At 38.4% G+C, this 108003-nt stretch overlaps 2 protein-coding genes across 3 annotated transcripts; one reads left to right on the top strand and one right to left on the bottom strand.

Annotated features, from left to right (window-relative positions):
• Window positions 1-4805: 4805 nt before the first annotated feature.
• On the bottom strand, window positions 4806-23582 carry SYAP1 (synapse associated protein 1). Of its 2 annotated transcripts, XM_066313919.1 has the most exons (9): window positions 23323-23582; window positions 19953-20071; window positions 17617-17683; window positions 16173-16246; window positions 15722-15861; window positions 14047-14192; window positions 10103-10161; window positions 8982-9129; window positions 4806-7501 (listed from the first exon to the last, which is right to left on the bottom strand). In XM_066313919.1, exons 1-9 carry the CDS (start codon window positions 23516-23518, stop codon window positions 7374-7376), a joined length of 1077 nt encoding a protein of 358 aa, XP_066170016.1. In that variant the 5' UTR covers window positions 23519-23582; the 3' UTR covers window positions 4806-7373. The 2 variants fall into 2 exon arrangements, with proteins under 2 accessions (XP_066170016.1, XP_066170017.1); XM_066313920.1 differs by lacking the exons at window positions 8982-9129; window positions 10103-10161.
• A 1829-nt stretch (window positions 23583-25411) lies between these two features.
• On the top strand, window positions 25412-84050 carry CTPS2 (CTP synthase 2). Its single transcript, XM_066313918.1, has 18 exons — window positions 25412-25689; window positions 27842-28012; window positions 28297-28397; window positions 30209-30325; window positions 31015-31098; window positions 33643-33723; window positions 35101-35252; window positions 35501-35633; window positions 37675-37763; window positions 38526-38620; window positions 39447-39509; window positions 40097-40140; window positions 68351-68447; window positions 70237-70292; window positions 71016-71112; window positions 72373-72517; window positions 80696-80806; window positions 82426-84050. The coding sequence occupies exons 1-17, from the start codon at window positions 25461-25463 to the stop codon at window positions 80763-80765; spliced, it is 1824 nt and encodes a 607-aa protein (XP_066170015.1). The 5' UTR covers window positions 25412-25460; the 3' UTR covers window positions 80766-80806; window positions 82426-84050.
• Window positions 84051-108003: the final 23953 nt, after the last annotated feature.

Below are 108003 nucleotides of genomic sequence, written 5' to 3'. Positions count from 1 at the left end.
CTGTGTGTTTGGGGGGTTGTTTTTTTTTCTGCTGATAAAGTAACACAGATCAATTATACTTGTTTTCTCAAGAAAGATACTCTTCCTAGTAAGTTGGTTTTCCAAAAGTTCAGGTGTTTTTGAGGATAGCTGATGCAGGTATATTGAGAGGTACCATCAGCTTCATCACTTGGATCTCTGGTGCACTGTTTGCCTGCAGTGCTGTTGTCCTCTGGAGAATAAAAATGAGAAATGGAATGAAAGTACTTACTTTTAATATTTTGAATTACATTTAACATTCTCTCCGTGTGTCTCTTCTTGTGTTCCTGTGAACATTTTTTCCCTCAAAAATGCATTTACCAATAAAGTGCATGTCAACAGTATGGGAAATTTATATTCCATTCCTGCAAGTGAATACATGTACTGAGTGCATATTTTCAGTTGTGGCCTGTAAATGACCTTGCTCGTGCAATCCTACGCACCAGGAGCAGCCAAGTTGCTGTTCCACCCAACTGGCTGCTGCCAAGAAGGTGTAGTGGTCTCAAGTTTTGACAAGCAAGAAGCTGAAATTCTAGGAAATTAGTTATTTTAAATTATTATTTAGGATACAACGGCGTATCCATTAGTCATCCACTTTTTACAATTCTTTGGAGTACTCTGTTTTAATGAACTACAGCCACGTTTTGTGGTTATCACCCTGATTAAGAGTCGGCTGACATGATGAACCTTCTACAATTACCAGCCAGGTTGACACATCTCTTAGGTACTTCACTGCCCTCATTGCAGAGGCACTCCCAGGGAACTGGCTGAAAAATTAGTTCCTTCATTATGTTTAAGATACCAGCAGTGTGACAACTAGAACAAGACGTTCAAATCTTTAGCCAAAGACAACGGAGAAACTGTGAAATAAAGATACTCCTCCCTTACAGCATTGTTACAACATACAATGCAGTCAGGAAACTATTTAATTTTGTCCTTTCCTCATGATCATTATGATAATTGCTTCCATTGGAACTTTGAAGAACGTCAGGACTATCAGAATTTTTACTGGAACATCTCCCTCTGTGACAACACTGAGTAGGAGCAGTAATTCTTCCAGTGTTACTTTTCACAGATTAACTAATCAGAAATTAAAATAAAGGCAAGTGGGAAACAGAAAAATACAAACAAACCAAAAACCCAACCCAAATCACCACACTTCACAGGATCTTAAGATTCCATTATGGCTAGAGAAGTTGCCTGGGGTCCACTGTGGACAACACTGCAATCATGTACTGGCTGGACATACTATATAGCTATAGATAAAAACAACATGCTGGGGTACACGTGAAATGAGATGAGGCAAAATACAGAAAATAAAAACCAGGATGTGTCAGCTGGGTGGTTGTTTCTCCCATGCGCTTGTTGCATCTCCTCCCCAAAAAATTACCTCCAAAGGTGAGTATTAAAGAAAGCTGCTACACACTATTCAGTATATGGAAAACTGCCCCCATTAAAATTTGTTATTTGGAAAGAGTGAAGTTTGAAACTTCTTGCTTGGTTCAAGAAAGTAACTTGTGGGACATGCAAAGATGGCAAAGCCAAGTTCTTCTGTTCTCCTATGTCACACATTGCTCAGGTTAATTCAAAACTAATTAAAAGACTTCCCCCCTTCACACATCATTAAATTCTTATCCCACAATACCAGGAAAGTAATGAATTAGTTTAAAAAAATGAGCTGTACTTTTTAATGACTAAGAATAATAGCCGGTTGCATGTTTGTGCAAACTTACTTTGCAATAGAATTCAGATGTCAACCACTGAAAGAAGTGGAGCTGTGGCCCATGGTGAGGAGGCAGGTGTTTGGAGTGGGGCTTGGGTGAGCCTGGCACTGTTCTCTAACACTGCTCCTCTCCTGGGTTACAGCAGCCAGGACTGGGGCCTGACACCCAAGCCAGAAGCTACTCTTGCACTTGTGACTTAAATATGCTGGTGATTTTCTTCTTGCTTGCTTGCTACCCCAGACCAAGGGGAGGCAGACCATTCCCTATTGTACCCCTTGGCACCTGGCCTCCAAAACTGGGTTGCTTTCCATCTCCAGTGGGAATAGTGCAGTGCCTGGGATGGAGAGATTGCCAGCTGACTCAGGGCAAACATTATTAGTGGTCTTTCTAATTGCTTACAACCATCCTGTTTTCAACATGTGCTCAGGCATGTCAGCTGACTAGTAAGTACATCCACAGCTAGAGAAACCTAAAGTGGGTTGGGTAATAACATTCCTCCATCTGAAAGATCCTTTGCACCTGTTTAGGCAATAGTTCCTGCTCTTTCATGTACATGCCCACTAATTTTTTGACACTACATCCCACCAAGAGATCATTTCCACATCCACAGCAATTATCTGTGGAAGCTCCTCTCCACCCCAGCAACATCCTTACAGCAGGACCTTTCATCCACCCAGCACATGATGGGCTTGAAAATCTTGTTACACGTGATACAGGATGAAAGGTGGTGATGATACAGCACAACCAAAACTGTTTGATGTTTAAATTGCTGGCATCAAAGGGCACAAGGCTAGCATTTCTGAAGTAAGTGGGACAAGAAACTGAGTATATCAAGCCATTCTCTGGCCATTATTTGGCTGTAAGGTAAATGGGTTTAATTGGGAAAGAGAGGAAATGCAGAAAAGCAGCAGTTTTATCTGGCTCTTAAAGCTCCACGTTTGTGTATGGAAACCATAGCCATGAGAATAAATAAATAAAAGCTACTGCAGAATTAAGGTTTTATACAAGTAAAAAACCCCCAAAACTCTTAAGCATGGTTTTCTTTAGAGCATCATATATCAAAGAGGGCATCAAATATTTATTCTTCTAATTTTATATAAAGTCCTTAACTAAAGGCATTTCTTGTCTTTCCCTACTTTGCCAGGATCACACTGAGACAAAGTAACCTATCTGCCTATGTAGTTTTGGGTTAATTACACCTCCCAAATTTACCTGGAGAGATTCGTCATAGATTCTTGAATTAGCAAAGGAAAACATCCCCAACCTGTCCATAATGAAAACCAGTCTTTTAAGAAACAAAACAAGTGATTTCATTCTTAATTTCTACAGAGAGTCATCTCATTACAAATGATAGTGTGACAAACAAATGCTAATTATTTTGGTTGCCCCTTATGTCTCAATGGTATCTAGTTAAAAGTAACAGTTGTAAAGTACATTATAATTTCTTTAATGTATTTAGACACTTTGATACATGTGGGCTTGCATTTATATGTATGCATGGTATTGATATATCTATCTATCTATCTATAGCAAATGCTGGGCTATATTGAGAATAAAACAAAGCTATGTATGTCTTCTGATATTTTTGTAGAAATTGTTGTTTCCTCCAATAGTTAACTGTAATATATACAAAGAAAATATAGCAAGAAATTAGTTGACTTACTTGCCATTTTGGTAAAAAAAATTAGTACGATGATCTAAAACAAACACTTCAAATACTTAAAAGAGAAAAGCACTGAAAATAAGTATTTTGGAAGGAAAATCTACTAATGGGTAATATTATTTAAGGCTAGGGTACTGTACTGCTGTTACAGATCTATCAGTCTGCACTTACTGAGACATAAATGTGTCAGGCCAGATCTTGTGGACTTCTGCCGAACTGAAACCCAGGCCATTATGAGGATGGTAAATGGTTTTGGTTTTTACCTTTTTTTCCTTTTATGTATTGTCTGTATTCTTTATAGATATATGTGTAGCTTTGTAGCTTAGCTTCAGCATCTTCCTAGGCAGGAAGACAAAACAAATTCCAGGACCCCTATTCTATCTTGGTTCTCCTCAGAAACCAAGGTTGAAGCCACTTTTCGAGACATATTTTTGTACACAGGGCCTGGTCCCCACTGAAGGGGGGGAAAATTTAGAATTCTAAATTATTTAACCATGTGTGTTGCTAATTGTGGGGCTCTTGTCAGATATGCCAATTTGCAAAATCTATAAAAATTGTACCTGCATCACGTGAAGCATCTTTAGTGTTTTCCACCTAATGAGCTGTACACCTGAGGATCTTTATATAAAGGTACTCCTTTTTATCACCCTAACTGTGTCTGGCTCATATTTTTAGGACCAGAGAAAAAGGCATCAATGGTACAACCACATTTTTGACACAGCCCTGGGACTGAGGGCCTGATGCAGCTGCTCCTGCTTGGCAGTGCACAGAGAAGTAACCAGACACTTTGCTCCTTTCTATGTAATAGATATTGCAAAGTAAAAGTCAATAATATGTGAGTGGCCAAGAGTTCAAGGATGCATTTCACAGTTCAGCAACAGACTCCTGCACATAGTGTTATTCTTTAAATCCAGAAGGTTAAAATTGACATCCTGCACTTCAGTACTACATACATCATCTCACTGACCACCAAGATCACCAAATAGCAAAGACAAAAAAATACTGAGGCAAAACCCCCAAAAAATTAAAAGTTTACTAGAACAATTCAGGAAACTGAAAGCTTTGATTAACTTTGATAACAGATCACCTGTAAGTGATCAAATGAAAATGTAGGGGAACTTTTCACTATATTTTTCTTATTTCTCAGATTTTACAATATTTCCTCTTCACTCAGACAGATTAAATTTTAAAGATTCCATAGACGTATTAACTAATACCAACTGGAATTATAAACCAATAGCTGGAGATGATTGTTCAGTACACAGAGTAAGTGGAGATGTTGGTACCACAAAGCTATTCTAAGCTAACTTATATGATTCCTGGGTGATCTTTGCCCTGTTTCCCAAAAAGTTAATTAAAAAATCTGCAAGTTTATCTTCTAAGAAAATTTGTTATCTATCTTTTGATTTGTTGCCAAACTGTACTTTCTGTCACACTGTATCCACAGGATGATATTATTTACATTAATTTTTGGTTTTATTTTGTCACTGATTTCATAGCAGTGTTTTGCTGGATTTTAGCATCTGCACCATCCCAGTGCTTAGAACGATGTTGTTAAGAAAAGACTAGCACATTTGCTTATGTAATATCCTATTATGACACATTTGGGTACAAAGTCATGCAAAATTCACCATGAATGTGAAAAGGTCTACCTGTGCTCCTCCCACATGGCAAGTGGAATGCAGAAACTTTCCCTCTTCCCGTGCACAATAAGAACTGCTAGGCACTTGTAGCACCTACCTAAATGAAAGGCAATAGGCCAGGCCTGAAAACTGCAGGATTATGAGAATTTACTTCTGTTTTCCAGCTTAAAACCAGACACCTAGATTTGAAAATATTAATATGACTTTTGATAAGAGATGTTAAATATCAGAGCTCAAGTAAGTTTCGGCCTTGCTACATTATTGTGTTTTCTAAATGCAAATTTAAGCAGTGGGTTGGTTTCTTTTATTTTATAGATATACTTGATTTTCACAAAAAGGGAAAAATGAAAATTTTATATGAAGGACCCATCTTTTATGAGAAATGAAATTTAATTTCAGGCCATCAGGCCATCATACACTTGAAGACATTACGAATGATCAGGCTTGTTTTTAAGAAAGCAGACTTTTGGAGCTCTCAGTCATCCAGGGAATATTGGCGACTATCAAAATAGAACTACCCATCTTTTTAGAAGGAGCCACATCAACCTGTACAGCAGATAGATCCTAATATCTCCATCTTAAATCTAGAGCAGTTGTATTTATCAAGACTAACCACTGAACTGTGAATAGTCTTATTATTATAAGTGTAACAGATTTAACTTTTGTTGTCTTTAATTAATCCCAGATATAAAAAGCTCCTTAAGTACCTCTTATTTACCGTGCCTTACCTCGCATCTATTAACTAAGTGAAAAACACTATGAAAATACAAATTGTGCTTAAAATGGTTTGCAGTTGAAAAAGTGTATGGCAATAAACTAATCTGAGAAGCCAAATGTATGCAGGTTTAAAACAATTCCTTTTCCATAATGAGAAATAGAGGAGAACTTTCTGTCCAAGTTGCTAATGGAGACAATTTTAAATAGTCCTTTCTTACAGTAACAGCAGTGGAAACTACTTAGCTCTTTTCATTTCCCAAGAGATGAATATTGACTGAGTAATTACAGCTATAATCTCTTCAGTCTCTTTACAAAAGTTTTCTGCAGAATTATGTCATTAAGACAAAGCTTACTGTATGTAACATGCCTATAATTCAATTGTGCTTAATGGCTCCGACCTACTTAATTTTACCCATTTTCCTCTGTATTTGGAATTTCATGAATGCTTTGTCATGGAAATTTATGAAATAGATGACAAACAAAACATAAAATTTTCATTTATCTATATAAAGGTACTAACTTAATGGTATAACCACAGGAGACATCCAGATGCCTATGAAGAATAAAAAATCTTTTAGAGAAAACCCCCCTATTTTTTAATTTAAATTGTATGTCTTAAGCACTGTGAAAAAGTGTATTTTAAAAATCTGTGTCTGAAGCATATTTACTCCTCACTGCCCTCCCTCCAAATAAATGAGCCAATTTTATACATATTTACAGTATTTAATAAAGATGTCCAAACCAGTGAAAGCTTTTACATAAATGTTTCAGCACTTAAAATAAGGAGAAGCATTTAATTTGCTCTCAACTCAGACAGTAAAATTAAATGGAAACATAATAGATTGTTATCATAACAGATGATACCATAATATTCCTTCTGCAGAAAGAATGCATTAAACCATTTGTCTCAGTATCTCAATATGATTAACAACCCCAAATTTAATTCAAGCAGTTACTAACTCTATCCTAATTTAAATGCTTAAATGTTTACTGCCTGACTGATAAATAATCAGCTTCTTTTGGACTCTGCATTAGTATGTTTTACCAAATCCTTGAAAGTTATTAGATAGGGTTTTCTATAAATTCTTTGGCTACATACATTAATGAAGTTAAATACATGTGAAATCTACCAACTATAAGTACCTTAAAAATAGTACACATTTACAGATTATACAGGGATCAGAGTGCAAATATAAAGAGAGAGTTGTTGTCAAGGACTAAGTTACTTAAAACATCCATTTTTACATACCAAACAGAAGGCTGTAGACAAAAAAAAATTGCAGTTCTTAGATTTAGAAATCTCTTTGAAGAGCTTCTTGATCACCTAAAAATGCCTCAAACTGAACCACTGCTTCATGTATTAATGTTATCACTTTTAATTATAACCTGCAGTATCTGCCTCCACTTTTTTTTCTTTTGAAGACTATAAAAGTTCAGAAACTGCTCATATAAAGAACAGAAATACTGGTTGTATTCCCATATGGAATTATAATGATTTCAGATTTTTTTTATGTCTTCTGAAGATATTTTTGTAAGCAAAACATGAAAGCAAAAATCCATGTCAGTCCTCTGAAAGAGCTTTGGGCTATAGTGATTTTGTGAAAACGTTTAATTTTCTTCTTGCAGCATTTCTTCTATTTCTTTATCCCAGTTTTCATCACGCTTTTCTGATTCTGTCACCACCTCATACTCTTGAAGCTCTTGTTGTAATTCCTTTTCCCAATCAGCAGTTTCTTCTAAAAGAGACAAATGATGTGTAAGAATTTAATGGATAATATTGAATGTTTCTTATTTATATGAAACTAGATGAATTTGCACTGAATCTCTCTTATACCCCCTGAATTTTATGGACTATTCTCCTTAGAAACAAAAGGTGTTTCAGAAATTTCACCTCCCTATTGATCACGAGTAGGAACAAGACTATGTTCCTGTATGTATACTATAACAAAGATCCCTTTGCAATATCATTTTCTACAGTCTTTCACTCTGCTATCAACTGAATCTCCCTTTGCAATTTTAAATCTCCATAAAAAAAATAAAGTTTGTAAAAGTGTGGATATACTGTTATGGAAAGAAGAAATCAAGATCCAATACTGTGGCTAGTTTAAAACAAAGAAGAAGGTACTCTCCTCACTTGGCATTCGTAGCTAGGCAAGCTCATTAAATCAGGGTTAAAGGTAATCATATTTCATACTTTAGGGCAAAAAATGAATCAGAAGGCATTCCTGTGCTGTTAATCTCTGTTTTTAATTAGCTCTACCTATCATAGGCAAGAGTGTGGGGGAGGAGTTGGGCGTTTGATACGTTACAGGTTGGTTAGTACTTCAGCCTAGATAGGGAGGTAAGCAATTCCAGAGTCCAAGTCAGTCCAGCCAGCTGACATTTCTCTTAACAAGTAACACATTAATGAGCTATTGAAACTTTTCATCAAAGAACCAGATGCAAGAAACTGCTATTACTCATTATAATTCCTCAAGTTTGGCTATGTATTGGACAGAAAAAAATCAGAAAACAATGATTCAGCAAAATCCAAAGCACATTCTAAGAAAATTCTGCACATTTTGTGATAAGGATCTACATATACAAGTGTTGTCATAGTTAATTATGTATGGCCAGAGTCACATCATGACAGACTGTTTTTATGCTCTATACACTGATATTAGTTCTTCTGAATTATTTTACTTAATAAGCGCCACTTAATTTCTTATCATCATTCTTAGAACTATTTGTTAAATTTTAACTGTTCCAAATGCCTGTAAACCTTTATAGACAGAGGCCACTTCAAGCTCATAGTCTGTTGCAAATGTTGCCTTTTTAGCTGCTGCCGAAAGAAGAAAACAGAACCTGACTTTCAAATACTGTACTTTACCTACAAGGATGTCAATTAAAGAAAACAGTTATTATGAAGAAGAACCTATGAAAGAGAAAGGAGGAGAGAAAAAAAAAATACCCCACACTCACTTTCATAAAAGCGTGACCTAAAACTCTTAGGTTCTTTGGCTTTAAACCACTCACAGTTAAATACTGTATAAGATGTGGTCTGACCGTGGCAAAAATTATCATTTATTTCTGCAACATCTCATTGAAGGCTGTTTCATACACTTTGGAAAAAAATGGTCACAGATATTTTCTAAATTGAATTACAACTTTTTTTCTTTTAAATCAACCTGTCTTAGAATTGCTCTATGTAAGAAACAGAAGTAATAGTAGCTTTACCTTCTACTGCTGAAGTCTCTTCTTTCTTTTTATCTAGCACTAGTTGTTCCATTTCTTTTCTTAGATCTTCCTGATTCAGATTACAGGTATCAAAAGCATCACTCACAAATTCTGATACACCTGGACTTGTGGAAATCTCTTCCTCATCCTGCAAGAAGACACTTTAGTATAAACTTATCCAGAGAGGGTAAAACAAGTCACCAATATATACTTCCACTCATTTGACTGCTTTTAAATAGAGTTCACAAAACCCAAACACATTACTCTCAGAACTGTTTTTCTTTATTAGCTACTTTTCCTTTAAGATTTTTTTTGTACAAACAAAAATGTTACATAGCTGTAATGAAAATTATCTGCCTTACATTCTAGGTTGTCTTTTTGCACTCTCTTAACAATTTTAATTCTTAGTTTGTAATCTTCAGAAACAATAATAAACTTCGGAGTAGTTTAAAACAGGACCTAAATATTAAAATTTTGACCACAATTCAGTTATAGTTTTCTAAACCAAAGTAAGATTAAGAGAGGACTATTCTTTGGAAATCTTTGCCCGCTGCATATTATTGGCAAGAGAATGCACAGCTCTGCTTCTGCCAAGAGTGTTCTCTGGCATCAATTTTACAATCCAGAAATGAACAAGGGTCATTATGTGTCTAAGGTAAAGGTTTTTTTGCAGTACCAAGCAAAAGTGAAATAAAACAGTGTTGCTATTGAGATGCATAATTTAGATTTTCTATACTTCAGCCTGACCACAGCTTGATGAGTTGGACAAAACATGGCACACAAATATATTTTTATGAAGGTACTGCTAGTGTCTCAATGCAATGCTAACCTTCTACTCCAAACATTTTGGAAATTTCACTCTTTGACAGTAAAATCACATCATAATATGAAGGATACTAAGGACAACATTCTTCAGATAAACTACTGCTTCCGCTACTGAAAGTGAGTTTCAAGATCATATATAAAAAATTAGTATCACAGGAAAACAGCAGCACATTAGGACTGTCTGATACTATATTATTATCGTTTCATAGCAGAACTTACTCAAAAAGATGCACAATTACTTATTAAGGAACAGCTTCACATATTAAATCTCAGATAAAATGTAACAGCATTTTTACCTCTTGTGATTTTATTTGAGGCTTTATTGTAACAGGCGGTGTTTTTGGTCGCACTGTTTCTATCAAGGAAAAAAAACATAGATAGAATTTAAATATATAAAAATCTCATTTAATTTGCATAGCTATTAAATATACAAGGAAATACTGTATTTTAAGGAATCCTTGTGGTTAAAGGCTGAACTTAGCCACAGGTGAACCACTTTCAAAACCAAAGAGAAACAATTTTCTATTCTTAATTATGACAAATTTAGCAAGCCATTTTCCTCATTATGGCTCCAAACTTAATAGACAGGACCCCTCTGACCCTCAAAATGACATCCTAAAGCTCTTTGAAGTTATGAATGCATAGATTTGGTCATGAAATCCAGTCACTGTCTATCACAGAAGTTTTCAAACTCCTCTGGCCGGTTGCTACTGCTGACAAGGGTGCCAGTTAGCTCTTGGGCAGAGCAGACTGCACACGTACTATGCACACCCCTAAGGGCACATGAGAACAATGTTATGCAGCCTTACCTTCCACACAGGCAAAGGAAGTCACTGAGAAACAAACTCTAAAAGCTGGTCTCAATTTCCTAAGAGAACTCACTGTGCATTCTGTATTTAAGCATGGTACTAGGAAGGCAATGATTGTTTACTAGCAAGGTTAGATCTTTTCCCTGGCAGGTAAAGGAACATCCCAGTTTTCTTCCTTATGCAGCTCTCAGGGGAGAGGAGTTACAGTGAAGAGCCAGGTGGCTGCAGGAGCAATTAACATACAGGGGCTGTGGTAGTGGTGGAGTGCTTGCTTAGCAGTTCTCTTTGCTTAAACATGCAAAGCAGCTCTGTGCTTGCAGCTCTGCTTCCTACAGGGTGCCCAGGTGGACTCTTCCAGCTAGCTCAGCAATTTCTGACTTTTTTTTGTGTTTAATTTTTAAAATAAAGACCAGTTTTAATTAAAATCATTCTCATTGGTAGCTGTCACTACTTTTATAGCTCATCTACCTCAATGCCCGCTGCTCTGTCCTATCTTCTCTTTTCCTTCCATTTTCCTGTCTCCAGAGGATCTGTCACTGAACCCGACACTGCAGCCAAAGAGGTTCCAGCTTTCCCTGTTTGGGGAAGCTGTAGGACATGGCAGTAATGCTTTGCTGCTCAAGAGAGGTGCTTCAGACCCCACCTGCTGCACTGGTGCAGATGGGACACTGCACTGGGCCATGCCCCAGTCAGGTGTGACTGACACACCATCAACCTCTAATGGCCTGGCATCATCTCCTCCACTGTGGTGTGCTCTCATCCCAAGGTGACTTAGTTCCTAACTACAGAGCTACTCATACCTAGAGAAGGGCTAGAACTTGGCATTTTGTTATAGATCTTATATAGCCTTTACACGAGAATGTGAAATGTCTTCCATTGGTCTCTTCTCTTTTCCTTTCACATCAACCACACTCATTTAACTTTCTAAAAAGAGCAGCTAAGGTGGAGACAGAGAAATAGAAGGCTAACAATTCCATTTTATAGACACTCAGCTTTAAGAATAAACCCTGAACATTATGAAGAACTACCAACAGGCAATTACTTCCACTTTTAGCCTCCAATTAGGGAATCCAACTTTCAAAAAGGTTACTTAAACCAAAAATAACACATATGAATCAGAGCTTCCCCAATCTATGCAATTTCTGAGTCAAACAAAACATGCATTTACTACAGTCTGGTAGATGTATCTTTGTCATTACAGAACATGCAGTCATTAGTAAATCTATCTGCATACCCCACACCGGTGGTTTGAACAGCAGAAGAGCTGCAACAGGCCAAAAGACAGTGGAGTTTTTTGTTTTGTTTTGATGAAGGTATGTTTTGCTTTAGTCACAATGGGAATTTTACTAGAATCCAGCACCTTTCACTTGGACTGAACGGTACTTTCCAAGGGTGTGGATGATTCAAACGTAACATTATGGTTGTTTAATAGGATCACATGCCATCTCTCCTGAGAAGTTGAGATACTTCAGGTAAAACAGCTGTAGTTTTGGGGCAGTGAACAACTGTCCCGAATAAAAGTAGTGGGAATTGGTGACTCTTGGTCTACAGTATATTCTGGAGTAGCCTGTCCTGTCAGTATTGCTTGGATGGCAATGCTGACAGCACAGGCTACTACAGAATCTACTCAGAGAAAATTACTTTTTCCAGTCTAGACGGGGACCTTGCCTAGGCTGACACAAGCACACTCCAAACAAAACCTTTGAGAAGCACAAGACAAACTGACAACAAAGGCACATATGCAACATGGAAGCCCAGCTTTGTAATTCCATCTGTAGCCTCTCCTTCACCCCCAAGTTCAGCTGCCCATCCAAGGAGCAAAGGTCCAGCTGAGTAACCTTAGCTCAGACTGTGCAGGAGACTACTAAGCTGTGCAAAAGACCTGTGGAAAAAGGTAAAGTCTGTAAAAAGACTAAAGGAAAGGCGACTCAAGAGGAAAAATACCTACATGGAAAGATATTATATTCAAAAAGGAGGAAAAAGGAGGTAACTTGGCAGCAAGCAGTTGACTGTCAGTCAGGCCAGCAGTATCAACAGGACACAAGTATTAGTGGATTTCATAGATGACAATTCACTGATATAGGGAATATGAGAACCATTCCAAGGCGCAGCAAAGATTTTCTCCTTCTGCCCAATGCCTACCAGCCCACCAAAATCCTTCAGGTATCTTATCAGGGGTGGTGAGTGTACCTAGGTTAAGCTAAGATTTAATGAGCTACTGGTTATCTTCTGTGTTTCTGCCAACAACTAACTGCTTTATACTCTATAAGCCACAGATATTCCTGCTTGCAGAATCTGTTAACATGCAAACAGGTCCAGTGGTTCACAAGAGGGTCAGTAAGAATCACCTGTAGAAACTGATCAATGTAACTGAAGATGCGTTTGTTGAAGCAGCTTTTTCATCTCAAGGCTGAGTCCCAGCTAGCCTCCTGGTCCCCATTTATTCTGTTTCCACAACACATTATGGGCCTTTCCACACCCTGCACTCCACCACCACAAGCAGTTCTGCTATCACTCACTAATTTCTGTTTGGCATGAGAGAGGAGCAAAAACCAAGAGCAAACCATATGCCAGCTGGCTGGGTTGGCTAGTACCTGTTGTCTGATCAAGTGAACCTAAAGCATCTCCTACTTCTTTCTGACAAGTCAAAATTCACATCTAAGACCACTAATGGTGATGAGCTGCTACAAGCCAAGTACAACATTTCTTGTCTTTAGATTTTCACTCTTCTGACAAAGTTAGCTGAAACTGGAAAACAGCTTAAGAGCACTAGGAGCCTCCTCTCATACTTGAATCCCCAGTCTACACAAAGACACCAAGTATGGTGAGAGAAGATTTAAGAGGCAATCCAGGATAAATATGTAATGGCACCTGGTGAATACAGTGAGCATTTGTTGATGTCTAAAGATTTTTAGCTTTTTTTTAATATATTTGTAGCTTTGTAGATTTTTAATATATAACTGTGTATTTCTAGCACTTTCTCACACTTTAAAACAGTAGTTACCTTTTCTCACATATTATGCTACATTCTTTAAATTCTGTTTGGTCTTGTTTTCAAGAATAGTTTCTAACAAGGACATCCTGTTTTGCACATGGGCTGAAATAATAGAATACATTGTAGATATAACAAGATATAGAGCTAAGAACCCTTGGAGGGGCTCCAATGGGGCAGATCTAAGGGTGGGTTACCAGGCAACTGTTCCTCTATTGGATGTACTTGTTAGACATGATAATTAATTAAACTTATAAAAATTGTGAAAATGTGATGCTGCACATGTGTATAGGTATTATATGTGCAACTGAAAGCTTTCATTAAAAGACTGCTCTTTATGTTATCAATTTTAATATTGTTTGGAAAGTTTTTCTTCCAATTTTAGGCAACAGCGTGACACTAAGTTACTGAACTGTGCTAAAACAAATATTTCCCATACCTTTCAGTTCACTGTCCTCTTCTCTGCCTTTGCTCTCTTCCTTTCCTGCTGCTTGCTGTTGAGCTGCAAGCGCAGTGAGTTGTGCAGACTGTTTAATTAGGGACACCCTGTAGAAATAGTTTCTCCAGAACACCTCCTCCTTTACACTAGAGAAAACAAACAGATTTTGATTATTACATTTGGAATTTGATTCCTTTTACCATCTAGCACTGAAATAAAATTAAATATGCAGAGAGGAGAAGTACACATAGCTGCTATTTAAATCAAAACTTAAAAAAGAAATTTGTGACATTAACACATTCTAAAAAGTCCATCATTTTAGAAGTTCCTGATCTCTCACATGACATTTGGAATTGACTTGAGCCTACAATAGTAATATTACAACTCTAGAAAAAGCTTAACAGCATGCAGCAATATATAGTATGGAAAAATATGATGCTTTCCATCTCTCCTGACAAACTATGTAAACAAACCCAACAAGCCAAACAACCCCATTCTCCTCCCCTCTAAGCCAAACACCCTATTATTGTCAAACTACAATTGTCTACACCTTTCTTAGACACCAGGTGGAACTGGAACACCTGTGGTGGCAGAAGCCATTCCTAGATTGCAGAAGTACTTTTCCACTATCTGCACATCTTTCAGCAAGTCCACAGAATCTCTAGTAACTAGAAACTGCTATCTTGGAAATGACCAGCTCTGGTAAGTGGGAGACTATCCCCTACCTCAGGTAACATTTCCCAACTTTAACCTACAGGCAACAGAAGGCAGAAATGGCAAGATCTGTGGGGAGGAACTTGCATAGGTTAAGAAAGAATGAAGTTACCTTCACACCTATTCAGGCAAACAGTGACCACTGAGACTAAGAACAGGTGAAAAAAATATTAAGCAATGTGGTAGAAAAAGCAAGGAAAGCATGACCAGAGGCTGAAGACAGCACCAGAGAATATGGGCAGATCTTCAGAACTGACAACAGAGAAGAATATAAACAGAATGAGGAGCTGGGAAGGTCTATAAGAGGAGGAGATTTAAGACTGAAAATGTCACAAGGAAATATTTTTTTCCTGTTTTGATCCTTAGACAAGGAGACTAATGTTGGGAACTCTCACTTAAATATAAAGTCGAGTTGTGAAACAAGCACTAGGAACAGAGTCTGGGACTGGACAAGGAATAACAGCTCTGGAATAAAGCTCTGAAACACAGAGCTCTTCCCATTTCCTATCCAAATCCAGTTTTTCTTGCTTGCATTGCTGCTTTTTTTGTGACACACTCTATTATCATTTCTCCAGCGGTGGTCTCTGACTATCCGTAATCACCTTCTTGGGATGTCAGTTACACCGACAGATCTGAACATTTTTATTTTTCCCTTTACCTTTCTTTGGAGAGAAAAAAAAATCACTTAATTTAGCACACTGGACATGGAAACACTGAGTGCCTCTCTCATACTTGAATCAACAGGTCCTTATTAGTTGTCTCACAGATATACTTTTTTTCTTACCTCAAATTATTAAACTGCAATGCACATGCAATACTCCATGTATTAGACACTAGGATAAAAATATATGTACACATTGGAAGAACATAAAGAACTGAAGGAGGTGAAAGGAACAAGGAGTAATTTATGGGTATTTACAGACACATTAAAAGCATGATGTTACCAGCAGAAATTACTTACTGTTTGGGAACAAGGTCAAACCTCATCCTATTGAGAAGCTCATCTTCTTGTAACATGACCAGTGCAACAGGGTACATTTGATCAAAGTCAAAATGAAACTGCACACCTGCTGGAGGATCCCGCAGAAAATTCCGTTTATCCTTTGAAGAACAGATTTATAGCCATTAAATGATATCAGAAAAAGAACACCATATTTCACACACAAGAGCAGCAAAACAATCTTAAAGCCTTTATAAAACTAAAAACTACATTGGGGATCTGCTTCGGTTCAAGTTGAAAGTGATAGAACTATTTAATCTTGCACATGATTGGTGTGGTGACAGACATATTAAAAGTATATAGAAAACACATAAGTTAATAAATAATGTAATAAAATTTTTACTTAAAAAACCCAGTAGTTTTAATTTCTCCAAGAAAAAATTTCAGATCTTACAGGAAGTGAAATACTTACTGCTGATAAGGCCAGTATTTGTTGTTGAATTGTCTCTTCTTCATTGCTGTCTGCCCAGGGAGGCAATGCTGCTTCTAGTATTGGAAGGAGGAAGATAATTGCATATATATTACTTGAAAAAAACCCACTCCAAATAACAGACCTTACATAAGGTAACATAGAGTGCCACAAAAGTGAGCAGAGTCACACCAGTAGGCCAGGGCATTGTGTCTTTTTCCTAAAATAAGTCCATGGCGAAAGAGAGAAACCCTAGGAATGGATCTTTGTTTACTAGAGGTAAAAAAAAAAAAAATCAAAATCACTAAATAGTTGCTGATCTCTGTTACTGTAAAAATAAAACTGTGGCGATTTCTTTGCAGAGTGCACCTGTCAGAGTTTGGTGCCTCTTAATTTAGCTACTGAAGTAGTGCTGTATAACTGGTTAAACTGCCTGCAAATACTATTTCCAGATCCACTTTAAATGTGTAAACTTTGTCTAAATTAAGTTTGCAAAGTAACTTATACCCAGAAAACACCAATTCTTTAACAACAGAGAAAAATGTTATACATTTGTTATGAATTACAACCCATTATACTCTGAGTAAGCCTACTCCAGTTTAGCTGGTTTGTATCATTATGCAGATACTTTCAAAATACTTCTTTGGGCTGTACAGAGAGGAAAACAAACTGTTGTAGATGTATAGATATTTATCAAACTCTTCACTGTCAATGCAAATTCAGCCTACAGAGACAATATGATGCATCTGTAGCAGATAAATAATTCTTGTGCCCTTAAACTAACAACACTTATTTGCCTGTGCAGCTGATATTAGCAAGATCTTTCACCCACATGGATCCACATCAGATGCTGGATCAGTCAGGCCATCTGTTACTCCTCCTTTGGCCAATCTAGCAACCTATTTGCATGATGCTTTTAGAAATACATTAAGAGAATCCCAAGTTTACTAATAGACAATAAGACGGAAATACAGACAACACAATCCCAAAAACAATCTTGCAAGAAGAAACGAGACTAACATACTAACTACAAACACTGCGAAAATTTTTATCACAATCCACTTAAAACCAACTCATTTGAAAGATTAACAGAGTCACTATATACTCCAACTGTCAGAAATTATTGCATTCATGTAACACATTAGAAAGATGAAAGTAAATGATGAAACACAATGTGAGAAAATAACTCTTCTGGCATGGTGATCTTTGAGTTTATTTTACAAAACAGATTTTGGTTAAAAAGCAAATCTAAACCAACTATGTAATGCAACACTAACCTCACTTAAAAATATGATCCTGCTATTTCACAATATGCACTAAATTTTGTTATAACATATGTCATTAAGTAGTGTTTCGATAGATTTGTTTTATATTTGGCTCAATTATCCAGCTTTCAGCAAGGTTTTACTTATGTGATGTTAGGCATCTTAAAAAAAGCATACATTACCTGATTTTTTGGTTTGCTGCTCTTGGACAAATTTCTTCTGTTCCTTCTGAAAGTCTCCAATAATTGTCTAAAATAAAATCAGGGAACGACAATAAAAAAAAAATTCACTCTTTTTGTTTTATATTCAGTCAGAAAGAGCTTTCAGATACACTGCATATTTTTATATCCATGGTGGTCTTCCTGTAAGTTAAAGGTATTTCACATCAATCATACATTTCCTTTTACGGAAGCATTTGATGTTGCATTTAAAACTATTGAGTATGCTTTCAAAATTATACTTATAGTTTTATAAAGTTCAGGGGACAAGGAAAAGAGATGGAAAATCTTAGCTGGTAATTTGAAAATTGGCATACTCTGCATATCCACTTATTGTCTTACTGTAACAAGCACAGATAAGGCAGACTGTTCAGATTTATTTAAACATGTTTTTAAAGCACTAACACTTAGAGATACCCTTGGCCTTACAGAAGTTTCAAGAGCTGCCTAAGAAATCTCTCTTGCAAGAAACCAGACTTTCAAAATTGTTAAGTTGGATTTCAGAACACCTGCTTAGCTGAAACAAAGTAACTTCTCCACTTACATTGTTGACAAATTTTTATTAAAAAATATTTAGAAATATTCTACATTGAATTTAGAATTAAAAAAAAATGGAGGATGGTCTCAGAATTTGGAAACACCATAATATAGAAGTAAGAAAGCAAATGTTCTATGGTTGAAAGCAGAGGCAAAAAAAAGATGAAGCTAGAAATGAATACTTAAATGACTCACAAAATACAACTTTTATGTGGTGAGGTCTATGGATTAACAAGTTGCCAAAATGCACAGAAGTCTTCAAGCTAAATCCTGATAAATTCCTATACTTTTTTTTCCTTCATTGACCCAGTATTTCAGTTTAAGATTACTATCAGTGACAGAACTACAGTAGTGTCAGTAACAAAAAATATTACTGTGGTTCCTTCTCGCTTAAAGTTATGTTAATTTTTTCTATTTATGGAATAAAATAATTTATATGGTATTAGAAGAAAGCTTTGTGATAATACAGTATAATCTTGTTTCTCCTGTATGTAATACTGATTAATTGGAACAGGGAATTCATATTACTCTAAGACATTTAGAGAAAGAAGAAAATGGTATTTTAGGCACAAAATATGCTGTAGGTACTTAGCTAGAGTTTCTTAGGAGCATAATTAATAGTGTATTAAATTAACAAATAACCTTGTTACTTGATTTTCCCTCTCTGATGTATATCAAAATTACATTAGACTCTGATATTACTGTAGAAGGAAACAGATCTTCGCTATTATTATATAGATATCTGTCAATGAAATCTGAAGAAAAAAAATGTAATCATAATAGAAATTAATTTGATGTCATTTGATGATTCGTTTGGAAGACAACATGAACACTAATTATATCAAGAAGTAGAATTCTATTGTATTTAAATAAATAAGCAGGCAATACTGTAGTTCCCCAGAAGGGCTGTCTGAGACAGGAGCAGGAACAGGAGCAGGAAAAGGGGTTTGCCTGTGTCAGACACTCCTGGATGCACAGCCCTAATACAGCTGGGATGGTTTGGATCAGTTCCCTTTCCCTTCCCTTCCAAGATACTCTCAATAGCAAACACAGAACACACTTCATGGCACTTATTGCTGCCTTTTTCTTTTTTTCTTTTCCTTCTGCCAAGTTTGTGGCTTAAAATACTGGAAGAACATTTGCTGGCTCAAGTTAAGCAACTGGAGCTGACAGATGGGAACAGAGAGGGCAAGAACTACGTGGCAGGGTCAGGGTGGGGAAAAGAATAGGACAGTAACAAGTTTCGTTAGCCCACTGGTTCTTATGAAACTGTACCTGCATACCCCTAGGGTCCTAGGTACAATATGTACAATGCCAAACTAATTCTGACTTTTGCACAGAGGTGCCTTTAAGATACCTCATTCCTTTTTCCAACTAAATAAGCTGTGGGGCAAAAAGAAACCAGTCCACACATCTCGGGACAGACATTCCCCAACTGCCTGTCTCAAATTCTTCCAGCCCTTCCACCTACATCACCATTTTTCATATTTTCTTCTGGTCTTTCTCCAGGGTATCAACATCCTGAGGGAACTGAACAAACACAGATGCAGCACTGAGAAAAGCAGGGTAACCATTTTTTGGCAACTGTACCATGAATGAACATTTCAGTCACATTCCTACTGACAGGAGAGATACATTATCTCTTGAAAGACAAAGTATCTAAAGACAGCTTGAAAAAATGTTAACAAATGCCAGATTTGCCACATGTTGTAACAATGGTAAGCAAACAGATCTTTCCGATCAAGTGTCTGGAAATAAATTACCTTATCGATGATACTGTCAATTTTTCCTTCTTCTACAGACTTCTTTATTGTCTGTGCTGTTTCAGCAACAGACTCAGATATCTTTTTTGTAGCAGCAGAGGCAAAATTGAAGAGGTAACCTTTCACAGACAAAAAAAGAAATACCTGAGAATAGATTTCTTTACATTCAGTTCTCTTTGTAAATTTATTTTTCCTTCTCTTTAGACATTTGGACATCTACTTTCTTTCAAAATAACTTATCCCAGCTTCTGGCCTACAAAAAACTCCTAAAATGCTATTTATCCTTTTTTCGTTTATATTCTTTAATGATGATGATTACAACTTCTGTAAATCAAATATATGTACATGAATCTTGTTTACCAAATCAAACATTGTTAATGGTCCTTGAAATACTCCTTTCCAACGAGTTTTCTGAAGCAACACGTCTCTCCTGATTTCATGTAAGTATTTTGGAGACATTAAGCCATAAAGTAACTTAGCCACAGTATTAAAAGAGACATACATTTTTAAAGAAAATCAACATGCACAATAAACTGAGGCAACAAATCCATGAAAAATTTCAGGCAGGTAACAACTGCTTCAAAAGTCTTGGCCTAGAAGCTTGCTCTTGACATTTGCCCTTATCTATTTTGCATTCTCTTCCTCTCTTTAGCTCCATGAAAAGCACTGTGGCCCTGTTGGCTCATTTTTCTGAGCCATATTTTCTGAAAATATTCAGCGTCAGAACAGCAATGAGGAATATTCTTGAAGACTCACATTCTTTGTATCAGCAGTGCTGAAGTGCAGAGAAGTGGCAGGGAAAGAACTGCATACATATATCATGGCCATCTGCACTGTATCATTCTATTTTAATTAAGGAGAACAAACTTGCAAGAAGCAAGATGCATATCATAAACCTTCAGAAACATCAATATCAACTTATAGACAGGTGATTTTAAAACAGTGGTACTATTTCTTAGATGGCATGATGTCACAAGCACTTAATTATATCTGAATGGTTGCATTACAACTGCAGTACCTCAGTTCCAGTACACACATACATATGTGTGTATGTAAAATAATTAATAAAATATTAATTTATTTTATTTGCTATGGCCAGAGCCATAGCAAATCAAATAAATGCAGAGGGATCTAGATAGATTGGAACATTTGGGCAAACATCAATGGCATGAAATTTAACAAGAATAAATGCTGGATTCTGCACGTGGGATGAATATAAATTGAGAGAGGGGTGTCTGGAGAGCAGTCCTACAGAAAGGGATCTGGGAGTGCTGCTTGGTAGTCAACTCAAAAGGGGTCAGATATTTCAGTTATTCCAGAAAATCACCCTTGACTTTTATACAGCAGGTTGTCAAACAAAACCCAACCTATCAACCAACCAAAAAACTCCCCAACCACCCCCCCAAAACTCGGCACTTCTGTTTCAAACAAAGGATCACCTTCCTTCTCAAGAACTCTCAAAAAAAAATCCAGTTTCCCTATGGGTTAGAAATGTAAAAAATAATCTTTTAATGAAAAAAAAAAAAAAAGTTCCTTTAACACATGATTGTTAAGCACTGGTAGAATGAGTTACTTTCAAACACTGATGTCACCTTTTGCAAAGCTGACTGTTCCCTGTGGTGGATAAAATGTTCTCATTATGATATCGCCAAATCAATATCAAACTATGCAGAGGTCTAGCCAAACCTTAAGACAATTTTTAATATATAACTTTTAGCTTTTGCTTATAAGTCACAGAATGGTGGTAACCAAACATCCTTCAAGTACTTATTAGCATGTTTTATATCTATTATATACTCATCACAAGATTCAGATATAAAAAAAGGTTAAGTTCTATATTTTAGATATAGAGAAATAGATTATTCCCCTTATGAGAGTAGAGGAAGCAGCAACCTACAGGACAGCTTACTCCCTACCAGCTTTTATTGGCTGTTTTATGTATCCCTGGAAAGTCTCTCATATCCTATTGTTTTGGGTGCAAAATGTGCACAGACATTTACTGTCTGGTGGCATTCTGGCATCACTGCACAAAATTCCAGGACTGGTTTTGGCAAGTCCTGGAACCACACTGAAGAGCAAAATATGTTTTATTTCCAATAAGGGTAAATATTCTTTTGAACTAAAAACTGCAGAAAGGGTGGTTTGATACTTAGCCTTAAAAAAATAGGATTAGTGGTGAAAAACCACTTTCAAATGACTCAGAAACTCATCTTCCATCTTATAAGTGTATGCCTGTATTAAGAATATGTATCTAGCAGTATTTCTATTATCAGTTCACAATGGCAAAACACGAATAATTTCTGTAATGACATGAACATGAGCAAAAAGTAATGTCTATAAAGCTTTGGTTCTAACAGCAAAATTCTTTATCTGCCCGGGCATTCTTTTTATACAGCTCCCCAGGTTGTCAACCATGCAGAGGTTTCTAGGATTACATGTTAAAATAGCAAGAAAGCCTTTCCACCTCAACCTCCTCTGGTATCACAGACAATAGACCTATTGACCATTAAACCACAATTTTTCACTTACAGAGCAAGTTATGGGACAGATCTTTATGCAGATAATAGTCAACACTTATCCTTCCCCTGAAACTCAAAGTCCTTTTTCCTCCCTGAACAATCAGAGCGATTTGCGGGTTAGAACAGTCAGAGCAAGCAGCAGATTAGAATCAATTTACTACAACTAGACAGGTATTTGACCAAACTACACAGACTAAACTGCTGCAGTTCAGATTGCTCAAGACAACGCATAAGAAAGAACCAGCTGAGATTAACCTCTCAGATGATATGGATTCGAAATTTCAGAGCATCAATTTAAAAAAATCCAACCCCCTCCTTTAAAAAAACCCTTTAGTAATGAGGTAATGAGTTTAGGTCTGTACTTTGGATTAATTTTATCCAAGAATTCACTACAATAAAGCTAAAATTTTACTGATAGCAAATTGCAGTTCTGCTCCATCCTTGGCAGGGCGTTCAACGCCAGGCTGGATGGGGCTTTACGCCTGGTCTAGTAAAAGTGTCCCTGCCCTTGGCAGAGGGGTTGGAATCAGATTATCTCCAAGGTCCTTTCCAACTCAAAACATTCTCTGATTTTAAGACTGCAGACATGTTCTACAAAATCATCAAGCCCCATTGTTATTTTCCTACCAAAAAATGACAAACGCCCATAACAACCCACGAAGCAAATTATTCTACGTAGACAGATCTGTTCCCTCCACACACAGACCTTCTCCCACAGTGCCAACAAAACAGATACTTAAGAAACGCTGTTCCTTTTAAAAACGCTCTGAAAGAGACGATAATCGAAAGGCACACTTGCAGCCTTGTTTCCTTAGCTCATATTTGAAAGCCAGCAGCCCCGGGACACTCACTGCCGAATCCCTTGGCCTGGCTGAGCAGCGCCTCCGAGTCCCCCTGCAGCTCGCCCTGCTCCTGCCCGGCCAACCCTGCCTCCTCCTCCTCCTCGTTCTGCTCCTGCTCCGCGGGGCCGCTGCTCTTGTCGGCGGGCAGCAGCTGCTCCTCGCCCGCCCTCTCCAGCCCCAGCCAGCTGCCCAGGCCGCGCAACATGGCTCAGGGCGGCGGCGGCGCTGGGGCCGTGCCGGCGCCGCTGCGGAAACCCGGGCGGCCTCTGCCGCCGCTTCCGCGTACGTCACTTCCGCCGGGGCCGCGGGGCGGGGCGGGGCGGGCGGAGCGGGGCGCGCCGCAGCTGCCGCGCCGGGCGTGTGTCCCCGGCGGGCGTGTGTCCCCGGCGGGCGTGTGTCCCCGGCGGGCGTGTGTCCGCGGCGGGCGGGGTGTCCCCGGCGGGCGTGTGTCCCCGGCGGACGTGTGTCCCCAGCGGGCAGGGTGTCCTCGGTGGGCGTGTGTCCCCGGCGGGCGTGTGTCCCCGGCGGGCGGGGTGTCCCCGGCGGGCGGGGTGTCCTCGGTGGGCGGGGTGTCCTCGGTGGGCGGGGTGTCCCCGGTCCCCGCTCGTGTGTCCGGCCCCGCCGCTCGGAGGCGCGTTACCTGCAGGGCTGTGCCCCGCCATCGCACCCGGGCAGGTGCCGGCCCCGCCCCGCCGGCGGTGCGCTCGGGCTCGGCTCTCCCTCAGCGGCTCTCCTCGTCCGCGCCGCCGGGCTCCGGTCGGAGCAGCCGCCTTTAACACGTGCGTAAGTCAGAGGCCTCCCCCCGCTCGGCCGCAGCGCCCACAAATCCCTGCTGGAGGCGGCAGCTCCTGTAGGTAGGGTTGGGCGCAGTAATTCGTGTGCCACTTCCCAGCAAGAGGATTTCTTCCAGTATTCGCCTTCAGCTCTCCCTGCCCTAACTCTGTTTTCCTCATGTGTTACATGTGACTTCCCAGACCGCCTGCAGGTCTCGGTACCTGTTTCAAGTAACCGCGTTTCCTGGAGCGGCTGGGATATCGCTGTTTTTGCTAAAATCACAGCAAACTTTTCATTTTGCTTTCTGTAAGCAAGATTTAAGAGTTCTAAAGTGGCATGTACTCAAGATTTATACCGTTGTTGAAATTATCCCCCCTATTTTCCTGAAAAGAGCTTTGAAAATGGCTTGGATGTTTATGATGTTAGTGTTTACAGCTAAGTCGGCTGAGTTCTGAAGGAATAGTCTGAAACAGAGGTGGTAGGGTCCAAGTCTTAAAATCTTTGCTATTAAAATAATTGCATATTAAAATTAAATGGCAGGGAGAAGTTAATCCTTTACATTCCTTTTTCTCCTGAGTTAAATACGTTCAGTGGTTATGGTTCTCCTTTTGATCATATTGATAAGCAAATATTTTTAATAATTCCTATTACCAGAAATGTAAGAGTGTTGATAACAAGCATTGTTACATTCCTGAACTCAGTCTCCTGAAGAGCCAAGCCGTATTTATGTTACTTTAGTATAATAAAAAGAAGAATAAAAATGTTTATTGACTATCTGCTGCTTTATACCAACAGCTTAAGAATCACATGCTTTAATTTATACTGAGGGCCATTAGATCATGTGCTGTTGCTTGTTGTTTTGGTAAATTGGGTGTTTACATAAGGAAAGATTTTCTTGACTCTAGAGTTCTTGCTCTATGGGGAGCCATGCTGTCACTGTTCAGAACTTGTTCAGTGATTATCCTCCACAGCCATCTGAATGGAATGTGATTCCATTTACAGGTGAGATCTAAGTCATCCTGTCTCAGATGGGTGGAAAAATGCAGCTTGTGGCTGATGAACACTGATGCCTTTGCTAAAATGTATAAATAGTAAAAAGTTTTTGTAGTCCTTTTGTGGATTTGCCACCCAGCATCCCTTTCTGTGTAGAACTGTAAATTAATACCTCGGCTCTGTGTGTACATCAGCCTCATCAGACTTGTTTAGGGACAAGACAGCTGTTCATCTTACATACTGGTGTATAACCTGGGAGAGGTGCATCCTGCTCCCAGATTCCAAAATGATCATTTTTATTGTATGTTGCTGAAGGTCATTTCAATTTAGATTCTTTGCAGTTTGAGTCTGTGGTCTTCCCAGACAGTGATGTTCACCAGATGTGCACGTTTGTTTTTTTAGATTTTCCAGCTCAAGGTCTGTGCATGTGTGCTGATTTTCCAATGAAGTACATCCTGGTAACTGGTGGTGTCATCTCAGGCATTGGCAAAGGGATCATTGCAAGCAGCATTGGCACCATTCTGAAATCATGTGGTCTACGTGTCACTGCAATCAAAATTGATCCTTACATAAACATAGATGCTGGAACCTTTTCACCATATGAACATGGTATGAAGATTAGTGCTGTTCCCTTTCGCACGGACATTTGTGTTTACAATAATGTGTTCTGGTTTTATTTTTTCAAAACCAATAGTATGGTGTTTACAAGTTGTTTTAGCATTATTTTGAATGTTTATTGCTTACTCTGTTCTCAAGGACACTGTTTGCTCTAAGTTAAGAAACAGAAGCCTTTTTTTTTGAAGATACTGTTACGAGCAGATGCTTTCTTTATCTAAAATACCACTATACTGGGAAAATCCTAGCTATAAGCCTTGTTCAGTTAATACTATCTTCAGTTCAACTTGATTAAAAACTCCTTTTTAATAGTGCTATGAAACTTATTTGAACCTTAAGTCCTTAACAGTTACTTGAGAATGCAGTTCTTTGGGTATGAGTGCCTTCTAATGTAAGTGCCTTCATGGATGTTAGCTTGAGTTCTCATTTTAGTAAAAAAAATCTGGTCAAAAAGATTTGTGAAGCTTAGAGAACCTGCTAATGATATGATTTTAAAGTAAATGCATAATTTGATTTATTGTTTCTCTGAGCCTCATTGGTTGTATTAACTGTTGCTGATGAGTTACAAGACGTTTTATTCATAATGTTACATGTTCCTTCAGCTGTGTGGCTTGTTACTTGTACATTTATTAAAAACAATGATTTGCAAAGTGTCTTCAGCCAGCAGACATTTCTAATTATTTTTATGTTTTTGACTTTATTTGCTAACTTTTAGTCCACACCAAAATTTTTGGAACTGGAGATAAATATGTATATTTCCTTAACTGAAAAAATGCTACTTTGCTTTTAAAGTAGAGAAAAAGCAGAGCACGAGACTTCTGTGAAAAAGCAAAATTTGCTGCACTTTAAGGAGCACATGTGCTGCTGCTTAAGCAGTTGAGTGGGTCATAAGACTCCTGTGATGACTTGAGATTGTGAGGATATATTCCTTCCCTGGACCAGGTACAGGGGAGGGGGAACATTATGGCCTGTAATTCTTTTTTCACTGAGAAATTTCTTACTGCTTGTGAAGAAACATTGGCTTGCTGTGTAGTAGATGAAGTTACATGAGCTGGAACGGTGAGCCTCCTTCATTAACATTCTGACAGAAATAAGAATGATATGATTAATTTACTGTTTTCAAGTAAACTCTAGAGGCTTTTTAATAATTTTTTTTTATTCTTTTCTTCCAAGGCCTGCTTAAGAGAAATGTTGATTCCACTCTGCTTCTTGACAGAAATGATGACTTAGTATAGGGGATGTATTCAGTGCCTCACAGAATCAGGCATAATTCTACTCTGTTGTATACATTGGAGTGATTTGTTAGACATTTCATTGAAGTGGTGTGTTGTATTCTGGTGGGATATATATTTCTGTGTAACTTGTTTTGCCATGGATTTATTGGGTCATGGCAAAAATATTTACAGTTTTTCTGAAGAGCTTTCTAGCCTTACCTCAAGATCTAGACACTTGATTTCTGTCAGTAGTTGACTAGATTTAGAATTTAGAGACCCTTTAGAGGGCTAAGAAAAGTGTGAACCTGGAGGGTATTTTAAGTGGACTTTTCAGGGTCAGAAATAGCCTTTGCTGTGGACACAAATATACTGGGTGAAACAACCAACACAGAAATGGTCATCATGTTTGAAGAAGCATTTTTGTTCATCATAACTTTACACCTGATCTAAGCCTCAATCATTAAAATAGATCCAAACAACAAGAATTTATAGTGAAACACTTTGATCATGTATAATAATTCATGCTTATAAAGGCATAGTTTTTCTTTCCTGCAGGTAAATTAATATTTTATCTGTTGCTGATTTATGATTCCTAGAGATTGGTTTCTTCCAATGAAGGATTATTCTGCTGTTGAAATGCTGGTTAAATATTTATGTTGCTTAAATATTTTGGCAATATAACTTACATTTTATTTGCAAAACTATATGTATCTGAGGAATTGACATTAGATGTAAAACTAATGACTTGGATATTAAGTCATACGGAATGACAATGCAGATTGAGTTGCAGTATGGGCTTTATTTATATGTTGTCATATATAATTTAAATTTTTTTCTTCTATTTTAAGATATCTGTGGTATTCGTGCTGTGTGTTTAATAATTTCTTGATTATTTTTTTGTTTTTCTGTCTGTTTTTGCTTTCTTTTTTCAGGTGAAGTTTTTGTATTGAATGATGGTGGAGAAGTTGACTTAGATTTGGGAAATTATGAGAGATTTTTGGACATCAATCTCTATAAAGATAACAATATCACCACTGGAAAGATATATCAGCATGTCATTAATAAAGAAAGACATGGTGATTATCTGGGAAAAACCGTTCAAGGTAATATTTTTAATTTTGTGGGAGACTAGTCTGTTCAGTCTTTACAAAAGAAGGGATCAGCTAGAACAGACTGCCTCTTGCCCCACCACCTTACTTCTTTTTTCCTTCCAAAAGATATGGGTATATTCCTGTGATGGTTGGTTTCTGGGCTCAAACAAAGGAGAACTAGACAAAGGGCCTAGTAGTTTCTTCTAGACTTTCCTCACTTTAACCTTTTTGAATGCAAAAATTAGTATATGGGCCTAAAGGAAGCTGTGCTTGCCTTCTTTGGTTTTGTTTTGTAGTTGTTCCACACATTACTGATGCAGTTCAGGAATGGGTAATGAATCAGGCAAAAGTTCCAGTGGATGATGACAAAAAAGAGCCACAAATCTGTGTAATTGAGGTAAGTATGGAACTTTTTAGGTCGTTTATCTGCAGTGAACACAATGAGCTCGTTTGCTTTCTCTTTGCTCCTTACTGTAAAAAGGTCAGACTGAAGTTTTATGGAAAGCAGAAATTAAAAGATGCATTCTGTGTTCTTTGGTTAGTTCTGAAAGGGATAGGCATGGTCTTCTCTCTACAGCTTCTGTTTACTTGACTAAATCCACTCTAGAATACAGCTGAAATTGAGCTTCTTGAGAGTTTATTAACTTAGAGAATTAAAACAGTTACTGTAATGTGAGCTGTTTATTCCAAGGTCCAGATGTTTGACTGACGCTTTATACTGTTAATAGTATTGAGAAAACTTGTGTAATACCTGAAGTCTCCTATGGTCAGTAGAAGAACCTTTAGCATTCTAGCTTTCCATAGAACTTCAAATGTTCATCTTGTTGCTTGTGGTCATAAAGGAATGTGGTAAAGGAATATATTTAAACAATGTGTAAGTTAGTTTGCCACTTTCTGATGTTAAGGTCTTTGAAAGCAACTTTGTTAATTTCTTAACCTCTGATGTTTTGCACAATGGAAACAATGAGTTTTTATCCACACCATAGCAGAGTATTGAGACAACTAGATGGAAGCCATTAATTGCTAGCAGTACTATTACAGCAGAAAATAATGAAAAAAGATTATACTTGAGAATTTGACAGAAGATTTAACAGATTTAATTCCAGAAGTGACCACTGCAATCAACAGTACCATAAGCTTTGTGACCCAGCAGCAGAACTACTCAGTGTTTGATGTGCAGAATAATCTGCCTTGATTGAAATACTTACAAGTGTAGCTGTAGATCTTTTTATGATGTTCACAGTGAGTCAAATAAATATGAAAAAATAAATAACAAAGTTGCACAAAACCATTAATAAGTGATGTTCAGATCAGTCCTTTAACTACAGGTTGTTGGGTTTTTTTGTGGGGGGGGTGTTTGTTTGTTTTGTTTTGTTTTCTTTTCTTGTTACAAACTTATAGCTCCAGCCTGATAAAATTATTTTCCTTCAGTACTCCAAAAATATTTGTAACATTCTTCTGTCATAAAATCCTGGAGGAGTTAGACTAAACGTGTGTGATGTACAAATGTAGTTGTCAGTTTTTCTGGTACTGGATGAACAGAAATATGTAATTCTGTCAAGAACCACTTGGTGGCACAAAAAGATCATTCTGAAATATAACTATTTCATCAGACTTGTGTGCAAAGCAGCTTATTCAGGACTTAGTCTGCTGTAGCTCTCCATGTCTTTGAAAGGCATCCGATTTCTGTTTTCATAAATAAATTTCAGCATGGACTTAGTTTTGCATTGGTTTGTTAATAAGCAATCAGTGATATTGGAAAGCCATGATAATACTGAGAAATGTCTCTAGTTAATCACAAATATTTGTTAATCTGACAGGAAATAAATTTTTCTATATGAAAATCTTCACATCTGCTTAACTATTGATTGCTGGTTCCCCGCTTTGAAGGCAGTGTGAAGCATGTATTATTCAGGAGCACCACACATCTTCCCGTGGGAAGCTGCTGTATTTGGTGGAAAGTGAACATAACAAAACTGGAAAATTGTTTAATGTTTTCCACAAGAAACAAACTGTGCAGAGTAGATAAAAGCACTTTGTAGAGTATCTTTGCAAATTTCAATTATCAGGTTTGGGTTTTTTGGTTTATTTTTTTTTTTATGAGGTAAAAGTTTTAGAAAATATCTTGAAATATATAAGAGACTTCTTTTATTTTGTTTTTGCTTTCTGCCACATATCCATTTCTGGACATATCCATTTCCTTTTCAGCTGGGTGGAACCATTGGAGATATTGAAGGAATGCCATTTGTTGAAGCATTTAGACAGTTTCAGTTCAAAGCAAAAAGAGAGAACTTCTGTAATATACATGTTAGCCTAGTACCACAGGTAAGTTATTAGAATTAATAAAATAAACTTTACTCTATATTGACTTTATATTTGTGTACTTATCTTATTAACCCTTTCATGCTGGAGTTAGGTCAAGACCACTATAATTCCTTGTACAAGACAAAGTATTTTTTCATTTGAACTCTAAATTTTGCTTCACTACTCACTGGGAATATTTTGGTAAGCAAATGTTTGTAATGATGATAGATTTTACCTTCTACAGACAAAAAGCTAATTACCAACTGCATCTGTGGATTAGAGCAATTGGTACAGCAATTGGTAGGATTAATTTTGTGTATTGAGAACAGAATTATTTACTACATCTGAATATTCCAAGGACAGGCACTGAAGGCTTTGTGCTGTATTGGACATTCTCCATTTTTTAGCCAAATCTAACTTTTGAAGTCTTCCTCTTCTTCTGCCTGAGCCAATTATATGGAAATTTTCTCTGAAAACAAAAACAACTGAATGAACTTGATCTTGAATTGGAACCCGTGGTTTCTTCACAGTATTTCATATACAAGTAATAACGGTGGTTCCATTTCTGTTTCTGGCATATTAGGGCTTTCTCTGGATGTGTTTATTTCCTGAAAATTTTATTGCTTGCAATAAATTTTCTCTTTTAATCTGTAACTGCTTTGTTAGTAGATGTTAGTTGCTGTTTGAGCTTTCAAAATGTGCCTTTCCAGCCTAATGCTACTGGTGAACAGAAGACAAAACCAACACAGAACAGTGTTCGAGCACTGAGGGGTCTAGGCTTGTCTCCAGATTTGGTGAGTCAATAAATACAGATATTTATTTATAGGTCATCTAGAAATATCCTTGCATAACCTGTGTTCAAAGAATAAGCTGTAGTCTCTCAGGATAGATGAGAACTTTTGAAGAAATGCAAAATATGTGCTGCATATCTCCATTAAAGCCACAGGAAATCAAATTACTCAAAAACACTCTAAGCTGACTTAATTCAACTAACTTCTTGCAGTATCTCGGGACTGTAGCTATGTTCTTGTAAAAGCATCTTTTTACAAAAATATGTCTTCACTGCTAAAAATAAATGAAATCTCATTTCACTTTGTAGGAAGACCTAGAATGTTTCTGTTTTGTAACACTGAGAATTTTTAATGCATTATTAAGAAGAAGCAATGTGTATATCCTCAAAAAAGAAAAATGATTCTTAAGAAGATAGTCACACAACCAAATTCTGTGTTGTGTTTCTTTCTGTTTTTTTTTTAACTTTCATTTTATGTTTCTGAATGAGTGTGTTTTAACTACAAAACCAATGGATTTGGAAATAGGATATATGAAAGATGTGTTTGGTGTCAAATGGTTGTGACATGGTAATTGTAAACAGCTTGTGGAAGGACTTTTACTAACGTAATGTTGTACTGTGTTCCAAGTTTCAGGGCCTAATCTCCAGAATCCCTCTTGAAGTGCTAATAGCATAGGGAAAGTTGCCTGTGCATTTTTAAGGCCTTTAAGGCAATTACCAGGTTCTGACTTCTCCCTTCCCTCCAAAAAATAATTTTCTTTTAAAAGTCTTTTAAGTGGGTGTCTATAATGAAAGGAGAACAGACAAACATAGTCACTGTCTTGCATCTTGGGTTCTTGCCTGGGGCAGTTCTGGGACTGCCAGGAGCACAGTGCCATTTTTGGTTTTTGACTGCTGCTGTTGACACCTGAAGCAGGGACAGATCTCATTTGGCGTGCAGCCTCTTGGTCCCCTTACAAAGTTTCTTGAGTGCTGCTTCAGGACAATATTTAAATGGTTGCCGTCTTGGCCAGGGCAGCACATGGGGCTGCTCCTACAGCAGTAGCCAGGAGACCTTCCTCCATGAGCTGTGCTGCCAGAGCTGAGCCCAGCTCATCCTCTGAATCCCTGCTGCCTCCCTGCCTGCTCCTGGGCAGCCCTGGTGTGGCTGCTCAGCCCTGTGTGAACACAGAGCCCCCAGCCTCTATGTTCACTCCAGGGGGTTCTGAGTGCCAAATGAACGGGCTGTGGCTGCAGAGATCCTGTACTCTGATGCAGCACTCTGAGTATGCACTTGTCAGAGCTGCCCTGTTGGATTCAATTGTTCCTCATCTTGTGTGTGTTTTGTTCCTCCTTTGCAGTGCATCTCTGCTGTTTTTATTGTTGTTTTGTTATTTTTGTGCTGATTCTGATATTTGTGATTTCTGTGTCTGCATTAACTTTAAGTTTGTCTCCGCAAGATGGAAAATAGATTTCAAATCATGTTTACTCATGTGCTCGTCAAGGTTTATGAATTACACTTGCAGCTTCAAACTCTACCAAATTTTACATATGAATTGTGCTTAAGTGAATAGAATGTACAGATTGTTTCCTAATTACATTTTGATTTAAAAGTGCACTCATATTCCCCTATACTTGGCTTTTTTTTTTTTTTTTTCTGTTTCTAGAATTACTTCTAGGGTCACGGTAAGTTAATTAGACTCCATCAGTATCAGTGTAGCTAAGCTGCATTAGCAAGGTGATCAAAGGGCAGCTACAAGTTTCTGAGCAAAAGGGCTTGATAATTTAACTAGTTACATTTGCTAGAAAGATAGGGAAAGAAATGAACTAATCTCCTGACAGGATCATCCTACTTTTTGTTACACTTTCAGGTTTCAAAGTGGCTTAAGGGAGTAGACTGAGTAATCAGTAGGCACGTTCCTAGAGCAGTTCTGCCCTTTGATCTGGTTGTTTGGAGTTACATAATGTGAAAAAAGACCCCATAAAACAAACACCAAAGCATATGATTATTTTCTTTGGTGATTAAAAATTATCTAAGTTTTCTAAAATTACTGGGGTTTAAATGTATCAGCAAAATACTAGCACCAGTAAAAACTCCATATAATTATGAATTAGTTTTCTCTTCTTTGGCCTACTTTTTGTCATGATGAATAAATTAAAAAGATACTGAAATACTCTGGTCTCAATTTAAATCTGATCTTACTGATGAGATTACAATATTCTTTTTGATTCATCTTATTCATACTCATAGAGCTGCTAGACTTGAGGTAAAGAGTATTTCAACAGTAGCTGCAAGAAAGAAGAATGAGGCAACAATATTACAGAGAATGCCAATGAAAGATGAATAAAAATTGGTCAGTATGGGCAGGTGACTGGTTTACTTCTGCCTTGCTAGTAGATATTTGTGAGCTATGATGTATAGTAGAACTCCAAAAGAGGGAAAAGAGTAAAAAATGGTACATTTGTTGGTGCTCTGCTTCCAAAGGAGATTAATTTCTCTATGAAATATTGAGGATCTTCTATTGGTTTGCCTAATAAATATTTGAAGCTTTTCCTTCTGTTATGACAGATTGTCTGCAGAAGTGCAAAACCTATAGAGATGGCTGTGAAGGAGAAGATATCCATGTTTTGTCATGTGGAGCCTGAGCAGGTCTGTACTTCAATATTACATGTGGGAAAGTATACAAATATTTCTGTGCATTTCTGTTTTCAGCTTCTGACTGTTTCATTCATATGTAATTGTTTTCATAATTTTTATCTTGCTGTTATGGATGCTATAGAATTTTCAAAATATCAGGAGTATATATGTTAAGTTTTATGTCACTTGTTAATAATTTAAATGCTATATACATATTTTACATGTTATGTAAAAGCTAATAAAATAGATTTTGAGTGCATGGTTAGTTGTTATACATAGCATGAAACTGTACAGTTTTCACAACTATGGCTGGTTTTACTCATGATTTATTATTATGTATTTATTACTCATAAGTCATCTCAGGTGATTATAATTATGGATGAACCAAGTGTGGTTAAAGCTAGGTGATTTGCTTATGTCCACAGATAGTGAGAGCCATGTGACCACTCTTACTGTGATAATATGTAACAGACTAGTTATGTCCTTAAGCGTGCTTCTACTGTGTAGTTATATATTCTTCTATAATTCGTGTCTGGTTTTTCCCTTAATAGTTTGCAATTCATTGCTATTCAAATGTTAATTTTGATTGATTTGTCTGCTCTTTAATATTTTTGCAAGTGAGAGAATTTACTCTTCAATGTATATAATGCAATGGATAATGCTGAAGGTACAAGAGGTGCAAGTGGCTGTGTGTCATTTCAGATTGAATGGGCACAGAGAGGCATGGGGCAACATGCACATGTACAGAGTTTGTGATGAACAGGGTAACAAAGAGAGTATCCTTTACTGTTCATGTCTTCAGGGAAGAGAACACTTATGCTCAGGCTTCTGAGCTCTGTGATCTCAGGTAAACCAAGCACAATCAGCTTCATTGCTGGTAGCTTGGATGCAGTTTATAAATGCGTTCTTAACAAAAAGGTCCTTAAATGGACTGTACTCTATAATTACATAGCCTAGCTCATTAACAAAATACTTCTAGAAGACTGTCACAACCAAATTGGGTCTGTTTTGTTATGTTTAATTTGTTTTCTTGCCTTCATGATTAATACTTCTCAGGATTTGAGAGAGCAGGAAGGAAATGCTAGCAAGCATGAGTGCTTTTGAGGCTGGATGTTTGCATTAAAACTGATGCATTCATAGGCTTGACAAGCCTGTATGATGGTGTGAAGGAGAAGTAAACACTTATTTACTTTTTAAGTAAATTTTTAACTTTTTTCTTGTAGATTTAATGGAACATTAAATATTAGCTGTGCTGTCCTGCTCATTCAAAAGGAACATATTTAAAAACCAGAATGTAGAATAAAAAAAGCATGTAGTATCCAAAAGCAGAATGAATGTTTCCTATGAAAAATTTATGTAAGTTTTTCATGTTCTACCTTTTTTTGTTAGGTAATATTTATTCATGATGTTTCTTCTACTTACCGTGTTCCAATCCTATTGGAGGAGCAAGGCATCATTAAGTATTTTAAACAGAGGCTAAATTTACCTATTGATGACCAGCCAAGTGATCTTCTGATGAAGTGGAAGAAAATGGCTTGCAGGTATTCTATGTCCTGCTACTTTCTCTAGAAGTGCTGTAATTCTAGTTAGGTTTTAGCAGCTATGAAGTCACCAAACTGGACTGATTGGGTGTGCTTGACACTTGTGAATGCTCTGGGTTTAAAACCATTGGCAGTTTGGAAATTTTAGGAGATATTTTGTGGAGTTAAAGAAAAAGCAAACACTGCCAAAATGTTGAGGGTTTTTTTGTGAAATTTGGCATAGTAACTGAAGAACTTGTTTTTGTCAGGTATGAAAGGTTGCTGAAGGTGTGTTCCATAGCTCTCGTCGGCAAGTACACAAAATTAAGTGACTGCTATGCATCTGTTTTCAAAGCTTTGGAACACTCTGCACTGGCAATTAATTACAAACTGGATTTAATGGTGAGCATATTTTTGGCTTTTTCTCTCAGGAATACTTTGATTCTACTATTGTATCATTCTGTGGTTATCTACTAGTTCCCATCATGTGAGGCAGTTTTAATTCATGTGAAAATTAGAAAATGAATCATGCAGATAAATACAGACTAGCCAATCATCTCATTTTTTAAAAGAAATGTTTACAGATTTAATTATTTTTATTTGGAACTAAACTTACCTGAAAGGAACACTGGAATTAGTCAAAACTGGATCTAATGAAAAAGCAGACTTTATCTGCAAATTTATATTTACTATCATAGTTAGATTTCACTGTTTTCATGACACATAGTTTTGTGGTGAACTTGGCAGTCCTGGGTTAACAGTCAGGTTTTCCTTTCCAACCTAATTATTGTATGATTAGAAAAGGGCAAATGTACCAGTCTTAAAAAAAAAAAAAAAGGCAAAAATTAGGATTTGGGGAAATGGCAGGTGGTCAGCTTTTTTTTGTTCCCTGGGAAGATTATTAGCTAATACTCTAAAAAGTTATTTCTGTGTACATGAAGAAACAAGAAAGTGGGAACGGCCAGAACCAATCCCTGGAAATTTTTAGATTCTGACTGGAAATGATCCTAAGCAGCCTGCTCTAATTTGACTTGATTTGAGGAGGGAGTAAGGTTGGAGACTTCTCCATGTCCTTTCTGACCTATATGATTGTGCCACTGTAATGTTTTGTATTCACAGTTGCAGAGTGGGAAATTTTTATTGATATGAAAAATAGCTTTGCTTTTAGTAAAAAGCTGGAAGTTGCCCTGTCTGCAAATGCACAGCAAGCTTCATGTGCAGCTGATTTTTTAATTTTGGTGGGGCTTCTGCATTAGTAAGCATGAAAACTGATGGTTGCTGAGCTCCAGTGCAGTGTTGAAATGTTAACAGGCCCAGCTCCCACTGTCCAAACCTCCATTTAGTGTTTGTGCCCAAAGGTCCTCAGTAGAATCCCATGCTCTGAAGGAACTGCTTAATCTGAATGATGAAGCATTGGTACTTCTTTTACTGATAAATGTTCCTTCTCAATGTGTTTGACAAGGAAAATACAATTAACTCCAACTGTCATTAATTTCTCTTTCCAACCTTGCAGTATCACAGTGTCTTTTTAGTTGATGTTGTAACATTCTTATAGTATAGAATGGCAACACTTAAAAGTAGTTATTTCTCTGTTGTATTTTTGATGCCTTCTGGAATGTGGAAAAAGTAGAGAAAATATTTGCTAGAAAGCAGTCTTGTCTGGGAAACTGAGCAATCTCCTTGTCAGTTGCCTTTTTCTGTACAAAGGTGAGTTCTGCCATTTCAGATGATCTCCTTTTTGTGGAGGATGAACTCTATATCAGAATGTGGTTAATTATGTTAATGTGAGAAAAAGACTGACAAAACCCAAAATCAAACTCTGATCTTTTGTGTCCCCAGTGCAGTACGTTGTCCCCTCACTTCACTCTAGTGATGCATCAGGAGCTGTGCTTTTCAATGACACTAGAGATTCTAATGCAGTATTTCTAGTAGGGCATAGACAACAAGTTTTTCTCCCTTTCTACCCAAGAGTCCCCAGGAACACCTTTCTCACAGACAGTGCAGATTTTTCCAGTCTTATAATAAGATTGGACAAGCTGTGGCACCCAAAAGCCAGGAAAATAAACATCCTGGCCTCATCCCATTGGGATGACAGAGTAAGATCAGCACCACTCCTCAGCTGGCCCTGGTTGCCATAGGAAAGTAAGCTGGGTTCAGAGTTACAAAGAATTCTAGTTAGTCTGTTTACCTGGAGGGTGCCAAACAGGGCTGTAGGCAGACACAGCTCCTGAGCTATGTGCAGAGGAAAGGGCACAGATTGCTGCAATTAGAGCGAACACTCAGTCTTGAAAGCAGATACTGGGTCTTCAGTGAAGTTATTACAGGTTTGTTGGCAAATTCACTTGAAAATCTTAATAATTTCTCTTAATACTTAGATTATATTCAGTCTGCTGCTCTTTCTGTGGAAGAAGAGACCATTTCATTGTGTATTTTTCTTTATTAGTACATAGATTCAACAGAACTTGAACGTTCTATGGAAGCAGAGAACTCAGTGAAATATCACCAGGCATGGCACAAACTGTGCAAAGCAGAGTAAGTTACATTGGGCATTCTGTATCCCAAATGCAGAGCATGATATTTATTTCATGTGATGAAAAATGCTTCAATAAATCAAACAATTTTTCAATGCATCCAGACTTCTGTTACTTATATGAAAGGATAAATTGCATGGGTGGTGAAAAGCTTCAGCAAATTGAAGTATCATTGTATATCCTCAAAGTCTGCTTAATCTCTTTAGACAAACGGCAGTTTTTTGGTTGTTGGTTTAGGATTTTGATTTTTTTGTTGTTGTTTTGCTTTTTTGGATATCTGGACTTTCTTTACAGTGCAGATCAGTTGTCAAAGCTTTTTGTTGTCAACATGCAGCATAGTGAAATGTGCTTGTAAATGCACACTGCGAATGTCTCTGTTAAGAATGATTGCTAGGATTTCAAATTGTATTTTTAAAGGGATATTTTTTCTTTTCTAGATGCATTTCATTGTTTTGGTATTAGAAGATCTAAACTTGGGGTCTTAGGATTTTAAGTAGTGAATATATAGCTAGTTAATTTGAACAATATTTAAGCAGTGGTAATTTCACTGTGAAGTGTGATGTTGGTCAGATGAGAATTGAAGTGGGTAGATGAAACAAACCTCCAAATGTAGAGTTTCTTTGTATTCTGAATGGTCATATGAAACATGCCATTCATGAATTGTCCTTGCTTAGTTATAACCTCAAGAATCTTCAAGTTGTGTGGATTTCTCTGCTGGCTTGATTCTACATGTTAATTCTTTTACATATGGTTGTAATTACAGTGGCATTCTGGTCCCAGGAGGTTTTGGAATTAGAGGAACAGAAGGCAAACTCCAAGCTATCTCCTGGGCAAGAACAAAGAAAAAACCTTTTCTTGGTAAGATCATTAGAGTGAGAAATTACTGTGTTTAGGAGATGTATAGCGACCTAATTGATTTGATTGAAAAAAACCAAAAACCCAAACCCCCACATTAGGGAAGGAACTGTCTTAGGGAACTGTGTGTGGTGTTGTGACTATCTGATGTGTAAACAATCCCCAGGAGCATAGTCCTTCCACATATGCTGTATGAGGAAAGAAAAAAAAGACTGTCCCTTCTGGAAAGGTTTAATTTGCATGTACAAAAATGGAGAGTCTTTGCTTCTCATTTTAATTATATCAGTATAATTATCTTTATTAAACAGTGTGCAGAAAACATAGGTGTCTTTGGACCACTTTTGCTATATTTAATGTTTGGGTTTTTTTTTGATTTACTGGTATATGTTGTTACGGTAAAGTCCAAAGATGTCATGTGGCCTATAAGCTAAGTGCTGTTTGTGTAAGTGCCTCTGAGGCTTTGCTTCCTACTCCACATTTCTTACCTTTTTTTTTTTAAGTGTCTGAGTAGTTGCCAAAGCAAAGTTTGAATCTGGATATACCCAGGCTTTTAGCTTTTGCAGTAATTATTGGTAAAATAGATGAGAGGAATAAAATATCTTTGAAAGGGCTTAAAGCAGATAATTGTGTCACATGTGTTTATAATCTGCCAAGTTTGAAGTGTGAGTTTTATATTGAGCAGCCACTTTTGGTTTAGCTTTTTGTAAATCTGTGTATATGCAATGAATACCAGGATTTCAAAGCAATCAAGTTTAATACAGTACAGCAAGTACTTAGTTGGTTCTATTCTTTGTCCTGGAAATTCTGGAGTTTTTGTTTTCTCTTCTAGGAGTTTGCCTGGGAATGCAGTTAGCAGTTGTGGAATTTGCAAGAAACTGTTTGAACTGGGAAGGTGAGCTCAGTGTGCTGGTGTGAATATGATTTGTTTAGAGGCATTTTTATTCTCTATGTGATATGTATGTCTATTAGTAGAACTGTTAGATCCTGTGATTGTTAGGTACTTAGCTCTTTCAGCAAGATCATTTTCAGCTAAGACCCTATGCAAGGAAGTAAGAACTCTCTGGTATGCAGATTGTTTGAAGCCTGTTTTTTGATCTAAAGAGTGTAGAAGAAAGTATGCATCTCTGTAGTCTGTTTCTGAAGTGTGCTGATGGGGAGAAGTAAAAACTGAGAAGTGCTTTTCTCACTTGCCTTCATTAGCCTGAGTGGCCAAACAAAAACCATTTGAGCAGTAGTATGAGGATATTTAACTTATCGATGAATTTATAACACTAAGAACTGAGAGAAAAGTGTTGTGGAAAGCTTGAAAGGGAACTTATGTGTCTGAGGTCACATGCTTCCTGTGATTGCTCCAAAAGTGGTGCAGGATGTGAGATTGTAGCACAAATATAGACAAGCCCTGAAATGCCACAGAGCTGTTGTGAGTTTGTAGTGTATGTAGAGCAAATGTACTGTTTTTACTTTGAACTTCTGTTCCAGATGCAAATTCTACAGAATTTGACCCAGACACAAAAAACCCAGTTGTAAGTAAAAAAACCTGTTTTTTTCCCCTGCATGTGTTTTCTGAATATACATCTTTGTTAAAAAGGGAGTTACCTCTGTGTTAAAATCTATGTATATTTTTATGTGGTAGGACATGAGGTGATATCTGATGTCCTTACTCAATATTGTTTAAAAAGGTATTTTCTTTGGATAGTTTCTTGCCATTTGCATTTTTGCTTCTGTGAATCGCCTTAGCTTTATTTTTGTAATTTTTCTAATAGTTTCCTTGTGTGTAAACTCATGCTGGAGGTAGACAATAATGATAAGGTTGGCTTTACTAGCAAATAAAATAAAAAAGGGAGCTGAAAGGTATAACACAATCTATTACCAAAATAAAAATTTATATGACAAAATAAGGATTAAATGGAAATGGATTGAAAAAATCTTATATTTCCTATATATATATAGTATAAATAACCACTACACCTGTCCTCCCCATGCATTTTATGGTCCTTCTTTTGGCAAAAATGTCAGTGTCTCAGATATGGTAGGGTTCTCTGCATCATATGCTGATGATAGCATTTTAGAGTGGGTTTCATCACATTAGCAATGCAGTAAAACTTAAAAGTGATCAGGGAAAGAGAGTTTTTAAGAAAATTAAAAAGAACAGAAATTATTATGAGAAATAAAGCAGTATCTTCGTGTGAAATGTAAACATTTGCTCTAGTAACAAATTAGGTGGGTTGCTCACAGTGACCTACTGTTTCTGTATGAATTTCCTTCAAAAGAATTCTGTTGGGATTTGCAAGTCAAACATACTTTTTTTTTCATGTCTGCTTGGTCTGAAATGTGCAAATGAGAGGGTTTTTAGAGCATTTGCTCAGTTTGTCAAAGTTGCTTGTTTGCATAGGAAAGATAATCTAGTCTTAACTTTTGGAGGTAAATTAAAGAGTTCAGAGTTTCAGGGTGAGACTTGCTGCTAGAACTTGGTGGGGTTTGGAGAAGTCCTCAGGTGAGTGAAGGTAAACTTTGCTTTTGGCATCAAATTTGTGGCTTTGCCATAGTTAGAAGTCTCTTCCTTTCTCCTTGACTATGTGCCAAGATGTACTCTTTCACTGCAGGGGTCAATTTCATAATAGCAATATGTTGTAAAATGTGGAAGATATTGAAAGCTCACTGTAAAATTTTAGGTTGTAAGAAGGTAGACTCCAGAAGACTGGTTCTGGGGCATCCTTATTTCTAGGGCTTTTTGAGTGCCAGTTTTATTTAATGGTATTTAACTGGGTGATTTGCAGTTCACATTCAAGAGCAAGTAAGGTAGATAAGTTAAAGAGAAAATTATGTGGACATAAAGTTAAGAAAATAATGGAGAGAATGTATGTGTCATAGAAGATTAATACATTGTTTACAATGGAATTGTTATCATTGCAGTATGGGTAATGGATATTCTGTTTTTCTGAGCTGCATTAAGGTTCTGAAATTGGTTATTGACAGTCATATTTCAGCATCTTAATCTGATTTTTGACACTTCAGTTCTGGACAAGAAACAAATGTAAATCATTCCAAGTGGGATATTTGCGCTACCAATAATTACAGCTCCTAAATAATCTGCCTTAGCAGAGTCCATTTTGTGCTGAAAGCTGTTTAGATATTCTGTATAACCAATAAAAACAATTGGAAGAGAAGTAGGTTACTGAAGCTTTTGAACTATCAAACTGATGTAGGTGTTTCATTATCCAAGAAAGTTAATTGGTTGTGATGTCATTGTGTGCTAACTTAGGACTGAAGCAGTATACTTTTCTTTTGCTTTCTTCTCCTTCAAAAACTGAAGAGGGAGAAGAAAGGTACTGGTGAGGCAGTAGTTACATTTCCTTTTATTTTTTAAAAAGCAACAAAACATGACATGTAGTTTGGCTGGGGAACTGAGGGCATCATAAAATACGTATCTATTTACATCACTTCTTAAGTTGCTAAGCATTCAGGTACCCAGAACTGTATTAAAGCAATTGATAGTTTTATCTAAAGAACTTGGAAAATACTTTGGTCTCTTGTGTTCATCTTTGTTCTCTGCATCTATGGAAATCTGAACTTTTTTGCTGCAAATAGAAACTACAATTATCAAGTACTCATGTAACTCAGTATTAAACAAAATCACAGAATCATTTCGGTTGGAAAAGATCTCCAAAATTGTGAAGTCCAACCTTAAACCAAATACCACCTTGTCAACTGTACCGTGGCCCAAAGTATTACGTATATTTGTGTCTTGAACATCTCCGGAGATGATGACCTCACCACATCCCTGGGCAGCCCATTCCAATGCTTAACAACCTTTCCAGAGAAGAAATTAGTCCTGATTTCCAACCTGAACCCATGGCACAGCTTGAGGCCATTTCCTCTCATCTTGTTGCTGGCTGCCTGGGAGAATAACCTGATCCCCATCTGGCTACAACCTCCTGTCAGGCAGTTGTAGGGATTGATGGGGTCACCCCTGGGCCTCCTTTTCTCCAGGCTAAACTCCAGCTTTCTCAGCTGCTCCATGTCAGACTTGTGCTCCAGACCCTTCGTCAGGTCTGTTGCTGTTTTCTGGACATACTCCAGTACCTCAATGCCCTTTTCCCCAGGGCTGCTTTCCAGCCACTCTCCCCCAAGCTTGGAGCATTGCCCTAGGTCAGTAGGAAGATGAGGGGAGCACATGATTATTTGCAGGTGATATTCCCATGGTATACTTTTAAGCTTTCTGCTTTACTTCCTAGCCTTTTTGAAAAATAATGATAGGTAAATTTTTAGTATTCTTTGCAGGAGGATGGCTGTTCAGAAAGGTAACAGCAATTGCTGGAGGGTAGAGCTTGGTATGATTTTTCTTATGCAAATGGTAATTTCAAAAAATAACTCCTTTAAAGGGAAACTGTGTGGTCAACTGCTAGTGAACTGGATTCTGTGGATGGGTGAAGAGTTATTTTTGTTCCATTACTCTCAACCTTTTCGATTATTAAACTTCGATTTTTTTAATGATCCTTTTAATTATGTTACTTATCAGTTTTATTGCAACTGTTCCTAATAGTATTCTGGAAGAAGAAAAACACTCTGGAAATTATTTTCTTTCCCCGCTTTGATTTAAGAAAGTTAATTTTAATTGTGATCATTGTTCTTCATGAACAATTACATCTTGTATAGGATCATGAACCTGAACTTACTGTACTGGGTAAAATAACTGCATTTTCTACACACTCAAGAAACGGTGCAGAAGTATGTTTTGCCAGTAGGTGACACTCTTAAAACATGTTAGTTTTCTGGTGCCTGTGTTTCCTATTCAGGATGTCAGTAACCTGATTGAATTCCAAAATTTCTAAGGTTGTCTAAGAGATGAAAAAGAATGTATGTCTCACACATGCAAAAACATGTCCTAAAATTCTGTGATTGTACTTAGGTGTGTATGTAAAGTTGCTAATGGAGCTTAGTTAGCATAATGTGCATGTAGTGTGTTTACTTTTGAAATCAAAGCATATTAGAATATTTAGAATTTAGAATAATTTAGAATATTCAAAATTTAGAATATTTTTGTAAACTAGGAAGAAGTAATGCATATGATTTTCTTTCTTCCAGGAAATAACACATTTCAACAATTAAAGGGGTTTTGTAAAAGAATGGCCTGGGAGCATGCTAGGACAATCATATAATATTTCAACATCATATTTTTTAAGCCTTCTATTCATGCATCACTGGTGTGGAGTACGTTATTCCTCATTTCATGGAAGGTATATGCAGGGATAGGAACCACAGTAGCATGAGATCTTGAATACACTTTACAGGCTTTGCAATTAAGCTGTTTTTAAGTCCTTAAGTAACTTAAGTCAAGTGATTTATCAAGATAATGGATGATGTTGGTGTTAAAATTTAGTCCAAAATTTCAAGGTTTCTAGTAGGACTAGTGCCTAATCCACTGATTACTTGTCTTCAGAATGTCTATTCTTCATATTTCTCTTTCACTAATTTCTTCTTGAAGTAAATAATAATGCCTGTGAAAACACATTTGTTACAGGAAGCATGGAATGAAAAGGTTAAGACTGCACCAAATATGGCTAGTGAACTTTAACTGCAACAAGAATCACTCAGTTTATATGTATACTTACATGTCCCCATTCACAGAGTTATTACAAAAAAAGTACGTACTTACGTAAATATAATTTAAAATGAGCATCTAATGTTGCAGTTATCATGCTTGGCATTATTGCATTGTTACTGAAAATAAATACTTCATTTTCTAAAAATTTTAACTGCTTGTTTTATGAAGTGTCATCTTTTGTGAATGATGAAACTGAACTGTGAGGAGTATTGGATAGTTTACTCTAGGAAATAACTTCTCACATGGAATACTTCTCACTCTAGGAAATACTTCTCACATTTCTTTTTGTGTGTTTTAAAACTGTGTGATTTGAATTTCTTTAGAGGTCCAAATAATAGCCCATGTAAAGCAGGATTTCTTAAATAACACCTCAAATGTAGTGTGAAATAGAAACAGTAGTTCTGATCTAGTTGGAAGGCATTTTAGCTGGAATGTGTGGCTGGTGACTGGATGAAACACAATACAGACATGCTTTCTTATCTGTTAAATCTTTATTCCATATGCTTTAAAATAATAACAAATCAGTGGGTTTAGATGTACACATAATGTAAACAAATGCCAGGCTCTTCTTCAAAGCAGTGATACTCGTTCTTGCAGGTGCCTCACTGTCCTGGACTAGTTATCTGTTTTACAATCATCATAAACTCATCAAAGCTGACAGATCCGTCCTTATTTTTGTCCAATGATTTAATTATGTTATCAAGTGAGAATTGATCCTGTTTTTGTAGGACAAGAATTAAAAGAAAAAGAAATAATTAGATCACCATGAACTTCTTTGTATGAAGAATGTTGCCAAGAAATGATGCAGTCAATAACAGTCAGTGTTACTTGAAGGTGTTGCTGGTGGTGTTGTATTTACTGGTTTGACTGGTTAAACTAGTAGGACAGTGTCTGCTATTGCCTGCCAAAAATATTAACAAAGATATATATATATATATATATGTAAAACCATTTGAGAAATATGAAGTATTACTCAGATGGGTTACTTCAGTCTTCTGGGTAAATTTAGAATCTGGGAAATGGAGCAGGTGAAATAGCTGCAGCAAGTGCATAATCACCAGGAAAAATTAATATGCATATGACCTACTCCTTTATTAGATACTAAATTTGGCCCTGCATGCACATTTTGAAAACATGTTGCTACTTTCTCTATGCTTTCGGCCAGAATCTGAGGGTTTCTTTCCTTCCCTTTTCTCCCTCTTTAGTAGGAATATTGTATTCACTGTTAAAAACATCTTGCTAATGTATTAAATTTAGTTTAGATTATTAGCTTTTTTTATTTGTTGTGTCTGGTAAGAGTGCATGTAACATCCTGATGCAGTAAATATTCTGATAGGAACCCTGATCAGGCTAATTAAATAATATAAACCAAATTTAGAGTTATAATTTAAATTCATAAAATGTTTTCTTTAGTTCATACCGTGTATCTCTGCATGTTTTGTAACAACCTGGTATATTTTGATACTGATTTATTACAGTGCCATAAATATCTGCGAACAAACTTGTTGTTTGAAAATTTCTGAGGTCCAGACAGAAAACATCAGTATTGCTTTTTCTGAACAGTTCCATTTCCACATATTTGGGAAAATGGGTATGATGTTGAATTGTCTTCAGTGTTACAAAAACATTATATTTCTGAATTTGCTATCACATTTCTATTAATTTTTGGCAAGCAATTTTGAGGTTGTCTTTTAAGGGAAAGAAAAAAACCTTTTGTGTTTTATTAGGGTTTTTTGGAGAGTCTGTTGTTAATAAGCCATTTCATGTTAATTGAAATGACTAAATTAGATTGCTGTAGTTCTCAAAATACTGTAGTTTTCTATGGGAGTGCCACTTATTTCAGATCTTTAGCAAAAATTGCTTTTGTGAGATGTCCAAAACGCAGTATTTAAAGATTTGTCTAGCTGAAGAATCTAAATTGAGTCCTAATGTAGTTCAGGAAAGATTTGGCAGAGAATATATATAAAATCAGAACATAGATTTTTTTTTTTTTTCCTAGCTACAGAAAATGGGTTTTTCTCTCTCTAGCTTGGTGGTATCTCTTTTCTTTACTTGGCATCATTCTGGAATGGGAGAACTATTTATCTTGTCATGGTGGTAATTTAGCCTAGATAGAAATTGGCAGAAGGGTCTTGCTTTTAAATGTGTTCTACTGTTTTAATTGGTTTATAGATTCTTTTCTATATATTTTATAGATTAAAGATGAATTATTTAGATAAAATGAGAAATACTTTATAAGATTCAGGTACAATATTTCAGGTGAAATTTGGCTTGCATAAAAAAAAAACCAAAAACCAAGAAACCAAACCCAAGCAGAACAACTCTTAGATTTTTTTTTGCATTTGATTTCATAGGACTTTGTTATAAACTCTGTGCTCAAATATCTGTTTGGAGCTACTATTCATCAATGTAAATGGAGTCTTATAAGCCAAACCTCTTTTAAGAATGATGGATTTAGTGAAACCATTTGGGCACAGTAATCTGCCGTGAACATCATTGCCTGTATTTCCTCTTTCTTGTGCATTCCGTGGAAGCACTGCGAATACAATGAGAGTGAAACTTACCTTCAGGTACTGTGCAAATTGATTCTGAAGTAGATTCTTCAGCCCAGCAATGGACAGTGCACTGGTGCTACCCTCCTGTAAAGCATACTGGGTAAAATACTTCAGAAGGTTTTCGTTGAGTAAATGTTCCATGTTTCTCAGATATTGTCTTGAAGAATAACTGCAAGCAAAACAGACAATCACATTTTTAAATACATCTGACACTCTCTTTATTGTTTAATTAACTATTTAACAAGTAATGCTTAACCTAGATGAAAAGAGTTGGGTTTTTTCCCCTGTAAAATTGATCAACTTTCCCAAGAAAGGAAATTACCTAAGTTAGGTTTAAGGATTTGAAAGACCCAATATATTTGGGTTATACTTACCTCACTCAGAACCCGGAGCTTTTGGATGTATCCTGCAGTGAGACTCTCAGATTGGGGCAACCTTTATAGTTGCTTGAATGCTCCACCCTAATTATGAAACTGGCATGTGTCGTTGAGTCAGTGCACTAGTTACTGTGTTTTCAGTAATCAAAGGAATAGGATACTTTAGCAGTAGAAATGAGTACTATTCTTTTATCTCTGAAATGTGTCATCATCCTCTGCTGCACTTGAAGTATATTTACTTGGTCTTTATAGGTGATACTGGAAAGGTTTTCTTGCTTGAGTTTGTGTATTCTTCACTTCAAGATGAACTGCTCTCAGAGAAGCGTGAAAAAGACTCCTATGGTGATATGTATAGCATTTGTTATTATAGTGGCATTTTGGAAATTGGCAAGTATAAGGGTTTTTTAAAAATACCCAAGTACGTAAATAAAATATTAAGAAGCTACTTGCTCTTTGTATGTGTAGTTAATCATACTTCTCCACAGTTTGTGCTATTTCTTAGCACAAGAAAGAGATGAAGTTCCTCTGGAATAAAATTTTGGTTGCTAGTGTTAGGAATCAAAACATTCCATTATGTGAATGGAAAAAAACTGAATTGTTCTAAATCAGAAAGTTGAATGTGAGGTTCTGAAAAACAGTTCCTTCTCAGGAACATCTTTATAACTGAGTATTGTGTTCTGCGGGTTCCGGATGTTCCATTCTGAATGTTCCTATGGTTTTATTCATGTTCCATTGATGGTCTGTGGGACATCCTGGAGTTGATAATCAGCCTGTGGTTGATGCTTCATGACCCAACACTGTTAATTTTGCAAATGCTGAGTTGCTGGTTCTGGCTGTGGTTTCTACTTGCGGTTTCTAATCTGCCTGCTATCTGTTGTCATTTTTTTTGTGCTTGGCTCCAGTCCCACTGACTAGATTTTTTCACCCTGTCCATCATTTCTTCAGAATCAGTTGTCATTTCATCATTTATAGCTCTATACCAAATGTTTTGTGGGTCTGTAGGAGATGGATGGAACAGAAGGGATGTTTTTGGAACTGCAGGTGTATGGATGTAGGATTCCATGACAGATAAGGAGGAGGTTTCCTGAGAAAACCAGGCAAACTTTGGTAGATTAATTATGTAGATATACACCTTGCATTAGCAGCCCATTTGAATTTGAGTGCTTGCACTCACTTCCAAGTGTCAGAAGATTATTAGAACAGTCCCTAGAGATCATGTAGTTAGTTGTCTTTTTCCCTGGAGTGGAGTCATCAATATTTGTGCTGGATGCCTGCTGAACTTATTCTTAAGTGCCTTAAATAATGTGAAATCCACAGCCACCTTATCTGGTCTATTCCTTGTGGGTTTTGTTAGAGTGTATTACTGTGTGTCCACAAGTCTTGCTGCACTTAACTCCTTTGATTCTCCTGTCTCTGCAGATAGGCAGAACAGACATCTTCCTTCTTAAAATGGCCTTTTACATCAGCAAAATTCCTTGTCCTTTTTTCTGCTAGTAGACTAGCAGAAATCCTTGGTAGTTTAGTCTTTCTTTGTGAGACCTGCTACCTAGATCTAATAATTTCTTCTTGACTTTCTTCAGTTGTTTCCCATTCTGCTTGAGATGCCATGTCCAAAGCTGTGCCACTTCACCTCTCTGGGTGGTCATGATGTTGCAGATTTAATTTGTTCCAGAGGCATTTGGTTGATGAGGACAGTCTCTGTGTTATTTTACAGGGAGGTGTCCAGCTACAGGTTTTTAACAGGGGAAGACTTTGTCAAGTTTCTTGACACCTAATTTCAAGATTGGGGAGAGGACAAATACACTAATTTAAAGTTCAGTGCAAAAGCTTGGCATTGGCTTAGAATTCACAGAATTTGGACAAGGTGTCCCCCAGTGTCTGTCCAGTCCAGCTGAGGGACAAAGCTGGAAATGCACTTTCTCCTATGTTTGCTTTTTGGCTCTATAGAAATTTGGGAGCTACTGCTGTCTGTGCTGATCGAACCTCTCCTGCAGCTGTGGGATATGGGAGTAGCAGTGCAAGCAAGCGTGGGGCTCGTGGCCTGGAGTGCATTGTATGGGTTAGGGTGAGTCCCATACACCAAACTGGGGCATGAACTCTGTGGTTGTTCATGCCAATCAGATAATCATAAGTCCTTTTGTCTTCTTTTTCTTTCTACCAGCTTAATGAAAAAGAGGTATCTGTCTCTTTCTCCTTTCATTCTCTTTTCCACCTTTGCCAGATGGTCAAATTTTAATAGTATTGTGTGACTGGGTGATCTCCTAAGACTTCTGTTTGCCACCTACTAATTCCTCCCTGGAGCTCCTGTGTGGTAGCCTCACCATCCTTACTGCTTTATCCCTTTTGGAAGCAGTGCCGGGACGCTGGTATGCCTGATCTGTATTGTTGACATTACAGTACTTGCAAGATTTGTTTTAAGTATTCAAATAACTTCTCTTCATACCTAAGGCACCTCCCTGAGTATAAAATGTAGTAGTAAGATGCTTAGTGGTCTGGAAAAGCTGTATTTCGAGGGATCACAACTCGGAATTCAGCACATTAGCCTTGTTAATTTGCTAAGCGTTCATTAATGAACACCACCTAATTGCAAAATAGCATAACCAGTTTTACTGAAGCATCTTCCCAGGAAAGTGAGAGACCAACGTCTGGAAATTTGGGTGCTTTCCTCAAGAGTTGTCTGACAAACCTGGAGATGAATCCAGTGCCCTCAGATCAGCTCTGTTCGCAATACAATACTCTGTACCCTACAAGGCCATTCGAATGAGACTGGCAGAACTGGGTTAGGACTTTGATCTCCTGACTCTTTGTCCTCTTCATTCTCATTTAGCTTGCAGTGCTCTCCTCCAGTAGTTTGTGTGGCATCTCTGAACTCCGTGTTGGAATCAGCCACAGGACTCAGTTTGACACGCCCCAGTACATCCTCCTTTTCAGAAGATCTCTTTGTAGGACTTAAGTGCTATTCTGAAATACACCCATCTTATACAGCACCGCCCAGCAATGGCAGAAAGATATCCAGGTGTAAGGAATTGTGGTTGCTCACTAAGAATTTGAACAAAAGTAGGGGAAGGTGATATGTTACTGTTGCTGCTGTTAGATGATGTGTGACTAGCAGCATTTAGCTATGCTAGAGAACAGCACTTGGATCTTTGACATCTGTGCAAGCTCACTTCCAGCATAGAAGCAGCAATCCAGCTTTGGTTCCAGTGTCTTGTTGCTCTTTCTTGCATGTATGAAAACATATAATTCCTGCAGTTTATGATATAATTCAGTTGGGTTTGCCCTGGTCTAGAGAAGTAGTAGTAAGCACAGTATCCTTTTGGAATTGTCATTTTTATTTTTAGCTTAAATACAAAGCCATTAGCAAAAAGAGGACTAAGTTGGTGATGGCTTATAAATTTGTTTAGAGATGCACACCACATGTTCCTGTGATGGTTCTGTGTAATTTTCTTTCAGTAATGGTGTGTGCAGATTCAGTATTCACTCAAAACTGGCTATTGGTGAATATTTCCCCAGTAAACTGGTTTGTTGTTGTATTTGGAACAAGCAGTTCCAGTCACACTGGGGAGTAAGGGAACACAAGCTGCGGGGATGACTGAAGTTTGGGCACCACCACAACAGGGATAGGAGTTCATGGCATCACAGTCATGTGTATTTAATGATGGATTAAATGGGATGATAACCCAGGTGCTGTCTCTTTTGCCCTTGTCACGTCCTTCCTGTCCCACTGATGGCTGAATGTTACGTGAATCTGCGCTCCTTGTTTACCTTAATGTGCTGGACTATAAATTGGGTTGGTTTGAAACTGGATTTCTATGCCATTCATTGACACTGTTGGAAGGGACAGGGCACCCTCCACAGGGGTGGGGCTGTCACCTGAGGGTAGTGACTATCTCAAATCATCCTGTTTAATTGCCTGGCATGGGTTAACGCCCTAACCCTCCAGTATTTTTCCACCTTCTTTGGTGTATTTTATTGTAGCAGCACTAGGCTCAGTTGTATATAAGCTCGGCTACTTTAAAGCAATTTCAGGAATCTCTGTGAGGCTTATTTTACAGCCTAGCCGCAGTATTGAAATGTCTGCTCTCAAAGTGAAATTTGCTGTAATGGAGAACATACCTTTGTGGATGTTGAGCACTCAAAAAGAAAGAGCATGAAGCGGCTTTGTGCTTAGTGTTCACTTATTTCTGCTTATATAATGCTTGTGCATCATCTCAAGCTTACAGACATCCATTGCTAGATCAAAGCCCTTTGTTAACTTTATTTTTTGTAGCAGAAAAAGGTAGGAGATGTGGGAGAAAGATAATGGGACAATTAAAGGAAATTGGGCTGGACTGGGGACTCTGTGGAACATATGAATCCTAGCTCATTTGAAGAGAAATCTTGCACAGGTGACAATTTTGATTTCTTATTGAGTAGAAAAGCAGAGCAGAATTTGTACTAGCAGAACTAGTGCTAGTATAAAGAATGTACATGTGTCTGTGCCTGTGTAAATTACCAATCCCCATGCTGATCTGAAGTTAAATATGGGATACATTGTACTGTAGATAATTTGCAAATAATGAAAACCATGGAGATGCATAATGCTACCATGATGTGTGTTCATTTCAGCTCTAAGGGCTTAGGGGAGTTCTGCAGAGAATCAGTCCCACAACTGCAGGCAGTCATCTTCAGACATTCTTGACCTGTCTACAGTCTAACCCATGGGTAATTTTTCCAAGATGTGTGGTGACTGGCAGATGTGGGAACTAGCTCTAGTGCGAATAGGGGAATTGTGATAGAATATTTCAGTGTTGTCAGTTGGTCCTTACTATTAGGCTAGGACGGGACAAAGGACTGACTGAGAGAAAAGGAACATTCAGTGAACAAACTTTCTGAAAAAGATCAAATAATTATGGATGAGAAGTTCAGCGAACTGCACTAAAGCCATTGTGGAGAACATGGCATTGCTCTGAGGGATGGAACTGTTAGATGGAAGTTGGGGATGAGTTGTAAAGTCCTTTATGTGTCACAGGTGATGCATTCCCTATGTTGAAATTGTCATTGTTTGTAAAACCTGTAGAGGTGACACGTAAAAGGGTTGTCTCATCTCACAAACTAAACTTAAGCTATATGGGTTATCCTGACAAGAGTCTCTTGCAGGCCCTCCCTTGTGACATAGACCTAATGAGATGAAGGTGTCTCCCTAAACAGGACTGGGTGCGACTGCTACAGGGATGAATTATTTAATAAGATGCATTGTTTGTAGTCAGCTTTAAATTGGTGATGTGTTATTCATTGTAACTATATGTGTCAGCTGTTGCTGCCATATGTACACATCTGGCAGACTAATTTATTGCTGAAACTCCCTGTGATGTAGATATTCTATATTGCACAAGATAGTTTTGAGGGAGAATGTGTTCCAGTAATAGATTTCATTCTTCCGTTTTGTGAACCTTGACTTGTGCAGCACTGCAATATGGTTGTTACTGCCACAGCTGAAAGTTACAGTTATGTAGTTGCTAAAACTCTAAACCTTTTTGTTCCATACTAAACATGGATTTGTTCTTCAAAATTCTTTTGAGTGATCAAAAATGTGTAAATCTCCATTCCAGCAAAGCGTATATGGATTTATGGAGGCGTGGCTTTGGTTGAGTTTCAGGTAGGGCAAAAAAAGTATAAGTACAATAATGCTGTACAAGAGGCACTAGTGAGTTTATTTCTCTGATGAGATTAGGTCTTTTCTCAGCTGTCCTTTGACACTGGAGATGCCTGGAGCCTCTATATGTCACAGCTGTATCTAAAACCCTTTCTTCATCCTGAAGAAAAAATCAATGAGGAGAGGTGGAATCAAGTTTGTAATTCATTTTTACAACATTGTTGTTGCTCTCAACAATGCAAACCTGATGGGCTGTTCAAAAGAGGCCTAGAGGTGCATCTAATAAGACACATGGGCACATAATTTAAGGATTACATGACACTGAGATGCCTGATCTCAAAAAGGGAAATGTACAGCTAAGAAACTCCCTTGCCCAGAATATTTTTTAGCTAGAAATAGTTAAAATCTGTTTTCATGTGAGTCCAGGACTACTGTCTGTCAATGTAATAATCCTACTGGTGAGTCAGAAATATCATATCTGATTGTCTTAATCCTTGAAGGCTGTAATACCTTTTGTATTCATAGAATTTATTTAAAATGTTTTGACAGACAGGAGTTTGATACCATATGAGTTTATGGAGCTTTCTTATAAAGCCTACAGCTTGAGATGATGGTGAGGTGACATGATAGGATCCTCTTGATTTGCTTTGTGTGCATGTGGGAAAGATGGGGAATCCTGGGTTCTGAGTTCTCTAAAACAGTTTTGGCTTTTCTATTAGACAGCAGAAGCTGGGAGAATGAGTATGTTTTGACTGAGTGGTGTTTTGACCCCAGGGACCAGTGTGCACTCTTCTGTGGGTGTACACTGGGTAGGGACAGGGGTCTTTCAGCACAGTTGACCATGTTCAATCCCCTAGAGATCAGTGATTGAAGTCTTTTATCAGAATTGTCCAGCAGTGACCCTTTAAATCCCTGTGACCCTGCTGGAGCTGTGCTGACTTTGCTGCTCAAGTGGAAGGGAATTACTGAGATAGTGCTACAATACCAGGCTAAATGTGCTTGTGCTAGATAATGACCATCTACATTCCACCAGGAAAAGGTAAGTTTGGGGAGAACAGCAGCAACCATGAGAAGTGCCCTTGGACAGAAAGAAACGGAGGTAATTTTTTGGTAGAAACATCTGAGTCTCTTCAATTTCTTGACCTTCAGCACTGTGTATCTGGATGGTCAGCCTTGCTGGCCTGATCAGACTCAGCAGTACAAAATGCAGAGGCAGAGAAATAAATAGAACAGTGGTAAGAACTTTGGTACTCTCTCTTTGATTTGGAGAAAGAGGTGCTTATATGCACCAGTAGAACTCCAGAAGTTAGTAATTCTCAGTTGGAAGTCTGAAGTGAGCCATGCCATGTAAAATCAGATTATTAGTGATATCCTGGAGTACATTTCATTACCAGTGGGAAACATAACAAAAATGCTGCTACGAAGTAATGGCTTTACCCTTGGCATAAAAATGCCTCATCTTGTTAGCATTTTGATGTATTAGTATCCAGATATAATAGATGTTTGCTAAATTATTTCCAAAGGAAAACTCTCAAAGTTACCATTAATAACTTTCATGTCTTTCTGTTAATGGGAATTTAAGGCAATGGAAGGAAGAAGCTCCTAGAAAAGTCTTTCCCCATCTTCTGTTTTGACCAAGTAAGAGTGGGACCTGAAGGAAAATCAAAGAAATTAGAGGAACTAATGAGGCCTATGAGAAGAGTAGCAGTTGTCTAACTAACAATATAGAGCAATCAGTTTTCTAACTATTTTTTACGTGATTATGGCCTATTGAAAGAAATTAAGATGCTACTACTTGTAGAAATTGTAGTTAAGAAAGGATAGTGCTTGTATACGTAACTTAATTTTAGATTTTTAATTACCTAATTTTATTATTAAAACCGAATTATTCTAGGTTCAATAAGTAGCAGGAATAATAGTTCGGAATTTCTCAGTTTGCACAAGTGCATCAAATGAGCAATTTAAACATCTGTAAACCAGAACTTTGAAGTAGATTTGCATTTTGTTGTAAACTGAAATTAACAAATTATCCACCTCAGCCATAACTCACTTCCCAGCTGTGCTAGTGAGGAAACAAACTATCAATTAAGTTGAATTTACCTTAAAGCCAGTTTTATTTATTTTAGGTTAGTGACTAGTCTTCAACACAAAAGGACTTTGCTTTGTTTTTTTCTTCCTGTAATACACAGGACTTCACAGCTAAGCTGTAACAAAATGTAACTTTAAGTAATTTCCTAAGATTCAGAATCACGAGGGGAGAGAATTTTATAAGAAAGCTTTAAGTGTCTTTAGCTGGTGAGACAGCGCACCAGATGCCATGTGGAGCTCAGCATTAAGGGTGGCGCCAGTTTGGAACAGACCTGTGTAACCCCAAGATACTTGTGCATGCTATGCTGAAACATCAAAAAAGGAGAAACATTGGTTTTCATCTGAGACATTACTGAAGTCCAATTTTCCCAGCCCCTCTGCAGTCATCTCCTATTGCCCATTGGATCCTAGGATTAAAAAGCCCTAATATCTGGCTGTGAGGAATCTGGAATTATAAATTTGAAAATATGAAAATATATATGTAAAAACACTTGGTGATTATTGCATTGCAGCTGAAAAATAATACAGATTTATTAGCTGTGGCTTCCACTGACATTGTCATTTGGCCTGGCTAATTAGGGATAGTCTGTGTAGGCATCTGAGGTGTAACTTGACATGAAAATGTTAACTTCGTTCTTCAGTGAGGAGAAGGAAGCCCAGCAGTTGCCCAAGAGCTTGGGAAAAACACTAAAACCTCAGCATTGCTCAAACTGTACAATGAAAAATTAGTTTTGACAAATCACAGCAGACATGCTGTGTCTGCAAACGACACAGATCAGTGACAGTATTTCTTGCACAGCTTGACTTTGTGTACAACTTTTTTGTCTTGTGGCAAAGAAATATTCTAATCTTTCTCAGAATAATCCATTTTAAGTAATGATAAATAGAGTTTTTGCAAGGTTTGTGTTGTCTTGCTGTTTCTCTCACTGTGAATATGGAATTGTAGTGAGACTATAAAGGAACGGTATGAATTAACTAATACAAAGTAAATTACCATTTTTGAGATTTAGTATCATTAACACCAATATGTGGTTAGTATATTTATATTATCACCTTCTCACCCAACTTATTTTTACCTGCATTTTCTGAGCTGAAACTTAAGTAATGAGACATTTAATAATATCTGTCTTCTTGGAGAGATTAGAGAGCCAGTACTTAAGCAAACAACTGAAAAAGTTTCTAAAAATAATTTTTTCAGTGAACTTGTTTTCTTCATTCCACCACATACTTGCAAACTCAGCAAAATGTGAAGGTCAAGTGATAAATAGCAGTGAGAGGACCTTTATTTTAGATAAGGAATAAAAAGGAGAGAACCCTCCTTTCCTCTTAGAACCTAGACTGAGCTGATGAAATACATTTGTGAACTAAGCACACCTATGATTATATCATAGGAAGGCAATGTGTGTGGTGTTCTACAGTGCATATTATTGTGTCACCTTTACTTTAAGAAGAGCCCACTGGGTCAGACCACAGCTCCATCTAGACCAAAGGCTTGACTTGGCCTGTCTCTCCCTTTATAAAATCTTTGTTGGCAGTATCCCAACCTGTTATAGCTGCCCAGTTGCCCTGTACTTCTACATTTTTGTTAAAGCATCAGCTACATTGCCTGGCATGGCCATCAGATGGTTCAGACTGAGTCTCTCTGTCTCCACTGAGGCATTTGCCACTTGAGTGGCTGTGGGTGACAAGGCTGATGGGCAGTTACTCACCACGGGTACTGGATCAGCTGTTTCACCCTTCAGTTTCTTCAAAATTGAAAGACTACCATCTGTTTCCAATGCTTTTTTACTGTGTATTTTGTCTTCTATTTTGTCTTCTAACCACTTCTTTTAACATGTCAACTTGAGATGGGCACATCAGATTTCCCCCTGAAGATGGATTTTAGCTTGGCAATGTCATTCGACTCCTTGACACTGCACACAGGCAGAATGCTCATGTTTTCTCTGCCATGGTCATAGTTCTGAGTATGAGTTTTATTTTATCTTTTAGTCTGATAATTGATTAACTTCACGATGCCATTTTTCTCCTTAAATGAAAATGAACGAAAATAATTGACTCTCAGTTATTGATGTCTTTTACAAGTTTCTTATTGAATATTTGGCAGATGGTATTAATGATTTGGAATTTATATATATAAACGTAAAAGTTTTTGTGTTTTCTTAATTTGGACATTTAGTTTCTGTGAAGAATGCCTTCTTGCTGATAATAACCTCCCACCTTTTTCCTATATTAAAATTTTCTTCATAAAAAAGCATTTTTCTACATAGAACTGCATGTTGGATTTTTAAAACAGCTTTGCCCTTTCCAGTACTTATAAAAGGAATTATGTGTAACTAATTGTAAATAAAATAGGAAAATTTATGCAGTGTACAAGACATTTTTCTGGATGAAGTGGATGCAGGTGAATGTCTGTCAGTGTTTGATTTAATAAGCAGAGAACATTTTATTTAATGGAGAACTGTATGCCCAAGTCTGTGTTGGCAATGCTGCAATATATTGTGTGTCACTTCAGGATGAACTGAGGGTGCTGTGGGATGGTGTATAGAGTGTTGACAAAGATGGATGTTGAAGGGACAGTCACAAGACCATTTTTGTGCAGGTGTGTGCTACATGTTAGGGCAGAACAGCACTGCTTACCTCATGGCTTAGCAGAGCATTTCAAGCTGCCACTTGTTTTGATGAGATTCTCCAGCTGGAAAGTATTGGTCCTTGTCTGTGGTCCTTACAGAGAGAAGCATTCAGGTGGTTTCCTTAAATTATTCATGTAGAAGTTATGCAGCTGAAGTTATGTGAGATGATTCTCACACACAGGGGAAGCGCTGTAAGTAGTGAACTAGTTCCTCACCATTGTTCTGTTTGGCAAGTTGATAACGTAAAGAAAGGGGAATTGTTCAGATCTCTTAATGCTGTGGTTATATTGCTGAATATAACAGCTCCAAAACATCTTCTCCACCCACTGGACTTTAAACAAGCTTGCGGAAAAAACACCTGAAAATTGGAGAACATGAAATAGTTTACCTGTTCACAGATTCCTGCACAACTAAATAGATTACTGGAGGTCATATGTTGAAAACTACATGAAATCTCCAATTTTATGAATGCCATTTCTGTAGACATTTCTCCTGCTCAAATAAGGGACCAAGTGACGTTAAGGCACTGGCCTTGTTAGAAGGTCACCTGGGAATGCATGGTTTCTGTATCTTTAGCTGCCTTGTTTCTAAAGTGCAGGAACAAGATTAGATATCACAAAAGTCCTGGTTCTGCTAGGTTAAAAAAATGGTTTAATCTGCCCTGTTTTTCCCATACCAGATGGAGGTAATGAAACACACTTGCTTTTGTAAAGTGGCGTGATACCTGCAGACAAGGGTCTGTACAACAGCTGAGGACTTCCATCCTTTTCCTATTTGCCTTTTAGACACCCAGGAGTCAGAACTGGAATTGAACATGTGCCTAGAAGTGTATGGGCAATGAAAAAGAAAGGATTCTAATCAGTTGAATGGCTGTATTGGAGGGTGTGAATTAGTTCATTATGTTGTGAAGTATTTAATTTTTATTAAAATAATTTTATTAAAAATAAACAAAAAGCTATTAGCTAAAGTTTTAATAAATACTCTGGCCCCCGACATCCGCCCCTCCCAATGAAATTAAAGTGATGGAAGGAAAATAATGTGAAGTATAAGAAAATTATGAAAGCTTCCCAAAAGGAAGACCTTTTTATTTGTTCACATTTTCTGTTTCCTTAATTCTGGATTTATTTGCTTGCCATCCTTCATTGTGTTTGGTAATACAGTGTTCCATACTGGGAGGTTAGGCACTGAACAACAGAACTGCAGTGGATTTGACAGTGATGCACTGTAGATCTGTGCTTTTAAACTAAATGTTTTTTCTGTGTTTCCTGCCTCTTCATTCTCCTGTTGGAGACTATCAGAGGTGCAGGTGAAGGATAAAAATTACTTTTGTAGGAGCACCACTGGAAAACTTTGCCTTTGTGAGATTGGCTGTGCTAGGTGCCTGTTGTGTGCCACTGTGTGGTACAGCCTGGACCTTGGGCTATGTGGCAATGTCTTCTGGTTGCTCAGTAAACATTTGTAGCATTTTAGTAGATCACTGCATTATTATCTGTTGAATTAATCTGTACCTGGCCACCCACACTTTTCACAGAGGGTGTCGAGAATTCTGCTGGGTGTGTTCAGTTGATGTCATGCTAATTAATGCCAGCTTGATCTGCACTAGTATGAAGTTGATTCTATAAATGTTACTTTCTTAGAAACAATATTGTTAATTTTTTTTCTATAGGCTTTCACCATCTTGTTATTAAATAAAAGTGATCTGAAGATCTATTTCTCCTCCTCTCTGACCTTTTTGTTAGTGGTTCTCCATATGCATACACATACCCTCTCTGCTTATTTCTTCTGACTTCCTCACAGGTAGTTCTTCCTGTTGATTTATATTTTCAAATCTTGTACCATCTCCATCCCTAAAAATGATTTGCAATTCTGGTTTTATGATCTGTTAACAAGCAAGAACTGCACAGACATGTCTGTACTGTCATGTTAACTTTGCACTTTGTTTCATGAATCCCTGTGGTGCTCACTGGTGCCCTTTTGGGAGAGGAAGCAATTAGCATTTGATATACTTGGCATGGGTGCAACTGGCCAAGCCACTTGTCCTTTTGAATGGTGCCTGAACTTGGCCCCCTGATTATACCTTATAAACACAGTTCAGGAAAGCAAATTCCAAGGAATTCTTGTAATTTCATGTTGAAGGGGATAGTGTTGACATGCTGAGGGAGAAGATCACAAGAAGTGCTGAATTAAATTATGATCTGAACAGTGATGTTTATTAGGTTTTTGGAGGAAGTAGGACAGACAAAATGAGACAGGAGGGATCCTACTCAGAAGGAAGACATCATGGTTACTACCTGAAATAAAAAAAAAAAAAAGTATTGTAGGTCATAAGTGTTTTATCAGAATAAAGTCTTCCAGACAAGATGATCTTTGCCAACTGAAGCTTTTCTGAAGTGGAAGCAGGAAGCTATTAAATGTAATGTAGAGCATGTGTCTCAAAGCATCCCTGAATTGCCTGGCAGAGGTAATCAAGGTAATTAATCTCTGCCATGATATTAATATATATCATTCTCTCTGGTTTTCTGAAGCTGGAAAGATGTTTACTGTTGTTGGATAGACAGTAATGAAAATACCAAAGTACTTAACAAGATAATCTTTTTAAAGTTGTGTCTTTGCAATTATGTCCCGTGCTATTTTTTAAAAATATAGTTTACAATAGGAAACTGTAGGATTTAGCAAATCCTAGAATTACAAGTCTTGATGACTGTGTGGTATCCAGCTCTTGATTCAGTTTTTCCAGAATAAGAAGAAAAACTTTATGATGTATATGTGGGAGGGAGGATAAGAAGTCGTGGAAGTAATTTGCTTTTGAATTCATGGGGGAAAGAAAATCCCATTGCTTATTGCTGGACAGCTTTCCAGAAGAATAAATGTCAATACTATATGCCTAACAAGACACCCATGTTCTCTGTAATTTGGGAAAAATTATAGGCATGAAAGACCAGATAGATCAAAGTACATTTATTGTTCTGGTCATGCAATGGAAGACAAGAGTTGCAGTACACCCCCCACACCCCAGCAAGATGTTTCCATTTAAAGAAAAGGGTTTCAGTTTCACCTCGGGACTTTTACTGGAGAAGCACCAGAACCTTCTGTTCTCCCACTGTAATTGGCCCAGTGCCAGCACAAAGGCACCTGTAGGTCTCTGTGGCTGTTCCTCAGAAATGTAGCTATTTTCTATTGACAGTTTGCCAAAAGCCTGCCTAAAACATTAGGTACTTAAGAAGAAGCACAGAGGTGCTCAGGGCTTTTTTGGGGTGCCTTAGAAAGGTATAAGGGGTTTCCCTACATATGTGCATGGGTTTTGTTTTTGTTTTCTATCATTTGTTATTTCCTCTTTAATTAAAACCTTTTGCTTTTCAAAACACACCCTATGAGCAGTCTCTCAATTATTCTAAGACATTCCTGAGGAGTTGCAGGTCAGAACCTGATACATCTTCGTGGGGCTTATAACGTGCTGACCACCATGCAGCCTGTATCAAAGAGTAGTATTTAAAATTAGAGTGATTGAGCCAGAGGCTCTCTGCCTAGGTATTTCCTGTTATAATATGTCTGTTCTGCTCTTAATCCATGAGATTAGCATTACTAGCGTTTCTCCAATAAATAATTAAGTGGGAGGACCACTAAGTAATGAAGTGGTCAGCTTCAGTTCTAGAGGGCCTTTTTATTTTGTATGCTTTGTTATGGAGTGTGGGTAGTAGAGGTGAGGCAACTGGCTCAATGACATGTAAACAGGAATTAAACCAGAAGCTTTCAAAGAGGAAGAGAGAAAGAGGACATTAAAAAAGTGCATGTAACATATTTCAAGATATCTACATTGTAGATATTAATCGGTTTAAACAGTACAAGTGATCCTGCATGCCTTCCAACACCAGTTACTTCAGCTTGCAGTGTTTTTCCTGGGTGTGTTCCTTTGTCAGATGCTGTTTCAAAATGCAAAAATGTAAATGAAGAAGAGAATGGGGTGGAAGGTAGGAAGAAGCATGACTATACTGTTAATTAGTATGAGAGCTACTCCAGCCTTCATTATCTACATCTATTTTCATTTTTACAAAGTTACACTTTAGATGTTAAAGAACAGTTGTAAAGAAAGTATACTTGTGCATAAGAACAAATTGCTTCAATTAAAGGTTACAGTGGTTGGCATGAGCTGGCTGCTTTGTGTGGTTTTCTAGAGTGGACTCAGCTAAGCTACTTGTTAAAGGAATCAGATTGGTACAAGATTTTGCCACTGGGTATAGATCAAGATTTACTTTCACAACTGTCTGCAGTTGTCTTTAGTGGGATTTTTTTCCAAAGACATACAGCTTGCAAAATACCTTGTAGCAGTTTAACATGCTTGCTCAGAGGTGTCTTTAATACATTTCAATATATTTTCTCACTACTTTGCATTTCCTTGGGATCTTGAATTGTACTATGGGGTTTTTGCTCTTCAAAGAGTTAAACATTAGCATTTTTTATTCTGAGTAACTGCATTGTTCTTCTTTCTATTCAGCTGATTTTCATAGAATATTCATCTATCAAAGATAACAATTTAGCCCAACTGGTAGACAATTCTTTTTGATGTAGAAACGTCAGTTTTTAAATTTTGGTGTCTCTTTCAAAAGGTGATCAATCAGCCATTAAAGTGATAGTCAGCCACTGATTTTTGGGCATAATATGAAGCATAATCCCCTAACTAAAAGGAGTGGTACTGGGCTGCTTCCTACATATCTGTAGCAGAGAAATCTACTTACGAAGCTAGAATCCTTTCTTTCTGTTTCATTCATTTACTCCAAATTTTAAGTAAGGAATTTTCTTGTATCACTTTCAACCAGTGTGATGGTATGTTTTTGTCCTTCAGTTTAAAACCTCAATTTAATGATATATTAATCAGATGCAACTAAACCTAGTTGGTGAAATCATCTTAGCTGCTAGAAGTTAAGCTTCAGTCAAATGTGTGTTGTCAGATAATGTAAAAGGGAATTATCAGGCTGAATCAAAAAGAGAATAAAGTAATTTCTCATTACCACAAAAATACAGATGTTTGTGTTCTTAAAACCAACATGGATTTCATGCTCTAGATAGCATTTACACTTTTTTATTTCTTCTGTGAGTAGAGCTCTTACTTGAAAACTTTAAGTCTGTTTTTTTTCAACTTTTCAACTAAGGTACCTTGTCTTTTTTTTCTATTCAAGTAGCTATCCTTTTGATAGGATCCCCTTCCATATCCAGTAAATAAAATAAATAGTCCATAAGTGTCTTTCAGCTCATCCAGGACCTCTTCCAGGGATTTCTTCTCAGCTTTACATATAAGCTGGGAAGTTTTACACTACAACAAAAATATTTTCCAACTAGAAAAAGAACTAAAATTTTCAACTGTAATTTTCTACTTGCTGCCCATTCACTTACTTTCTGAAAGAAATGCCTCAGTTTCTGTGTCCCTGGTTATCAAGTACCAAATCATCACTGGGCAGATTTGGAACATCAGAATGTGACACCATCCTGTGTGAAGGATCAGTGGTTGGAATCTGGGATGTCTCTCTTACACGTCTGATGATGGCCTGATTACTTTAGGGAAATGGGATGAAAAACAGTTGCTAGTTCTCCTCATCTTCCCTGTGAGGATATTGGTTTTTATGGCAAATGAACAGAATTTCTTCAAGAACTACTGGGATAGTGTAGGTCATGGCACTGAGCATTGCCTGAAAACTGATATCAGTAATTCTCAGTGAAGGTCTGGAGTAGTGACCACTTGAAATAATCAGTTTTCCTGCTTATTTTCCTTGAAATAAACAATTTTCCTTTTGTCTTGCTTGCTAAAGTCAGAGATAACCAATGATAGTTTGAACTAGCACAGGTCTGTTAAGGAATGAGAAACAGCTGGACTGGATGCTTGCTTAGGCATGATAACTCAGGGAAAAGCAAGTACAGAACACTGGACAGTTGAGGGTAAAACATCTGCTGTGCTTTGTCTCTACCAGGGGACAGTCTCATGTTTCCATGGCTACTTTGTGTAGTTTAGGTAATGGGGCTTGTCTGTGGCCCAGTCTTCTGTGGCTGTTTCCTGCAGAATATAATAATTCTCTGAGTCAGAGACCATCCAAGCACGTTACTGTTCAAACAGTCTCAGGATGTGTTTGATTGTTCCTCTCTCACCATTGTGGCTGGGGTGTTTGATGAAGAGAGCATCAGGCTCTGTCTCACTCTCTAGGTTCTTCCCTCTGCTTTAGGATGCTCAGAGAGACAGACCTGCTTCATGCCTTCCTCTTTCTGATAGACCTGATTTAGCTTTAAGGGCATTTGGTAATGGCAGAATTTCACCTACTAGGGATTGCAGCTGGAGAAGTCTGCTTCAAAGGCAGTGACAAAGTTCTGATTTTTTTAAAGATGTATATGATAGGATGAAGGATTACTCCTAGATTTTCTGATCTTTCTGAAATTAAATTAGTATATAGTGTGAGATGGACAAGTGTGAAGTCTGAAAACATTCTTTCACATCCTTTTTAATTATTCAGGTCTGTTGCAAATCCTGCCCTTTGTGGCATGGTGTGACTGACACTCCAGTGTATTTCTGTAGCCAGCAGTATCTGACCCTGTGCCTTTCAATAATGCTAACCATCTGAAACTTTCTGCTTGATTAAGTCTTTGAGCCAACTCTGGGATGTGTTTGGAATAACTTGAATGAGTTCTCAAAATGCTGTTAAGCAATATCTTTATGGGCTTTGCATATCAACATCTCTATTAACTTCCTTAGTTCATTGCACTCTGCTTACGAGTGAGTAAACAGTGTTTGAAAAGAAGCTACACCCTATATGAATTCTTCTTGAGGAAATGTTACAAAACAATTTGTAGCAGAATTTCTGCATAGATGGAATCCTTAGAGAGCTTTTAGACTTTATAATTAAATGCTCCATGGCAGTTACTTAATTCTGAAATAGGAAACAACGAGGGAGAAGAGGATCACCCAAACTGGAAAATAGCTGATAGTTGTATTCTATGGGATTTTAAGAATTTTAAGAGATTTAAATTGGTATTTGTTGGAGTGTTTGGATACTGTGGTATAGTTTACTGAAGAGAGTAGAGGACAGTTTTTTCAAGCTGGTTACTCAAATCAGTATGCAATTGCATGAATTAGCTATTGATAATTTCTGCTTTGATCTTACACGATGGTGGATGTCCTTTTAAAAACATTGCCTCAGTCAGAGTAATGGAGCATTGAGTAGTCTGAAATCTGCAAGTGGCTTTGTTGACAGTTAATTCAGTCCTAGGGCACAGAGTGCTTTAAATGGGTGGGCAGTGATGGGGTTTGCTTGGAACTAGGATATCTGTGGGAAAACGGAGCAAGGGATTCAGGCAGATTTAATATTTACACATTCTTTCAGTTACTGAAAATGTAACCCTCCTTTTTAATGAACAGGAAAGTCTGTCATTTTGGTTTCCTTGCCATGTTGGAAGCTCTCAATGCCCCTGATAATGTTGCAGTTGTCAACTTTTTCTTGAAATATTTGTACTAAGTTTGTTTCTAAAACAGAATAGATATTACTATGAGCATGCCATTTGTAGATGTCTGGGTTTGTTTACTGATGAACTTGTGATTGACTGATCAGATCAAATCTAGCAAGTACTGACTAATCCTGCAGAGAAATGATGGAAGAGTCAATAAAAGGATGAGCTCTTTAAGTTTGGGTTGAGTCCTTGTCAGTTTGTGCTGCTGGATTTTTTTCATAGCTGCATTCAGCAGGGATTAGTATTCATCAGTACCTGTCACTGCATTCCTTGCTCCTGTCAACTTTCTCTCTACACATCTCTTGTGTTCTGTGCTTAGAGCCTCTTTTCATGTTCAGGTAATCTCCAGGGCCGTGGCATCTCCTGATGCTTTGATCAGCACTTACATGTGTAGTAATTTATCTCAGCATTGATAAATCTTTTGCTTACCAGTCAAGGGCAGAGTAAAAAGACAAAAAAACCTTAGACCCTAAACTTGTAAGAACATGATTCCAAAGCTGTTTAGCAATCAGTTGTTCAAATCAAGTAATGCTCATCTGTTTCCCCAACTCCTCAAAAACCAAGCCTGCAAACATTACCCAGCCAGATACCAGCCCCTCATTCCCCTGTCAAGGTAACCAGAATAGATGAGTTTCTCAAAATGGCATTGCAGAACATGAGGCAAAACAAAGATAAAATGTAATGGTCCTGGCATCATTACTAAAATGATAGGTGTGGGGCTTTCAGGGCCTCAGCTGCTCTATGTTGAGTGTCACGGCCTGAAAGGTTTTCTCATTAGCTTTTATATGTTTTGTATCAACAATGGAGCAACCAAGCAGTAGATATCTGAAAGAAGATTTCTGTTCATGGATAACTGAAGTAACTATTCATTAGTACCATGATTAAATAGTGATCAGACTGCTTTATATCCCGAATGTGCTTTGTGTTGTGTTACAGTGATTCATTCTTAATTTCGTGTTGGCTGTCTGGTGTAATACATGTTCTATAAAATCCCTGTAGTGTTGGCAGTTTTCAGAGGTTTGGATAAGAAAGACCTAACTGATGCCTTATATATTCTTGCATCCTCCCTACTGATACTTTTTTGTTGCTTGTGGTTCCTGTTTTGTGCTGTTCTCTGCCCTTCAAAGAGCTGATGCATAGGAAGAGATTATTTTGTGCAAGGAAGCATAAGCCCTTTGAAGAATCTATTCAGTTGCACAGTTGTTCAAAATGACCATTATTTGAAAGCTCATATTTTTCTGATCAAATAAATTCTGTATTATATGGCAAAATATTTCATTAATATCAGTTGCTTTTCTGATCCTCATTACTTTCTTTGGGCTGTAGGGCAGCACTGCCACTCTGGTTTCACAGGTTTCTTGCACAGACTTTGTTGCAGAGAAACTCAGGTAACATATAAACAGTGAGAGCTGTGCTGTTGTAGGTGCTGGAGTTCATCTGAGCCACAGAGCCAAAGGTATTAATTCATAAGTAGCTCCTTTTGCCACCTGACGACAAAGGTTAATATATCAAATCTTGTCCATTTCTCACAGTATTCCAGCCTAACACTATTGGGAAAGATGGAGAGCTGAAAACACACGCACCACACTTGGTGTTGAAACTCAGCTGGACCTTCCCTAGGAGACCATTTCTCCAGACAAGTTTTTGTAGGGCTTGCAGCACCACGTGGGGGTCTGATCCAGCAGAGCAGATGCTCTACTTCTGAGACTATCTTCTTTTTTTTGGCCATTACTTCAGGAAAAAAGTGAAATTAAATTAAAGCAAATAAAAATAAATTCAGTAAATTCAGTAAATAAATTTTAAATAGTAAGGATTCAATGAATGGGTTTTCTTTTATTTTGTGTATTTGTGGACGGGAGCTTAGCTCACTGTCTTACACAGTCCTCACCCTTGTGATTTGAGAGGAAATTGAAGGATCTGTAATATCCCATTGGTTTGATCACAACTCCTGCTCATGACATTTTACAATGAATATAGCTTCTAAATAACATTTTGAAGGTATAAGGTTGTACAGAGATAATTACACAGCTGAAATGCATTGGCACAAGGCCAAAGGTTAAGCACTTTCCACCATCCTTCCTAAATTGAATAACTTCACTTTATGAAGTGTATCATCAGATATTGTTTTCATTACTCTCAGAGGGCAAATTAAGGTTAATAAAAATCCATTCTAGATTACCCATATATATGAATATTTATATTTTTAGAACTTTGTCAATTCCATTCCTCACTTGTGTTTATATGAATACAAGGATGTAGGTCAGAGCTTCAGCTCATGTTTCTACAATTTTGAACTGTTTTACCGCTCTTAGACAGATTTCCTCTGTACTGGATTGTGAGGCCCTTCAGGATTTTTCCAACTGAGCAAAACTAAGCAAACTCCTTCCACTAACTTGTGGTTTCTCACATGTCCTGAATCCCACCATCCTAGGTTTCACTTGACCCATGTAGAAGCCATTTGACCCATCTGCTTCAGTCCTCAAACCCAGTATTTGTGTATCCTTGTCTTTAAATTTTATATTAAACAGCATATTTGTCATACAAGGCAATCCAGTATTTTGTAAACTCTTCAGCATTCTGAGAAACCTTTAGGTAGAGGTGAAGGGGGGGGGGAATGTAATTTTTCAGTTTCCTGTAATAAATTGGTTGTATCTATAATCTGAAAGAGCACACACATACTGGAGTCATCTCTTCTTATACTCTGCTTTTACAACGTTATTGTCTCACTACAGGTGTCCTCTTTTCTCTCTGCTGCTGCATGCCCTTCCCCTCTTCCTGCTTCCCAAGACAGGTTGTCTTCTCCCTTGATAACACAGTTGTTTCTGCCTCTTAGCATATGAAAGAGCAATATAAGAAATGGCCTAGTGTACAGGAATATTTACCCAGGATAATCTTTCAGCCTCTATGAGGTTCAGAGACTTGATTTTTCCAGAGATGGTGTCTTTATCACTTGATGGACTTTTTTGGTCTATGAATTTGAATTTGTGTATTTTCTTAGCACAAAGAATAGCTTTGGCCAGAGTTATCCTATTGGTAACATTTTGGTATAATTTTTAAAAGAAAGGTGTTTTTTTCTACCCCAAAAAATTAAAATAAGAATTTAGTAAGTTGCTTTTGTTAATCTTAACATTAAGTGAAAACATTTGTCACGAACTAGTTAACACTGTCAGTCTATTACAATGCAGTATTGAAGAACAAAACATTAGAAAAACAAAAGAAAAATAATGATTTAGAATGGTTGGAGGTAAAATACATAAAGTTGACATTTATAAATCTGTGCAACTTCCTAGGCAATTGTTTGCTTTAGGATTTTTTTATTTGTTGAATGAAACAGTGTCTGAACAACTTTTCTCTGCAGGTTATTGATATGCCAGAACACAATCCTGGAGATATGGGAGGAACAATGAGACTGGGGAAGAGGAGGACTGTTTTTAAAACTGACAATTCTGTTTTAAGTAAGTTATTTTTCTGCTCTTATGACTTTGCCTTTTGGGTAGGAGCTTTGTAACATGGAAAATCAAAGATGCCATAATCTTAAGCAAACAGTTAGGTGGCAACTTGCCTGAGCTCATTTACTCTGATCCTGTTATTTACATTTACTGAGAATTAGAGTGTAAAAAAAATGAGAGACATCTGTAACTCCCAGTGAAACTGTCACTGAGGGTCCAATGCTTTCTTAAAAACAGTGGGTAAAATATTGAGAAAACTGAAATTAATTTCATGGCAGTTTAATTTATTATGTTCTTGGGAAGGTCAGAGTGTTTTCTTCCTATTTTCTATCCTGGCTCTGGAAACAGTCTTGTTTTGGGAATGCAAAGCATCTGTTGCAGGAAAGGAAAATTATTTGCTGTAACGGGATGCTTCTGACAACAAAATAAAAGCAACCAGAATACAGAAAAAAAAATTAATTTGATCTATGTATATTTTAAAATTGATTGTCTCCTATTAATCAGCCCATTATACAGTAGTAATATAGATGATGCTGCAAAGGTATAAAAAGTAGTTTCTTGTTCAGTGATTAAATATCTGTGTGTTTCATATATTGCCCTGTCCCTGATATTGATCTGAGATATTCTCTATTTAACTATGTTAAACTTAAGGAATGTATCCTTCTGAGTATTTAAAAATGACATCTACTTCAGCAAGAGACCAAAGTGTAATACCATATACACATTTAATGAAAAGATCTGCAATTCCAGAGATGCCCATACTAGTGTTCTAACTAGCCTGGATGATACTTTGCCTACATGTGATACAGATATGCATATCACAATGTGCATGTTTGACCTAAATACTTCTTGGAAAAGTTAATAAAAATTAACATGTGTTGTAACTCTTGACCAATATTAAGAGTTGTTTAGATCTGTTTAGATCTTTAGAATGAATCTTAGAAAGCTGTGGTTGTTTAAACAGGAAGTCTGATTTGTTTTTCTTATGCTTTACAACCTGGATGGAAATAATAGTTTTGAAAAGGTGGTCCCTTCAAATTAAGACATACACCATTTTTTGTAAAATGGCAGTACTATTATTCTACAGTTTTTGAAGATATTCTTGGCAGTTTATTTCATGTACCAACCCCCTAGCAAGACAGTAATTCTCATGATCTTAGTGTAAATTGAGAGCAAATTTGAGCCATGATTATAAGTAAGAGATATGATTAAAATCTGGTTTACTGCATACCTTTAACTTGCTCCTTGTTGATGTGAAATGTGGAGTGTTCAAGATGACGCACAGAAGACTGCAGGAGTCATTTGGGTAATGAGATCAGGAAAAGAGAAAAGCAATAGTCTCTGTTTGTTCTTCAGAGGTACTATGCCAGGTGCCATGCATAATCTATTAAAATGGAACAGATGCTACTAAAAGGCTTCCTTGCCTGCATCTTTTGTGTGCAACTGTTGTAAAACCCTGAAGGGATTTTACATTGCTGGTTCACTCAGACTTTTTTTTTTTTTTTTTTTTAAGCTTTACAATTTGAATTAAAGTGTGTTTAGATTCTAGTCCGCCTAAGCTATTTTTAGTCAAGGAATGTTGAATATGAATCCTGAATAAACTCAGGTAACAGTAAATTAAAAGAAACTAGTCATCACTCAGGAAGAACAAAAAAAACGCAGTGAGGTGAATAATGTATTGTTATGTTTAACATGTGTTAAATGTGACTTTTTTGAGGTTTAAATTACAAGGATTAATTATAGCAACTATTAAAGCAACACATTTGCTTTAATTTCTCTTTTGTTGTATATTCAGGGAAGCTTTATGGTGATGAAATGTTTGTGGAGGAGCGACACAGGCATCGATATGAGGTAAGCACTGTCCTTTGTATGGGTCCATTCCTCTGTGTGTGAACATCTGAGATGAGGTGCCTGAATACTTCCAAAATACTGTAATTCGAGGAGACACACACGAGATGGACTCCTGGAGTTCTCTCTGAGGTAGTTCAAAAGGGGTCTGACTCCATCAGTGTCTCTAAAGGGGCCTGAGCTATCAGATATGTGCATGCTGTAACTGATTCACACAATAGTAACTTTCCCTTAACAGGAGAACATGATGGTGATAAACTTGCTCAAAGTTTGTATATTAACCGAGTGGTTAAAACATCATCAAGGAAATGGGACAGCTCACTGCAGAGCTCCTCAGTTTGAGGGAAGAGCTGCAGCACAGCTTTTGTCATGACCACTGAAATGCAGTGTTCAAAGGGGAGATCAGTCTACATCTAGTGGGCCATTTAAAAAGGGGAAATGCAGGCTGTTTGGATTCAGGAGGGCAGCAAGCAGAAGGGACCCTAGCTTTAATTTTTGAATGTCGCATAGTAACTTAAAATTACTGATTGACCTCTATATTTCATAAACATGCCCACTTTTACAAATTTATGCCAGAGTTGTTAAAAAAAGAGAGCAAATGTTCCCAACCCTTACCCAATCCTCTTCATTCTTGTATGCACATAAAAACCATTACAATTATGTGCTACTGTTTGTTGAATCAAAAAATAAACAGAACTACAGTAATTACTGCTTTCAATGTTTCAGGTGAACCCAGAATTGACTCACTGCTTTGAAGAGAAAGGTTTGAAATTTGTTGGCCACGATACAGAAGGGAACAGGATGGAAATTATTGAACTGGAGAGTGAGTGTCTTACTTGTTCATAATACTTATTGCATCTATTAAAACTGTATAAAGTATAGATTGTTGAACGACATGTAGGCACAATATTTAACTGTCGTAACAGCCAAGATAATTCCAGGGGATACTGCTAACTCCACCTGTGTATTACAATGGGTGAAAATTCAGAGTATGTTAGGAAAAGTCTTATACTTTGCAAAGACTGTGCATGTATTTGATTATGTGGGAGGGACAAATGTGCCCCTTTTCCAAAAGGTCCTAAATCTAGCTCAGGGATTTGGCTATGTGGAATCATTGAGTGATTTGGGAGGTCATATAGTCCAACCTTCTGCTTCAGCATAGGGCTACCTTCAAATATAGATCATGTTCTACAGTCATGTATCAGTCAAGTATTGAGTATCTCCAAGTATGCTGTTGCTTGGACTTCAAACCACTCACCACTGTTCTTTGAACCCAGAAGTCTGGCCATTTTTTAACACAATTTGCGGTCTACCCATAACTTAATGGGTGGGAAACCATATGAAAAGCTTTGCTAAAGTCAGAATTAGGGAAAGCAATGCTCTCCCTGCTTCCAAAGACTTCTTCTCAGGCTTGTTATACCAGTCTTCCTTACCTTCATGTTTTGAAGGTCAGGAATGTTCTGTGATTGCTCAGATCCTTCTTTTTGTCTTGAAGAAGGGCATGGTGACTGTCTTTTTCTAGTCATCAGGGACCTCTGGCCTTTCATAGTTTTTTATCTATATGCCAGTTTCACAGCAAGATTGTCCTGCTCCCTAAGCACCCTCAAATATTCTTGGTCAGATCCCAATATGTGTTCATTTTGCTTGAGTATATGAAATGTGTATGCATCCAGTATAGCCAAAGTCTATGGCATAACTGGAGTATATTACCCAGGCAATCTGTGAAATCTTCATCCTTGCAGCAGAGACCTTCAGAACTTGACTAGACAAAGCTGTCAGCAATCTGATTTCACCTGAGTTTCTCCCTATTTTACGCATATTGTTCTGAATAGATATGCATAAATACATACTGGAAACCAAAATACTATGAAAATAACATGAATTTTGTGAATCATATGGTGATTTTTCCTTAGTTTGCCTTACTAACCTGGAAAGAAGTTTTTGCTCCCTCACCCTTAAATTCACATGTGTTGCTCTGGCTTTTGGATACTAGTCTGAAGTCTTCAATAAGTTTTTTTTCCTAAACATTTTTCTGCTATCTTTTTCCTACATTGTATAATTTTCTTTGTTATCTATCTTATAGATCACCCATATTTTGTGGGAGTTCAGTTCCATCCAGAATTTTCCTCAAGACCTATGAAACCTTCACCTCCATACCTTGGGCTGTTGCTAGCAGCAACTGGGACACTGAATGCATATCTGCAGCGTGGATGTAAATTGTCTCCAAGGTAATCTTTCTTTGTTGCTTGCCTGCAGTTTGACTATCATGTTTTTGAAGGGACTATCCCATCCTTCAATTCAGAAGCCCAGAAGAGGAAAAGGAGTTCTTCATATATTGATTCACTTGTGGCTGTGTGTGCCTGTCATAATCTGTAAGCAGGAAGCACAATTCCTCACTTCTTCCTTTTCGGAGACTATTAGGGCTAAAGCCAGAACTCCACATTACAATCAGAAAAAAATGTAAAAAACTGTTAATTAATTCAAATTAAGATAGTGGCCTCCTGTGCTAACTTCCATTGCCAGTAGCTTCATAGGGAATGAGATTTGCTAGAGGATCAAGCAATGAAGTAAAATTCATACCTAGTTGTACCTGAAAGATGATAGCAACAACAAAAAAAACCACTGATTTTATTTTGCAGGAGCTAAATAACAAATTCTATCTTTCAGAGACAGCCCTTAAATAACACAGTTGGGATTCCTTTAGACTTACAGAAGGATTTGCATCTGGGTCAGAACTGGATGGTTCAGCCAAAACTCTGTCCTTGGTCTCTTGGACACAGAAGCTTTGTTTTATTCAATGTACCAATGGTTTTTCTAGCCAGGGTTAACTAATTCTTGTTTACTTCAATGATATTAATAACAGTTAAAATTTCATTATAATAGCAATAATAAAGAAGTCAGAGAGAAGCCTTGGGTGCAATAACAAAAAAGTATTATAAAATGACTGAATGCTAACATTGAACAGATCAAAGTCTGGCATGTTGGCTTTTCCTGTAAAGAAGACACCAAACTTATTAATTTTGTGGGTTGAGCTATTTTTTTCCCCAAGCCTTGTGTTCTATTAAAATGAGATCTGTTTGTTAAGAGAGAAATAGAAATTTTATTCAAGTTTGAGTAATAATGGGAAAACAGCCAGGCCAGAGCAGACCAATCTGTATTGGTTCCGTGCTCCTTTATGGGTATCAGTTTTTATGTACTCTGTCAGGTTGTGCAATGATGTACATTCAAAGAGAATTAATCTCTGATCTGCACACTACAGCTTGATTGAAACATTCCTATTACCTTAGCCTGTTATTGTTAGAAGTGGTCATAACATTAGATACCTTTTAAAAGGTGTGCTGGTGCAATACACAGATCAAATTTTTGTGATGCTTGGCAAGGCAGGGTCTTCCATCACAGTGATCTTCAGTCTTACCCTCTTGGTGGGCATTCTGACTCACACTTCATCTCTCTTCACAGGCCCCAGTATCCTTTCTTACACTTCTTTGTCCCATAAATAACCCTATTTATTTCTTTGAGATAAAGAAAAATTAATTTTTAATGAGTTATCTGCATGTGTCTTGCTAATTTACACCCCTTAGCATTATAACAACTATACTGTCTAACTCTGACCAAGAGTTTCAGCCATTACTGAATTTGCCCCACTTGGAGTTACTTGAATTAATCATTCAAAATGTATATCCAGCTCTTCATGTTCATAGAATAAACTCCTACCAAATCTTAAACCTTTAGCAAAGACAAAAATCCACACCCCAAAACCTAATATATAAAATTGCGAATTTTGCTGTTTACTTAGTTACACAGCAGTCAAGCAATACCCCTATGTCTTGAGAAAGAGCACTGAAATAGGAAGGACTTTTGAGGCTAAAAGAAAAAGATTTTGTACAGAAGAACATTCAGGAGGGAGTTGCAGTGTTAATTACAGCACACACACTCATATTAATGTATCCACCTGCTGAGTGAAAAGATTTCCAATGTAAACCTTTAAACCCTCGAATGCTGGTGATTTCATTGAGTTGTAAAGCTAAGGCATGTCCTGGCAAGGCTGAAAGAAATCTGAGAGAGGATTTTCTGCACACCTCATCCAGCACCACCCACATGAGTTGTAGTCATGCTGTTGACTAGAGCAAAGTAAGCTGCAAGAGAATTTGTGGAGACCAGCAAGCTGAGCAGATTACCTATGCAAGGCTACCATAAAAACTAAAAAGAGAGTGAATTATTAAGGCCTGAGACAAAAGGAAATACGTATTTCAGCTTGAGAGTCTTAACAGGAAACTATTACTTCAGAACATTAAACAGGCCCGTAATTAGAGTGCAATTTTAGAGTATTTGACACCTGGACAGAAGCCCTAGCTTGTGAGCAAAGCTAATAATAAATTAAAGGGTGCATTACGACTTCCGGGAGAGTGCCCTAAATAAATGAAAGTGAATAAGCTGTCTCTTAAATTTTTGTGAGGCCTAGTCTGGTACAGACATAGGCCCACAAAGGCGTGAGCACACCTAGTTTGAGACTAGAATGCATCCTGTGGGGGAAATTTAGTTCCTGGAAACTTCGGTGTATACACGAAGAGACAGTCAAGAACTGACCAAAGGACGAGAGTAACTCAGTGATTAATTGTTACTTACTTTCTTGAAGTACTAGTTGGGCACCCTAGCTGCCTTTGTGGTTTCAACCTCTTGTGCTGTATGGCATAAGTGCCCAACCATCAAAGCCCTCCACTTAATTTCCTTGTGAATGGTTTAAATCATGACCTTTTCCAAACCTTTCCATGGAAATATAGAAGTCACCATTTTATATGGAAGTGAGGAATGTGGTGGGAGGTTGCCAGTTTACATTTTCATTTACAAGGACAAAGAAAACCAAAACGACATGAGACTCAAAGTGTACAATACCCAGAAATACGCTGCTTTAAAAAGGGTTTTAATAGGAAACTAGTGGATGAAGAGGGAAACTTCACATGTATTATTGTTGGCTTTTATTGACACTTATGTAGTTTCAGTTGGAAAAATTAATAAAAACTGACTTATCTTTGCCAACAGTATAATATGGGTTGCAAAACCACTGGTGTGCAATAAAGCCATGTTGCTTGTTTTGTTTTGGTTTATTTTTCCCCTTATTCAGTTTAGCATCAGCAGGCTTTATTTTTTCTTTGTCTACAACCAGCACCTTTATTAATGGCCTCCAAGAGTAAGCCTGAGTGCATTAATTATATTTGCAAATAATGTCATTTGAATAGGAGCTGAAAGCACTATTCAGAACAAAGAAGTAACAAAAAACACGCAGGGAATTTAGCAGTCTCTGCTGAATATAATGATATCTTTGGAGGAAGAGGATAAGAAGCTAAAGATAAATAAATTAAACACAAATATCCAGTACAAAGGAGGGAATGAAGGAAAGGTGTTCCTAGGTGAGTAAGTATAGGCAACACTGACTACTGCCAAAATAAACTTTTGCTAGTGAATAAACTAGTGAATATGCTATGTGAGGCACCAATCCAATGCCACTTAGTCACAGAATACTCTTTTGAGTTCTGGGCAGATTTTTAATGAAAGATGACATAGGAGCTGCGTTCAGAGACAAGGAGCAAAAGTGGTCAGAGAACAGAAGGAATGGTGCATTGAATAAAACACCAAAAAACTCAGAAAATTTGCCCATATGGCGCTTACTGCATTAGCATGGTCCAGCTGTCTCTCAGACCAGCTGTGGAGGAAAGCATGTATGAACTGAGCAGAAAACAACCTGTGTGACATGTTCTGGTGCCTGATGTCCCCTGTACATTGTCAAGAACACATTTGGCACAGCATTTTGCTTATGCCATTGGCTGAATCCAGACATGTGATTTGAAGGAAATGTGATTTGAAGATTGTCAAGAGAGCAGTAAGAGGGGCTGCTCCATGAAAGATGACACTCTAGGAGCCAGGGGAGGGAGTTGTCCTGGTAGGGATGGTGTCCTCACTGGCAGGAGTCAGTCAGTGGTGCAGATCCCAGATGGGGATGGTTGGGACAGCAAAGACTCTGTTACCCTCAGAGCTCTTACAGAAAACTATGGAAAAGTTTTAAAGGAAATAATTTCTTAAACATACTGGTACTCAGTAATGGCTAGTTATTTCAGTTAACTTTGTCATTGAAATATTAGATCCTTACAGTGAAATCCCTTCTGGGCTGGTCACCTCAAGTCTTTTTCTGTAGCTGTTAAGTGAAAATGCACTTTAAGGAATCAAATAGCTCATTATAACTGTTCTGTGGGTCAGTTAGGCATTACACGCTGCCAGAGCCTGTTTCTCTGCAGTGGTTGTGGGGAACTGCTGGTCCCTATCCCAGATGAAGGTATTATCCTAGGTCCAGTTATGTGAGCACAAGTGGCTGGCAAGTCAGAGCTGGAGAATTTTGGGTTTGTGCTGGGGGTTTCCTAAGTGAAATGATGTTTTATGGAAGCATAGCATCATGATGACCATCATTTTAAATGATAGATTTTTTTATGATCATAAATGATATCTATGATTTTTATGATCATATAATGATCATAAAAATATGTACCAAGAATATGTGTGCCTGCAATTGTAACCATTGTGCAAATATGCATTTATTTAAAATAATGTTTTAATGACACAATAATTTTATTAGTTCAGCTTTTGGGGGTGGGGAAATAAATGATGACAATTTGCAGATTTCCATTTGCTGAGTCCTCAAAAGCTAAACAACTTAAACAACTGCAGCCTGTACTTAATTTATCTGTACTTCATGTATCTTTAATTTGCACTGAGGAAGAAATGCACTTAGCTTGGCTCCTTGCAGAGTGTAGTATTACTGTGGTAACTGTTTTAATTCCTTACATTTCTGGAAAATGAGTTTTTTGTCAATTATACATTAAAAATGAATGAAAGAAAAGCTCCCCTGAAGCTGCCAAATACTTTGTTTCTAAAGCATATTGATCTGGATTTTCCAAGTGAAAAACAGAATGTTCAAAGTACCCATTTTACAGGACCAAAATAACCAAAATTCGTTGTAACAACTAAACTGACTGACTAGATGCAGTGCCACTACATAGAGTCTTGTTATGGTTTTTTCCTTGGCCACCACTCGAGACTCAAGATCCCACCAAAAAAAAATCACAAAAAACAAGCCCCCCCCTCCCCCCCCCCCCCCCCCCCTCCCCTCCCACACACAACAACAAAACCACCCAACTGTTTGGGATAGGTCTTAGAACTGGTGGCTTCAGATGGGCTCAGTAGCTCCTTTTTGTTGGAGTTCACTGTTGTAAGAATTGTTACAAAAAGGATGAAGTGGGTGTCAGGCTCCTGCCCAAGATAACTACTTATTAATTTGAACACAAACTGAGAGAAAACTTGCTGAAGCAAATGTAAGCATATTTTTTCAGTGGTTGGCTCAGTGTGAAAAAGAAGTTCATTAAGGAAAGCTGAGCTTTATTTGATTTCTCATCACCACCACTTTCACAGCCAGCAGATTTAAATAAGGTTACTTAATATTACCAACTGTGAGCATGAAGCATACGTTTGGGTTTTGTGTTTAATATCTGCGTACAACTCATTGTAATTTGGAACAAAGTACACATTTATTCCAAAGAGAAAAGATGGCTTTCTTATGGTTAATGCCACCTACAGTTTTCCTTCAGATTACACATGATACTAATATGTTTGACATCATAGTAAATCTTAGAAACCTGACACCAGTTCTGGTTTGAAGCTGTAACACTCAGGCATAGTTATGCCAAGTTTCATGAGCCCCTGTTTGCTTTCACGTCCACTGACAGCCTCAGTCTTGAAGTTCAAGATTCCTTGGAACTACTCAAATTGTTATTTTTAAGATGATGCCACAGGTTTTGAGCGTGCTTAGACATATTGTTCAAGCAGCTGAAACTGAGATGCTGACAGCTACCTGAGTCTGAATCCCAAGGGCTGATCCTTACCTGGGTATTTTCCCTCCCTTTCTTTCCCTGTGGCCTGCTTGTGAGACATAAAACTGACTTACACCCCATAGAGCAGCCCTAAAGTAGGGGAGACTGAGGTGCTGACGCAGAAGTCAGGAATGTGGTGATGACAGCCCTTCCCTGGGATATGGTGTCAAATTTTATACTGAAATTGGGCAGTGTGGGAACAGGAACAAAATTGTCTTCGGCTGAGTAAATGTTTAAGCCTCTGCGCTAGTGGCCAAGTGAACCTCAGCTTCGGCAAACTGAAAACAGGCCTAAGGAGTTTAGGTGGTAAGTCAGTGAAGTCGCAGAAGCATCCAGGCTGTGTGACTACTTCTGTGGGCAAATCCCTCTAAAACCTGTGTCACTGAACAGGAGAGGACCTATGATGAGAGTGCTGGGTGGGGATCAGCACCTGACTGCCTCCAAGAGATGAAGCTGGGCAGTTCTTTACTCACCTCATTGGTTGGTGAGCACTTTAACTTAAGCATCTGACTCCCATACTGAGTTGTTTACAGAGCTCTGGCATGTTTTTGGGCTGTGATTGCCACTGGGTAGCAGAGCTAATTTGAAAAAAAGAAGTTCTCTGAAGATTTTGACTTAAATCAGGGCTGTCATAAGATTATGGTGTTCTCTACAGTCACTTTTGCTCTGTCCTGTGGACTGTATTTGCTATTTTGCTGTAATGTGAAAATGCAAAACTGTTTTAATAATACTGAATTTTTGTTCCATGTTTCCATGGGTTCTTTCAGAAAAAAGTAAGTACAATGTTGGTGATGTTGTGTTTGTCTGTGTGCATCTGGCATGCTTGATCATACTGTTAATAACACTTTCCTCACTTGAACTGTGTAATTGATCACCAACTGATGAAATTGTCAAATTGAGCATTTCACACTAGCCTGATATGACACACCCTTTATAAGAACCACATCAGCAGTGTGTGTGTCACTCAAAGAAAGGGCGGAATGCTGTAGACAAAGTCTTAATGTTACGACAGTCAGAATATCTATGTTGTTTTACACAAATTTAGTACAGTGACTTGCTGTAACTGGGAGACTTTCCTAACAGAGATAGAAATTAAATGGGGTGAATGTTGGTGCTATTCCTCTTGTCCCACTCTGCTTAAGTGTCTGTTTTTTTACCTATTCTTTCTTCGGTTTTCCTTTTCTCTCAAAGAAGAGAGGCTGAAATTCAGGCTACAAAGCAGTGCTCAGTAGCGAGCACCAGAGTAGCTGAGTGCAGTTTGTTCCGCAGTGCAGTCTCATCAAAGATCTCCAGCTGTGGGGCTGCATGGCTCCCTTGAGGCATTACCCAGCAGGCAGTCACTGGAATCCACCGATAAAGCTCTGTCTGGGTGGGTCATGTGCTTGATGTCTCAGCAGGAGATCATGCCCAGAGGTGGGGAACATGACATGAGTGGGGTTCTGTTGCCTGGAGGATGAAGGGGTGTGTGGTAAAGGGGAGGTGTGACAAGACAGCTGAGCAGTCAGTGGCTGACACAGAGTTGGTAGCCACGGCTGGTATGATGTTCCCACACAAATGAGGTCTGAGATCCTCACCTGTACTGTGCTAACCATGGCCTGTGCTCTGAAGGGTCACAGGACTGACCAGAATTACTGCTGCTCAAAAGTACTTACCAGTTCCCTGGGCTCCCTTTGCTGGCTTCTCATCTGGGGAAATTAAAATACCTGGAAAACAGACTGTAGAAATGAAGTGTAGTAGGGAGGGGTTGAGGCTGGAGGAACTTCTGAAGCACACTTAAATCTAAGATAAACTTGGAGACCCAATAGACATCACACTGAAAATGTGGTTCATGGGCACTTCTTTCAGTCACTGTGGTGTGATTCCTGTTCTTCACTTTTTCCTTGTTCTTGCCACTTAAAAAGCAACCACTTGCATGGCAGTTTGGTCTCTGAAAATCAATCTGCTTCTCTCAGGACACAGCAAAAGGGGATAAAACCTCTAGAAAAACCATCAGGATATTGCTTGGTGCAATGAAAATTATTTGTATTCTAACTAGAAGAGCAGGAATTGTAATTTAAGTATAAATTGAAGAATTGTTGAAATAGTCTTAACTTTTTTTTTTCTTTAACAATGAGTTTTTTCTTTACCATAAGGGAGAAATTCCTTTTATTTTAGCTCTGAATACCTGTTATTATCTGTCTTGTTAACCATGATCATAGACACACAGCTCCAGCAAAATATAGAACGAATGTACAGGAGTCAAGCAAAAAGAAATTGAGCATACCATTTATCATGCAGAACATTATTTTGCATCAGGTTTTAACTCCAAAATTCAGTCCATTCCTATAGAGGATGGTGTTCTAAAATACCATGTTTTTAGCATGAACCTAAAGAAATTTTCTGGAAATGGGTTGCATTTGAGGAAAGTGTTGATCATATGCATCACGGGTTGGAGGGCTTGAAATAAAATATTTGGTTTAGCTCTTTCTGAATTCTTATTGATTCCAACAGCGACAGCTACAGTGACCTAAGCGATGACAGCTCTCCAGAAAAGGAGTTTCCTTATTCTGACACAAGCTGAAATGATTATATGAGAACACAGAAATGGATGATGCTATTGAGGTAAACTGAAGTGTTTTGATACTGCTTTATGACACTAATTTATTCTAGGCTTAAAACAGGAGATAAAGTTAACTTAATTCTCCCATTTCTTTCAAGTCCTATCTGAGAGCTTATGTCTTCTTTCTTGTCTCTAGCATTTAATTATTTTCCTCTTCTGCTGCTTACCTCTAAAATTGAGATGTTAGAGTCTGCTAAGTATTTTGGGTACATCTTTTATGTGGGATGCTGTACAAAACCAAGTTGTGTTAATGTTTAAAGGTATATTAAAAATACATTTTTAAATTACATTTTATTTTTTGTGTCTTCAGTTTACAATTTGGAATCACTTCATTGTTTTTTATTTTGCCTTAATATTCACCTATAATTGCATCTGGTGCATTGATATGACAAAGACATCCCAACATAAATACTTGTATTTAATCTGCAAAGTAATAGAGATATAAATAGGTTTTATAAAATTGTAGCTTTGTTTGCCATAGGCTTTCCCAGAGTGATGTTGGATTGGTAGTTTATTCACCTGTAAACATGGTAGTCATAGATTTCCTTTTGTTTGGAGGTTGTATCATTTTTCCTATGCAGATTCATCAGAGCTGAGGCTAGTATGACACTCTCATTCAGCTTCTCAGTATTTCTGAGCTATTTTGTAAGGAGGGCACAATTTTCCCCTCGGATTATGTCTCACATGGTGTTGACACTAAGCAGCTGTGCCAAACAGACAATTAAGGCCACATATGAATGATGCACTTCTGCCTGATGGTCTCCTGATCAAAGTAGTGGCAGGTGATACTAGAAATTAGAGTTCAGTCCTTAGATGCATAGGTTTCTTCTGTGATTTTCAATTAAATTCTTTTTTGCTCTCCTGTACCACATGTTAGAGATAATGATCCATCCCCAAATCACGAGAGCAAAGAACAGGATGTTAAGTGATTTAATGACCTGGTACATGTACATACAGTACTGATGCCTGTCCTAAAATAACCAGAAAATAAGTAGACAAAATGTTCCTTTTCACTCTTGCCTGGATCCTTCCCACCTCCAAACATCACAATGGTTGTGTTTCTTGAGACCAGCACAAGATGCAGGACAGTCCCTCTGGAAAAGCCCTTGCTTTCCTCAGTGGAATTTATGAATGGTGATTCTCTGTTTACTGTTGCAGTGTGACTTGTTCAGTGCTTGGATAAATGTACTTTTGTGGTGCTGTTAAGTGGTTATCAGTAGCCAAGCTGATTTTGTTTGAACATGTCACTAGTGGATACCAATTGTTATTCAACAGAATTACTCTAGAAAAGATTAAATAACTAAATCCAGACATAAAAGAATGAAAAGCATTGGGTTATTTATTTTTTATCTCCTGGTTAATTCTACCCATTAATCAGAGCTGGATACAAATATAGACTATATTTTAGCTTTGTGGTTTCACTTTAGGCTGTTTGATACAGATAGAATGCATCTACTTATAGAATTTACACAGGACTACTTAGAAGTGAGTCAACTAATTAGAGTGAAAATTACATAAGCATGAAATAAACTGAGTTACAGATGAAATATTTTTAATAATTGATTTTTAATTGATTTTTTTACGTTTATTCTTTCTTCCTCTCCCTGTTTTTATGTTACAGAAACTTCAGAACAGAACAATATTGAATAGAAGAAAGTAGAAGAGTAAGCTGCTTGCAGTTCTCATACTGTTTCTTCCTCTACTATGTTCTATAATTTTCATTACAGATGACAGTTTTACTGTTATGTAGCAAAACCTGTTCTGTGTAAATGCTGCTTCTCTTCAAAAGTTACCAAATGGTTGTGCACCTTAGCTGTTAATCACTGTTATCTTGTCCTATATTTCAGAGTGATCTCAGGTGAATATGTATCACTTCACTAAGTCACAGCTTTCTTGATTTGAAGGAAGAATTGACTGGTTTCAGTTTGCCTTGGAACAGAAGAAAAAACACTTAAGTTCTTGGGGATGAGTTGGGGAATGCACTAAAACATTTAAGGGAAAACTGTCTTACTCTTGAGCAGTAGAAAACTGTTTCAGGGTTTTTTCCCTATTAAGCTTGTATATATTTTTTTTTACTTTTTTTGCTGTTCAATAAGTACAAATGAAAAATGTTTGCTGTATCTCAGCTCTATGTGATTATAGTAATTAATGTTGGATACAAGTTTTTTCACTTTGCTTTTATAAGTGATTTGATTTCACATAAATTCATTTGCTCTATTTCCCCTGGAAGTCTGGTAGTACTAAACATAATTCTGACCTACAAAATTACAGAAGTGATATTAGAAGGTAGTTTCATTTTTGTGTTTTGTAAGAGAGAAAGTAAATACGTTCATATATTAAACTCCAGTTTTAACACTTGTGTGATTTGTAGAAAAACCAGTCATAAGCCTGGGGTGTTATCTGGGCTCCAGCTCTGCCACACTCAGTTAATGGCAGTAAATAAGTACGAAGCAAATTAAGTAAGATTCACCCTTGTTTTTCTGCAACCTGTGACCACTCCATCATTGTCGTACTTATTCCCAAGTAGAATGGAATGATGTGTTTTGATTTAGAAAGCACAAGTTATTCCACTGCATCACAACTGCAGACAGCCCTGCAAAGCCAGGGCTGGAGCCTGAACCACTGGGGCAGAAGAGGAAGGTGAAAAGTGCTGTTCTCAGTGCAAGGCAACATTAGGATGTAAGGGGTGTAAGGATCCCATTAGCAGTGGGGCATCATCAGGCCTGTTACAGAAGCTGAACCTGAGCTATGTAACTGATGGGCTCCAGATGCTTGGGACACACTTTCCTATAAATAAAAATTCTGGATTTTGAGCATCGTGTTTCATTTTGGTTTTGGGCAAACTATCTTCTTTAATTCATTGCAAGTCAATATCTGCACAAAAATAAGAAGCACCGTGTTCCTTATTAAAGCTTTGTAAAACAGCAAGTTTGAGAGCTGTGCATTGCTCTAGAAAATCTCAGGTTACTCAGCAAATTTGTCTCTTCACTAAAAGAAACTTTATTGGTAGTGAAACATAAAATGTATTTTTATGGCTGCACTTTCCTAAAGTAGTTTGTGAATATGTGCCTTAGGAATACTGACAACAGAATTGGTGTCACTGTATGTCTTCCCCCATGAGAGACACTGGACACTGTTTTGTGAAAAGTGAAGAATTTTCTAAGATTGTCTGTAATGTGCAAATGTATTTTCAAAACATTTTCAATAAATGGTATTATTTGGAACTGTTTGGGTACCTACTAAGAATCATGGTGACAATTGGATTACATAGGTAACAATTGTGAGCTGAGGTGTTAAGGAAAGAATTCATCATTTAATCATGTCACAGTTGTATTGTCTGTGAGAAACTGCTTTATCAAAAAAAAAAAGAGAGATCAAAAATACATCCAACCTGGAGTGTAGCTGGAAGAGCACCCTTGCCAGTGCTCTTGCATGTAATGGAAGAAGGCAAACAAGCTTTTTCCAGCCAGATCCTGGGCTGACTAATGAGTGCTGCCAGCAGGCTGAGTAAGGCAATCCTGGCAACCCTTCCCCCCTGTTTAGGGGGTCCTGGTGAGGTCACACACAGAGTACTGTGTCCAGTTCTGGGCTGCCCAGTACAAAAGAGACATGGTGCAGCTGGAGGGAGTGCAGTGAAGGGTGCAGAAAGTTTGGTGGCTTGGTTGAGTTGGACCAGAAGCTGTGCTTGTTTGTAAAGAAGGGGAGCAGCATCCAAGTTTGGATGGGACTGCAGGCTTGGTATTGCACTCAACTGATTCAATGGACAGAACTGTCCTACTGAGTGTCTCCAGTCATGTATTGCAGTGTGGGTTCCTGTTTCACTGTCAGCTTTACAGGTGAGGTCCTGTAGCACATGCCTAACATACCTAATGTGTACTAGCCTGAAGCTGAGATTTCTTCCCCTTGTTTAACTGCTTTGAGACATAACCCTCATGTGCTAGTGTGTAATGCCTGCAGAGGTTGGATCTAATATAGGAGGATTTGCTTGACCAAATGGACTATTCCTCCTCAGGGAGTTCTTGTGGGAGGGTGGGCCAGGTGCTGCATTAGGGTGCTGTTTTTCTGAAGCTGTTTTAATATCAGAGAGTGTGACTGCTGATTCAGAGTAGTACCAAAAAATGCCTACTGTGACCTGAGATTCATGGGACTCTGGCATACTCCTGAAATCCTCTAGAGACATCTAAGCCCTGGCTTGCCAGGAAGGCACTGGAAATTTGAGCAATACCTTAAGAGTAAGGGTTGAGTTCTCTGCAAGAACCTGTGTAAGCAGGAATTGCAGCCTGAAGCTAAAGGAAGTTTTCAGAAAATAAAAGGTAGGTTGTCAACAATTACAAGAGCAAGGGCTTACTGCCCAAAATGATGTGGAGGGGATAAGGGAGAGTTAAGTATAAAAGCAATAAATAACTTACCAACCTGACCTAACCTCCTCATGAGAGCCGTGTTACAGCTGCCATGGCGATGCAAATGGAAGTTTCTCCCCAAACTCTGTGCGTATCAGTGACAGTAGGGAGTGTGATTACAGCCCAGAGGACTTCTGAGCTGGCAGCGAAGCCAGATCAGCCCAAGTGAGCAAGGGCTGTGGACACCCATGTGGGACTGGCTGAAGCTCATTTCCTACAACTTTGCTGTTTGCATACGTGAGATGACCAAAATCTGCTGAGAAAGTGAGCAAGGTGGAGCAAGGGGCAATCAGAATAACATTGCCCTTAGGAGAACACGTGGCCTCTTCCAGCATTCTGCAGAAACTCACTCACTCAGCATGACAGGGAAGTAAACAAATGATACAGTGGTTTCTGTACCTAGGACTGAATAACACCTCATCCCTGCACACAAGTAGAAGGAGGCTTCTTCCCTGGGACATCTGCATGGGATGTCCATCTGTGCCTCTGCATTTTATTCCATACAGTGCTTAGTTTTCTCCTGCCAGCAAAGTGAACTTGTAGCTGTTACCTCTGTGGTAACTTCCAGACAAGCTCTTCCTCTTATCACTTCAACCTGTCCCCTCTTGTTGACATGGTTAGTACTTTGTTCAAGGATTTCTCACATTTTCTCAGGTAGTAGCCTTTGTATTTTTGATGACAATGAACTTAGTATCCTAGATATTTACCCCTTTATTGGGTACTGTCTAGAGTTTTCAGATATTCAGTTGTGTCTGAATTGGTAAATTCTATGTGCTAACAGGGTGCAGTGAAATGAGAGCTCATCTAAAATAATCACATGAAAAGAGTCTGCCTATGTTCTACTATACAGCACGCTCATAATTGAGTAGCTCCCTTAAAATGGCTCAGAATATTTACATCAGCATCTATTAGATGTCCAAAGAAAATGTCTATGTTGCCTTAGCTGGAAATTCCTCCTGAATAGCAGTTCCAGAAATTCTGATTTTCTAGTTTCTGATTGATTGTCTTGATTTTATCTGTAAACATTTTTTTAACTTCTTTTTTTTAATGTGAATTAACTTTTCATGGAACACAGAAGTGGACCAGTTCTACTATTCTTTATTCCTATAAAAGTAAGTCATCTTGAGTGCTGTCTGGTTTCTTGCTCTTTAAAATACCTCATGGATTGCAGGATTTAACATCCTGCTGTGACCTAGCTGACCTACTGCAGGAATAAAGTCTATTAAAATGTCTTTCATCTTGTAAAAATTGTGTACTTTAATCTTAGACTTTGATGATTTGTTTGTGTATGGAATATTTGCCCTGCTTGTAACATCCTAATTCATTTGAAGAAGTTGGTTGCCTTCTTGGACTCCTGGTAACATGCTCTGACAAATTTGGATCAGAGCCTAGAAAACCAGCTTTTCCTGAAAGTGTGGACAACATTCTGTGTTTCAGAAGTGCTCCTGGAAAGGTAAGGCTATATTTTCTACTTCTGTGGAGCCTCAGATAATAACTTAAGAAACTTAAAAGTTGGAAGAGACTAGTGAAGTTCACAGAAGCATCATTTGGATAACCTAAGGATCAACCCAAGTCTTGGATTAAAGCATAATCCAAAACTCCATATATTTAAAGGAATAGTTAGGATAGTCTGCTCTGAGCTTCTGCATAACACATCCTCATCCAAGAGCAGGTTCAGTAAACCCTGATTTCACAGAGTCAATCTGAGCAATAAACATATGACCTCAGGTATCTTTTTGTTTGAATATCGCTTTTGCTACCTTTGGAACATGGTCCTCATTCCCTAAGTACAGATTTGCAATTTGGAGAAATAGTGCAGTTTTGGAGCAAACTTCGTACTACATGTGATTGATTTTCCACAGCAGCGGCTGTGCACCAGATCTCAGATCCTTTTGAAGAAATAGAATTTGAAGATTCATTCCAAAACCTGGTGTAATTAATTTCTGAACCCATCTGGGGAAAAAACACTGCCACAGAATGCCTCTGTTGTGCATCCAGTGAGTGTGTGCCAACAGAAAGCTTTCAAACCATGGAGATACCCAAAGAAGTTTGCTATCCTGTACATAGAGATACCCAAAGATGTTTGCTATCCTGTATGGGTGTTGTATTCACCTTCCTTTCAGTTTGGTGTTGGGTTTTTTTTGTTTTGTTTTTTAATTGTTGAAAGCTTCCTCAAGGTTCCACACAGGCACCATGCTCTGAGTTGCTGGGGATGTGTTCTCACGTAAGACCAGAAACCAAAGTCCAGCACAGTCCTGGAGTGACCTGACCTGGATCTCTGAGCTTGATAAGTGTCCTACTTGAGTGATGGGACGCTGCAAAATACTGCATCACACACGGTCCTTGTGGGCCATACTTATATAAGCATCTGCATGGCTAAATATTGATGCCTATATGTGAGCTACTCACCACACCACTTTTGTACTCAGCAGACAAACCAGGAACTTTTCAGTCAGCCTTAGCAGATCAGATGGCCTACCTGTGGGTATTGTTTCTTTCTTGGCATGAACATCAAAAAAGAGCCTGGCCCAAATGGCTAACATACATATGTTTGGTCAGATGATTTAGTTCCTGATAGGTGTAGGTGCTAAACTGGGAATCAGTCACTACCATCTACTCATTATTACTAATCAGCTAGATGTTTTTGGCTTTCCTGTTTCTGGGGGCTCAGTTGAGCAGTCTCACCCCTGGACAGCCTGAACTCCAAAATAGAAAATTCATTCTTCTCTTGGGCCTCAAACCCATTTTCATGTTAGTCAAAGCTTTGAATTTGGCAACCCTTTCTTGTTGAAGCCCAACCAGGGGCCTGTCCCTGTATGTCCCCAGTGTGGGTGTGTAGGTAAACATCTCTGACTGCCCTTGCTGGGACCAGCTTCACACAAGACACAGCAGCAGCAGAATCTGTCATCATGAGTTATCATGTAGTGCCTCCCTCCATGGAAAAATGACAATCTGTTTCCCAGAGCACTCCCCCAGGACATAGGAGACATGACCAGTTTCCTCCTGAGTTTCAGAAGCAGACAGACCCCTGTCCTCTGGGGGCTGCCCACTCCTCAAGGTTAAAGCCAGTTCTCAGTACCATCTTCATGGTGCTCATAATATCAGGGCCATCTACCAAAATCCCCACTGATTCTATGTTAGAAAAACAGCAAGGATATGATTCTGCAGGTGAGGCAACAAGAGGTTCCTTGGAAGGGAGGGAGGGAGGGAGGGAGGAAGGGAGAGCAGCTGAGCCCATGTCTTTAGACTGTGTATAAATTTTAAATAAATACTGAACAAAAGACAGAAACTGTCATTGGAAAAGGAGCCAGAGCACGGGACTCCCATTTGTTAAACCAATTCCATAAAAAAGAGGTTTTCTAGCTTTAGGCAAGTAGGTCTTGAACCCTTTTCTCTAGGGTGGCAGAGAGTGAACAAGAAGGAGTGACAGCACCTCCCCTCTTTTTTCTCTCCTATGGATGGAAGTTTCTGCATCATTGCTTTGTCCATCGAGTTATTGTCCCTGCTGGCTTGTAAGAGCCTGTGCCAGTTTGTGCTTCTGCTAGGGCCAGCCTCAGGCACTAGCTTATTATCTTTTCCTCTGCTGGATATGCTACTGATCATCTGTCCTACCCGGGATTTGAATTTAGTTTTTCCCAAAAAGGGATACATACATTGCCTGTACTCATAAAACTATTCTCAGCATAGTTCCAATGCCTGGAAGAGCTTGAACTCTTCTTAACATACTGGCCTAATAATATGCCTTGGTTGAGTCTCTAGGTTTGAGAAATTGAAAAGTCATCCAAAATTTTTGAACAGTCAAAACATTGACTTCTAAGGCTTGTGGCTGGCTAATGTACTTCCCCTGTGTTTAGTCTTGGGAGCATAACATCCCATCTTTTACAAGTTTGGACAGTGCTAGTGTATAATTGTGTTTGAAGAAGGTTAACAATTTAAAGATTTTTCTGTGTATGTTATTTTACTGCTAGACTTCTCTTTACAAACTTACAAGGGTATCACTCTTGAGAGTGTCTCCTTTCAGTTTTACATAAGCTTTAGGGGAAAAGGTTTTGACCAACGAAGATTTCTCCCCAACTCACTGAAGATACAGAGCTCTCCTGGCTACAGGAAGTTAGATAGCTGCCTAATATTGTGAGCAGGAGAGAATCAGACCTCCTGAGGGGCATGAACTGGGAGATTTGCTACTCACATAGCTAAGTGAATTAGGGATGAGACTATACATGTAATGATCTGCTCTTTCCTCAGGGTAACGCAGCTCTGACTTTGCTGGGGAATAAAGACATGATTGCTTGTTAATTTGAGAAGTGTGTAGAAGAACTCCTGGGATTGTTTTATTTGAGACTTTTGACAGAAGGCTTACCAGGGTGGGTCAGGGAATCACACAAAGGTCATGCTTGTGTGCTTTTTATATTGTTGCAGTGCTGCAAATGTAAAAGTTCAAGACCAAGATCAGAGCTTAAAATATGACTGTATAAAGTAAAAGTCTAGGTACAAATTAAAACGTGCCAGTGGCAGTCCTCTGAAACTGCTTTTTCCAAGATGATTTTTTCAACATCTGTTGGTTGTCTCATTGTGTGAGTGTGAAAAAGATGAAAGACCATTACTCAGTCTGTTTGTTTTGTTCTTTAACAGAAAGGAGCCTTAATTTACATGGCTGCTAATTTATGTCATTTTTGTTTCTACTGTACAGGCTTAAAACATTCTGGTAATATTTGCTGTAGTGGTCAGGAAGGTGAACTTGATAAAAGAATGAGTGTCTGCTGCTAATACCCTCTGCTATGCTGACTTTTTGCACATTGGTTAACACTTTGACTGTGAAGTTAGAAGAGAAGCAAACTTGATGGCAGATTAACAGTATTCATGGAATGAAAATATTTTTTTAGAAGTGTTTTGACAAACTTTTGGGTCATCTGAAGGAGAGCTTGTGTACTTGAAATTTAGTTTGTTTTTCCCAGCAATATATCTTGTTCTAATAAAAACACTACTTCACCCCAAAAATCGATGTCACTTTGCAGAGCCTTGCTATACTTCAGCAGATCAGCACTCCCTCCTGCACAACTTGGTGTCATCTACAAACTGACTGAGGGTGCACTTGATTTCCTCATCTAGATCATTGACAAGGCTATTAAATAGAGCTGGCCCTAATAATGAGCCTTCAGGGACCCCACTGCTAACCAGCCACCAGCTGGATTTTTCTCCATTCACCACCACTCCCTGGGCCCAGCCATCAGCCAGTTCTTAACCCAGTGAGGAGTCCACCCATCCAAACCACAGGCTGCCAGCTTCTCCAGAAAAATATTGTGAGAGATGTGTCAAAGGGTTTGCTGAGCTCCAGGTACACACATCCACAGACTCCCTCTCCCACTAGGCAGGTCAGCTTGTCACAAAAGGAGGTCAGGTTGGCCAGGCAGGACTTGCCTCTCCTAAATGCTGCTGTGTTGGCTGGCTGTGCTGGCTGGGCCAGTCCCCTGGCTCACCTGCCACATGATGGCACTCAAGGTGAGCATCTCCATGACCTTTCCTAGCACCGAGGACAGGCTGACAGGCCAGTAGTTCCCCAGATCCCCAGGTCTGTCCCCATAGACCTGTGAGCATCTAGGTGGCACAGCAGGTCATTAACTGCTTCCTCTGGATGGCACGTGTCTATCCAGCTCCCCACCCTTGTCTACCAGCTCACAGAGCCAGTTGCCTGGAGGATGGCCTGTCTTTCTGTTGAAGACTGAGGCAAAGAAGGCATTTTCCTGTCTTTCCATCTCAGCCTTTTTCTCACCCTTGGTTACAATGTTAGCCTCCACATCTCTACAAAAGATGCAGATTTTCCTTAGCCTTCCTTTTGTTGTTAATTTATTTATAAAACCACTTTTTTATTATCTTTCACAGCAGTGGCCTGACTGAGTTCTAGCTGAGCTTTTGCCTTTCTAATTCTCTCTCTACATGACCTAAGGACATTTTTGTACTCTTCCTGAATTGCCTGCCCCTTCTTTCAAATACCAAAAACTCTCTTTTTTTCCCCCCTGAGTTCAAGGGAAAGCTTTCTGTTTAGCAACACTGATTTTCCCCACTGGCTCATTTTTTGGCACGTAGTAATGAGCTGCTCCTGTGCCATCAAGATTTTCTTATTTAAAATATGTCCAGCCTCCATGGACCCCTAAGGGCTATTTCCCAAGGGACCTCCTGAACCAGTGGTGTGAACAGGCCAAAGTCCATCCTCCAGAAATCCAAGGCAGAGGTTTTGTTTCCCATTCCTTACTTCCAGCTTCAGGTGCCCAAAGGCAACATTTGGCCTTCTCCTTTCAGCTAAGCTGAAAATGGTAGGAAAAATTGATGCTACGGTGGCATTAAGAACTTAATTGCTTTAAAGCTAAATTACCACAAAGGGCCTTCTACTGCCAACTTACAATTAAAGCTTTGTATATTACAGTGAATCTGTAACACAGGACTGAGGCACTATCGCAGGATAACCATTTTAGTTGCCTGAATTAGTAATTATTTGATAATGCTTTTGTTTATTAAGAATTGAATTCCAGAGTATAATCCAGAATTTCCCCTCCTCTTCTGAGATGAAATACTGCTATTTACTTCCTAGTTTTAATTTCTTCTACTGAAAAAAAAATCTTATTGCAAGTGAGCTTTTTAAAAGTGATGTGTGCTGGTCATATTCTTTGTGGGCAATTTCTTATTAGGGAGAACCTGGAATATTTCTGCTTTCACACAGTCTGGTTGTCCTTACTACCAACTGGGGAATTTGCTATTTATTTGTGGGAGAATCCAGTCTGAAAGTAAAATACACAGTTCTGCTCTTTTATATGCTGTTTTCTTTAGTCATCTAACAATGGGCAACATAATGACACGTTCTTCTGAATTACCATTTGATTTCAGTCACTGCCACTCAGCAATATATTTTGGCTTCAGTTTATTTCCCATAGTCAAGGAGACTAGAACCTCAATTTGGCTTAATTGAAATTAAAATGCCATGAAAACTGTGAAAAGGCATTCCCTAGATGTAAAATCCTAACCTTGTTGAATTCAAACACTGGCTAAACCTACTCCACAGTTGCTTTGGTCTACTTCTGGTGTAATCTTCATTAAACACATGGTGTCTTTTCCATGCTACCAATGGCGATTCTGCAGCTGAGATGTTATTTTGATTTGTCCCCAATGTTGTAGACAGCTGTGGAAGATGTGTGCCTTGGAGCACATTAAATATCCTTTTCAAGCACTCTCATTTCCATCAGAGATGAGGAGTCAGCCCCAGAGCAATTGCCTGTGATTTCAGGCCTGAAATGCTCCTACCAAGGTTTGCTTTGGCAGCAGTGTGGGCAGTGCACTTGCCCAGCTCTCTGGTGTCTTTTGGCATTATTACTTTCACTGTCTTTTGGCAGTATTAATATAATAATAACTGCCTTTTGCTCTAGCCTATTTCCACAAAGCTTGGAGGAATTCAACGTTTCTGATACCCAGGTTTCTTTGTTGAACTTGTTTGAAAATTTCCTGAAAGTTGTGAGAACTGACAGACTGAGGAAAGGACAGGGAAAAATGCTGCAGTCACAGAAACATTTTTTCTTATAAAAACAGGACAAAAATTATTATAATTGTATTTTTAATGTCCCAGATATCTTACTACAATCACAGCCTTATGGCATGTCAGTGTGACAGAGCTCTTATCATAAAGATCCTATAATCTGTTTTAAAAAGATAGACAATAGAGCTAAGCAATTCTGAAGTGTTTCATACATCACTTCAGAAACAATTATGCTTTTGAATTGAAGTCCAGAAGCAGCCTATTGTCATGTATGCTCATAGTCATTTCCACTTAGTGCAGATTTGAAAATTCAAATATTGAATTTGGCTATGTGTAACATATTTGAGGAAAAGAATATTAAAAAAAATTTGCAAGTGCTATTCTACCCTATGTAAAACTGTATCCCAAAGGCCAAATTACACTATAATATTACTTAAAAATGCAATGAGCTGTAAAATAGGCAATTTTTATGCAGCTGAGCCCTCAAGCTTCTTCTTCCTTCTAAGGCACTGCTTTCTTACTGTGGAAAGAAACAAGTGAGTAATATACATTGCCTTTTTTAATGTTCATTTTGCTGCTATCATTTTTGAACAGGGAGGACAATGAGATAATCTAAATGATATAGATCACTTGTTTTCTTCCCTAATAGGAAAGATAATGAATGGCTTTGTTTTGATGGCTTTATTGCCTGCAGGATAATGAAATATCCCAGCATGGATTTCATTAGGCTTTCTCTAGTCTCACTATGATACACCCATTAAGAGGCCAGATCTCCTCATCGATATAAATGGAACCAGATATTACAAAGATTTTAGCACACTGTGAAAATCTGGGCATGAGTGTCACCAAAACTGGTGGGTCTTTAGATCAAGGCTGGCTTTGGCCATGACAGACACAGAAGCACTAAGGCAATTTATCAAAGTGAAATAGCTCATGATGGTAAAGGTATGAGGCTATGAGAGCTTTGGCATTTAAACTTTGTCATTATTCATAGGGCTTAGGGTTAGAGAGCCTGTGCTGCTTAAATATCCAAATCCTTACTCTGATTTCATTTGGTGGCTTTCAGGGGTGGTTCACAGAGCACACAGGTCTGTCTTGTCACCAGCAAACCAGTCCTATGGAGAGAGTCAAGCATCTGTGCATCAAGACAGCTGCAAGGAAGGACTCATGGCATTAGTCAGAGAGGATTTTAGCCTTCTGGGGTTGGAAAATATAAGGTTATAGTGTCCTTCAAACAGCTCTATTGTTTGTATTCTCATCCCAAGGATGAGAGGAAGAGACTAGGACTAGAGGGAACAGACATATGAGCTCCACAAGGCTTTTTTCTGCTGAAGGTTCATGTTCTTATAATGAACAGCAGCATTTTTTTTTCTACAATGATGACAAAAAATGCATGTTTGTTGCCAAGAATAAGACCAAGAAGACACATTGTATGAAAACAAAAATATTCCCTATTTGATTGTTACATGAATAGGAGATGTTTGGAGCTGGAAGTAAGATAAGCCAGAGGGTAAGATTATGCAGTGACTTTAAAAAGTCGTCAATTTTTCATATTTTTCTCTTTTTTGTTTTTTTGACAGTTGTTCATTGGGAAAAAGCCTGACACAGTTCTAAGGTTTAATATATGCCTTTTGGATGGAAGGGATCAAGAACCACAGGAGGCGACACAGAAATGTAACTAAAATAAAAAGAGATGAAAGCTGAGGAGAATTTGAAGGCATTAAGTTAATGGGCTATGCATGCTGCAGCCAATCTTTTGTCATTTCTTTCTTTTCTCCTTGTGATCTCTGCAACAAATAATTACTAGTTCCCATGAGTGATTATTTTCTTGTATCAAAGTGTTACAACAATGCTCCAAATAAAAAAAAAATTGGCAGCAAATCTAAAATGAACTAGCATAGGGAAAAAAGTTATTCACACTGCTTGCTGTAGCTTCCTTAAGGTGACCCTTACACTCCCTAAAGCCAGATGTACCTGCCAAGGGAAGAGAATCACAGGTGTAATGCCTGCCTGGGCTTTTATCTCCTGAGTTTTCTTCTTTGCCATGGAACAATTTACGTGAGGGGCTCTCAGCCAGACTTGACCTCTGCACTACTGACACCATTAAATGCTGCAATTTGAGATGAAGAGAGGAAAGTGGGTTTCTGTTCTCCCCTCCCTCTCATACTTGTCTGAAATGGGGTTAGTCCTTTGCTATATCTGAAACCACAGCAGCAATTTCCTAAAGGTGGCTCTGGAACAGTTCTTGCACCATGGCTTTTCCTCAAGATGTGAGCCAGATAAAAACCTGCCCTGAAAAAAACCCAGGTTATCTGATAGCTAGCATAGATTGAAACAAGATTTCAGGTTTTCAGCCTATTTTGTTAAGAACGAATTGAGGCTCTAAGAATTAAGTGTGTCTCCAGTTGTTTCATGGCTTCTTTCCCCCCAGTGCGGCTGGGGAAGCTGAGGGGAGATGGTGTAGGACTGACAATGCCGGCCTTCATGGCTGCTATAGACAAGCAGCAGACACATCAGGGCTCTGTCTGTTGAAGCAAAATAGCAGGGATGCCAGGTTGGACTGCTGGCTGAGCTTCTCATGAATCACAGCTCTGCATGTCTGATTCACTATTGTACAATGACACCTGCTTTTTAAGAACACTAAAGTGAAATTATTTTGAGATTAAACTAAGAGAGAGAGTTGCCTGTCTGTGTGCTGCATTCTAATGCTTTCCCTGTGTCTGGCCTTTATGTCCATGCAAATTTATGTCATTTTTGTTTTACAAAGCATGACTTAATTCATGTTTGAATTGCTTTTGCTGGGGTTTTTTTCATGCATTTTCAGAATTCAGATTGACAGGAGAGAGGAAATTAGATGAGCTTGCCCCATAACACACAGATATTACAGGGAACCCTAGTATGAGTAGAAACTGGAGATTACTTTTTTCATCTCTCAGTGTTTGTATGCCACCCAACATTTTCAGCCCGAATGTTTGACAACTACTGAAATACAGCAGCACCTGTTGTGTTTTCCTCATTTCTCTCTCTCTCTCTCTTTTTTTTTTTTTTTTTTTTAATCATAATTATTATTACTAGGACTTAATTTTGGCAGCAAACAGATGCTCTGGAACACAAACTTCTGCTAAGAATTTGCACAACATAAGTTGAGGCTGAAGACAGATCACTCCTGCTGGAATACCTGTGATGATTTCAGAGGTGATTGCTCCCCCAGGTGGGGCAAATATGAGGTCTTTTTGTCCACCTCAGGGGAAGCCAGAGCAGGTTAAATTGTCTTCTAATGAATATTAAATTAACATAACAGCTGGTACAGGACTGATTAAGGAGAACTCCAATCAGTTCTCCTCAATGGGATGGAGAAGTGTTCCTCTCCAGCAGGAGAGTGATAAAAAATGGTTTGTCATTTCTGTTGACATGTATGATCATGGTGTTATTTATCTTTGAAGGCCCCACCCAAAGAAATGAGCAGAAAGATTTTGAAGACAGTCCTTGAAAGGCTGGATTTCTCAAATAAGAAATGAAAAAAAAAAAAAAACCCAAAATAAGCCCAAACCCACAGCAAGCCAGATAATAAAGTGTTCAATTTTATTTCTTCCCCAGTGGCCTGAAAAGATCATCAAGGTCTGCTCTGACATCTACTCCTAAGATCATGGGACTTAAATGGGTTAGGAGACCCTTACGCATAGTGCTGACAGGGTTATTGATGACTTTGTTGCCTCGTTAGATAGAGCTTGGTTGCCTTTTCTGTTGTGGGCTAGGAATAGTCAGCACACATAGTAGAAGAGGATTAATAAAATTAATGTATTTATTTTGCCTTACTGACATTTTAATAAGTATTGAGTAGAATTCTGCTTTTATAAGAAATATTAATCTTTTTTTCTGTCACTCACAGCAGTATTTTCTCCTGCCTAGTGGTGTGCCATATCCTGTGCTTCCTTCCAGTCCCCCATTCTTCCCCTTGTCCTGGAGTTCCTCATTGCACTGCATTGAAGTTTCTGTCTGGCTGTCACTGAGGGAATTTTGTCTACATGGAAACCACCTTGGAGAGGACACTACTGTGTGTGAGAGCCTCCACAGAATATGGACTAGAGCCACCACCTGGGTGCTTGTCTCAAAATCATAGAAGAGTTTGAGTTAGGAGGGACCTTTAAATATCATCTAGATCAAACCCCTCTGCAGTGAGCAAGGACATCTTCAACTAAACCAGGCTGCTCAGAGCCCTGTTCAGCCTGACCTTGAGTGTTTCCAGGGATGGGGCACCCACCATGTCTCTGGCCAATGAGTTCCAGTGCCTCACCACCTTCACAGTCAAGAATTTCTTTCTAATATTTAATCAAAACTACCATCATTCAGTTCAAAGCCATTACTTCTTGTCCTTTCACTACATGTCCTTGTAAAAAGTTCCTCCCCAGCTCTCCTGTAGCCCCCTTTAGGTACCTTCCCCTTTATGAAGATGCCATAATGTCACCCCAAAGCCTTATCTCCACTACACAACTCCAACTCTCTCTACCTGTCCTCATGGGAGGGGTGCTGCTGCCCTCTGATCATTTTCATGGCCTCCTCTGGACTCTCTCCAGCAAGCTAATGTCCTTCCTATGCCAGGGACCCCAGAGCTGGGGGCAATATTGCATGTAGGGTCTCATGAGTGCAGAGTAGAGGGCCAGAAGCCCCTCCCTGGCCCTGCTGGCCACACTGGTTTTGATGCAGCCTGGGCTACATGTGGTTTTCTGGGCTGCAAGTGCACCTTGCCAACTCATGTCCAGCTTTTCTTTGGATACTGGTGATTCCCCTGACCCCTTGCACTTGGCCCTGTTTAACCTCATGAGGTTCCCATGGGCACAGGTCTTGAGCTTTTGGTCCTTAGGCTCCTCTACCTCCTGTCCCAGGTCTAGGTCTGAATCTGCTGTACCTGGCCAGTCTTTTTTATTTATTGTTATTTTGATTTGCATCCCTTATTCATAAAGAACTTGTCCCCCCCTCGGGTTGCTTGAGTGCTACCTAAGGTACAATTAAGTACAAATTCTTTGTTCATCCCAGGTAGGTCCCACATGACTCACAGCAGCTGTTCGGGGGAGTTTCCCAGTGCTCCTGCACGTTGAGAGGTTTTCTGGATTGTGTCAGTGAGGGAAAGGGATGCAGTGTCCTCAGGGATGGCTGCACCTCTGGGCATTTTGGCTGTCAGACACTTCAGAGCATCTGTGGAGTGTCTGAGGACTGTGAAGCTTAGCTGAGTTTAGCTGGACCCTATGGAAAGCACAGTTCCAGCTCCTGATGCTAGCTTCCACTTTCTACTGCATTTTAAGTACCCTCTTCGAAGCAAAGTGTAAGAAGTGAAAATAATTGTCCTGGAAAGTTACATGGCTAAGCAGTATCCTGCTCACTGCTTTGATTCTTGGAAATGGTTATACTCTTTTTGCTAAAATTTTCTGGAACATTTAGTCAGAATTAGATATCACATATGTACAATTTCAGTTCATACAGATGAATATGTGCTAGGAATATTTAGCTCAAAAGCAGGTCTTCTAATAACAAATGTCCAGCCACTTTCCTAACAGGCAGCACCACTAAATTTGTTATGACTAATCCTTGGTATTGATTTTGTTGGCTGGTTTTAGAAAGACAGTTTGTCTGACTCCAGTAATTAAATTCAGTTAATTAGAATAAGTGGCTATGCCATTTGTCAGGATCACTGCTTACTTGCCTGTTTTCTTATTTTGTGCACAGGTTTTCTTAGGCTGCCCCAAAGACCATCAGACCATGGAATAAATTCCCCACAAACTGATACTATCTTTTTATATCTGTCTTTGGTCAGTAGCTAAGCCAAGCATTTAAGTAACCATACTGCATGATTTTCAAGACTTCCAATAAGCAATGCTTGCAGAAATATATTTATTGTCTAGCAGACATATATTGTCTCTATCCATCTGGGGTATTTTAGCTATGGTTCTACTAGTGCTGAGTGTCGCAGAGTACTAGACCCTCATTTCAAGAAGATGATCTCTGTTCACTGAGTGTTGGCAGTTACTCAGTGAGTCCAAGACTACGGAGATAAACTTCAGAACAAATGAGATGGAGTGGCCTAGGTTTTGTAACCTTATCCCACTGCATCTTAACTCATTCTCTGCCTGGATGTGCCTCTGTTCTGATGCTGGGTTCAAGAGCTGTCCAGTAGAGAGTTTTTAAAGCAGTGACAGCATGGATTTTATGCTATTCCTGATTGTCCTGTTTTTCGATTCTGAAGGCAATGAGCTAGATTTTTTTTCTGAGTATTGTCAATAAGGCTGCACTAAATGGCTTTTAGTATAGGGACTCAGATGGAGGCAGTTCTTTCTCCCTCTGTTTCTCTACAGGAAGCAGATGAAAGCAAGGCGTTATTTTGATGTATCTAGAAAATGGGAAACTTTCTGTGTTGCTCATAAAGGCTGATGCTGATTAGAAGAGAATTGGAACATTGAGTGTTCAGCTGGAACAGCAAGAAAGGAGAGGTGACGAGCCTGTCATGTGTCTCCACAGTGAGCGTTGCAATTCAAGGTCATACAATGAGCTCTCCTGCCCCAGCTCTTCACTCCAGCATAATCTTTGGCCTCATCTCCTCCTCCTCCAGGTATTCAGAAACCCTCCTCTATGCTCCTCAGAATCCCTGCTCTGTAATAAGGCAGAGCTGGGAACCAGGAGAGCTGCCTTTAGGGGCAGACAGTGAATGCACAGCTCTCGTTCTGCCCTTCTGCTTTGCTGCTGAGCACGAGGAGTTGCTTGTGGAGTCAGGATTCCAGATGCTCTGGGCCAAGGTTGTGCAAAAAGCAGCTGGGCTGGGCTATATGCCATGATGCAAGGCAAGTTCTGAACACTGCATTTCATTTGGATGTACATGCCTGCACAGCACTGGGGCTGTTGGGATCACATTTGTATAACACCACAGTACAGTCACAGTGGCAGAGTGCCTGTAGCAGGCTGAACCTGCCTCTATCCCCTTTCTCTGTGAGTCCTTCAATACTTAAGGTGTGCTGGGAAGTGCACTAAGTGTTCTCACAAAAACCCAGATAGGATATGCTCAAGTAAAGTTAATCCTTTGTTCAGGTGCTTTTTTTTTTTTTTTTTTTTGTAATGAAAATACAGAACATGAGATCATTCTGGTCTCAACTTTACTAGTGGGTCTAACAGGTCCTTTGGTTCTGGCCATATGGGCCTCAGACAAACCACATCTCTGGCTTCCCCTAATGAAGATTTTTTTTTAAAAGTTGTGTGATGCCAAAAGCTACCTATCCTCACAGCTTTCTGCATCAATCAATGGGATGATTAAAGACTAGCCATGAAAAACAAAGCAAAGACTGGAACTAGAAGAACAGTCTGAGGAAAGGGATGCTTTATGAGGCACCCATGGAAACTGAGGTTAGTTTCTGACACCCTGTGCTGTGCTAAGATCTGTAGCAATCAGCATCCAGAGACCTACTTGGATGTTTCTGAGATGAAATCAAGCTTCGTATACTGCTGGCTTCTCCTGGGCCCTGTAGATGCCCAGGGAAGCTCAGAGGCATGATTGGTAGCTGCTATGGTGTGGTGATTGTAATATGGCAAGAGAAGCAACTTGCCAGGCAGAATAAACCTCTCCACAGACTTGCAAAGTTTACTAGTGTATATGCTACCATAATTCTTCTTTCTCAAAGGATAGGCCAACAGAAAAACTGTGTCAGGCTCTCAGCAGCCTGTGCCGAGTTGGACTGATCCCCAACCTGGAAAATCAGAACTGTCTGGAAGAATGAAAGACAAGGGAAGACTCAGTCTCACAGAGCTCCCACAGGACCTGAGCTTTCTTTGCACAGAATTGTCATCCCTTGGTGCCTTTGGAGTTTAGTTTGCCCTCTGCAGTGGGCACTATCCCCCAGGGTCAGAGTAGGGGTGTGTGGGTGACAGTGGCAGGATCCACCAACAGTCCCAGAGGAAGCCAGGAATGACAGGAGTCATGTCCAGTTTCCAGAGAAACTGCTGCAATGTGAGTTTGAGATTCACACAAGATGCAGGGGCAGGCAGGACTGGGACGGGACAATGACCAGGATGCCGAGTGGCAAGGGAATGCCATGGGGAATGGGGGACCAGTGGTGTAAGCCCAGGAAGGGCCAGGGAAGCTCCACATGGTTCAAATTCTAATGTTTGTCTTACTCTAAAGGAGTTTTACAGTGTCCCCTTTAATAAAAAATATTTTATTTTGATTGGATACTGATAAGGTGAAATATGAATGAATACACACTTTAAAAGTAGGTTTACATTTCTGCAACTCTTTAGTATTACCATGAAGTCCAGCATGAAACATTAAGATACTGCTCAAACAATGTCATTCTGGAAACAGTACCAAAACGTCTTGACTACCTGAATAGCTCACTCAAACCAGGATCACCTCTTTTTTTTTTTTTTTTTTTTTTTTTTTTTTTTGACATAGAATATTTGTGTTGAAAAGGAACCAAATGAGCTGAAAACAGTGTTGAACACAACATCTTGTGTTTCTCCTCGTCTGGAAATGATATTCTCAAGACTTTGGTGTATGCAATTATTTCACTGTGCAGGCACATGAAGCAGTTTTGGAAGAGTTCAAGTGTGGTGGAGAGGATTGCATGAACAAATGCCTGTAACCTTGGAAACATCCTGTCTTGAAAACCTCTCGCTTCTTCCTTTGTATGTCTTGTTTCCCTTAAATCTAGCGACTAGGTCAAATCCTCTAGTTCTCTGACATGCGAAGCTAAACACTTCAGGTGATTATAGAGACACCTGTAAGAATGGCAGTGAGGAAGGCTTTTTTTTTTTTTTTTTCTATTTTTAAAAACCCAAATGTACTATTGTACTGTGTGATTCACAATTAATTCACACACATCTTTGACTGTTTTTTTCCCCCTAGTGTTAAAATCTGTGCTTGCTTGTGTGGATGCATTTTAGTAGATTAATATTTGAGTACTATTCCAAGTCAAAAACATTTTGAGAATTGCAATATGAATGAGAATGTAGAATCTCAGATGTAGAATCAAGAACCATGGGACAAACAGTGAAGCATAATTTTCCTGGATTTTCTCGGTAAATTGCTCTTTATAGAGAAACAGACATTCTTTAGACTGATCAGATAAAAAATGAAAGAGCAGATCAACAACAAAAAAAGACAATTTGAAAATCAAGATTATGACATCAGAAAAATGGCACTCATTTAGACTTTGTAATGTACTTTAAAGCAAGTAAGAAGTTTATTCAGCAGAATAGACATGTTCCATCACAGAACACTTTAAAAATAATTTAACAATATTGTGTTTTCAAGTGAACCCAGTAATTCTTAACTTGATGATAAAATATGCCAGTTCCCATAAACAATAAACAATAAATTTGGATTCAAAATGCTGAATGCAGTCAAAGTAGAAACTTAGGCAATATTTATCTCATAATTCTAAAAGAATAATTGAAGGCAAGAAACTAGATGGGGAATGATATAAAACATAATGTTAGATTTGTCATCTCCTGACGGTAGATTGTGTCAGTCTAACTTAATACTTAGCCCTCATGAACTGATTAATTTTTGCTAAAAGAGGAATGAAATAGCTTCAATCTGCCTGAACTTGGATAAAACATTTCCTTGCTGGAAATGATTAATAGGGCTGGAAATTTGTGTGTTGATTTGTATATGATAACTAAAGACATGTCTGATAAGCAAAATGCAAGGGGTGAGGGGAACTAAGCAGCAGCAGAAAAAAGAAGAACTGAATCATTGGGTACTGGATATGGGACTCAGAAGTATCAGAGTTTGGCAGAAAAAGTAGAAACATGCTGAGGAGTTCTTGCTGGTAACAGCTGGGAGGATGGAACAGTAGAGGAACAAAAGGATGACTTTAAATCTTGACATAATAAAGAAATAATGACATTGTAGAAGTCAAAATTACAAAGTCGCTGAATAGCTAAAATTCCTGCTGTGAGCTGGAGTTCATCAGCTGGAAACAAAGGAAGAAGGAGCAAGATTTTGTTATTCTAAGCAGCTGCAGGGTGAGCAGGTTGAGATGCAACTGTGGGAAGGCCAACACAGGGCCTGTGGCTGGATCAGGCAGAGTACTTTCAGCAGACACTGGAAAAGTCTTATTTACCCTCTGGGAACCACTGATAAGGTCCCACCCAAAACACAGCACGTGGTTGTGATGATCTGTCCTTTCTGAAGAGGAGGAAGAACAAGGGTAAGAAGGAGAGGAGAATCAGAAGAAAGGAAACTCCATTTTCTGGCAGCTAACCAAAGGACCTCACTGCATTTAACTGACCTAAATGCTGATACAAGAACAACTGGAAATAAACAAGGACAAGAAAAATTTCCAAGTGGAAACGAGCCCAATGTTCCTAACCAGTAGATGATCACTGATATGAGTGAAAAATAAACATAGATACTTGTCTCTTTATGGAAAAATGTGTGTGACATGGCTAATAGAGATAACAGAAAACTAGATCTGATGATCCAAGAAAATCCTTTCTCTCTTAACCCCTCACATAGTCTTATCCTCAGGAAAAGAAGAATTTGGGCAAAAATCCACCAACTTCTCTTGTCTTTCAAATGGGTATAAAATGGGAAAAGGGGACATCATTAGTGTCTTTCTGAATATTGATCTGATCAGATATCCAATAGAGTGCTTTATTCTGAAATATTTTCCTATTAAAATGAACTGGAACAATTTGTTCAAAATACAGTTGCTCAGAACTAAATAGTAAGTAGTGAAGAAATATTCTTACTTATTTAATCACCATTATCAGGACATTTACTAATACTCATCTAAAAAGAATGTGTAAAACATCAAAGGGGCTATACAGAGGGGTGTTATAATGTATAGACCTGTCATACATATAGACCTGCAGAGGAATTAAATTACAGTATAGGAACAGGTCGTGTAAATGCAGCAATTGTTTAGATAATTCCAACTACATGTTCTAGATAAAGAGAGAGTCTATAAATGTCTGCTTACTTGTTGACTCTCTTCTGAGACATCTTACACCCTGTCTCAAATACAGAGTACCCAATATAGAGTATACAAGGTTGAGAGGGCCAAATAGTAAGATGGATGATGATGCCAACAGAAACTTTTGCCTACTACAAGGGAAAGGGAAAGTGCTGCAGGAGATGGATATGAGGTTTGCATATGGGAAAAATTATCCCTGAAATCTAGCTTGTTTATGAATTTGCTGCTTGTATTTTAAAAGGCCTCTCATGAATAGCTGTGTAGCTTGCAAAGTGAGATATTGGTATGATGAAAAAAAAATGACAATTCATTGATTGAGATTTACAAGTAGCACAAACATTGCCTGCTGTTGCTGCAGTTTTCAGAGAGTAAGCTGAGACTCAGTTTTCAGAGACTCTGCTTTTAGGTATTTTTTTCCATGCACTTGGAGACAAATCTAAAAGCTGCCCTATATGACTGTACATAAGAACTTAAATAACTGTCCTTTTGTATTTATTTTCTCTCTTTTATATAGAAAATATTGCAAAATCATGTGCAATTATTTCATTCCTTTGTATCTATGTAATGTCTTCTACTTGACTATAAGGATGTCATAATGGTAAAGGCTTTTCTTTTACAAGATAAAACAAAACTACTGATGTTACTGTTGGGAATGATGATAAAACTGTTCAGTTGTGGGGGGTCATATGTGCTGGTAATTGCTTTTATATTTAGAATCGGAAATGACAATCTGAAATTAGAATATCTCATTAGTAGTAACGCATTTTAATTTCTGACAAGTGAAGTATTCCCAAGGAAATGACAGATGTTAGAACTACAGTGAATTACCTATGGCTTAAGATACTTCAAAAAGTGGCAAAACATTATAAAAATTCCTTAATTGCCTAGAGTAACAATGTGAATCAGTCTTTACTACTGTCCCAAATTTTCACTAGGTGAAAAAAATTTGAATGCTCTGGCAGCCTGCTAAAGAAACTGTGTTTTAGAACAGTTTGATCTTTTCTTGCCTAACAGCAGCTGTCAACAGACCCTTTTTTGCCATAGTTTTTAAGTTTAAGAAGCAAAAAATATGTTTTAGATTCAAGAGATTAGTGATCATTTCAGTTCAAATCAAGGCAGATGCAGTGGCATGGGTCTGTATCCAAAGAGGCCTTTTGCTTATTGGAAAGTTCAAAACCAGCCTTACAAAAAGCTTACATGTAACTTGGGTTGGTTTGAAGTCCATACTCAGGACAAAAGCTAAGCTTGGCTTGATCTGGCACCATGATTATTTTTGAGACAAAGCTGAGCTGGAACCAAATCTAAGCTATTATAGTGACTACACCTTCTAGGCTGTTATCTGTATATCAACAGGCAGGAATAATGCATTACCTGTTCTGGGTGACTGAAATGGAGTCTGGAGCGACAAGAGGAAAGCTGGATCACCAGACAAAGGCTGGACAAGACAGAACTTTGTTTGATGGCACCTCCAGTCAGGTTTTATGTGAAGGCCTTTGAACCTGTGAGAATGAAACTTCCCTCAGGCCCTCTGCTTTTATTCCAGACATGAAGCAAGGAGTAAGCAGTTTTCAGGACAAAACGTCCCCACGGAATTGACTGCCAAAGTATCTGCTCAACAGCAAGGTGATGTTTGATGCCCAGGTCAATGGTGTTGCACCATTGTTCTGGAGACCCTTCCACTGATCACACCTCTTGCTGGCAGGGGAGCTGTCCCATCTGGTCCCCTTGCTTCCTCATCCGTGCTGCATTTTACCCCACTTCTCTCTCCCTTTGAGGAGTTTGTATTGTTAGATCCCTACATAAGGAATTTTGAGTACTTTACTCAAGAATTAAGAGACATATGCTAGATTGCCATGCATTTAACCACCAGTGGTATTCTGGGAAACAGGTTGTGGATGCCAACTCCAAATTTGAGTGACAAATGTCTCTGAAGGCCTCAGTAGTGGTGGCTGCTGAATCCTTCTTTCCATCACCAAGATGTGGCGTAAGTGTTGTGTCACTCCATCCTAGAACCATCACACCCCAGATTTTTTTCCTCCTCTCTTGTTTCAGAAAGTTTAGTGTACTATATTTCCCCAACCTTGATATCAATGGCCTATCCTGAAAGGGATGGAGTAAGGTGAAGCAGATCTGAAGAGCTGAGGAGTAAACACTCTCCACTCTCTCATGAGGGAAAATGCATCTCTATTTTCAGAAAGACATCTAAAAATATGAACTACAGAGCAAGTCAAATCACTATGAAATGCACTAACAAAACTCTTCAAGAAAATCAAGGAGGAGATGTTACTACTATGCGTGCACTCAAAACATAGGAGGAATGCACTTGAAACTCTTGAAATTACTCCGAACCCCTGAGTGTGCTGTGAAAGACATTTGGGGAAGGCGGTGCACAGAGAGAGATCAAACTCCTCAGAACAACAGAGAGTGGAGAGGAGCTCTCGAGAGCATTTGTGGCAGAAGCCTGTTTCTATTTCAAATACTGTTTTGTCAATATGTTTGTGTTGCTGTTGTGCTGGGCAGTGCTTGCTCAGAGAAAGGTCCCTGCATGCTGGGCCCTGACCAAAGGCTGTCCTTGCCCCCCACTGGACAATATAATAAGCTGACAAGCTTCCCTGGGTATGCATGGGCAGGGTGGTAGACAGCGATTGCAGAAACAGCAGGTGCCCTTTTCCAAGTCAAAGTTTCAGCAGCCATGCTGCAAAAGGCAGCTTGAAGAGGACAGTGGAGCAGGCATGCATGGGGAAGCTGAGGAGAGCTTTTGCAGAAATAATTATGTGCCAAAGCACTTAGAGGTGCTTTAAAAACTCCATCAAAACAGTGTTGCTCGGCTTCTGTGCAGTGACAGACAATGAAACATCCTGTTGTGCTAGGTCAGGCATGGCAGAACACAGGGAGAAAATAGACTTCATACAGTCTGGCTCCTGGGATCTGGGGCTCTGAAGCCATCAAGCAGGTGCTGGGCAGAAGCTCCTGGACTTCCCTGCCATGAAGCACTGCAGAAGAATTTTTCCTATTTAAAATTCAATTAAAAATTTAAAGACTACAGTTATACCACAGCTCCCTTTTCACAGCCTTTGTCATTCAGATACCTGTTTTTCTAGGCAAATAGTGAGGAAACACACCTGTTTTTCAAACAGGATTCAGTCTCTAGGTATGATCAGTGACAGAAGCACACAGGATGAGTAAGCCATTCCCTGTCATTGTTCCCTGAATACTACCAGTATTTGGGAAGCTATCAGCAGTGGTATGAAAGTATTTTTTCCAGTAAGAAAAGGCTATTTCAAATCAGAAGAAAAGTGGCAAATCCAGCAAGCTGACAGACCCTATGTGCATGTGTGAAGGCAAAATGCAATCAGTGCACAAAGGAGGGAAAAAGACAATACCTTATCCTTGCAGCAACATTCTGAGGGCTGTTGAGAGTGTGGTATTTAATTATGCTTTTCCTGCACAAATGCTTTATCCCCATATAATCAAATAAACCCTTTAATTTACTCTTAAGATGTCTAGCCACTTACCAGAAGTATCATTTATTATCAAATATACTGGTGCAGATGGAGTAGAAACTATTTTTCAAAAGCAGATCACAGTCGATTGTGAGATCATTTTTCTGGCCATGTGCCCCTGGTTTTCTTTCTGACCTGCAGACCACCTTCCTTCTCCTCCCTGCTTTCATTTGCTCTCTAAAAGCTAGAACAACTGCTTATTTGGAGAACAGCTCATGCTTTATTTGAATGTGGTTTGATGAGTTAGCAGTGCCAGGTGCTGTCTGCTCTGAAGGCAGATTGACAGCTGTCACTGGGTTAGTCTGTGACCTACTGGGATCAGTCTAGTGCACAGTGTCCATCTCCTGAGCAAGAAACCAAATACTTTCACCTCTGAGACATGGACAGGAGCTACCATAGATGCTGGTGGGCATGGTTCTGGAAAGGCATTTAATGACCCTGTTTTCTCACTTGATCTAGTGCTGGCACTTTTTTATATGTTCCCAAGGTGCCTTGACTGCTGACCCTCATGCGTGTGGGTTTGACATCCACCTTCTTTAAATTAACACTGTAAAAAACCCCTTTCCCTCCCTGTTCACAACAAGTAAATAAAAAGCATACTTTGGAAAAAAAAGTAAAATTAAAAAAAAATCCACTCTCCCTCTGCTGCAGGCAACATCATCTCACAGTCCTTTTCAGAAACACACCAGGCTCCAGCTTAAGGATGACTTATTTTGTTGTTCCCACAACTCTAACAAGAAGGTTGTTTTAAAACCTCATTGCTTTGATGTCTTGAAGCCATTATCAGACACTGATTACATGGTTACATGCCAT

This window comes from Sylvia atricapilla, chromosome 2 (genome assembly GCF_009819655.1).
Source record: "Sylvia atricapilla isolate bSylAtr1 chromosome 2, bSylAtr1.pri, whole genome shotgun sequence".
Lineage (NCBI taxonomy): Eukaryota > Metazoa > Chordata > Aves > Passeriformes > Sylviidae > Sylvia > Sylvia atricapilla.
This window is presented reverse-complemented; position numbering and strand designations above follow the sequence as displayed.

Coding starts and splice junctions, on each gene's coding strand:
- SYAP1 (XM_066313919.1), bottom strand. CDS start 23,518: ATGTTGCGCGGCCTGGGCAGCTGGCTGGGGCTGGAGAGGGCGGGCGAG. Junction 14,193..15,721: donor TTTGACCTTGTTCCCAAACA/GTAAGTAATTTC, acceptor TGTTTTCTCTAG/TGTAAAGGAGGAGGTGTTCT. Junction 10,162..14,046: donor AGAGGACAGTGAACTGAAAG/GTATGGGAAATA, acceptor TTTCCTTGATAG/AAACAGTGCGACCAAAAACA.
- CTPS2 (XM_066313918.1), top strand. CDS start 25,461: ATGTGCACGTTTGTTTTTTTAGATTTTCCAGCTCAAGGTCTGTGCATG. Junction 33,724..35,100: donor GTCATGTGGAGCCTGAGCAG/GTCTGTACTTCA, acceptor TTTTTTTGTTAG/GTAATATTTATTCATGATGT. Junction 35,253..35,500: donor TGGAAGAAAATGGCTTGCAG/GTATTCTATGTC, acceptor TGTTTTTGTCAG/GTATGAAAGGTTGCTGAAGG.